This window comes from Neofelis nebulosa, chromosome 1 (genome assembly GCF_028018385.1).
Source record: "Neofelis nebulosa isolate mNeoNeb1 chromosome 1, mNeoNeb1.pri, whole genome shotgun sequence".
In the NCBI taxonomy this organism is placed as follows: Eukaryota; Metazoa; Chordata; class Mammalia; order Carnivora; family Felidae; genus Neofelis; species Neofelis nebulosa.
This window is the reverse complement of record NC_080782.1, coordinates 125504139-125607680: the sequence shown is the minus strand read 5'-3', so window position 1 is coordinate 125607680 and position 103542 is coordinate 125504139. Positions and strand designations below refer to the sequence as shown.

Sequence of the window (103542 nt, the reverse complement as noted above, 5' to 3'; positions counted from 1 at the left end):
AGGACAGGATTGGCTTGATAACCTGGAGCAGGAACCTTTGAGGGGATGAAAATACACTCCATAAATAGTGAGGGTTGTCACCTGCCCCAGAAACCAAGAAGAGGCTTTGAGGAGGGTGGGGCTTTGGCATGTGGTTAAAGAAGTCTCAGTATTATAAGTTTTTTCCTTACTTAACACTGCTGCTGTTTCATTTCACCTACCGTTTGAGCAAGGGTCAAGTTTGAGCATCTCAAATGACTTTTTTTTCTTTCCTGTTCATTTGTTGTTGTTGTTGTTGTTAGATTTTTCTACTGTTTATTTTCTGTGAAGCGAAGTGTGATTTCATTTTCTTTTCCTGAAGTCCTATTAGTGTAAGGAAGAACTCCATGAGAACACAAGGGTTCTGTTCAGTGTTGTGTCCCCCGCATGTTGAAAAGTTAATAGCACATGAAAAGTGCCTACTATGTTTGTTGAATGAATTTCTCATCTTTGCCTTCCCATCCCTGAGCTTAGGCATATTTCTGTCTCCGGTGCTGTGAGAATCCAGCTTTAGACACTGGGGCTGTAATTAGAGCTCCTTATGGGAGAAAGTCTCAACAGTGAATTTTGGTAGGAATCCTACAAAGCAGGTAGATCTTAGGGATTCACCCTGGTTCTATTACCAACTACAATTTGTGGGCCATGTGCTTTAAGAGGTGTCTTTTGGCCCAGGAAAGCATTCTGATTCAGGACTCAGGTTGGCTTATGGGAGGTGGAGGTTCTAAGGAATAGGAAGAGAAAAAGTCCAAGGAAATGTTTCCTTGGCATTCCACAAGGTTAGTTCTAGAATGACTTCCTCTAGTGGTTTTGTACTTTTAGAAAAGTCAGTAGTTGCTCCCCGATCCCCAGTGCAGACCCCAACCTTTGCAAGGAAAGTATGTCTAGGGTAAAGAAAAGATATAGTCAGGAGATAACTGGGTAAGCACTTAAGTCTTGGAGAAAGAACCAGCTACCGCTCTTTCTGTCTGTAGAGCAGATCATTGAAAGAAATGGCCACTTTGAGGGTAACAATCCATGATTTCTGGTTTGTATCTACTTCCATATGTACTCAGTCTGCATCTATAAAGCTATAGAACCTGTGCTAGTCTCTGATATTACCAATGTAAATTGATTTTTTTAATGTTTATTTTTGAGTGTGTGTATTTGAGAGTGTGTGCAAGCGGGGGAGGGGCAGAGAAAGAGAGGAAGACACAGAATCCGAAGCAGGCTCCAGGCTTCAAGCTGTCAGTCAGAGCCTGACACAGGGCTCAAACTCACCAGCCGTGAGATCATGACCTGAGCCAAAGTCGAATGCTTAACAGGCTGAGCCACCCAGGTACCCCACCAATGTTAATGTTTTAATGATTGAGGTTTCCCAGTGCCTGGTGTGAATGACAATCTAGGCAAAAAATTCGGTATCCCTTTCTCTACAATCCCTTTTCTAACAGGAACTATCAACCTCCCACACCTGTATTAAATGAATTGAGATAGGAGTGGTTGGGGTTTTTTTTTTTGTTTTTTTGTTTTTTGGCCCCCAACGCCACTACTTCCATGGTAAGATGAGGTGCTGTTGAGCCAAAGAGAATCTCTTTATTGCTGATCTCTTTCCAATTCCCCTAAAAGTTGAATTGAGAAACACCTGTACTGAATAACATTGGCAGACTTGGAAAGGGAAGAAGTTCCATTGGTTGAAGTAAAAATACCAAGATGTTGGAAACACATTGGCCTTCACCCAGTGGAAAGAGTGGTAGTACAACATCCAGTGGATGTAGCACATTGGTCAATGGAAAGGAACCTATGAAGTACTAGTAGTATAGAATAGGATGGTACCATGTTATGGGCCAGTGAGAAGACAATGTGTCCCAGGGACCAGTGGGGAGAGTTTTCTAAAAGATAATGACAGGACTGATAGGGCATATTTTCAGGATAGGAAATGAATAGTTATTGCGGTGCTAACTGCTGAGCTCAAAACGCTACGTCTAGGTACCTTGCCCCTCAAGCCCCCTACCCCAGTAAAAGTCTTGGGTGTCCGAGGCGGGTAAGCTACAGCCTTCTCACATATGGGACCCCCCAGAAGGAAGGTTGGGACCAGGATGGTACGAAGGAAGACTGAAGGGCCCGCCCACTTCCCTACCCCCGCCTAAACTGCAATTCCCCTCCCTGCCGCAGGGGGCACTGCAGGCCCGGGGGAGGTTGGGGCGGAGCGCTGCGAGGGGCCCGGAGCTGCCGTCCCGCTCCAGAGCGCGGGGGGCGCTGTGCGGGGCCCGGGCTGCGGCTCCGCTCCCGGCCACGGGGGGCGCTGCGCGGCGCCGGTGGTTGGTGGTGGCTGTTGGGGGGGGGGGTGGGGGGAGCCGCGGCCGCGGGTGGTGCGGAGGGAGGCCTTGCGGGCGGATCGGGCGCTCAGCGGCAGAGGTGGTGGGAGGCGGCGGGTGGGAGCGCGGGTCTGGCCGGCCCTGGCGATGGCGGACGCGGCGGCCTCCCCGGTGGGCAAGCGGCTGCTGCTTCTGTTCGCGGATACCGCGGTCTCGTCCTCGGCCTCGGTCCCCGCGGCGGCGGCGGCGGCGGGTGGAGATCCGGGGCCTGCGCTGCGCACTCGGGCCTGGCGGGCCGGCACAGTGCGGGCTATGAGCGGGGCGGTGCCCCAGGACCTAGCGGTGAGTGGCGGCCGAGGCAGGCACTTGAGGCCGGGGCTGCGGGGCCTGCGGGCGGCCTCCCCGGGGGCCTTTGTGAGGGGGCGGTGGGGTGGGGGTGACCCAGTTCCTCGCCCCCAGATCTCCTCAGCGCCCCCCACCGGCTCCTCGGCACCCCGAGCTCTGGCCGGCATGGCTTCCGCGTCGGGGTGCGCGCCCCGGTTTCCCCCGGGGGGCAGCCAGGGCGCCAAGAGCTGCTGCCTCCACCCGACAGGCCCCGCCTCCTCAGCGACCCCTTTCTCAGCGTCCCCCCCACACCCCCAAAACACGCCTTGCGAGCAGGCTCCCGAACCCTGGGCTCCTGGGCCCCTCAGAGTTCGGCTGGTGCTGTCGCTGCTCCCTGAAAGACGCGGACCTGTAGTTCGCAGCCTCCCTGGAAATCTGCACCCTGTTCCCTTCCTCCCGGGAGCCCCGAGTGGGGCGGGAATGTGGGCAATTGTGGGAGGCACAGAGGCTGCAGTTGGAGCTGCTCGGGGCTTTTTTATCAGGCAGTTACTTCCTCCTTGTCTGAGCCGGGCTTGGCCTGGCGGTCTCCAGAAAGGCCAGCTCTCAGGACTCTTCAGGCTCCCTTTCTCTTTGAGCTTCTGGGTGACAGGAGCTGCGGTTGTGGCTGTTTTTGATAAGTTTGAGATCTGTCTTAGGAGCGGAATGGGGCTGCTAGGTGGTGCTTTTTTGCTCCCAGCTCGGCTACTCCCTCAACCCTGGGAGAGGTTTTGTTTTGAAACTTTGTGTTGGAGCTTGGGCGTTTTTGAATACTTGGCCTTGGTGTATTTCGTGATTGAAGTTATTCAGTAAAATAGAACTTAACTAGCATTTGGGACCTTGTGTTATTTTTGTTAATGTGGCGGCACAATATTGTCTTTGAGCTTTGGCAAGCCTCTTTAGTTCCTCATTCTGATAGCAGCCCTAGCTTCTCTGTTAAGACTGTGAAAATAGGGAGATTCTTTTGGAATGTAATAGACAGAAGGTAAATTTTCGTGATGAACTTGCTTCTGCAGATATTTTATTTGCTGTAAGTGGGAATGATTTCCTGAGATTTGATGTTAATATTGTAGGCTTCTGATACTCATTTTTCTACCTATTGATTAGTAGTGTTAGGCTTTTTTTTTTTTCTTTTTCTTTTTCTTTTCCTCTGATATGCAGGCTTTATGGGTTGTTTAGCTTGCGGCTGGCTTAGCCTTTCCTTCTGCTACTTGAGTTCACATTCTTTGATCTTTCTCCATGCTAAATAAGAAAAGGCTGTTTGGGCATTTATGTGGCTTCAGTGGGGCGAATTTATAAAAAGCTACCAGGAATATAAAGGGATGAGGGTGATGCTTAAGGAGGGGATTTGGTTGTAAAATACTCTGTGCTTTCTTTAAAAGATTGCTTTCTAGGTTGGGATGGGGGAGAGGTGTCTATCTCAGATCCAAAAATTTACTCCCATAAATGAAAAACATAATTAGGATCCACTATTATATGCATACTTCGACCTAAGGCCTAGTCTGCCCTAGCTTTTCAGTTAGAATTTTATATTCTAGTTGTTTCCTCCATCAGATGAATTGCTAATGAGCTCTGCACCTGAAATGGCTACCCATTCACTTTGTTGTTTGCTGAGCTCCCTAAGGACAGAGGTTTTTGAAGCTCACTGAAATGCTGGACACCTACTAAGCTAAATACTGAATAATTTTACCACTGGGCTCATGAAGTGGTTTCCCAAACCAAGTAAAAAGTTGCAGTGATTCTTGGAAATTAAAGTTAAGGGTACATTAGAAGTGTGTTAGGGTCTCATGGAGCTGTGTACATACAGAAGCAAAGGCAGATTTAGTTTTGAGAATAAACTTAAGCTTGTATGTATATTAAGGGACATAGGTGAGAAAACTACCACAACAAAACTCACAGCCTTTAGAATTTTTCACCAGTTTGCGAAATTGCTCAAGAATTACAGTAGCTATGTTGAGGTTCTATTAATGACAATGACTAGCCTAGGATGAGAACTGGACATTTGTTTTTCTTTTTCATTAAAGAGATTTCCTTTGGACCCTAGACATGTGGGCCTTTCCAATTTGCACCACACACCGTAGTAAACACAACCGTCTTCCAATCAAAAGTGTTCTTCCTGTACTCACGGGTGGAGTTTTCAAGCAGCTGGCCTGTGATTGGGCAGATTTTCATTCAGTTAGTTTAAGATGTTTTCAGGCATGCTTGGTTTTGAGCATTGCATAGCAGGGCGCCCCCTGTTAAGGATGAGTAATTGAGGGTTGGATGAATGAGTTTTTGAAGTGATTGAAAACACTTTTAAGTTTTAGGCTCCATTAATGGTCTCTTTCTAAATATTATTTGATCCTGAAATCTTTAAAAATGTAGTCCTGCCCCTTTTAATGAACCCTTTTCTGGAAAACAATACCAAAGCCATGTACTTCCTTAAGATGAAATATGAAAATAGAAAAGTCAGGATCCTGTTGATTGGGAGTTTGGTTGGTAAAGGTTTGCTAGAGGGCATTTTCATCTTCAAAGCTATGCTGACAAATAACTACTGAGAATTTTAGATGTAATAGGACAACAGCTTTTTACCACTACCCCCCCCCCCCATGGAGTAGTAGCTTTATTTGTATTTCAAAATAGGCCTGTCCTGTTATGTTGAAAAAAAAAAATGTGTTGCTGCAAGATTAGTTTAATGGGTTTCTATGCATTTATTTCTGATTCTTCTAACTGTCCTCTTTGTGTTCCCAATCATTACTGGTCCGGATAAGTTGCAGAGACCTTGGGACCTTCATATATGTAGGTGTGGTAGTTAAACACACAGACCAAAAAAAAAACAAAAACAAAAACAAACATGGGTTTTCCTTTTTTTATTAAAAGGCAAAACTTCTATTTTGCGAAATGTCTAATAACCAAAAGAATACACAGGAAAAGCCAACAGTATCTTTCACAGGCTTCCACTTTGCAAAAAAAAGGCTTTGCTTGTCTTTTTTAATTTTTTTAAGTAAAAAAGCCCAGCGTGGGGCTTGAATTCACAACCCTGAGACCAAGCAAGGGTCACATGCTCTGTTGACTGAGCCAGCCAGGCATCCCATTATCTTTCTTAATACTGGTACAAAAAATATAAAAACATTCATCTGTATACAAAAGGTTGCTTTTATTAGTGAATAGTATCATACTGCAGCCTTCCCCTCCCCCCCCTTTTTTGTAAGGACTTTTTTTTTTTTTTTTTTTAAGATTTTGTTTTTAAGTCTTTCTTTACCCAGTATGGGGCTCAAACTTAGAACCCCAGGATCAAGAGTTGCATGCTCTATGGACTGAGCCAGCCAGGCACCCCTCCCCTTTTTTCCATTTACCATTATACCATGGACATCAATACCTATAAATCTTACTCATCCTTTTAGATAACTACATGATATTTCATAGAACGGATGTACCATCATTTGTTTAATCATTCCTCCTTATCCTGGATGTTCAAGTTAGTTATATTTTTGGCACTACAAATAATGCTGTGCTTAATAAACTTGTACACATATCTTGTGTAATCATGGTTTTGTTTCTTTAGTTTAGACACCTAGGAGTGGGTTAGGAATTCTAGGAAGTACATGAATCTTCGGTTGTATTAGATAATACCAGGTAGTTTTCCAGTAAGATGATAGCATTTCTCATGCCCACCAGCAGTGCATACATGCAATGCTGGTTTCCACCTTTTCCATCACTCGTGTCATCAGTCTGTTTTTTTTGGCAATCTGATGGGTGAAAAATAATACCTAGCAGTTTCATGACTACTGGTCTTTTTCTATCTTTATTGGCCTTTTATATTTTTAATGAGTTATATACCTATCTTTTGTCCATTTAAAAAAAAATAGGAGTCTTTTCACTCTGTACAAGTTCTGTGCATTTTAAGGATATTAACCCCTTTATCCCTCAGGTGTGTTAAAATTATTTTCTCTCGTTTGTCTTTGAACTTTATGAGTTGTTTTACCATACAGAAAAACAAGATGTTTACATCATTAAGTTTCTTACACTTTTCTTAATGGTTTCTTTACTTGCTTGGGGATAGCTCCTTGCCCTTGAATCTATGTAAATGTTATTTGATGTTTCTGTATTTTTACCTTTAGATCTTTGGTCTGCCTGGAATATTTTTCTAAGTGGCATGTGCGGTGGGGGATCTAACTTGCTTCCTACTGAGTAATCAGTTGTGGTAGCACCAGTTTTATTAAATAAACTATCCTTTTCTTGCTGTTTGTTAGAATTAAATGATTCTTTTAGTAGCCAATGATTTGTTTTGAATGTGTATCTTAGCTATCGCAGCTATCCAGAATTTGCAAGAGGAGTAGAAGCATATCTGCTTTATTGTTTTTATCCCTTAATCTTTCATCTTTATCTGGCAGAAAGGTGGACTCTAAAGTACTCCTTTCTTTTGATTCCAGATAATGTAATAATTGTAGCAGTGTCCAGGCTAGTACCATGTTTCTTCTATCTGGGAGTCTTCCAAGAGGAATGAAAACTTATCTGTATCTGCCTTATTTTTTTACGTCCTCCAACCTTTCTTCCTTGTCTCAGGTTAGGTGGACTTTAAAATACCTCTCTACTTTGTTCCTAGATAATGATTATAATCAGGTCTAGGACAGTACTCTGTTTCCAGGGCACAATCTCCACCTATGTTCACACAAACGTAGAACTCAGCCCTAATTGAAATGGGAGTTAATGATTATCCTTAAGTGTCCTTTACTTATAATTCCAGGAGTTTAATAAAAATCTGCCTGGTACATGATACACTGTTTATTAAAATAAATAGAATATGTTTTGTGGATCAGTGTACTGTTTACAGAACTGTAAATAAAAGTGGGATTATACAAAAGAATATGTAGTGTTTAAGTGTGAGGCCCTCTAATGTTTTTCATCTTAATTCTCTTAGAGCAGGAGGTCTATTTTTGAACATTAAGCCATCCTTGAGTTTTTCAGGCACTCAAGTGCTTCATATAATTCATTTAAAAAAAAAAAGTTTGTTTTATTGTGTGTGTATAATTGTTAGTAGTTCTATCTTAATTTGCATTCTGTTGAGTTTAGAGCTGTGCAGTATGTCCACCAGTGATCACATACTCTGGCCATTTTGTCCATCCAGCATCCTCTCCCTTTAGTGCACAAATATTTCCTCTTAATTACCATTTATTTCTAAGAGTTGCTTCACTAATTCCCCACCTGCCAGGGGCTCAGTCCCTCCTTTAGTACTCGCTTGCCTACTTTTTATCTCCGACTTGTTATGGTTGATTCACTTGACCCACTTCCCTTCTTGTAAATGGTGGGTGAATAACTGTAAATGGTGGGTAAGTTACGTGGCCTTTTCTGTTGTTAGTGATATTCTCAACAGCTGGAGTTGATTCCTGTAGGGTTTGCTTCCACAAGGCCTGCAGGACTGACACCTGTTGCTGCTTCTCAGTTTTTCCACTGCCTTTGACAGGTTGGTGGGTTTTAAGCCCTCCCGACCCCACTATCCCAACTGCCAGAGTGTCTTTTACCCTTGTTCTGTAGGTGGATAAAACCTACCTGATGTTCAAGTAGTGACTCATATATATGACCTCTCTCAGTTTTGCAAGGGTAAAAACTCCACTTTTGTGTGTGTGTATGTGTGTGTGTGTTTAGGGGTAATCAGGCTCTGGGGAACTGATTCTCACTAACCACACTCTCTGGAGACTGATTTGTAAATTCGCATATAAGGTTATTAATTTACAGTAGGAGATACACCTATCCAGAGATCTGCACAGAGCCTCTTCCTGGTCTACTCATGAGACCAAATTATAGATACGAAGGACCCTTGGTGTGCATAGAATCCTATGAGGGAAATTGGGTGTTGACAAAAGGATGTTTATAGCAAGCAGCCCTGATTCAGTGATCCTCCACTTTCTTAGTACTTTTTGGCTTTTATTGCTTTGGTTCCCCTTTCCTCTTTGCTTTTAATATTAACCATCAAAATCCTATAAAGAGAAAGTTTGTCCATTCCAGGTTCTACCACCTCTATAAAGCCTTTCTGAATCCCCAACATGTTATTTTTTTTCTTTGCTGTTGTAGCACTTTGTGATATACCTCTTTTGGAATATTAATCACATTTTTCTTCTTATAGATATATAACAAGATATATAGCTTACTTCCTCTACTAAATGTAAGTTCCATCAAGAACAGAATGTGAATTTTTCTGTTAGTATTTTTAAGAGGCCTTTTCTGACTATCATATCTTAAAAAGTAGACTAGGGGCACCTGGGTGGCACAGTCGGTTAAGCATCCGACTCTTGATGTTGGCTTAGGTCATGATCTCATGAATCATGGGTTTGCCCCGTATCAGGCTCTGCACTGATGTTGCACAGCCTGCTTGGGATTCTGTCTACTTCTCTCTGACCCTCCCCTGCTTGTGCTCTCTCTCTCTCTCAAAATAAACTTAATTTTTTTTTTTTTTTAAGTAGACTATGTAGAAGCCAGTATTAGATTGTTAACTTTCATTTCTGATTTCTTACGGAATTTCTGCTCTGTGGCCTCCTGTTTTAAGGTGTTTATAATTGATCTTTAACTTTTTCCTGTTTATATATGTATATTTTTTATTTTTTTTTAACGTTTATTTATTATTGAGAGACAGAGACAGAGCATGAGCATGGGAGGGGCAGAGAGAGGAGGAGCATAGAATCCGAAGCAGGCTCCAGTCTCTGAGCTATCCTCACAGAACCCGACGCAGGGCTTGAATTCACAAATCTCGAGATTATGACCTGAGCCGAAGTTGGACACTTAACCTACTGAGCCACCCAAGCGTCCCTGTTTATATATTTTTATGGATATGGACTCACTACTAATTTTTTTGTCTTGAGATTATTGGAATCTTATTGGAGACCCCAATCCAAGGCCCATTGTCCACCTGACTTGTCACATTAGAAGCTTTAGATGTTTTATTTTTGTGGTTTTGTGGTAATGCATGCCTGTAATACAAAATGAAATTAATTTGATAATAATTTTAAGTCATCCCTGTATGTCACAACCAATTAGAAACAGCTGTTCATATTTTGATATATATTTTGATACATATTCATCTAATCTCTTTTTAGAATTGTCAGAAGTTGAATTCGTACTGTATTTTCAGTTTTGTGTTTTGCTATTTTACTTAATGTAGCACTTTTCCTGTATTACTGAAAACTTTTGTATATGGGTAATTTTAATTTTCTTGGGGCTTTATTTTCCACAGGTAACATGTATTGCTCTCGTAAGTGAAAGGAAAACAATAAAAGCTCTTTAAGAAAAATTTTATAATTTTTATTCTGGATAAATTATTTAACTGTTCCTCTTTCATTGAATATTGAAATTGTTTAAGATTTTAGACTTTATCAGTAATGCTGTGTGAGCATTTTTGTGAATAAAGCCTTCCCTCTGTTTAAGGTTATTTCCTAGAATTATTGCTAGGAGTGGTTATTATGAAGACCCAGAGTATGCACATATTTAAGATTCTTGATAATATGTTTTCTTGTTTTTAAATCATACCAATTTATAATCTGACCAGTAGTGTGAGTTTCTTAAGGAGTGCATGTTTTTCAGGAGCCCCAAATCTGCTAGACATTTTATGCTTTCATTTCATTTAATCCTTAGACAATCCTTTGAGGTACTTACTGTCCCTATTTATAGGCAAAGGAAATGAGGCTCAAAGAGGCTAAAGTGTCTTGCCCTGGGCTACACAGCTAAGAAATAAGGAAGTTGAGATGCAAATTCAGTTCTTTATGATGCTAGAGCCCCTAAAAACACTATATATTTGTATGCTTGAGGGTTTTTTTAGGCTATCCTTATGATACTCAAGTACTTAACATTTCATATATTGCAGATGTTAGAAATTGGGGTGGGGGTTGATGAGGTTAATTGTTAGAAAGCTATCTCTTGAGAAAAAAAAGAAAGCTATCTCTTGATCAGATGAACCATATAGAAAAAAATTGTTTTATATTTGAAAACAGCCATCTTCTAGACGTGCATCATTCCCCATCTTGGCTGTCAAGATATCCCACAGTTTTGTAAAATAATTTCTTTAAAATTTTTTTTTCAACGTTTTTTATTTATTTTTGGGACAGAGAGAGACAGAGCATGAACGGGGGAGGGGCAGAGAGAGAGGGAGACACAGAATCGGAAACAGGCTCCAGGCTCCGAGCCATCAGCCCAGAGCCTGACGCGGGGCTCGAACTCACTGACCGCGAGATCGTGACCTGGCGGAAGTCGGACGCTTAACCGACTGCGCCACCCAGGCGCCCCTAAAATAATTTCTTCAAAAAAAATTTTTTTAAGTTTATTTTTCACAGAGAGAGAAAGAGACAGAGCATGGGTGGGGGAGGGGCAGAGAGAGGGAGACACAGAATCCGAAGCAGGCTCCACGCTCTGTCTGAGCTGTCAGCACAGAGCCTGATGGGGGCTCAAACTCATGGACCGTGAGATCATGCCCTGAGGTTGGACGCTCAACCTACTGAGCCACTCAGGCACACCTGTAAAATCATTTTTAGTAGACTTTACATTTTGTTTAGAATCATTTAAAAAATAAAATTCAGCTGGTAAATTTTACAGATCTTCTTGGCTTTATTCAACAATGCCTGAATCAACAGCATCCCTTCGAGCTGATAGAAAGGAGCTCCAGAGAGCTGTGCAAAATGAAAGACTTTAATAGGCAGAAGGAGGTGGCACAAGGTGGTTATTCTAGCAAAGAGCTGATTGTTTCAGACAAGGTTACCGTCCTTTGGGGGAGAGCAGGGGTCCATCAGGCAGATTACCTCTCTAGTGCTGACCAGGTAATTCCAGATTTACTGGTTTAAGATTCCCTTCCTAGGAGAAGTTAAGTTGTGGTTTGATGACTTGCGCTTAGCACAAGTGACTCCATTTTGGGCTTGTGCCTTTTTTAATGGTATGTATGTAGGTAGTAAAATTGGAAAACTTAGGGACTTCGGGAGTTGAGTTAATCTTCCATTTCTCTTACTCTCAGCCATCATCATCTGTTATTTTTATCTCTGTAGTTTCTCAAATACACTTTGTTTTCCATTCATATCTTTTTGGATTAAGCCTTTTTCATCTTTTTACTGGATTATCATGACTTTGTAATTGGTCCCCCTGCCTCCAGTTTCTTCTCTGTAATTAATCTTCCACCCTGCTCCCAAAGTTAATTCTTTCCTTTTTAAAAAGTGTTAATTTAAGCATTATATGAATATAGATTTTGTTTTGTTTTTAAAAAAGCATTTACTGGGGCGCCTGGGTGGCGCAGTCGGTTGAGCGTCCGACTTCAGCCAGGTCACGATCTCCAGGTCCGTGAGTTCAAGCCCCGCGTCAGGCTCTGGGCTGATGGCTCGGAGCCTGGAGCCTGTTTCCAATTCTGTGTCTCCCTCTCTCTCTGCCCCTCCCCCGTTCATGCTCTGTCTCTCTCTGTCCCAAAAATAAATAAAAAAACGTTGAAAAAAAAAAAATTTAAAAAAATAAATAAATAAATAAAAAAGCATTTACTGATTAAGGCAAAAATGCTATTATTCCCTCTGTCCCAATCCTCCTATTCTCTCACATACACACCCTAAAATCTGCAACCAGCTTCTTTTGCATACAACACATCTTGGAGATCTTTCCATGGTAGTCTTCTAGATGTATCTCATTTTTTAAAACTTCTCGATATTTTTCCATAGTATGAATAAAGTGTTTTGCCATTCATCTAATTATAAAATACTTTGTAGTTTCTATTTTGATTTTCTATTTAAATTGAGCATTGAGAAGTTTTCCCCCAGATGATATTATCTTTATAAAACATTGTACCATGTCTTCCCCCTCCCCATTTAAAACTATCAGTGGCTCCCTCAAGGCCTATATCAGGGAACATAAACCCACTTGTGTCCAAGGTACCAGGTGTATGAAAACAGCTAGATGACAGACTAGAGAATATAGTGGGTTGGCAACTGGAGAGTGCAGATACTGCCTACAGATGTTCAATGCACATTAAAAACAAATCAACAAAAAAACCACTCTGCTGGCCAAATATGATACCTTTGCCACCAGGTTTCAGTGCATCATGCATTAACATGCCAATCAGAGCCCTTACTGCTTACTTACTAACAGCTGCCACTGCTGCCTGGAACACTCAATCAGCTTTTATGTTTCTCTTCCTTTGCACCTGCCAGAAAGTCTTTCTCTGCCAGAAGGCAACTTGTCCTTTTAGACCCAGCTTGTATACTACTATCCCTTCTGTGAAACCGTTCTAGTTTCTCAAGGCAGATAGGTTTTCTAGCCTAACATAGCATGTTTGTTATTGCCCTTATTACACAGCTCTGTAATCATTTTTATACCTCTGTGTTGACTCTTTTGGGGTGTGAGTCCCTCCTGCCAATTGCTACCGTTATTCACCTTGATATTCTTGGTCAGTAAATGCTCTATATATACATAAGAGATGTTCTATTTTTGGTGAGCATGACTGAATGAATAACTTTATTAATTATAGTAAGAGTAGCCTTAGGCAGAACCAGAACTCAAGCTGATATTAACACAATAAACATGAAAGCTTATATTACTCAGGTTACTAGTTAGTATCTGATGTTATCAAACTTAGGAGAACTTAATTGATTTTATTAAAGAATTTCTTTGGTTTTAATGTCACTAAAATAAATGTAAGTCACATATATACCATAAAAGGAATTTTGAAATGAAAGCAAGAGTTTTACTACTATCTCTCCTTAACTCATGAAATATTTTACATCTACTGCTTGGATTCTAGCTATAGCATGTGTGGTTCTATTTGCTATTTTTATTCTAATAGTAGAAATTTTTAAAAGACTTTTTAAATAATCAACTCAAACTGTTTTAGTCTTGTTCTATTCAGATTATCAGCCTGTCTTGGTCATCTGTGACTCAGTTCAACCACAGCCATTGATTTTTTGTTAGTTTATATACCTTCCTCCTCTTCTCTGGTCTTGCCACTACCATTTTAAGAGTTCATGTTGTAGGTACTTTGATCTGAAATTATTGTTTACCTTATATGTTCTCCTTTGTTCCATTACCTAAGCTAGGAAGTAAAGCACAGTGCTAGGGCCAGAAATAAGCCTTAGTGTTCAGAGAACGTGCTTACATATATCCACATTCCATATTGCTCTTAAAACAGATTCATATTGGAGCTCCTGGGTCGCTCAACCAATTCAGTATCTGACTCTTAGTTTTGGCTCAGGTCTTGATCTTGCAGTTTGTGAATTCAAGCCCCTCATCCAGCTCCATGCTGACAGTGCAGAGTCTGCTTGGGATTCTCTCTCTCTCTCTCCCTCTCTCTGTCTGCTCCACCCCTGCTCGTGCTCTCTCTCTCAAAGTAAAGAAATAAACTTAAAAATAAAAATAGCAAACATTCATACTGTTAGCCTTGAACTGTAGCTTGATCCCAGAATGTGTAGCACTGTTGTTGTTGTCAAAGTAAACACTTCATTCCATATATGTCCTTTGCTGGGTGGGTTGAAAGTTTATTTCCTTTAAGTTGGGTGAAATCTGGTTTTTCAGTAATTGAACTTTTCCCTGATGTTTTCAGGTAAGTGATGATAGGATTCCTGAATATTAACTTTTTGAGTGTTGAAGTTCTTTTGTAAAAGCAATAAAAATTGTTATAGCTATAGTACAATGACTTCTTTTGGTATTGTATTTGTGTATTGCTATAACTTAGAATTTTGTGACTCGCCTTTGATTTTTAAAGTGGTTTCAGCATGGCACCTTGCCATCAGTCACCATGGAGCCTCAGCCTCTGGTTTTCTGAGTGATGCCTGGTAGCGTACTCAGGGTCAGACTCAGCCAGGGCATTTAATACTCCATGCTACTTTTCATGCTGTGCAAGGTCTTGTCTGTCCTCCAGCCATCTCCTCCTCTTGATATCAGTTATGTAATGGTATCACTCTGGTTCAAAATCCAAGTCATTTTTAAATTTTCCTTTATCCTTTTATCCAGCCATTCATCAAGCTTGATGATTCTTAACAACCACAAGTCACTTTTCTTCCTAGTCTCACTGCTCTCACTCTAGGTCATGTAAGAATACTCCCTATAACCTTCCCCCAACTCCAGTCTGTCTGTATCCACTGGTTAGTAGCTGAATTTCCTTAAAACCAACTACTCTGTTCATATCTTGACCTCACTTAGAAACCCTTTAATAACACTTGTGTGCATGCACACGTATACACACCCCTCCCATTGGCAGCTAGATGAAGCCTCAATTTTTTTATCCCAGTATTCAAGGTTTGCCACGTTGACTTTGTTTTTTTTTAAGCCTCATCTCTCACTCCTTCCCCCACAGTCTGCTTATATAGCTCCTGGCCATCCTAGAACTTAAGTGGACTTTTTGCGGGGGGGGGGGGGGGTAGGGGGCTCTGCCCATATCAGTCCCCTCTGCACCCTTAAAGTGATCTCTCCTGCCTCTGAACATGCCCCGTACTTGATTTTTTTACTTTATTTCTCCTTATTTTATGGCATATTATGCTTTTGAATCCATTACTTTATTTGAACTTCACAACCAATCTTTGAGATAAGCAAGACAAGTGTGTCTTATCACAGGGGAGAAAACCAAAACTTGAGGAGGGAAGAGTGACTTGTCCAAGTTTTGGGGTTAATAGAGTAGACCTCAGGGTGCCTGGGTGGTTCAGTCGGTTGAGCGTCCAACTTCAGCTCAGGTCATGATCTCGCGGTTGGTGGGTTCGAGCCCTGTGTTGGGCTCTGTGCTGACAGCTCAGAGCCTGGAGCCTACTTCAACTGGTGTGTCTCCCTCTCTCTCTGCCCCTCCCCTGCTCGCTCTCTCTCTCTCTCTCTCTCTCTCAAAAATAAATAAACATTGGGGCGCCTGGGTGGCGCAGTCGGTTAAGCGTCTGACTTCAGCCAGGTCACGATCTCGCGGTCTGTGAGTTCGAGCCCCGCGTCAGGCTCTGGGCTGATGGCTTGGAGCCTGGAGCCTGTTTCCAATTCTGTGTCTCCCTCTCTCTCTGCCCCTCCCCCGTTCATGCTCTGTCTCTCTCTGTCCCAAAAATAAATTAAAAAACGTTGAAAAAAAAATTAAAAAATAAATACATAAATAAACATTAAAAAAATTTTTTTTAAATTTTTTTTAAAACATGTATTTATTTTTGAGACAGAGAGACAGAGCATGAATGGGGGAGGGTCAGAGACAGAGGGAGACACAGAATCTGAAACAGGCTCCAGGCTCTGAGCCGTCAGCACAGAGTCCGACGTGGGGCTCGAACTCACAGACCGCAAGATCATGACCTGAGCGAAGTCGGCCGCTTAACCGACTGAGCCACCCAGGTGCCCCATCATTAAAAAAAAATTTTTTTTAATAGTGTGGAGCTGGTACTCAAATTCAAGTCTCCTGGAACATAAGCCCCAACCTGTGTTTATTATGCTGCTACTACCTTTCTTGGTGCCTGAGTCTGCACATAAGTATAAGTTTGATTATCTCTTTCCAATGGTCTGCAAGTTATTTGAAGTTGTGTCTTATTCCCTTGGAACATTTATGTATATATGAGTGAGCCCATTCATGTATTAAATATATTGCAATTCATTGTTCTCCTCTTTCTCAGTAAAAATGGTGCTTCTCGTTTCTGAACCTTGTTTCCCCACTGTGTGTGTGTGGGTGGATATATATATGTGTGTTTAATCAGAAGTGAAGCTTGGTATATTACAATAATAAAACTGGAGCTTTATATAGTGTATTTGATTTCTGGGATAACTTTTCAGCAACGCACTCCACATTCACAAGTATGCATTGACTGTGAAGAGATTAAGCCTAACACTAGGCTACTGCACAGTGCTTTCACACTTTGTGAATATAAGTATCCTAGATTTTCATTTAATTTTACCTTTAATTTTTATGTTGAATAGATGAGAACATGTATACCATGAAAGGCTGATATGAACTCAGTAACAATTTTAATGGATTTGAATTTTATTCATTGTATCATCTACACATATTTTAAAAATAACAGTACATACATGTACTGGAAGCTTCGTGTGAGAAATTTCTTATTGTGCCAAGAGGTTGGAAAAGCGTTGCTTCCCTGAGTAATTACTTTGTTTCCTTTTAGACCGTGGGAGGAGCTCCTGGCTCCTCCAGTTGGTAGAGCATGTAAGTTCAAGCCCCATGTTGGGTGTAGAGTTTAATTAAAAAACAACAACAAAAAACCAGGCACCTGGGTGGTTCAGTCTGTTCAGCATCCAACTTTGGCTCAGGTTATGACCTCGCAGTTCATGAGTTCAGATCCGGGGTCAGGCTCTGTGCTGACAGCTGAGTTTGGAGCCTGCTTGGGATTCTGTGTCTCCCCCTCTCTCTCTGCCCCTCCCCCGCTTACACTCTATCTTCTTCTCTCTCGATTTTAAATAAATAAACATTACCAAAAAATTTTAAAAAAAAAGATGCTGACAGTGGAAACTATGCAACTAACCTCATTTTCAAATTGGCCTTTAGGAAGCTCAGAGGCACATGTATCACTCAGTCATACAGCTGTATAGATCCTCGTGGCCAGCTTAAGTTTTCCCTTTTACACTTTCATAGTAACTTCTTGTTGTAGTTTGCTTGGCCTTGATTTTTTTTTTTTTCATTTGTATTTTGTCATTTTATTGCATGTGTTTCTCAAAAACCAACTAAAATTCTATGAAAATGAAGGGGCTATGAATAAAATAGTCTTTCTATCACCAGCTATAATTTAAGTCCTGGGTGTTTCTATGCTAACTATTGATACCTGTATGCATATGTCTTGCTCTTTATGCTGCATGTGAAACATACTCAGAAGTCAGAATTTATACAGAAAAGCCAAACCTAAGCATACTAGTTACTAGAAAAATGTAGTTTTGGAGTACCTGGGTGGCTCAGTCGGTTAAGTGGCTGTCTTCGGCTCAGTTCATGACCTCACAGTTCAGGAGTTCAAGCCCTAAACTGGGCTCTCTGCTGTTAGCATGAAGCCCACTTCGGATCCTCTGTGTGTCACTCTTTCTGCCTCTTCCCTCCTCCTGCGGGTGTACTTTCTCTCTCTGTCTCTTTCAAAAATAAATATTTTTTAAAAAGTAAAATTAAAAAAAAAAAAGAAAAATGTGGTTTAGGGGTGCCTGGGTGGCTCAGTAGGTTGAGTGTCCGACTCTTGATTTTGGCTCAGGTCATGATTCCTGGGATGTGGTATCAAGCCCTGCGTCAGGCTCCACACTCAGTGTGGAGCTCTCTCCCTCTGCCCCTCTCCCCCTCTCCCCCTCTCGCACTGTCTCTCTCTCTCTAAAGTAAAATAAAATGAAATAAAAGAAAAATGAAGTTTTGTTTAATCTGAATCACTTTTTAAAACTTTCTGCACTGTCTATGTAACTATATCTCAAAAAGTAGAGTATCTCTGCTGGGAGGAAGCGAAGTATTGTTGATGTTGACAGCATGCCTCTTCTAACAGGTATGAGATCACTCCTGGCAGGAGCAGTTAAAAAATCCACATGCAGAACTGGGAAGGAACCTTTTTTTTTTGGTGTTCATCCTTTGAATTTTATATCATGTTGATATATCACCTATTCAAAAAAATTCCTCAAAGAAGTTCACTCGGGTGCCTGGGTGGCTCAGTTGAGAATCCGACTTCTGTTCAGGTCATGATTTCAAGGTTTGCAAGTTCAAGCCTTGCATCAAGGTCACTGCTGTCAGTACAGAGCCTGCTTTGGACCTCTGTCCCCCTCTTTCTACCCCTCCCCTGCTTGCACGCTCTCAAAAAAAAATAAACATTTAAAAAAAATTTCTGTCATATTCAGTACAAGTGTAAAGAATTTCTCTCTAACCTGTTAGACTATGAGCTCCTTAAGACCAGGAAATGTGTGGGGCGCCTGGGTGGCTTGGTCGGTTAAGTGTCCGACTTCAGCTCAGGTCATGATCTCACGGTCCGTGAGTTCAAGCCCCGTGTTGGGCTCTGTGCTGACAGCTCAGAGCCTGGAGCCTGTTTCAGATTCTGTGTCTCCCTCTCTCTCTGCCCCTCCCCTGTTCATGCTCTGTCTCTCTCTGTCTCAAAAATAAATAAACGTTAAAAAAAAATTTTTTTTTAATAAATAAATTTAAAAAAAGACCAGGAAATGTGCTAGATTTCTTTATTTCTGAACCTAGCATGGTGTCTCATACATAGTAGGCCCCTAGCTGGTGTGCATAGATGTAAATTGGAAACCAAGAGTTACAAATTTCAATAGGATAACAGCTAAAAATTGCTAACTGTGGATGTGCCCCCTTAACTCTGCTACCCTTTTCAGAGTGAAGCTGAGATCAGCTTCCTTGCTCTGAAATAAGATGGATTTTTATTGAAATTCATCAAAAGGACTTAAAAACAAATTAGAATTTTTCCTAGTCACAGTTTATGTCTGTTTATATATTATAATGTGGGATTTTTCCAAATGTGACCTCCAAACTCCTTTTTATCTCTTTTTGCAGATCTTTGTAGAATTTGATGGCTGTAACTGGAAGCAGCACTCCTGGGTTAAAGTTCATGCTGAAGAAGTTATTGTGCTTCTGCTGGAAGGGTCTCTGGTGTGGGCACCCCGGAAGGACCCAGTCCTTGTCCAGGGTACTCGAGTCTCAATTGCACAGTGGCCAGCCCTGGTGAGTGACTTACTGCCTACGAACATATTTGAGCTTTACTCCTGTACTATAACTGTAACTATGGTATTTATCCAATAGCTGAACTCCTGGGGTGCCTGGGTGGCTACTCAGTTAGGTGTCTGACTTCATCTCAGGTCACGATTTCACGGTCTGTGGGTTCAAGCCCCACGTCGGGCTCTGTGCTGACAGGTCAGATTGGCCTGGAGCCTGCTTCAGATTCTCTGTCTCCCTCTCTCTCTGCCCCTCCCCTGCTCGTGCTCTGTAGATCTCTCAAGAATAATAAATATTTTTTAAAAAATAGCTGAACTCTTTAGAGTTCCCAAAGCATGTATATTCCTAGCATACTTTTATTCTGATGCTACTGAAGCAGAAAGTGGGAGATCTTTTCAACTGTGTTTTCTGAACTTGTTTTGTGTTTTTGAAATATAATTAACATACAGTGTTTATATTAGTTTTAGGTGTACAGTATAATGATTCAACAATTCTATTCATTAGTCAGTGCTCGTAGTGATAAATATTTCTGAAGTTTGACAAAATAATGCCATAAATTTAATCCTCTTTATTTCACTCATGGCCCCACCCATCTCCCCTCTGGCAACCACCAGTTCTCTGTATTAAAGAGTGTGGGGTTTTTGTCTCTTTCTTTGTTCATTTATTTTGTTTCTTACATTCCACAAATGTGGAGTGCCTGAGTAGCTCAATCGATTTAAGCATCCAGCTCTTGATTTCAGCTCAGGTCATGATCTCACTGGTCAGGAGATCAAGCCCTGTGCTGGACTCTGCCCTGATAGTGTGGAGCCTGCTTGGGATCCTCTCTCTCCCTTTCTCCCTGCCCCTACCCATCTTGGCACGCTCGCATGTGTGCTCTCTCTCTCACTCTTTTCCAAATAAATTAACAGTTAAAAAAAAAAATCCACATATATGTGAAATCATATGGCATTTGTTTTTCTGTGACTTATTTCACTTAGCATTATACCCTCTGAGTCCATTCATGCTGTTGCATATGGCAAGATCTCATTCTTTTTTTTTAATGAATGAATAATATTTCTGTGTGTGTGTGTGTGTGTGTGTGTGTGTGTTCTTTATTCAGTTATGGATAGACCTTTGAATTGCTTCCATGTCTTGCCTGTTGTAAATAATGCTGCAGGAAACATAGGGGTGCATGTATCTTTTTAAATTTGTGTTTTTGTTTTCTTTGGGTAAACACCTAGTTGTGGAATTCTTGGATCATATGGTAATTCTACTTTTAATTTTTTGAAGACCTTCCATACTATTTGCCATTAGTGTAAATGGTTACACTAATTTACCTTCCCACCAACAGTGCAGGAGAGTTTTTGTTCTCCACCTCCAACCCAACACTTTTTGATACTCTCCATTCAGATAGATGTGAGGTGGTATCTTGTGGTTTTGATGTACATTCACCTGATGATTTGTGGTGTTGAGCATCTTTTTATGCACCTGTTGGCTATTTACATGTCTTCTCTGGAAAAGTGTCTGTTCAGGTCCTCTGCCCATTTTTAACTGGATTATTTGGACAGTTGTTGGTGTTACATATATTAACCCCTTATCAAGTATATCATTCTCTATGTATCTTCTCCCATACAGTAGGTTGCCATGTCATTTTTTGGGTGGTTTACTTTGCTGTGCAAAAGCTTTTTATTTTGATGTAATCCCAATAGTTTATTTTTGCTTTTGTTTCCCTTGCTGAGATGTATTGAGAAAAATGTTTGTATGACCAATGTCTACAAAATACTGCCTTGTTTTTCTTTTAGGAGTTTTATGGTTCCAGGTCTTACCTTTAGATGTTTATTTTTGTATATGTTGTAAGAGAGGGGTCCAGTTTCATTCTTTTGCATGTAGCTGTCCAGTTTTCCCGGCACCATTTGTTGAAGAGACTGTCTTTTTGTCATTGTATAGTCTTGTGTCCTGTCTCAGAGATTAATTGATCATATAAGCTATAAGCATGGGTTTGTTTCTGGGCTGTTTATTCTGTTCTGTTGATCTCTATGTCTTTTTTTGTGCCAGTACTGTATTCGATAATATTTGATACTTTTATTTTAAAAAAATTTTTTTTTTTTAACGTTTATTTATTTTTGAGACAGAGAGAGACAGAGCATGAACGGGGAGGGTCAGAGAGAGAGGGAGACACAGAATCCGAAACAGGCTCCAGGCTCTTAGCGGGTCAGCACAGAGCCCGACGCGGGGCTCGAACTCACGGACCGCGAGATCATGACCTGACCCGAAGTCGGCCGCCCAACCGACTGAGCCACCCAGGCGCCCCTGATACTTTTATTTCTAAAGAATTTTTTCACCTTAGTGTTTTCTCATGTAAGGTTGTGAAACAATGTTTGTAATCCTTAAAGCCTTTTCTTTCCATAAGAACTCTTATTTTTTTCCCCAGCCTTACTGAGGTAAAATTGACATATAACATTGTGCAAGTTTGTAACAATATAATAATTTGATATATATTGTGAAATGATTACCACAATAAAGTTAGTTAACACATCCACTGTTCACAGAGTTAACATTTTGTGTGTATGTGGTAAGAACTTTTAAGATTTAGTTTCTGGGGTGCCTGGGTGGCTCAGTCAGTTGAGCATCTGACTCTTGTTTTCGGCTCAGGTCCTGTTCTCATAGTTTGTGAGTTCGAGCCCTGCAATGGACTCTGTGCTGACATCATGGAGCCTGCTTGGGATTCTCCCTCTCTCTCTGACCACCCCCCCCCCCATTTGCATTCTCTGTCTCTCTCAAAATAAACTTAAAAAAAAAAGAAAGAAAAGATTTACTTTCTTAGCAACTTTTAAGTATATGTTATTGTTTTTTTAATGTTTAATTATGTTTAATTAATAACATTTAATTATTTCTTTTTGAGAGGGGGAGGACCTAGCCAACCTAGCTGCTCAGGCGCCCCACATCATTGTTAACTATAGTCACCATGCTGTATGTTAGAACCCCAGAACTTATAACTGAAGTTTGTACCTTTTGACCACATTCACCACATTTCACATTCCCCACTGCCCACACGCATAGGAACTGTAGATCTACTCTAGGTGTTCTTTTTTTTTTTTCACACGTAAGTGAAATCATATAGTATTTCATTTGCATATGTGACTTACTTCACTTAGTTTAATGCCCTCAGGTTTTATCCATGTTGTAAATGGCAGGATTTCCTCCTCTTTTTTTTTTTAATTTTTTTTTTTTTTAATGTTTATTTATCTTTGAGAGAGAGAGAAAGACAGAGAGCATGTGGGGGAGGGACAAAGAGAGTGGGAGACACAGAATCTGAAGCAGGCTCCAGGCTCTGAGCTGTCAGCACAGATCCCTACATGGGGCTCTAACTCACAAACCATGAGATCATGACCCAAGCCGAAGTCAGACATCCAACCAATTGAGCCACCCAGGCACCCCGGATTTCCTCCTTTTTTATGACTGAATAATATTTCTCTGTGTGTGTGTGTGTGTGTGTGTGTATGTGCGCGCGCGCGTGCACGTGCATGCACATACACCTCACATCATTCCCCGTATCCGTCCATCACTGGAGGCTTAGGTTGTTTCCATATCTTAGCTGTTGTGAATAACACTGCAGTGAATGTGGGTGTGCAGATAATCCTTTGAAATGGTGATTTCATTTTCTTCAGATACATACTCAGAAGTGGGATTGCTGCATCATATGGTAGTTCTGCTCTTAATTTTTTGAGGAGCCTCCACACTGTTTTCTATGGTGGCTGCACCAATTTATAGTCCCACCAACTGCACAAGGGTTTGCTTTTCTCTGCATCCTTGCCAGCCCTTATTTTATTGTCTTTGATGATATGTCTTCTAACAGGTGTGAAGTGATGGCTTCTTGTGGTATTGATTTGCATTTCCCTAATAATTAGTGTTGTTCACCCGTTTTTATATACCTATTGGCCATTTGTATATTTTCTTAGGAAAAATGTCTATTTAGGGTGATTTGCCCATTTTTAAAGTCAGATTATTTGGTCTTTTGCTTTTGAGTTGTATGAGTTTCTTATATATGTATTTGGATATTAACCTCTTGTGTGATACATGATTTGCAAATATTTTCTCTCATTCCTTACGTTGCCTTTTCATTTTGCTGATCATTTTTTTGCTATGCATAAACTTTTTAGTTTGTTATAGCCCCACTTATTTATTTTTGCTTTTGTTGTTTGTGCTTTATTATTATTATTATTAAGTTTTGTTTTCTGAAGTTTGACAAAATAATGCCATAAATTTAATTCTGAGAGTATCCTTTTGTTTCTATCCTTTTAGCAAAGTAAAGGCATAAATGGCTACATTTAAAAAAAAACCTACTTCTATGGCTAACCAGATCAAATAAATAATATTCAAAGCAAATTTTCTACTTAATTGATTATATGTAACATCATTTACTATACTCTCCTTTTTCATTTTTTTTTTTTCCAGTTTATTCATTTTTGAAAGAGAGAGTATGAGTTGGGGAGGGACAGAGAGAGGGAGACACAGAATCTGAAGCAGGCTCTAGGCTCTGAGCTGTCAGCACAGAGCCCGACTCAGGGCACGAACCATGAGATCATGACCTGAGCCGAAGTTGGATACTTAACCGATGTAGCCACCCAGGCACCCCCTTTTTTGTTTGTTTTTAAGTCCATTTCCAATTGAACTTTTGGAAGAAGCTCAAATGGACATGGGCCCCGGGTGACTTTTATAGGCTATTCATTTATGAGACAGCAATATGAATTCACCCATGAGCATTTATACCAGTGATTATTTTACATATCTTCCAAAGATTTTAGGAGTTCTGGAGACGATAATGTTGTAAGTCTTTATTTTGGGAATTTACTGTAATTTAGCCCTCTTGAAGCCTGGCAAGATTACTTAGATCCCTAGAGGGAATTGGGAATTTCTTATTCTTTGTGTCCTTTTCAGCTGTAAATAGGAGTATTGGGCTGAGTTTCTGCTCTAGTTGCTTCCTATGATTATTTGTGGGGTAGATGATGAGTTGGGAATGTTTTATGCTTTAGTTTATCTGTATTTACTGGGGTGAAAGGTATATTAATGATGGATACTGTCTCTGAAGTTAGAGATGTGGATGAATTGTTACCTATTTTCTTTTCCAAGTTCTAATCAATTTCTTGTCATTTCTGTTTCACAGACTTTCACTCCCCTAGTAGATAAACTTGGTTTGGGTTCTGTGGTTCCAGTTGAATACCTTTTGGATCGAGAGCTTCGTTTCCTGTCAGATGCTAATGGATTGCATCTATTTCAGGTACTTAGTACTTCCTCTAGTCCTAAACTTATTTCCCTCCTTGCTAATTTGTTTGTTGATTATAAATATGTTTCCCCTTTTCTTTTAGTATTGAAACAAGTGCTTCCATTAATTCCCTGTGCATTTTAAAGCTTTTCTGCTACCTTGAAAGTCCATTCAGTGGCTGAGACTTGTTTCCTCTTCAGCACACCCCACCCTACCTTGAAACCACTTATGACTTAAGACCACAATTCTTTTTATTATTATTATTATTTTTTTTAATGTTTTCATTTTATTTCTTAGAGAGAGAGAGAGAGAGTGCATGCGAGCAAGCAGGGGAGGGGCAGAGAGGGATAGATACAGAATCTGAAGCAGGCTCTAGGCTCTGAGCTGTCAACATAGAGCCTGACATGGGGCTCAAACTCATGAACTGTGAGATCATGACCTGAGCCAAAGTTGGATGCTTAACTGATTGAGCCACCCAGGTGCCCCAAAGACCACAATTCTAAGGGTCTCCTCAGAAGGTGGTTTCACAGAGGTGGCTGCTTGTATAACTTGAGGGGGCCTATACTTAGGTCAGTGGCAGAGAGGCTGGGAGTTTGGGCTTATTCCAAGCAGCATTAAATATTAAAGAGCTTAGGCGTATCTCTACTTAGAAAGAAAAGGGGTAAAATTAGTAGTTTAAACAAACTAGCATCTGAGTTAGAGTTTGAAAATTTTGGGATGGTAATATTTATTTCTCACTTGTAAGATTTATTGTCTGAAGGCTAAAAATTAGGAAACTTCTAAGTTTTGCTGTCTTATTGAGGCAGCCAAGAACAGTATTTCCTTAACTGTGTTGTGTGAAATATTAGTGATGATTTCTTTGTTGATATGTCTTCCTTTCTCTTTCGGCCTCACTCCCTCTCACCACCCTTACTTTATTCATCTTTGCAATCTTAGTGTTTATATGAGTAGGCACTCAGTAAGTGTTGAATAAGTATCAACATATACCAAAAGATTTACATGGAATAAAATATTTTGTGGTCATATATGTATGAGAAACCTAAACAAATTTTTTTTTACATGTCTTGTCAGAGCCTTTCATCTGCTACAACATATAGAAAGATAGGGTATATAGTATTTCCTATAATTAAATGATCCGAGCATCATTTTTTGCAGAACATCTCATGAGACTAGGGTTCTACAGAACATTCTTTGGTGGGGCGCCTGGGTGGCTCACTTGGCTGAGCATCTGACTCTTGATTTTGGCTCAGATCATGATCTCACAGTTTTGTGAGTTTGAGCCGCATCTGGCTCTGTGCTAGCAGCGCGGGGCCTGCGTGGGATTCTCTTTCTCCCTCTACCCCTGCTCACGCTCTCTTTCTTTCTTTCCCTCAAAATAAATTTAAAAAAACAAGCAAAAACAAAACAAAACAAAAAAAAACATTCTTTGGCACTGTCAGTATAGAGCTCCTCAAGGGTATGATTTTCTCACCTGGTTAGATATTGCTATTTATTTTAATATTCGGTTGTTTTCTTTGTTTGTCTTTACCAGATGGGAACAGATAGCCAAAACCAGATTCTTTTGGAACATGCTGCACTGAGAGAAACAGTTAATGCTTTGATCAGTGACCAGAAGCTACAAGAGATATTCAGTCGAGGTAAGAACAAGCAGTCTTCTGTCCTTGAATCCTGAATCAGGTATGTGGTCAGTGTTGAAGTGATAGTATGGGAAAGACACCATGCAACTCTAAACATTTGTGTTTCTTCCTGTGGGTAGAGTCCAGAGTATTTCCAGTTAGCAAGATCTCTAGAATAGATGGGAAAAATAGAATCTCACTCAGACCCCAGTTACCTCTTTAAATTACATTTCATAATATCCAGTTTTGTTGTGAGTTTTGTTTTGTTTTGTTTTCCATTTCCTAAATAGTTACCAAGGACAAATCTTGTACTAAACACAATGTTAAGGAACTAGAGCTAGAAAACCTCAGCCCTTATTGAGCTCAGTGTCTGTGAGATTCCTAATGACTAAAAAGACCAGTAACATAAATAACAACCTAGAGTGCAAGGTACATGTTTATAAAAGAAGGTATCCACAGACTCATTCACATTAACAACATGTTATTTTTTTTAAGAATTAAAACAAAAGAATCCTTAGCTGTTTCCAGTTCAGATACAGATTTTGCCCAAAAGTCTACATAAAGAATATTTATCCTTCCCTTCGTGTTGTGCATCTACTCCTCTTTTTTTCTGAGCCTCTTGAAAATAATGATTTTCAGTGAAACAGGGTCCTTGGTTCTCTTTGTCAAACTGAATCTGAATGGGTAAAAGTAGGAAAACTGGCTTATTTGGAGAAGGAGAGTATCAGCATAAAGTGATGTTTAATGGTCAAGGAAAGATATGAAGGAGGAAAGAATGTGAGAAAAACTTGATAGAAGAAAACTGGACAGAATGAGAAGTGAATATGTATGTGGATACATAGAGAAACATTGAGGAAGCTTCATTATAGTTGTGAGAGATAATAATAATTTAAAATAAGTGATGACTTAACTATATAGTCTCAAATGTATGAGATAATGCAGAGGAGAGAAACTGTCCTTCTTGGAGGGCAAATGAAATTGCAGGTTAACATTACCTGCTGATAAAGTAATATCTTTAGAACTTTGTTTTCCTAGGAAGGCAGGTGCTATGTTTGTTCAGACTATTACTAGTGCAGAGGCTGGAGACTTCATAAATGGAACTCTCCACCTATTGCTATTGAAAGTCAGCAGAGTACAGATGGTTATCTAACATTCCTATGGTCACATGACAAAATAGTATGTTCAACTTACTGACCTCCCTTTTTTGTTGTTTTTAATTTTTTATTTATTTTGACAGCAAGAAAGAGCGCGCCAGCCAAGGAGGGGCAGAGTGGGAGAGGGAGAGAGGGAGAGAGGGAGAAGGGAGGGAGGGAGGGAGGGAGGGAGGGAGGGAGAGAGAGAGAGAGAGAGAGAGAGAGAGAGAGAGAGAGAGAGAGAGAGAGAGAGAATGAGAATCCCAAGCAGGCTCTGCACTGTTAGGGCAGAGCTGGACTTAGGGCTCGATCCCACGAACTGTGAGATCATGACCTGAACTGAAATGAAAAGTTGGACACTCAACCAACTGGGCCACGCAGGCGCCCCACTGACCTCCCATTTTTTTAATATGTGTATATCAGATGAGATATGTCTGATAAATTTTCTTACTACCTGTAGTTTTTGTTTGTAAGTTTTGTCTTCCTTCTATTCCTTCTAGAATTGGAAGTTTCAGATAGGGTGAAATCAGATTTGGAATGCTACAGAATCTCCACATAGAATTTACAAAGATCATGAGGAAAAATTATTTTGTTTTTAAGTGGCTTAATAACCATTTTATTCAGCTCTATACAAGAGAACTGAAAGTGCTAAATATTTACACCAAAGTTTTCTTTCTGCTTTTAGAAAGAACCATGAATTATAACTTTGCCAAACATTTTCAGTACTGACTGATCTCTCCTGTAGGTCCCTACAGTGTTCAAGGTCACAGGGTCAAAGTATACCAGCCAGAGGGGGAAGAAAGTTGGCTCTGTGGTGTTGTAAGCCATCAAGACTCCATCACCCGTCTTATGGAAGTGTCTGTAACTGAGGTGAGGTTTGGGGTTATTTCCTTTACGATTCATCCATCCTCTTACAGAGGGTGGTGTAGAGAAAGGGAGCATTTAGCTATATGTAAGAAGACTTAGGTTCTGTCTCCAGCTCTTTCACTTAATGACTGTATGATCTTGAGAAAGGCTATTCAACTTTCTTAACCTCTTTGCTGTCATTTGTAAATTAAGAGATAATTAGGTAATCCCCCAGCCCCACCTCAGCACTGTTTTGGGAACTGGGATAGTAGATCTGAAAGTGCTTTGCACTCTGTAAAACAGTGTAAAAATGTGAAGTAGAATTATCATTATTTTATCATATCCATAAAGGTTAGTAGTTTAAAATCTAGTCAGTTAACATTTGCTTCTGTAATGTTTATGCCACTCCCCTTTGGACGGTGAACAGTATCTAGAGCGACCTGGAGAATTGTCTCAGAAAAACAATAGATGAATGGGTTTTTTTTAACTTATTTTTGAGAGAGAGAGAAAGAGAGCGTGAGGGAGGGGCAGAGAGCGAGAGGGAGACATAGAATCTGAAGCAGGTTCTAGGCTCTGAGCTGTCAGCACAGCCCAACGTGGGGCTTGAACTCTTGAACTGCAAGATCATGACCTGAGCTGAAGTTGGATAGGCTTGACTGACTGAGCCACCCAGGCGCCCCTAGATGAGTGTTTTGAGGCAAACATAAATGTATTTATCTTTGAATTGGTTTCAGAGTTGTTCTTAACCACATATAATGTAAGCATAAATGATTTTACTTAATTTTTTACTGAGTTTTCAAAAAAATTACTAATCTTCATTTTAAAATTTCAAAAATACACATATATAAAGTATATATTGGAAGCCACCCCTTCCCTTAGGCAAATATCACTCCCCTCAGTGGTAACCACCATTAACAGTTTGGTATGTATTTTTTATATTCTTCCAAATGTCTTCTGTGTGTACGTGTAATATTTGTATGTTATCTATTTATGTGATATATATATGAACTATACTTTATTAACAAATGGAATTATACCATACATATAGTTCTTTACCTTTTTTACATAACTGTAAATTATCAATATCTTTCTTGTAACTATACATAGAAATTTGCCTTATCTACTGAATGGGTATGTCATAACTAATTTAATCTAAAATTGGTGGACATTTACATAATTGCCATTATTTTCAGTAATACAAATAATGCTGCAGTGAATATCCTTAAATAGGTATCATTGTGTACTGCCACACATTGTTTATTGGAATAAGTTTTTACATATATAATTTCTAGATCATAGGATATGCACATTAAATCTGACAATGTCTGTCAAATTGGCTGCTCCCTAATGCTTTTATTCTTTATTAGTAGAGTGATTCCTTTAATGACTTGATTCTGTAGGTTTTTACTTTCTGATATGTACAGAATAGGAAGATTTTAGAGATGTAGAATTTGAAATTAACGTCTCTAAAAGAGACACTTGGTCATTGAATTCAATTCTTTCATTCATGTAACAAATATTTGAGTGCTTACTGTATTCTAGACCTTGTTTTGGATGTTGTTATTCTGGCAGTGAATGAGATTGCGGGGATTCCTGGTTTCATGGAGCTTTCATTCTATTGGGGGAGTAGAAATAGATAATTACATGGATTAAAAAAATACATAATTATATCTTTGGACAGGGCTTAAATCTTTTTCCTCCCCTTTTTCATATTTTCTGCTATCCTTCTCCTACTCTAGAGTGGTGAGATCAAGTCCGTAGATCCCAGACTGATCCATGTGATGCTGATGGATAATTCAACTACTCAGAGCGAGGTACAGTAATCAACTGAGTCTCTGAGACTCATGAGCTTTCTTTATCTTATTATGCAGATTCCTCATGTGTGTGTTATCCATAGATGCCCTTTGGGTCTCCATTCTGGCCACTGTACATTTCTTGCTCTCACCACAGTCTTATCTACTTAAGGGAAATACCGTCTCAAGCAGGAGTTGTAGTCTAAGAAAACCCTTTTAATCATGACTGTATTGCCTAGCCTTTTTAAAATCCATGGCCTAACAATTTCTTTTTACAGTCATTCAGGACAGATATATTTGAAAGATACACTAGACAGTTAAAGCTGTAATAAGCAGTAGTAATATTTATAACCCATCGAGTAATAAGAAATGGAGAAGATGCATCCTCTTTTTCTTTTCATTAGGTGGTAGTGAGCTCCAAGAAGTCTGAAATTTTGTACTCCAAGAAAACTCAAATCAAACAGGTGCCTAGTTCAGTGCTCAGCACACAGTGGATTACTCCATAATTACTGTGAACCAGGCCAACTCTTGGTTCATTCAGAATTATCATAACCCAAATAAAGATACATAATAAATCAGTACCTAAATCAATCAGGAATCCTGTTTGAATTTCCTTCAGTAAGACATTGAGTATGACAGCCATCTATCCACATATTCCTGACAGTCTCTTAGCATCTCTGTAATATTGCTGTCTTGGCCACTCCTCTGCTAAGTAAGTATACATTTCTTCACATTTATCCAGTCATTCTTGACTTGATATAACAAGATCAAATTAGGAAAAGAAGAATCAGGGTTGAATTCAATAGCTTTTCACTACATGTTATATTGCCACAAGTAGGATATGCCTTTTGACTATAAACATGACTGAAAACACTTTTTACTTTGAGGGTGTGTTGGGCCCCTTTCTCATTCCCTTCCTTATTTCATTCATTCATTAACTACTACTTACATGCCAGCCACTATTCAGCTGGTCACATATAGCTGGAGAGTACTAGTCTCAGTGTCTTATGCCATCTACTCACATGTGAGGAGCTCACTGTAAGTAGGACATACATATAATTTCAGGGAAGTTGCTGTGAGCCAAGATCAGCAACTTGGCCGGATGTGTTGGATAGAAGATCTGTGGTTTCCACAGCAGACTACCAACAGTATGGGAGGAACAGGAGTAAATCTTGGGTTTGGTTAAGAGCAGTAGAAGGAAATTAAGGAGAAAAGATGCAAATGAAGGCAGCAAAAAAGAGAGAGAATACAAAAGCTAGAACTGGCAAGATGAAATATAAAATTTGAAAAAGTTACAGTTATAACTATAGTAATGGTTACAATAAAAATATAGATCTGCTCAAAGATTCTATAAATATTCAAGAGCATTAAGAGTAGTTTAATGAAGTTGGTAAATATTAATGGCTAAATAACTACATATCACTAGCTTATTACCAGCCCAACACATGTTATTTGAGTAAAACTATCTGAAAGTTAACTGAATAAAGCTAAAAAAAAAAAAAAATTGCTTCATGGTGGGATACCAATCTAAGAATGTTCTAGACATAAGTTCTTGCTGCACAAAGATTGTTTGAGAGAATGGTACTGTGTTCCTAGCCCCTTTCCCCATGCTTTTGTCGGGAGAGGAGTTTATTCAGAGATAGGAATCATGTCTCCTAATCTACCTTTTAAGGTTGTTAGGCCTCTCAAATAAGACATAAGTAAGACTTCATAAAATGGGCTGAAATTATTGGGAAAGCTGCGGGATTTGGCTGTATGGTCTGTGGTAGCCTCCCTTTTTTGCTTTCCTGTGTCTAATACTTTGAAATAAGTTCTGGAAATTGTTTGAGTATTTATAGTGTCCACAAGAGCAATCCACACTTGTCTTTGTTGGGCTCACTTTTCCTTTGGTCACAGACTCACCACTGTTAGTCGTCTTATTGCTAAGTTGTCCCCAGTTTTTTAGTGACTTCTGGATAGAGGAGATTTTTATATTTCAATACTTGAAATGCGATTGTCAGGCAAACAAGGAGAAAAATATGAAAGAAAGCAGATTTTTTTTTTCATCAAGGGGCAATTGAGCTCCCAGCCTAGCAATAGCAGTCTTGTTTTATAAAAGAAATTCCACAAATTTTTAAAGCCCTCAAAAAAGTCCATTTGAGGAAGCATTTTATTTAAGGGGAGGGTTTGCCAAGTGAGTGAACTTGTAGTAACTCTTATCTTGAATATGTGTGTAAAATGAGTCACAGGAAGATTGGAGCTTTCTGACTAAGGGGATGTCTTAGAGCTGGCATTGGAATGTAGCAATCTGCCTGCTTTCATTGTCTGCTTCTAGAGATGGGAAAGAGCTAATGGTTTATGGTTTTCACAGGATGGAAGGTTCCTTGTAATAAATCTTTTTTGAATTTTGTTTTGTAGGGGGGTACGTTAAAAGCAGTAAAATCTTCCAAAGGAAAGAAGAAGAGAGAGAGCATAGAGGGGAAAGATGGCCGGAGGAGGAAAAGTGCTTCGGACTCTGGGTGTGACCCTGCATCAAAGAAATTAAAAGGAGACAGGGGTGAAGTAGACAGTAATGGGAGCGATGGAGGTGAGGCGAGCCGAGGGCCCTGGAAAGGAGGGAATGCCAGTGGAGAGCCAGGGCTGGATCAGAGAGCCAAGCAGCCACCGACTACATTTGTCCCCCAGATTAACCGCAACATTCGCTTTGCCACTTACACCAAAGAAAACGGCAGGACTCTGGTGGTACAGGATGAGCCTGTAGGTGGGGACACACCTGTACCTTTCACTCCATATTCTACAGCCACAGGTCAGACACCTTTGGCCCCAGAGGTGGGTGGAGCCGAAAACAAAGAGGCAGGAAAAACACTGGAACAAGTTGGCCAGGGCATGGTGGCTTCAGCAGCTGTGGTCACTACCGCCAGCTCCACCCCAACCACGGTGAGGATCTCAGACACTGGCCTTGCAGCAGGGACTGGGCCGGAAAAACAGAAAGGCAGCCGGTTACAGGCCCCAGGAGAGGTGAGTTGTTTCAGGGGCAGATGTGCAAGATTTGGGTTCATTCTTTTACCCTACTTTATTGTTAACACATTAAGAAGCATCTAAAATGCCACAGGAAAGGAAGTATTTCTGACATGTGCTTAAATTGTGCTCTGAACAGTCCTTTACTGCTCATTGGGCAAATGTGTATATTTTCATAACTTTATCAGCTATTAAAAGTCACCCGAACAATTGCACTAATCAAAAACTGATGATAAAACCCAATTTAATGAGATATTAAAGTAGATCTGATGGGGAATCTTTTTAATTCAATTATCTATTTAGTTCACACAGTGGTTGAGCCTCTACCAGGCCTATGAGAGACAAGGTTAATGAATTACAGTGTTGGTAACAGTGAACACTATAATTAAGGCTATGTGAGAGCGACTATTACCATCCCCTGTTTTTAGTTCATCATTTTCTATGATATTTTCCTTTGAGGCTGGGCTTCTTTCCATGGTTTGATATAGCTATAAAAGCGTTTTGGTTTTTTTTCTTTTCTTTTCTGACTTAATCTTTTTAAGCCTTACTGGAAAATTTGATGGAATTAATCACAGTAGTATCCAACTTCCTATGTTTTTTATCTGATTTGCATGTATTGTTGCTGAAATGGAACTTCTGTTAAATAAAAGTTAACATTGGGGCACCTGGGTAGCTCATTCGGTTAAACGTCCCACTATTAATCTCAGCTCAGGTCTTGATCTCAGGGTTGTGAGTTCAGGCCCCACATTGGGCTCCACACTGGGCATGAAACCTACTTAAAAACAGATAGATGGATGGATAGATAGATAGATAGATAAACTTCTAAAAAAATACAAGTTAAATTTGAAACAATATCAAAATCATTTCTCACAGTCTTGACTCTTGTACACCACAGAATGATTTATGATGCTAGTCATTTTCTTTCAAACTGGCTGTTTCTTCAAGCTGGAATATGAAATACAAAAAGTACCTAATGATTTAATTATGTATAAGAAACTACTGTGTGCTAAGTACTGTATATTATAGACAAGGAATTGAAATCCCTCTTTGAAGGAGCTCACATCTTAAGATGGAATCATTATAGGCATAACAATGCCAGATAAAACATGGCATATACATTTCATCTGAGTTCGTCCCCTCCTAGCAAATGTGATTTGTGAATCCCTAGTGTGCAAAGATGGGCAGGGAGGTGAAATGTCCAGGCAGAAGAGAAGGTTTGTAAATGCAGATTTCATACTGATAAATGGTTTGTCCTTTATTAGTTGACCAGCATTCCCAAGAGAAGTAGGTGAGGATCTTAAGTGAATTTCCACCGTGTATAAGTCATTATATTGCTCAAACTAATTAAAATCCACTCCATGCCGAAGGCTGTGTAGATGTAAAGGGGGTTACAAAGTAGACCAAATTTTATATGCTGGGAAATCCACTGAATGCTATTATTCTTGGGGTAGCAAAGCTGATTAGAAGAAATGTGGATTCAAAGGGCATTTCTTTTCCAAATAGATTGGAGAAGTTTCTGTGACTGTATCAGTGATTTTGGTAATGTGTCAGCCTAGGTATTCTGCTGGGATATGATTTAGAAGTACAGAAAAGGATGTTTCATTATGGTATCACATCTAAATTAGGGACATAGCCCCCAGGAAATTTCTTGCCCTAAAAATTAAGTTGAAATCAATTTGTCATCACTTTCTTATAAGAAGAGGATTTAGAATTTAATCGTGAAGAAAAATGAAAGACCATCCAAATTATTTTGCATTCATGTGTATATTTATTTTCAAAGGGTAACTTTAGTAGTGAAACCTAAGCTACCCATGCTGGATCCTTGGAGTCATGCAGGTGTCAAGGCTTCTGGCCAAATTCTGCTTAATGAAACAACAGACAGTTCTTAGGGCTGTGTCTTTCTTGTCTCTTCTTTTTAGTAGTTGATTAGTGGGAAGGAAAAGAAAAAGTATAATGGGGTTACTGGCTGGCTGAGTTGGTAGTAGAACATGTGACTCTTGATCTCCGGTTCGTGAGTTTGACTAAGTAGAGTTTACCTTAAAGAAAATAAATAAATAAATAAATAAATAAATAAATAAATAAATAAATAAATAAAAAAACAACTTTAAGTTTTTAACTCTAAAATGCCCTGAAGCAGCCTCTGTAGCAAATGTCAACTGGAGGCAAGCCATAGGTGGCATGCCTGGTTCTCATGCCTCTGTGCCATCCTCAAGGAAAGTCCTAATGTAGGCTCTTCTTGCATATTTAATGAGTACCTTAAGTAAATTAACACCTGTTTTTGAACAATAGACCTTTCATTTATCTGGGATAATTTTTTTTTAATGTGGAAAAGTAATAACCATTAGATTTACCATTTTAACCAGTTAAAGTGTTCCAATACTGTAGTATTTAGTACATCCACAATGTTACACAAGAATCACCACTTTCTAGTGGTGATTTTCATCACCCCAGAAGGAAACCCCATATCCATTAAGCACTCCTAGAATAATTTTTATTTGCCATGTTTTAAAATGAATGTTTAATGGTATCCTACTACTACTACCTGAAGGTTGATTTTAAATGTTCAAACCCACCTGTGGATGAATGTTTCCCTCTTTGCATAATATGTATGAAAGTGATCCTCCCCTTCTTTATGCACACACCTTTTATTTACATGCAGAAGTTAACATTAACAAGGTGAAAAAAAGGAAAATTTTTTTTCATTCTCCAATTTGTTAGGCTGAATGCTTTTGTTTGGTGGGTGTATCAGTATCTACACTTTTCTTGTTTGGAGGCTTGTTAGATCCTAATGATAACACAAGGGTTCAGTAATGAGTGCTTTGTAATTCAACATCTTTTTTTTTTAACATCTTTTATTTTGAGAGAGAGTGAGTGAGCACGAATGAGGAAGGGGCAGAGAGAGAAGGAGACACAGAATCTGAAGCAGACTCCAGACTCCCGACTCCCAAGCTGTCAGCACAGTCTAACGTGGGGCTTGAACCCACGGACCGTGAGATCCTGACCTGAGCTGAAGTCGGGCACTTAACCGACTGAGTCACCCAGATGCCCTGATAATTTAACACCTTTAGGTCTAACTTTAATTGAAGTAGATACTCAACTTTTAGATTGATTTGGACGCATACATAAATGGCCAAATTCTAAAAGGGTCCATCTTGGGGAGTTTCAGACTAAGAAAGAGAATATTTTTCCTTGTTATGGGGCAGAAGTCACTTTTGTAAAATGGGCAGTTAGTTTAAATAAATCGAAACTTTGACAGTAGCTAAGATCATTGAGGGAGATTAATATAACAGGTCACTAGGTACATTTCAGAGTAAAAGCTAGTATCTGTCTGTTCAGGAATCCTTTTCTCCAATTCCTGGTAGAATCTTCATTTCCAAGTAGAAACTGAGAATCCTACACAGCCTCCTAGTACTGTGACAGCCAGTTGGCTAACAGTCAAGGGAGTGGCAGGGTGAGTGACATCCTGCTGTCTCTAGCTCACCTTGTTAAAGATGCCCTCTGTGTGGTCTGTGGCAGGTGTCATCTCTAACACTGGTAAAATCTAGTTATAAGAGCAGTTTTCATGGAATTGTAGGGGAGAAAAGTTGATTTGACCCACAAGAAATGTTGGCCTAGGCCCAGGAAAGAGGTGGTAAGGTTGTCAAGAGAAACTAGAATTACTAATTCAGGCTATCTTCTTTTCAGAATTCAAGAAGTACTGTTCTGGCCTCTTCTGGATTTGGAGCATCTCTCCCAAGTTCATCACAACCTTTGACTTTTGGAAGTGGAAGGAGCCAGTCCAATGGGGTTCTAGCCACAGAGAATAAACCTTTGGGTTTCTCTTTTGGCTGTAGCTCTGCACCAGAGTCTCAGAAAGACTCTGATCTCTCCAAAAACTTGTTTTTTCAATGCATGTCCCAAACTTTACCCACCAGTAACTACTTCACTACCGTTTCAGAGAGTTTGGCTGATGATTCCTCCAGTCGAGACTCATTCAAACAAAGCCTTGAGAGCCTGTGTAAAGGCAGATCGGCTCTTGGAGCAGACACTAAATCAGGCTCTAAAGCTGGCAGCTCTGTGGACCGGAAGGTGCCTGCAGAGTCCATGCCCACCCTCACGCCGGCCTTCCCACGGAGCCTCCTAAACACCCGCACCCCAGAGAGTCATGAAAATCTATTTTTACAACCCCCTAAACTATCCCGAGAAGAGCCCTCTAACCCTTTCCTAGCATTTGTGGAGAAAGTTGAACATAGCCCTTTCAGCAGCTTTGCATCTCAGGCGTCAGGTAGCTCTTCCTCTGCTACCACTGTCACCTCTAAGGCAGCGCCCAGCTGGCCCGAGGCTCACTCTTCTACAGATTCGGCATCTTTAGCAAAGAAGAAAACCCTCTTCATCACAACTGACTCCTCCAAACTGGTGTCTGGTGTTCTGGGCTCAACTCTTACCACCGGGGGCCCGAGTCTCTCTGCCATGGGGAATGGCCGCTCCAGTTCACCCACCAGCAGCCTCACCCAACCCATTGAGATGCCTACTCTCTCCTCCAGCCCCACAGAGGAGAGGCCAACTGTGGGGCCTGGGCAACAGGACAATCCCCTCCTCAAAACCTTTAGTAACGTCTTTGGCAGGCACTCAGGCAGCTTTCTGTCCTCCCCAGCAGATTTTTCACAGGAGAACAAAGCTCCTTTTGAAGCTGTGAAAAGGTTCTCACTGGATGAGCGAAGCTTGGCTTGCAGACAGGACTCAGACTCCAGTACCAACAGTGACCTATCAGATTTGAGCGACTCTGAGGAGCAGCTGCAGGCCAAGACTGGCCTGAAGGGGATTCCAGAGCACCTGATGGGGAAGCTGGGCCCCAATGGGGAGCGCAGTGCTGAGCTATTACTGGGCAAAGGCAAAGGGAAGCAGGCCCCAAAGGGCCGGCCACGGACCGCCCCCCTGAAAGGTGATCTTGCTGGGCTTATTCATGGGCTTGGCTCTGGCACTGGCTTCGAATGCCTATTGTGGTCTTGGGCAGCAGAAGCCCTTTCTTTGATGGAAAGTTCTGTAATCACATAGAATAACATGGCCAAAAGGGCCTATTAGAGGCCCCTCATCAGACCTGTTGGTTCAGGGCAGGATTGCATCTAAACCCCAACACTGTAAGAGGGATATCTACCTGTATAATGAGGACAGAGAAAGGGAAGACCCCTGATACTCCTTTCAGTCAAGAGTTCTTTCCCGGTGTTTTTCTCATCCCTTTCTACTTCTCTTTGGCCCATCCTCTTTAATTTACTTTAGAGGAATTACTGAGTACTGGACTCTGTTCTCACATAGCAGCCTTTCATAGACTTAATTAGGCAAAAAGAATCACCCCTCAAATTTACTTCTCTCTGTTACATATATCAGGTTTTAACACCTCTTCCAAAAGCCGTTAACTCCTATGCTGTGAGCTTCTAGCCCAGGAATGTGTAAGGGCAAGCATCCATTACTATTGTCATTAGGAATTGGTACCATGGGGGCCCAACAGTCTGTGATTAATAGAATAGTCGTATCCTGAAAGTCTAGAGGCAAGTGGCTACCTTCTGCCTTCTTGGGTTTTCCTCACCCATACCAGAGTTGTTTCCTTATAATGGGGCAATGCCCACAAATTCTCCATGGTCCTTAGCTTCCTTTTGAAGCCTCTTGGCTCCCTCCCTTTCTGTCACGGCTGGACATGATGCACACAAGCCCAGCCATGGCAAGGAGCAATGACCCAGGCCAGGACAAGAATTCATCCCCAAGAGGATTATGTTATTGGGTCTCATTAATACCAATCATGACCAACCGTTTCTCCTTCCCTTGCCACAGTTGGCCAATCAGTGCTAAAAGATGTGAGCAAGGTGAAGAAGCTGAAGCAGTCTGGAGAGCCCTTCCTGCAGGATGGGTCATGCATCAATGTAGCTCCTCACCTGCACAAGTGTCGGGAATGCCGCCTGGAGCGGTATCGGAAGTTTAAAGAACAGGAGCAAGATGATTCCACTGTGGCCTGCCGCTTCTTTCACTTCCGGAGGTACCCAAACCTGCCTGTCTCCTTCCCACTTTCCATTAGTGATATACAACTCCCACTCTCTGAATCTGTAAGCATATGTCCAGTCTATTCCTTGTTTTCCTTAACCTGTTTGCTCTTGAGTCTTTGCTGAGGCTCTATCCATAGTAGCCATTCGGTTTGGATTGTGAAGTGACTTGTGGCTTTGTCCTTAGGGAACTGAATAGCTCAGCCACTGGCCCCTGAACTACGTTGAGTCATTCCTAATTTGGACTCCATTTGAAACCAGTGGTAGAAGCAGAGGATGCTATTTTGTATTATGGATGTGTCTGACCCTTTATTCCTCTACAGTGCTAGAGTAACTTGAGTCTCAGGGAGAAAGGCAAGTAAGATGAGGAGATATGTGAAGTGTCTTTGAAATAGATATAACTGATGAAAATCCTGGGAGTATCCCTGCTTTTACCAAACAGCAGATAGTCACTTTTTTCTGCTTGATAAACTTAGAAAAAGAATTTCTTCTAAACAATCTTCCAAGAATTCTTAATTTTTAAGATACAGAAATCCAAATGATTTATCCACATAGTGTAGCTTCACTTATTCTGCAAATGTTTACTGAACACATACTCTGTGCCAGCCATCGTTGTAGGCATTGACGATTAAACACTGTATAAAACCATAAAAATCTAGCCCTTAAGAGGTTTGCTGAAGAGGCAGACAATAAATAAGGAAAAGAGATTAAATGTATGGCATGTTAGCTGTTAATAACTGAGAAAAATAAGGACAGGAAAGAGGATTGAACTGTGGGGAGGTTAGAAAGCCTACAGTTTAGTGGGGGGTTTTTGTTTTTGTTTTTTTGAGAGAGAGCATGTGCATGTGAGTGAGGGAGAGGCAGAGGGAGTGGGGCACAGAGGATCCAAAGCAGGCCATGTGCTGATAGCAGTGAGCCCAACGCGGGGCTCGAACTCACGAACCACAAGATCCCGACCTGAGCCAAAGTCAGACACTGCACTCACCGAACCACCCAGGCGCCCCTAGAGAGGCTATAGTTTAAATAGGATGACTTGAGAAGATAAGTAAGACTTGAGTAAAGACATGAAGGAGGTGAGGGAGTGGACCACACATGTCTCTGAGAGACAAGTTTTCCGGGTAGAGGGCACAAGGGCAACTGTCCTGAGGTTGGAATATTCCTGGTGTGTTTGTGGACCTAGGGTGGCTAAAATACAGAATGGAGGCAGGGGAATTGAGGTCACAAAATTAATGATGAGTCCATATTTTATTTTTTATTTTTTTTTTTTTATTTTAAAAAAAAATTTTTTTTTCAACATTTTTTATTTATTTTTGGGACAGAGAGAGACAGAGCATGAACGGGGGAGGGGCAGAGAGAGAGGGAGACACAGAATCGGAAACAGGCTCCAGGCTCCGAGCCATCAGCCCAGAGCCTGACGCGGGGCTCGAACTCACGGACCGCGAGATCGTGACCTGGCTGAAGTCGGATGCTTAACCGACTGCGCCACCCAGGCGCCCCTGATGAGTCCATATTTTAAAGGACTAATCTAAGGGCCTTGGCTTTTGTGCTGAATAAGAAGTCATTGGAGGTTTTGAGTTGATGAGTGACGCTGAGGAATGTTTTAAAGGATCACTGTGACTACCTTACTGAGGATAGATTATATTGAGGCAAAGGCAGGAGCACAGAGAAATTAAGAGGCTGTTGGAATTATCCAGGTGAGAATGACAGTAGCTTAGTGATGGAAGTGATGAGTCCAGTTGGATTAAGGATATATTTTGAAGGTAGAACTCACAGGATTTTCTGATTGATCAGATGTAGAGCATGAAAGAAGAAATGGATTCTACAGCTTTTGACCTGAAAACTGGAAAAATGGGACTGCAATCTACTGATAAGGAGATTCCTTAGGGAAAAGCGGGTTTGGGGAAGAAAATGGGAACTTTTAATTTGGGCATGTAAAATTTGAGATGCCTATTAGATTTCTAGATTGAGGGGCACCTGGGTGGCTCTGTCGGTTGAATGTCCAACTTTTGATTTTGGCTCAGGTCATGAAATCAGGGTTTGTGGGTTAGGGCCCCACATTAGGCTCCATGCTGACAGGGCAGAGCCTGCTTGGGATTCTCTCTCTCTCCCTCTCTCTCTGCCCCTCCTCTGAATTAACTAACACACTCTCTCTCTCTCTCTCTCAAAAATAAATGAATAAACTTAAAAAAAAAAAAAGATTTCTAGATGGAGATGTTGAAAGGGCAGCTGGAAACTCAACTCTAGAGTTGAGGGGAGAAGTCCAGGCAGATAAAAATTTCAATGTCATCAGGTATTTAAGCCTAATTGAGATCACTGAAGGAGTCCAAATGTAGACAAGAGAAGCATTCCTAGGACCGAGTCCTGGAGTTCTCCCACATTGACAGATGGGAAAGATGAGGAGGAGCTAGTAAAGGCAGCTAAGAAAGAACAGCCAGTAAGGTATCCTGGAAGGCAAGTGAAGAAAGTATTTCCAGGAAGGAATAATGAACTCTGTCAAATACTGGGGATTGGGTCAAGTCAGATGAGAACGGAAAGTGACCGTTAGATTTAATGAGGGGTAATGACCTTATCAAAAAACAGTTTTGGTATGTTGGTGAGGGAAAGCCTGATTGGAGTGGAGTAAGAAAATGAAAGGGAAGAGGAGCTGGTAACAATCAGTATAGACAACTCGGTCAAGAAACATTGCTCTTACAAGCAGATAAATGGAGGGGGGTGTGGGATCGAGAGGATTTTTGAGATAGAAAATTCTTAGAGAATTTTTGAGATAGTTCAAATACAAGAATGATTCAGTAGAGAGAAAGATAGATGATGTAGAAGAAAGAATATGTGGAGGGCTGCCTACGTGAGAGGATGTAGAGCATAGGTGGAGAGATTGGTCTTCGCTGGGATCCTAGTTCATTCCTAGCAGCAGCACGTCAGATGGAACATGGGCCCAGTTGCAGGAAGGCATGGTAGTATGGTGTTGGGAACTTGGGGGACATCTCTTCTGACTTCTTGTATTTTCTCCATGGAATACATAACAAGGTCCTCATGAGAGAATTATATTGGAGGTTAGAAAAGAAAAGAGAAGCTACGAAACAGGCATCTAGGAGAGGGCATGCACCAGGAAACTGTTGTAACTGGAAGGCAACATGAAGGGCTCAGCTGACATAGTTAGACGTGAATTTCAAATGTGACAATGAGCATGGCTATTTTCCTCTGGTCACGTTCAGTGGTGTGGGTGCACACCACTCAGGTGGATAGAGAAACTGAAAGATGTTTCTTGACACAGCTTTTTAAAGACCCAGACATATTAAGTGTTAATAATAAACCTTTCTACTATTGCAGAGAATGTATACTGTGTTGGTCAAATAGGGTGAAAATTCGTTTTTATTTTTATTTTTTTGTTTTGTTTTTATTTTTTGAAAATTAGTTTTTAAACAAAATTTGGGGGCACCTGGCTGGCTCAGTTGGATAAGCGTCTGACTCTGGCTCAGGTCATGATCTCATGGTTGGTGAGTTCAAGCCCCACATCGGGCTCTGTGCTGACAGCTCGGAGCCTGGAACCTGCTTCAGATTCTGTGTCTCCCTCCGTCTCTGCTCCTCCCCCGCTACACTCTGACTCTCTCTCTGTCTCAAAAATAAATAAACATTAAAAAAAATAGATAAATAAAATTTGGAGGGGTGCCTGTGTGGCTCAGCCAGTTAAGCATCTGACTCTTGATGTTGGCTCAGGTCATGATCTCACAGCTCATGAGATCAAGCCTCACGTCAGCCTCTGTGCTCACGGCGTGGAGCCTCCTTGGGATTCTTTTTTCTCCTTATCTCTGCCCGTATCTATCCCTCTAACATTCTTTCTTTCTCAGAATAAATGAATAAACTTAAAAAAATTTTTTTTTTCCTTTTTTTTTTTTTAATTTTTTTTTTTTTTTTTACGTTTATTTATTTTTGAGACAGAGAGAGACAGGGCATGAATGGGGGAGGGTCAGAGAGAGAGAAGGAGACACAGAATCTGAAACAGGCTCCAGGCTCTGAGCGGTCAACACAGAGCCCAACGCGGGGCTTGAACTCACGAACCGCAAGATCATGACCTGAGCCGATGTCGGACGCTTAACCGACTGAGCCACCCAGGTGCCCCTTTTTTTTTCCTTTTTAAATATGTCTACACCCAATGTGGGGATGGAACTCATAAACCCAAGATCAAGAGTCACATGCTTTTCTCACTGAGCTAGCCAGGTGCCCCACTAGGGTGAAAATTCTTAATGCACTCTAATGCCTTTTAAGGCTCATTTAATTTTTGTAGATCCCAGGCTTTTAGGTGTGTTTTAGTTTGCATGGCTGCTGTTTACCATGTATTTGATTATCTGCCTTCCTATCTCAGGTTGATCTTCACTCGAAAGGGAGTACTCCGTGTGGAGGGGTTTCTGAGTCCCCAGCAGAGTGACCCTGATGCCATGAACCTGTGGATTCCCTCTTCCTCCCTTGCAGAAGGAATAGACCTAGAAACCTCAAAATACATCCTGGCCAATGTTGGGGACCAGTTCTGCCAGCTCGTGATGTCAGAGAAAGAGGCCATGATGATGGTGGAGCCACATCGTAAGACACCCACTTCCTTGTCTTCCAGGCACTTCTATTTGGGAACTTGTATTTTCTGTTATGTCACAGGAGTAGAAAGAGTGACAAATGGCATTCTCTGTGGACAAATTAAGACTGATAAGACTTCTCTTTGTAGCAAACTAAGGAGCTGAGGCTCTAACTATATCCAGCAGACATTATTCCTTCCTTGATCCCTGTCTGGGTTTGGGTCACTCTAAATACTTTGAGTTTGCTTTGAACCTATTTGTATTAGTAAGTGATATTATATGGTTTGTGAGTAGATGAAGTGCTAGCGGGTACGATGTTTCATACCTAGAACCCGCTGTTATTCAGACACTGATGATGTTTCCATATCTGTGAGATACTGTACCCTATTTCTACACCAAGGAAAATTCTCCCAAGACATTATACCCTACATTTCTAGTGAAGAATCCTCTTATTTCAGACTCCCCCACATTGACATTTTTACAGTATCTTTAAATAACAACACGTGGCATTTATATCGTTGACACTTGTTTAGAAATATTAACAATTCCATCTATTTTGTTTCTCTTACATTTATAGAAACACCAACTTGCATCTTTGAGTTTGATTGCTGGACAAAACAGTTTGAGGAGCAGTCAGTGGATCTGTAGTCTTTTACTGTTATTCAGGATGATCAATGCCAACAATATCCCTCTTCCTCTTTCCACCAGAGAAAGTGGCATGGAAGCGAGCAGTGCGTGGTGTGCGGGAGATGTGTGATGTATGTGAAACAACTCTCTTCAACATCCACTGGGTTTGTCGCAAATGTGGATTTGGGGTCTGCCTTGACTGTTACAGGCTCAGAAAAAGCCGTCCGCGCAGTGGTGAGCAAATATTGTCCTGTTCAATTCTAAAGGTAACCTGTCATTGGAGGTATGGGACTTGAAGCAAGAATGGGTTTGTGCCCCCATTTTAGCTGCTTAGCTTCACTCATTTTTGTTGCATTATGAGGCGTTATGGTTGCCAATATTCCAGCCTAACTGGGAAGGCTAAAACAATCCAAGGAAAGTTATTCTTCATCTTCCCTTGTGTGTTTTTTTTTTAACAGCATCTTTATTGAGATATAATTCACATGCCATAAAATTCACCCTTTGAAAGTGTACAATTCAAAAGTTTCTAGTATATTCTCAAGGTTGTGCAACCATTTCCACTATCAAATTTCACTTTTGTCTTTCCAAAAAAAAATGTAACCCGTAGCACTAACTCCCTATTTTTCTCCCTCTCCTCAACCCTTGGTAACCATTAATCTTCTTACTGTCTCATCTCTCCCTGTTCTGTACATGTCATATAAATGGAATCATACGATATTTGGCCTCCTGTGACTTGACTTCTTTCACTTTAGCATACTGTTTTAAAGCTTCATCCATGTGTTAGCACGTATCATTAACTCATTCTTTTGTGTTGCCAAATAATATTCCATTGTATGGGTGTATTATATTTTGTCTATCCATTCATTAGTCAGTGGACATGTAGGTTGTGTCTGTTTTGAGCTATTATGAAAAGTACCACTATGAACATTTGTGTACAGGTTTTTGTGTGAACATAGGTTTTCATTTCTTTTGAGTATATACTTAATGGATTTTATGTGTTATATGGCAGTCCTATGTTTTTAATTCTTTCAGAAACTGCCAAGTTGTATTCCATAGTAGCTACATCATTTTATAATCCCACTAGCAATGCACAAGGCTTCCAGTTTTTCCACGTCTTTGCCAATGCTTATTATTGTCTGCCTTTTAGGTTATAGCCATCACAGTGGCTGTGAAGTAGTCCCTGTTTCATTGTGTGATTCTGATTTGCATTTCCCTGATGACTAATGGTGTTGACCATCTTTTCATGTGCTTGTTGGCTGTATTCATCTTTGGAAAAAGGCTATTCAAATCTTGTGCTTCCTTTTTTCCTTGCTTTATCTTACTACTTGCCCCTTAACCTCATCCTTCCCTCTTCAGAGATATTGTGCAACCATTGGAACATGGTGGTTTAGAGGTATGCAACTGGGATTTGAATCCTACTTCCACATCTTTTACACCACCTGTGGTATCTTGGGCTATTTTCTTAATCCCTCAGAGCTTCAGTTTCCTTATCTATAAAACAAAGATAATATGAGTATTTCTCTCACAGCATTGTTGTGAGGATTAAATGAGATCATGTACTTGAAATGGTTAGCACAGGGCCTGACATCCACTAGGTACTATGTGTTATGTAGCTGTTAGATCTTCCACTTCTGCCCACGAAAGATTAACTTCTACAGGAATTGCCCTCCTGCCATAAACAATAAGAAAACCAGACTAAATATATGAAATCATGGATTTAGACATTGGACAGCAGGCAGCATGAGTCTGTCTCTTAAGAGAAGGGAAGAAACAAGGCACATCCTACAATTGCTCCCGTTTACTGCCCGCAGGCAGTTTCCAGGCTGTAGTAGAGGGAAAAGCAACTACACCAGTTTGACAGTCTCACTGAGCTGAAACAGAGATAAGAGTCTGAGAAGAGTGAGGCAGAGTGCTGAAGATGTTAGAGCTGCAGAGAGATCACCTCAGTTTTTGGCTCTGTAGTGATCTGCACACACATGAGGTGAAACTCCTTAAGGCCCAAAAAGGAACTTTCAGAAAGCAATTGACTGAATAATTTCCAGAACTTACCATTTGTATCGCCACAAGCCAGACTGGAAAGACTCTGGATAAGAGTGCACAAGGGTCACGTTTTAGCAGTGGGACTAATGTAGTCCCAGAATAATGGCTGCTGTGAGATGCCATAACAAAGTGTAAAGCAAGCCTTGGAGGGATCAAACTGATCTGCAGGTTACTTAACTATGCACCATACTAAAATCAAACATTCTTTAAAGGATTACAACAAAATCCAGTACTCTGAAACATTAAAGTCACAAAGCTCTGCATTCTATCAGGAAAAATCAGGGTATGAGTAATAATCAGCTAAATGGCTGGCTCATTCGGTAGAGCCAAGGTCTTGAGTTTGAGCCCCCCAATGAGGATAGAGTTTACTTAAAAAAAAAAAAAAAAGCATAATCAGGTGTGAGTCTCTTAAGTAAATGGTGCTGAGAAAACTAGACAGCTACATGCAAAGGAATGAAACTGGACTACCCTCTTACCCCATACACAAAAATAAACTCAAAATGGATTAAAGAATTAAATGTGAGACCCAAAACCATAAAACACCTGTAAGAAAACACAGGCAGTAATCTCTTGGGCACTGGCCATAGCAACATTTTTCTGGATATGTCTCCTCAGGCAAGGAAAACAAAAGAAAAATAAATGAAAGCTTTTGCACAGCGAAGGAAACCACCAACAAAACAAAAAGGCAACCTTCTGAATGGGAAAAGATATTTGATATTTGCAAATGATATATCCAATAAAGAGTTAATATCCAAACTAGAATACTTACACAACTCAACACCAAAAAAAAAAAAAAAAAAACCTAAAACTGCCCAATTAAAAAGTGGGCAGAGGACCTGCATAGACATTTTTTCAAAGAAGACCTACAGATGGCCAAAAGATACATGAAGACACGCTGAACATCACTCTCATCAGGTAAATGCACACAAAAACTACAATGAGATACCACCTCACACCTGTCAGAATGACTAGTATCAAAAAGACAAGAAATGACAAGTGTTGGGGAGGGTGTGGAAATAAAAGGAACGGTTGTGCATTGTTGGTGGCAATGTAAATCTGTGTAGCCACTGTGGAAACAGTGTGGAAGTCTCTCAAAAAATAAAATACAGAAATGCAATCCAGTAATTCCACTACTGGGTAATTACCCGAAGAATATGGAAACACTAATTCAAAAAGATATATGCACCCCTATGTTTACTGCACTGTTATTTACAACAGGCAAGATATAGAAGTAGCCTAAGTGTGTATATACATATATACACCTACATATACATTATGGAATATTACTTGGCCATAAAAAACTATGACATCTTGCCGCTTGCAGCAACAGAGATGGACATACAGGGTATTACACTAAGTGAAATAAAGATACCATATTTTTCACTTACATGTGGAATCTAAAAAACAAAACAGGGGTGCCTCTCTGGCTCAGTCACTAGAGCATGCATGTCTTGATCCTGGGAACATGAGTTCATGCTCCACGTTGGGCATAGAAACCACTTTAAAAAAATAGGGGTGCCTGGGTGGCTCAGTCGGTTAAGCATCCAGCTTTTGCTCAGGTCATGATCTCATGGTTTGTGAGTTCAAGCCCCACATTGGGCTCTCTGCTGTCAGTGCAGAGCCCGCTTCACTTCCTCTCTCTCCCTCTCTCTCTGCTCCTCCCCTACTCTTGCTTTCTCTCTCAAAAATGAAACTTTAAAACAAAATAAAAAACAAGACAAACTCATAAATGCAGAGAACAAACTAGTGATTGCCAGAAGGGAGGCAATGGGGGTGGGGCGAGTGAAATACGTATCAGGGATTAAGCAGTACAAACTTCCAATGATAAATAAGTCAAAAGGATGGAAAGTATGGCACAGAGAATATAGTCAATAATATTGTAATGACATTGTATGGTGACATATGGCAACTACATTTATTATAGTGAGCATTGCATAATGTATAGAATTGTCAAATCACTGTGTTGTACACCAGAACTACTTTAGTATGTTAACTGTACATGTCAACTATACTTTAGTGATAAAGTTTTGTTAAATAAAAGAATAATCAAGTATGCAAAAAAGAATGTGACCAATAATCTGGGGGAAAGAAACATTCAATAGAAACACATCCAGAAATGACAGTGATGATAGAATTCCTGTAAAAAGGCCTTAAAGCAGCTATTATAAATCATATGAATATATTTAAAGACATAAAGGGAAGAGCACCTGGGTAGCTCAGTCATTGAGCATCCGACTCTTGATTTCAGCTGGTTGAACATCCGACTCGATTTCGGCTCAATTCATCATCTCACTGTAGTGAGATCAAACCCCATGTTGGGCTCCACACTGGGCATGGATTTTCCTCCTCCCTCTGCCCCTTCCTCACTCAAGCACATGCTCACTCGCTCTCCCTCTCCCTCCCTGTCTCTCTCTCTCTCTCAAAAAATAAAAATAAATACATAAAGGGAAATATGAGAGAAATAGAAAATACATAAAAGACCCAAATAAATGGTCTAGAGATTAAAAAATCCCCCCAAAATTATACTAGGTGGGATTAATGGCAAATTAGATACTGCACAAGAAGCTGAATTTAAAGATGTAACAATAGAAACTATCCAAAACTAAGCACAAAGAGAAGAAAGACTTAAATTTATAAGTTAAAGAGTGCCTTGTTTATGTATAGGAAATATCAGGCAGAAATGGTCAGAGAGCAGATACAAAAAATACCTGAAAAATTCCAAAAATTTTCCAAATTTGATGAAAAGCTATAAAACCACAAATCAGCAATAAATCTCAAATAGAAGAAGCATGGGCACATGGGTGGCTCAGTTGGTTAAACATCCAACTTTGGCCCAGGTCATGATCTCATAGTTTGTGTGTTTGAGCCTCTTGTCGGGCTCTGCTGACAGCTCAGAGCCTGGAGCCTGCTTCCGATTCTGTGTCTCCCTCTTTCTGTGTCCCTCCCCTGCTTGCACTCTGTCTCTCTTTCTCAAAAATAAACATTTTTTTAAATTAAAAGAAAACCACACCAAAGTACATCATTACCCACCTTACTGAAAAGCAATAAGGAGAAAATCTGAAAATCACAAGAGGGAAAAAAAGTACTTTATATATACAAACTAACAAAGATAAGAATGACAGCCAAGTTGTCAGAAACACTCTTCCACTGAAGACAACGGAACAGCATCTTAAAGTGCTGAAAACCAATTATTAACCTAAAATTCATACCTAGTGAGAATATCTTCAAAAACGAGAGTGAAATAGTCTTTCAGACAAAGAAAAGCTGGTAGAATTCATCACCAGCAGATTCACAGTGCAAAAGCAGGGGAAAAAAAGATACAGTAAGGGAATTTGGATTTACACAAAGGAATGAAGAACATCTGTGGGTAAATATGTGAGTACATATAAAAGACTTTTTCTTATTTTTAAACTTTTTAAAAGATAATTGTTTAAAGCAAAAGTAACAAAGTAATTTGGGGCTTATAATGTGTAAAATTAGGGGTGCCTGGGTGGCTCAGTTGGTTAAACGTCCAACTTCGGCTCAGGTCATGATCTCATGATTTGTGGGTTCAAGCCCCGCATTGGGCTCTTTGCTGATAGCTCAGAGCCTGGAGCCTGCTTTGGATTCTGTCTGTCTGTCTTTCTGTCTGTCTGTCTTGTCTGTCTCTCTCTCTCTGCCCCTCCCCTGCTTGCACTCTGTCTCCCTCAAAAATAAACATTAAAATTTTTTTTTAAATGTGTGAAATTAAAATATGTAATAGCACAAAGGAAAGGAAGGGGAAATGGAAGAATATAAGAATCTTACACAGTGTGTGAAGAGTGGTATACTATTTGAAGACAGACTGTGGTAAGCTAGAGATACTACAAACCCAAGAACAAACAGTAGCAAATAAAGAGGTGTATGTAGCCAGTCAGCCAAAAGTGGAGACAAAGGCAAATCATACAAAAGCAGTTAATTCAAAAGAAGAAGGAAAATGAAACAGTATATACAATACAGATCTGTAGTATATCTTGCATTCAGTTTTCTTGGGGTGGGTAGTATAATTACCAAAAAAAAAAAAAAAAATGTCTATAAAGGTCTTGGGAGGGAAGTGAGAAAGAAATAAGGGTCGAAAAACACTGAACCTAGGTATAGATAGGAACATCTTACATAATGCAAAAGACTGAATATTTCTCCTTAAGATCAGGAGCAAACAAAAATACCTGTTTTCACAGCTTCTATTCAGCACTGAGCCAGAGTTACTAGTCAGCATGAGAAATAAAAGACAAAGAAAAGCATAATGCCATCCCTCCCGCAAAAAGCATATACTGGAATGAAGTAAAAAAAAATTTTTAAGATTTATTTATTTTTGAGAGAGAGACAGCAAGTGAGGGAGAGAAGGATGGGACAGAAGATTCGAAGCAGGCTCTACACTGACAGGAGCAAGCCTGATGCAGGGCTCGAACTCATGAGCCGTGAGATCATGACCTGAGCCAAAGTCAGCCATTTAACCAACTGAGCCACCCAGGTGCCCCAAGTAAAATGTGTTTTATTCTCAGGTGACATGATCATCTATATAGAAAACCCCAAGGAGGGCTCCTGCCTGGCTTGGTCGGAAAAGCATATGGCTCTTGATCTGGGGCCATGGGTTTGTGCCCCACATTGGGTGGGGCACCTGGGTGGCTCAGTCAGTTAACTCTCTGAATCTTGCTTTCAGCTCGGTTCATGGAATTGAGCTTAAAGAGCTGCGCTGAGCTCTTTGCTGAGAGCATGGAGCCTGCTTGGGATTCTCTCTGCCTCTCCCCTGCTTGCACTCCCTCCCTCTCTCTCTCTCAAATAAACTTAAAAAAAAACTTAAAAAAAGAAAATCCCAAGTAATCTACAAAAAAAGCTACAAGAACTAATAAGTGAGTTTAAGCAAGATTACTGGACAAACTGAACAAAAATTAATTATATTTCTATATGCTGTCAATGAGCAACTAGAAATTGAATTTTTAAATTAATATCATTTATAGTAACATCAAAAAACCATGAAGTGCTTAAGGATAAATTCAATTAATAGGTAAGAAACACATGGGGTGCCTTGGTGGCTCAGTTGATTGAGCATCCGTCTCTTGATTTCGGCTCAGGTCATGATCCCAGGGTTGTGGGATGGAGCCCAATGTTAGGCTCCGTGTTCAGCATGGGGCCTGCCTAAAATTCTCTTTCTGGGGGCGCCTGGGTGGCGCAGTCGGTTAAGCGTCCGACTTCAGCCAGGTCACGATCTCGCGGTCCGTGAGTTCGAGCCCCGCGTCGGGCTCTGGGCTGATGGCTCAGAGCCTGGAGCCTGTTTCCGATTCTGTGTCTCCCTCTCTCTCTGCCCCTCCCCCGTTCATGCTCTGTCTCTCTCTGTCCCAAAAATAAATAAAAAACGTTGAAAAAAAAAATAAAAAAAAAAATAAAATTCTCTTTCTGTCCCCCACTCACACTGTCTCTCTCAAAAAATAAATTTAAGGGTGCCTAGGTGGCTCAGTTGGTTGAGGGTCTGACTTCAGTTTGGGTCATGATCTCATGGTTCATGAGTTCAAGCACCACGTTGGGCTCTCTGCTGTCAGCACAGAACCTGTTTTGGATCTTCTGTCCCTCTTTCTCTCTCTCTCTCTCTCTGTCTCTCTCTCTGCCCCTCCTCTGCTTGCATGTTCTCTCTCAAAAATAAACTTAAAAAAAAAAAGACTAGAATAACGAAAACAATTTTGAAAAAGAAGGCATTTGGAGGATTTATACTATTTCATTTTAAGACTATACAGCTACAGGAATTTAAGGCACTGTGGTAATACAACAGCAGAGATGTACACACGTATATAGTCGGCTGATTAGGTAATGAAGGTGCCAAGATAATTCAGTTGGGAAGAGATAGTTCAACAAATGGTACTGGGATAATTGTGTATCTGTACTAAATAAAGTGAGCTTTATTTGTTTATTTTTTAGTGTTTATTTTTGAGACAGATAATGAGTGGGGGAGGGGCACAGAGAGAGGGAGATGCAGAATCTGAAGCAGGCTCCAGGATCTGAGCTGTCAGCACAGAGCCTGACGTGGGGCTCAAACTCATGAACCGTGAGATCATGACCTGAGCCGAAGTCGGATGGACACATAACTGACTGAGCCACCCAGGCGCCCCAAATGAGCTTTATTTTTACCCACACGATATATCAAAAGTAAATTGTAGGCCTAACCATAAAAAGCTATAACTACAAAATTTCTAGAAAAAAAATAGAAAATCTTTGTGTCCTTGAGTTGGATAACTACTTGTATGGACACAAAAAACAAAAGAAAAATTGTTATCAAATTTGAAATATTTTGCTCCTCAAACAACACTTTGAGTAAATGAAAAGACAAGCCACAGATTGGGAGAAAAGATTTGCTGATTCCCTATTTGTTAAAGGACTTGAATCCACCATAAAGAGCTCTCACAACTCAGTAAGAAGACAACAACCTGATTTTTAAGTGAGCAAAAGATTTGAACAGATACTTTATCAAAGAAGATAGATCAATGGAAAATAAATGCATTAAAAAAATTACCACTACTCATTTGGAAAAGGAAAAAATAAAACCGTAACGAGAAACCCCTCTACCCACTTAGAAGACTAGAATTTTAGAAACTGACAGTACCTGGTGTTTCCAAGAATGTGGAGGAACTAGAACCCTTAACAGTTGCTGGTAGGAATGGAAATTGGTACCATCCTTTTGGAAAACAGTATGACCATGTCTTATAAGTTTAAACATAAGTTTTCCATATGACCCAGCATCCTACTTCTACATGTTTATGAGAGAAATGAAAATGTGTCCACACATGGGGCACCTGGGTGGCTCAGTTAGTTGAGCGTCCGACTGTAGCTCAGGTCATGATCTCACAGCTTGTGAGTTTGAGCCCAGAGTTGGGCTCTGTTGCTGACAGCCCCGAGCCTGGAACCTGCTTCGGATTCTGTGTCTCCCTCCGTGTCTCTCTCTCTGTCTCTCTGTCTCTCTCTCTCTCTCTCTCTCTCCCCCATGCTCATGCTTTCTCTCTGTCTGTCCATCTCTTAAGTAAACATCAGGGGCACCTGGGTGGCTCTCTTGGTTAGGCGTCTGACTTCGGCTCAGGTCACAGTTTCACGGTTCATGGGTTTGAGCCCTGCGTCAGGCTCTTTGCTGATGGCTCTGAGCCTGGAGCCTTCTTTGGATTCTGTGTGCCCATCTCTCTCTGCCCCTCCCCACTTGTGCTCTGTGTCTCTCTCAAAAATAAACAAACACATAAAATAAACAGTTTAAAAAATGAGAAAAGAAAATATGTCCACACAAAAGATTGTACTTGGATGTTAATAGTAGTTTTATTCATAATAGCCCCAAATTGGAAATAATCCAACTGTTCACCAGCTGGTAAATGGGTAATAAAAATGTATATCCATACCACAGTATAGTATTCAGCCATGAAAGGAAATGAATTGCCAATACATGAACAATATGGATGAATCTCCAATCATGCTAAATGAAATAAATCCAACACAAATGACTATATACTGTATGCTTCCAGTTATATGAAATTCTAGAAAAAGCAAAAATGTTAGTATTAGGAAGTTGACCACTGGTGACCAGGGGTTAAGAAAAGGCTACTGACTTTAAGCAAAGGGCTCGAAGGAACTTTAGGAAGGAAGATAGAAATATTCTATGTTATGATTGTGGTAGTGCTTATGCAGCTGTATACATTCATGAAAATTCATGGGAGTGCACACTAAATTGTTGGATTTTTTGTATGTAGATACAATAAATAACAGTAAATCAGTGAAGTCGATTTTTTTAAGTTAGATACTATCTTCTTTGGCTGAAGAAAAAAATGGCCTTTAGGATCTGAAACTCTGACTCACTAAGAGGGATACATCTTATGACCCTAGTAATATAAATAAAGTCGTTTCATTTCTGTTTCAGAGACGGAGGAGATGGGTGATGAAGAAGTTTTCTCCTGGTTGAAGTGTGCAAAGGGGCAGTCCCATGAACCAGAGAATCTCATGCCTACACAGATTATCCCTGGCACAGGTAAGGGAGTTCTTTTTTTTTTTTAAGTTTATTTCTTTTGAGAGAGAGAAAGAGTATGCAAGCAGGAGAGGGGCAGAGAGAGAGAATCCCAAGCAGGCTCTGCACTGCCAGTGCAGAGCCCAACTTGGGGCTTGATCCTATGAACTGTGAGATCCTGACCTGGTGGAAATCAAGAGTTAGATGCTTAGGGGCGCCTGGGTGGCGCAGTCGGTTAAGTGTCCGACTTCAGCCAGGTCACGATCTCGCACTCCGTGAGGTCGAGCCCCGCGTCAGGCTCTGGGCTGATGGCTCGGAGCCTGGAGCCTGTTTCCGATTCTGTGTCTCCCTCTCTCTCTGCCCCTCCCCCGTTCATGCTCTGTCTCTCTCTGTCCCAAAAATAAATTAAAAAAAAAAAAAGTTGGAAAAAAGAAAAAAAAAAAAGAGTTAGATGCTTAAATGACTGAGCTGCCCAGGCACCCAAAGGAGTTCTTTTTTAAATTTGATGAAAGAGTGGCTCCTGGCTGACTCAGTCAGAGGAGCATGTGGCTGTCGATCTTGGGGTCATGAGTTCGAGCCTCACATTGGGTATTGAGATTACTTGAATAAAAAAACTTAAAAAATAAATAAGTAAATAAATAGGGGCACCTGGTTGGCTCACTCAGTTAAGTGTCTCACTCTTGGTTTAAGCTCAGGTCCTGATTTCTGGGGTTCGTGGGATCAAGCTGCGCATCCGGCTTTGCTCTGACAGCAGGAAGCTTACTTGAGATTTTCTCTCTCCTTCTCTCTCTGTTCCTCTCCCACTTGCACACTCTATCTCAGAATAAATAAACCTTAAAAAATATTTTTAAGCAAAGAAAAATAAAAATACGTAAATTTGGTGGAAAAAAAGTTTTTTATTTAGTTGAGGTTTAATTCATACATCATAAGATCTGGTAAAATGGTTTTATCTCAGCCTGATTTTTGTTAAGCTTCCCCAGATTTTTCTGAGTATTTGAATCTTCAGATATGTGTTAGATTCTATGCAGCCATTGCACACACTATGCCTCACCTTTCAGGTTAGAGAAGTTGGTTACTTTTCTACATAACATTTTACATTCCTGTGGTTGGCAGGACCAGAATAGAAAAAAGTCCCACATGCTTCCAGAAAGACCTTTGCTTTTAGGCTTGTAAAAATCCAGCTGAGGGTAAGCAAACCTTTTGAATCCATGAAGGCAGCCTATGAATGGTCATGTTTATGTCACTATTGAAATCATTATTTCAATGATTCCTCCAAAAAGTGTGTTTTCACCTTCCATACTTACAATAACACACATTGAAGATGGTCAATCTACTGCCTATATTCTCCTCCAGTGTGGCAGAGGGCACTCGTTGGATCCTTTATACCCCAGCGCTTCCAAGCAGAGGGGCTCCCTCAGGGCACTGGTAGGATGCTTGCTCCCTACTGATCTAAGCATTGGTTAAATGTTCACGTTAAGTTTACATTGGTCTGCTTTTTCCCCACTTTTCCTTTTTTTTTTTTTTTTTTTTAGATATAAGTTAAAGTATATAAATCTCACGTGTACAATTTAAAATGTTTACATGGTCGAGAAGCCTGGGTGGCTCAGTGGGTTGAGCGTCTGACTTCAGCTCAGGTCATGATCTCATGGTTCATGAGTTCGGGCCCTGCATCGGGCTCTGTGCTGACAGCTCAGAGCCTAGAGCTTGCTTTGGATTCTGTGTTTCCCTCTCTCTCTGCCCCTCCCCCACTCACTCTCTGTCTCTTTCTGTCAAAAATAAAGAAAACTAATAAAAAAAAAATTAAAATGTTTTACATGCTCTTGAACAGAAGGGAATCTACCCCCTAGAGTTTCTCCTGCAAGACACCTTAATATTTACTGTAACAGGGAGAGAGTGTAACTTGTTAAGAGTACACAGAACTTTAGGCTAGTTATACTTGGGTTAAAGTATTAGTACTTCCATTTACCAACTATATGTATTTGAGAAATGATGTTCTCTGAGTATCAGTTTCATCATCAAAAATTGAGAGTATGGGGTGCTTGGCTGGTTCATTTGGTGGAGTATGAGACTCTTGATTTTGGGGTTGCGCGTTCAAGTCCCACATTGGGTGTAGAAATTATTTAAAAACTAAAATCCTTAGGGGCACATGTCTAGCTCAGTTGGTAGCATATGGCACTCCTTATTTTTATTTTTTTAATGTTTATTTATTTTTGAGAGATGGAGACAGAGCATGAGCAGGGAAGGGACAGAGAGAGAGGGAGACATAGAATCTAAAGCAGGCTCCAGGCTCTGAGCTGTCAGCACAGAGCCCAACGCAGGCTCGAACTCACAAATGGTGAGATCATGACCTGAAGTCTGACGCTGAATTGACAGAGCCACCCTGGTGCCCCGCACATGGACCTCTTAATCTCAGGTTTGTGAGTTCAAGCCCCATGTTGGGTGTGGAGCCTGTTTAAAAAATGAACTTAAAAAAATAGTCCTTTTTTTTTTTTTTTTTTAAGTTTGTTTATTTCGAGAGAAAATGGGAGGGGCAGAGAGAGAGAGAGAGAGAGAGAGAGAGAAAGAATCCCAAGCAGGCTCCACAGTCAGCACCAGAGCCAGACTCGGGGCTCCATCCAATAAACTGTGAGATTACAACCTGAGCCAAAATCAAGAGTCAGACGCTTAACCGACTGAGTCACATAGGTGCCCTAATAAATAATAGCTTTAAAAAAATGTTGAGGGTAATAGCTGCCACCTCATTGAAATGTGGGTAAGGATTGAGGAAGATAATGTAAATGAGATCGCTAGCACAATATCTGGCACATAAAACATTCTGAGGCTTCTGTTGCTCTCTTTCTCCCAGCTCTTTACAATATTGGAGACATGGTACATGCTGCCCGGGGCAAGTGGGGAATAAAAGCAAACTGCCCTTGTATTAGTCGGCAAAACAAATCTGTGTTGAGACCTGCTGTCACCAATGGGATGTCACAGGTAAAGTGGTATGTGTGGGTATGAATGAGAGAAACTTCTCTTCTTAGTACCAGGAAATGCCCCATTTTCACCTGTGTTGTCCTAGGCTACTGTAGGATTCCTGAGGAATTAGGGGATGGAGAAGCCTATCTAGAGAGAACCCCCAAAAAGTTACTCAAGGGATTTTAATTCCCTCCAGCTGGTATGAGTTTCTCTTTATTTGTCTTTAAAACCAATTCAGGCTGGTTTGATAAGTAGCACAATGAGATTCTTTTCATCTTGTCAAGATTTATACCTCAGGGTCCTTGTATAGGTGAAGAGTATAGAAAAGGTTAACAGGAAGGCAGTCCAATATGTGTGCATGGTCCCTGTCCTTGTCATGTTAGGTACTGAGGACAGAAATATGAAGATTGGCCTGCTGAGCTGGGATCATTCTACTCTGAAAACAATCCCAAGCCTCCAGAGAGGCAGTGGTTTGCTCATTGCTCTATCAGAGGTGGAGGTCATTCCGGTTTGATGGTAACTGTTTTGAACAAGAGGCCGTTTTAAACACGCACGCGCACGCGCGCGCGCACACACACACACACACAGCTAACTTGCTTATATTTGGAGTGCTTTCCAGGAACACTACTAATTCATGGTCTGTAGGAGGTACAGGAATTAAGGCTGAGGGATCTCAAGATATATTTTCAATAGAGTTGACATATTAGAGCAAATCATGTGGAAAATTCAGTAATAGAATAGTAAACATTTATGGAACATTTATGTATGCCAAACACTCTACTAAGCTCTTTGCATATACTATCTCATTTAATCCTCAGAACAGCTTTATGAGGTCACATTTTAATCATCGGTTTACCATTGCAGAAACTGAGCCTCAGGCATGCTAAATAAATATATTTTAATATTTTAAAATAAATTGTATTATTTATTTTTATGTTCACTGATCTTTTCACAGAACCAAGCATAGTTTCTGTCATGTTGTAGGACTCCTTAAATATGTGTTAAATTAATCAATGAATGAAATAGTTTATGAGACAGTTTCAGGTTGTTTTCCCAGACTTTTTTAGTGTCAGTAGCCCTTGCTATGTGTTTGTTTGTTTTTTTTCCTACACAAGAACAGCACTCTAACCATGTTGGCCTTCTGTGCTTTAGCTCCCTAGCATAAACCCTAGTGCCTCTTCTGGAAATGAAACCACTTTCTCAGGCGGAGGAGGAACTGCAGCAGTAACAACATCAGAGACTGACCATGTTCCCAAAGCTGACAGCACTGACATCAGATCTGATGAGTCTCTGAAAGCAGATAGTTCGACTTCAAATAGCAATAGTGAGCTAAAAACCATCAGGCCCCCTTGCCCTGACACAGCCCCCCCCTCATCTGCCCTGCACTGGTTGGCGGATTTAGCAACTCAGAAGGCTAAAGAAGAAACAAAAGGTAAGATTCTCGAACGCAAGCCTCTGCCCTGCCTTTGGGTGGAACCTGGACTTATTCCCGAATTCTTCAAACTCACACATGACCATCCACATTTATGAAACATGATGCTTGCTTTTTCTGGGTAATCACATAAAATGAGGGAATTGCTTTCAATATTTTTGCAGAAGTGGAGCTTTTTTAAAAAAGACATATGCCTGGGTACCTGAGTGGCTCAGTTGGTAGAGCATCCGATTCTTGATCTCAGGGTGATGAGTTCAAGCCCCACATTGGGCGTGGAGTCTACTTTTAAGAAATAAAACATAAAACTTCAAAAGAAAAGGCACATGCCTGGGCTGTACCCCAGACCTCTTTAGTCAGAATTGATAGGAGATTTTTATTAACCTTCCAGTTGGTTCTGTTATGCAGCCAGGGTTGATTTTCCATGGGCCCAAGAGTTGCCTGGGGAATTATTATAAATAGAGATTCCTGGGCCCCACCAGAACTATTAAATGACATTCTCTTAGAGTACAAACAGGAATCTCCATTTTTAGTAAACACTCCAGGTGATTCCAGTACAAGTATTCTGAAGACCCCCTTGTAGAAACACTATGTTAGAAAGTGAGGGAGATGAAAGATGGATTGGAACAAAAGGAAATTTGAAATCCAGATCTGGTAAAGGAAGGAAGAAGTAGGAGAGCTTCTCCTTGGCCGTGATCCTGCTATAGTCATAACCTTGTCAAGGTTGGCCTGGACAAACTGTGTGTAGTTTGTGGACCAGGGCAGGGGAAAGTCCTCCTCCCCTCTTGGCTCATTTTTAGGAGTCATTTGCTTGCTGGGTATTACTTGTCATGCCTAATGCTATTCCTGGTTATGTCCTTACAGAAGCAGGGTCCCTGAGGTCGGTGCTCAGTAAAGAGTCTCATTCACCCTTTGGGCTGGACTCGTTCAACTCCACTGCAAAGGTCTCTCCATTGACTCCAAAGCTTTTTAACAGTCTGTTACTGGGTCCCACTGCCTCCAACAACAAAACCGAAGGCTCTAGCCTTCGAGACCTCCTTCACTCCGGACCCGGAAAGCTTCCTCAAGCCCCCTTGGACACAGGCATACCCTTCCCCCCGGTCTTCTCTACATCCTCAGCAGTAAGTGTCCTTTCTACAACTCTAGCCTTTGCTGCTTTTCCAAGGAAGAGCCATCAGAGATCTGATAACTGGATTAGAGTATATATGGGTAACTTGTGTTATCTGTGTTGTCTGTCCAACTGACAAGTTACTTACATCGCGTTTGGGAAATGTTTGAGATCCATTTAAATAGTGAACCTTGGGGCACCTGGGTGGCTCAGTCGGTTAAGCGTCCGACTTCAGCTCAGGTCATGATCTCACGGTCCGTGAGTTCGAGCCCCGCGTCGGGCTCTGGGCTGGTGGCTCAGAGCCTGGAGCCTGCTTCTGATTCTGTGTCCCCCTCTCTCTGCCCCTCCCCCGTTCATGCTGTGTCTCTCTCTGTCTCAAAAATAAATAAACGTTAAAAAAATTGTTTAATAAATAAATAGTGAACCTTTTGTGCCATGTTAAGAAGTCAATAGGGGCACCTGGGTGGCTTGGTCGGTTAAGCGTCCGACTTCAGCTCAGGTCATGATCTCACGGTCTGTGAGTTCGAGCCCCACATCGGGCTCTGCTGACAGCTCAGAGCCTGGAGCCTGTTTCAGATTCTGTGTCTCCCTCTCTCTCTGCCCCTCCCCTGTTCATGCTCTGTCTCTCTCTGTCTCAAAAATAAATAAACATTAAAAAAAAATTTTTTTTTTAAAAGAAGTCAATAGAAATTGAGACATTGAAATTTTCAGTCAGCAGGAATCACTATTTTCTTGACAATAACAGGCATTATTATTTTTTTTTAACGTAGACAGTACATTCATACTGCCTTTTCTTGGGTATCTGTAATAGACACCTAAACCTAACACATCTAAGACCACATGCCTGATCTTCTGCGTATAAGCCTCCTTCTCCTGTAGTTTCCTCTCTTGGTCATGAGCATCTGCATTCTTCCAGTTGCTTGGCCAAAAATCTTGGAGTCATTTGGGACTCCCCTCTCTCACATTTCCTATCTAATCTGCCAGCACATCCTTTTAGTCTGATCTTTAAAATGTATGCAGGGGCACCTCAGTGGCTCAGCCATTTGAGTGTCCAGCTCTCAATATCAGCTCAGGTCGTGATCCCAGGGTCATGGAATCGAGCCCTGCATCAGGCTCTGTGCTGAGCATGGAACCTGCTTAAGATTTTCTCTCTTTCCTTTTGCCCCTCTCGCTCTCTCTCTCTGTCTCTCTCAAATAAAAAATAATATGTATTCAGAGTCCACCCATTTAGCTCCACCACTTCCTCTCTGGTCTGAGCCAACATCCTCTCTTGCCTGCATGTTTGCAGTAAACTTCTTACAGGTCTCCTTTATTTCTTCCCTTTTCCACTCTATAGTCTATTGTCAACACAGCAGCTTGAGTGGTTCTTTTTAAATATGAGTGGTTTCATTGACATGATTTTTGTTAGCTCTGCTGAAAATCCTTCAAGGGCTTCCTATTTCTCTGATAATATAAACAGAATCCTTTCAGTGGACAATAATGCTCTAGCTTTATCTGTGCAAGACTTCTTCCTTGCACTTCTCTGACTTCATCCACCACTTTCCTTGTTCACTCTGCTGTGACCACACCCACCTTCTTACTGACCGTGACCAGGCAAGAATCCCTCTTCAGAGCCTTTGCACTTACCCTTTTCTTCCACTTGGAACTCTCTTTGCCATGTAACCACCATATGCTTGCTTCATCATTAATTTCATCTCCTCCCTTCTGAAATGTCACGTCCTGTAAGCCTTCTTAAACCACCCTTTGTAAAATCCATCACAGCTCCATCCTCCATATCTGTTTTCTCTGCACTTACTATTTTTTCCATAGCATTCATTACCATGACTGATTTGTTGTCTGTCTTCCCTTTCCTTAAAAGATTTTTGACTGTTTTATTCACTGCTGTATCACTAGTGCCACAGTGTTTGATACATAGTAAGTATTCGGTAAGCATTTACTGAATGAATGAATTCACAAGATAAAAATTTAAATGATGTAGTGAAAAGTCTCCTTCCCATCATCATCTCCCAGCCACCTGTTTTCTTTTCTGCAGGTCAGTCATTGTATGGTTTTTTTCCTCCTTTTTTTACTCAGATGCTCTACACCTTGCTTTTCTGTTTTCACTGTGTAATGTCTTAGAGATCATTTCAAGCAAGTACATAAATATATTTCTCATTCTATTTTATAATTAGTGGCTAAAATTCAGTGAGCTGTGGATGGTTGAGCCATGTACGATGTGGGTTATTTGTTTCTTTTGCATTAGTGACTTGAAAAAATTACTTTTGGCTCTCTTTTATATGTACTTGCTCTGACCTTCAGTTCTCCTTTTTCTTTTTTGATTTTCCCAGGAAGTTCTATGATTACATGTACTTTGTAGAGATAATAATTAGTGATACTTCAGACTTAGGAATACTTCAGGCTTTTTATAAAAGCCCTCTCAGTTCTGTGACATTAGGTATGTCACTTTGATTTTTGAGCCTGGTGATTTCATCACCTGGAACATGTGAGAGATTCTCAGTGGGGTGATAAGCAAGGGAAGAATTGAACATTAGGAGACAACTTTCAGAATATTTAGTTCCTTTTGAATACTTTCATTTACCACTTTTTTGGGGTATACTCCCTGGTTAAAAAACAAACAAACAAACAAACAAAAAACCACTGCCTTGGCACCTGGGTGGCTCTGTTGTTAAGTGTCCAACTTTGACCCAGGTCATGATCTCACAATTCGTGAGTTCAAGCCCCACGTCGGGCTCTGTGCTGACAGCTCAGAGCCTGGAGCCTGCTTTGGATTCTGTGTCTCCGTCTCTGTCTACCCCTGCCCCGCATGCACTCTGACCCCCTCTCTCTCTCAAAAATAAAAATAAACATTAAAAGAAATAAAAAACACTGCCTTGGGGCGCCTGGGTGGCTCAGTCGGTTAAGCGTCCGACTTCAGCTCAGGTCACGATCTCGCGGTCTGCGAGTTCGAGCCCCGCGTCGGGCTCTGGGCTGATGGCTCAGAGCCTGGAGCCTGCTTCCGATTCTGTGTCACCCTCTCTCTGCCCCTCCCCCATTCGTGCTGTGTCTCTCTCTGTCTCAAAAATAAATAAACGTTAAAAAAAAATTTTTTTTAATTAAAATAAAAAACACTGCCTTGATAAGTCACTTTATTACTTAGTTGAAGTATCCTTGGGCATGCTAGCCAGAAAAAAATTTATAAGCCTCAAAGTAAATAATCTTTTTCACTCAGTTAAAGCATTTTGTGATCCTTGTGGTCCACATGCAAATCCTTAATACAAGGCTGGATGGTAAAGACATTTCTTAGGTCTCTAGGCTCTTGAGGCAGATGGGATCTTTGCATACTTTTCTTGCATAAATGTAAAGCACAGTATAAAAGATGGAAATTTAAGATACTGACTTCATAAACCCCCATTCAATTACAAAAAGTATCTCAGAAAAAAAAAAAAAAGTATCTCAGAAACGTTTGTGAAACTTAATCAGGTAAGTCAGAACTTCTTGTGAGTACAGTTGTGAGACAGTTTTTTGAATGCTCTTCTCATGGTGCCTCATTCATACTTACCTGATAGAATTGTATCTGGCAGGGAGTGAAGAACAAGGCCAGCCTACCCAACTTCCTTGACCACATCATTGCCTCAGTGGTAGAAAATAAGAAAACCTCAGATGCTGCAAAGCGGGCCTGTAACTTGACTGATACCCAAAAGGAAGTGAAGGAGATGGTGATGGGGTTGAATGTGCTGGACCCCCATACATCTCACTCCTGGCTCTGTGATGGCCGACTTCTGTGTCTTCATGACCCCAGCAACAAAAACAATTGGAAGATCTTCCGGGAATGTTGGAAGCAAGGCCAGGTAAGTAAGGATAAGTAGCTACCAGGACCAGCTGGCTGCTTGCCCACCACAACTACAACAATAGTTGCAATTCTGTCTGGGAGATTTTTTGACAGGGAGATTGAGACATAGTAAGTTCACCAAAAACTTCCTTGCTACTTCGATTTTACTTGGATTTTAAAAAATCAGAAGATTCCTAAAAATATATTGTGGTTCCTTCTATTTCTAAGCTTTATAGGTCTGTGGTCTGAAAAGAGTAGTTGAAATTTCTGGGAAGTGGTGATCTGGCATTAATGACACTTTTAGAGGAAAATCCTTAAGTGTGATAGGGGTAAGGTGAAGGTGGGTAGAAATGGGTAGTACTTTTCTAGGTAAATGTTCCAAGGCTGCACAAATTTGGATGATAGTGTGATAACACTTCCTAATTTTTATACTTTAGCAGGTGCTTGAAAAACGGGGAGGTTATGGAATTGTCTGGATAGTTCTTCATTCTCACTGTGAGGAAGTATTCTCAAAGTTGCATTAGTCAGCTTTTTGTCCTCTCACCTCAAAATTGTGGTAGATACCAGAGCAACAGAAGTAATTTCTGTAGCATGCCTCCCAGCATGAAACTCAAAAATTATAATGGAGAAGTGGTTTCCATTTCCTGCACCTGACATGTTGAAACCTATAGATTCTGAAGCTGGGACAGAACAGTAAATCATCATGAAGAAGAGGTTGTCCTCAGGAAACCTATCCTGTCCTTGAGCTCTGAGCTAAAAAGTATTTCCTAAATCGTTCTGATTGGCATATTTTGTTTCCGCAGCCAGTGTTGGTTTCAGGGGTACATAAAAAGCTCAAGTCTGAACTCTGGAAGCCAGAAGCCTTTAGCCAGGAATTTGGAGACCAAGATGTGGACTTAGTGAACTGCAGGAACTGTGCTATAATTTCCGATGTGAAAGTTCGGGATTTCTGGGATGGCTTTGAGATCATATGCAGTAAGTAGTTTTGATGAAGGCAGACTGGAAAGGAAGTCCAGCTCTGCCCTTGGACACAAATCATACCCCCTTGGCGGGGGGACAGTCTGTCTTGGTGCCAACCAAGCTAGCTCTCCTGGCAATCATTGGCTCCCAGAGCACACCTGGGCTTAAGCACCTTCTCCCATGGGTTGTGTGGAGTACTTTCACTCTTGAGGGTGGAATTCTTGTGAGATGGAAAAATATAGCATGTGTTAAATAAAGCAGTGGGCGAGGAAAACAAAGCTCACCTAGTCCATTAGGACAGGTTACAAGTGTGAAAATAAGTTAGTCTCCTAAAACTTGCAGTCTTTGGAAAACCAGGCAGCAGCCAAGCAAGCAGATTGTGGGAGTGCTGTCTGTCTTTCAGAGCGATTAAGATCAGAAGATGGGCAGCCTATGGTGCTTAAACTCAAGGACTGGCCTCCTGGGGAAGATTTTCGAGACATGATGCCCACAAGGTTAGTGAACTACAGTAGGTCATCTTGAGACCCTGTGCCTTGCTGAAGCATCACAAAGTAATGATAGAAAAGTGGACTTTGCCTCTTTGCTTTTTTCCCTCTTAACAAGCTAAGTCATCTTTCCTGATCTTCTGTAGGTTTGAAGATCTGATGGAGAATCTTCCTCTGCCAGAGTACACCAAACGAGATGGCAGGCTCAATCTGGCTTCTAGGCTACCCAGCTACTTTGTAAGACCCGATCTGGGCCCCAAGATGTACAATGCCTACGGTATGAAGAAGCCAAAGCCGTAATTGCCCTTTTGGGATACTACTGTTCCCCATTTCACCTATAGAGGGAGATATTTAGTCAGGGTCCTGTGTAGAGCTAATAGAGCACAAAGTGACAGGTGCTAAAGAATTTAACAGTAGCCATAATGGTTTGAGGTTTGTTTGTTTGTTAAGATTTTTTTTATTTTTAAGTAATCTTTATACCCATTATGGGGCTTGAACTTACAACCCTGAGATCAAGAGTCACATGCTCTACCAACTGAGCCAGGCACAGGCCCCAGGGTGGATTTAAATGCGATGGCTTTTGTCATACTGATTTGTATCACATCTATACTTTGTATATCTACAATAATTAGAAAGTTTCCTCTCAAACATTCTGTGCAAGAAGACATGATTCTTAGTTTTTAAGAGCCTTGATAAAATAACAGTGAAGAAGACAGAGTTCCATACCACCCAGCAAGCTCTTTGTGAAGTCACAATAAGGCCGTAAATCACTGTGAAAGCCAATTCTCATTTGTATGTCAGTAATGCACATATCTGTTTTTCTTTTAAAGGAAAGATTGTTGGGGTGCCTGGGTGACTCAGTTTAGCATCCAGCTTCAGCTCACATCATGATCTCACAGTTCATGAGTTCAAGCCCTGCATTAGGCTCGCTGCTTTCACTGCAGAGCCTGCTTCAAATCCTCTGTTCTGCCCCTCTCCTGCTCATTCTATCTCAGAAAGAAACATTAAAAAAAAAAAAAAAAAAAAAAGAGTGTTGTAGGGAGTGGAATTGGTTCAGTGAATGGCCAAAACTATAGTGTCAACCGAACTAGAAATCAATCTTAAAACACTAGAAAAGAGATGAGAGTGATTTTTTTTAATAAACAGATATACTTCACTCTCCCTGTTACCCATTTAAGAACATCTTAGAGTATGTTCTCAGTTGTAGAGTAGGTATGGATTTTTCACAATATTGCCCTTTCACCCTGCATATCCTCCTTTTCCCTCAGGCTTAATAACCGCAGAAGATAGAAGAGTTGGCACAACAAACCTTCATTTAGATGTATCTGATGCAGTCAATGTGATGGTGTATGTTGGGATCCCCATCGGGGAGGGTGCTCATGATGAAGGTACTATTTCTATATACCCACTACTTCAGGATGGTGAGGCTCAACGTCAGGAGTAGAATCGGGTGTCTTTCTCCTCAGGGCCTATGCATAGTAGGTGCCCAGTAGATGTTGCTAAGTGAAAGGAGGTTTTAGGAAAGAAGAGTGGTACTTGTGTATCTCTGACCACAGTCATTCTCTTTCTGGGAATGCTCCCTTTTCCACTGAGTATAGAGCATCAGAAATAGGAGCAAAGAAGGAAGGGTAGTCTGGCTCACTTGCCATCAGCCAGATCAGTTTATCAGATGATAAAGCCAGCTTATTTGCGCAGAACGAAAGCATCAAAGTGATATTTTGCTGCATTTTTACTCCCTGCCATCTCAGTATAAAATTAATATGTGTTGGGGCGCCTGGGTGGCGCAGTCGGTTAAGTGTCCGACTTCAGCCAGGTCACGATCTCGCGGTCCATGAGTTCGAGCCCCGCGTCAGGCTCTGGGCTGATGGCTCGGAGCCTGGAGCCTGTTTCCGATTCTGTGTCTCCCTCTCTCTCTGCCCCTCCCCCGTTCATGCTCTGTCTCTCTCTGTCCCAAAAATAAATAAAAAAGCGTTGAAAAAAAAAATTAATATGTGTTAATTATGGACATTTTAGAAAATGTACAAAATGTTAAAGAAATACGTAATTCAAAATCTCACAGTTCAGGGATTATTGGTGTCATTATTTTGGATATTTGCTGCCACACATTTGCTTTTAATGCGATACACCTGCACATCCTTCCGTTAGTTGTCCTTTAGAGGATCATAATAGACAAGCATTAGAAGTCTACCCCCTTAACTTGCCAGAGAAGCTTTATGTTTCATGGCCTTATATCCATAGAACCCTAGAGTTTATAAAGAGGTCTTGAAAAAGTACATGGAGTCTGTCTACTTAGCAGGAAATAACCTGCATTTTGTTGTGTTTTTTTTTGTGTTTTTTTTTTTAATTTTTTTTTCAACGTTTTTTATTTATTTTTGGGACAGAGAGAGACAGAGCATGAACGGGGGAGGGGCAGAGACAGAGGGAGACACAGAATCGGAAACAGGCTCCAGGCTCCGAGCCATCAGCCCAGAGCCTGACGCGGGGCTCGAACTCACGGACCGCGAGATCGTGACCTGGCTGAAGTCGGACGCTTAACCGACTGCGCCACCCAGGCGCCCCATAACCTGCATTTTGAACATAAGATGTGGCTAAACAGTTTGAGCAAGAAATATGTTTTAAAAGACTACTCTCCCTCCAAAAAAATGCAGAGTCTCTATTAAGGAAGATTTAGGGTTGCTCTTACTGTGTGTAGAAAGCTTAGGCGAATATGAATTTTGATTCTTTGATTCTACCTTACATTGCTTCAGAGAGATGGAGAATAGTAGAGACTAAGCTTGTTTGAATTGAACATTTTGCTTTACTCAGAGGAAGTGAAATGACTGGAAAAGTAATTTTGCTCTTTTCAGAGGTACTCAAGACAATTGATGAGGGAGATGCTGATGAGGTGACAAAGCAGAGGATTCATGATGGAAAGGAGAAGCCTGGTGCTTTGTGGCACATCTATGCAGCCAAGGATGCAGAAAAGATCCGGGAATTGCTACGAAAGGTATGCCCCCAAGTAGGCTATCCACTCACGGATGAAGGGTCTGGGGGTGATGAGACCACCTGTTTAGGTTTCTCATGTGGGGTTTCTTGGCTTTTAAGACCTGTACTTTTGGGACGGCTGGGAGGCTCAGTTAAGTGTCTGACTTTGGCTCACGGTTTGTGAGTTCGAGTCCCGTGTCTGGCTCTGTGCTGACAGCTTGGAGCCAGGAGCCTGCTTCGGATTCTGTGTCTCCCTCTCTGTCTGCCTCCCCTGCTCATTCTCTGTCTCTCTCTGTCTCTCAAAAATAAATAAATGTTAAAAAAAAAAAAAAATTAAAGACAGGTACTTTTTGTCCAAATGCCCTGAAGGCCTGAATCCACACCTGGAGGGTGTTGAATAGAATAAAGCAGAAGACTTTGGCCCCACTAGGGACATTGCTGCAGGAAGTTGGGTTTATGCTATAATTTTTACTCATTGATTTTTCCATCTTTGGGTTTGGTTATGGCTTCAGGTTGGAGAAGAGCAAGGCCAAGAGAATCCCCCTGATCATGACCCAATCCATGACCAAAGTTGGTACCTGGACCAGACCCTCCGTAAGCGACTCTATGAGGAGTATGGTGTGCAAGGCTGGGCCATCGTTCAGTTCCTGGGAGATGCTGTCTTCATACCTGCTGGAGCCCCACACCAGGTGGGTTCCACTGGATTCCATAGGCTTCCTTATTTCTGGGTTTCCTACTAATCTGGCAATAGATACATATAAATGGCTGCATTAGGCTGACTGTTCTTAAACTGCAACTTCTTTTTTGCTCTTTAAGTTTCTTCAGTGTAATTCTCAATGCACGTTTGAAAATTTTTAAATAAGGGAGAAAGTGAAAGTCCCAACTCGGCTACCTGTGCCATGCCCCTTTTCCATCCCCTCACCCGGCTTTCTCCAGAAGTAGTTTGTGGTTAAGTTTGGTGTATATTTTTCCAGATCCTCTTCTGTGAGAATACTAACATTTTCATTTATAAATATATACTTGGAATTTTTCTGCTTTTGTTTTTATGACAATGGAATATCATAAGCATTTCTCAAGTTTGGGGGGTTTTGTCTTCTTTTTAAAACTATATCATGGATATTTTCCATATATTGCTGAACATCTCAGGGCTCTTTTCCCTCTGAACTTTTCCTCTCCCAGGTGCACAATCTATACAGTTGCATAAAAGTAGCAGAAGACTTTGTATCTCCAGAACATGTAAAGCACTGTTTCCGCCTGACGCAGGAATTCAGGCATCTCTCTAACACTCATACAAACCATGAGGATAAACTGCAGGTAAATAACTCCTCCTTCACCCCCACTCTCTCTCCTTATCTCCTGCTTGCCTACATACATAGGATGAGCATTCTGCTTTCTGAGGGTATTCTATGGGAGGTATTACTGGAGAGATGATCCTCTTCCACATAGTATTTAATGAGTCCTCTTCTGATTTGCTTTTAGAGGATACACATCTATTAACCTAGTCATTTCTGCTATCATCTTCTATTTCTCTGCCCCTGGGAGATAAAGTATTTCAGTGTTAATAACTGACTAGACTGACTTTTCCCAGTTAGATGGCGAAAGCACTGTGGCAGAGTGTTCCAAGCATGTTTCCAAGAAGGGCATTTCCCCAGAGCTGCTTCTCACAGCATGTTTCTGTGCAGGCTCCATTCCTTAATGCCCTGCTAGGTACTGCAATCCATATCCCTAAGAATTGTTGGGTGCTTTAGTAGCATTAAAAAAAAGAAGAAGAAGGAAGCAAGATTTCCCAGGCAGGACTTCAGCAATCTGAATATAGTCTCCCAGCCTCCCGCAGGTAGATTCAGACATCTTCAACCCTGAGTCTCCTCATTTTTGCTGTTCCTTTTTAAAAATTAAGAACATTTCAGGCTGCCTGGGTGGCTCAGTCAGTTAAGCATCTAACTCTTGATTTTGACTCAGGTCTTGATCTCTGGGTTTGTGTTCCGAGCCCTGCCTCCAGCTCTATGCTGACAGCGCAGAGCCTACTTTGGATTCGGTCTCCCTCTCTCTCTGCCCCTCCTGCTTACACTCTCTCTCTCTCTCTCAAAAATAAACTTAAAAATTTTTTTTGAACGTTTCAACCTTAAAGTTCTTATTACAAAGTACAATCACATTGATAGATAACATTGATATTATAGATATAATGCAAATATGCAGACATATATATTTTCAGATCTCAGCTCCATTAGGTCTCTACTTATAATGTGTCACCTCCAACACTCCCAATCCTCTGTCACTGCTCTATTTTTGTCTGTAGTATTTTTTATTGTCTAACATATTATGTATTTTTTCTGTTTGTTTGTATCCCTACTAGAATATAAGCTATTTAAGCTCCATGAAGGCAGGAATTTTACTCCTTTATTCACTGCTTTTCCCTAGCATGACATCTGATACATACTAGGTACTCAGTAAATATTTGTTGAATTAGGGGCGCCTGGGTGGCTCAGTCGGTTAGGCATCCGACTTGGGCTCAGGCCACATTCTCACGGTTTGTGAGTTTGAGCCCCATGTCGGGCTCTGTGCTGACAGCTCGGAGCCTGGAGCCTGCTTCAGATTCTGTGTCTCCCTCTCTCTCCCTGTCCCTCCCCTGCTCACGCTCTGTCTCTCAATAATAAATAAACATTTAAAAAATTAAATAAAAAAAATATTTGTTTAATTAATACAAAAATTATTTTTTTTTAATGTTTATTCATTTTTTGAGAGTCAGAGAGAGAGGTTAACACAGAATGTTAAAGCAGGCTCCAGCCTCTGAGCTGTCAGCACAGACCCCGAGGCAGGGCCTGAACCCACAAACCGTGAGATCATGACCTGAGCCGAAGTCGGAGGCCTAACTGATTGAACCACCTAGGCGCCCCTATACAAAAGTTTTTAAATAAAAAATAGCAAAAGGGAGCTTATGTGCCCATCCTTCACCTTAAGAAATAAAGCATCCTATCCATACTTATTATACAACATACACATATAGAACAACTACATTATTGAAGCTTCCATATACCCTTTCCCATTCTGTCTCTTTATTTCCCTCCCCAGAAATAATCACTATCTTGGTTTAAAACTGTCTTTTGCCTGTTCACTTAATTTTAGTAACTCTAACTATTCCTTCCTGCTTCACGTGTAATATGTGTTCTTCTTAGACAAAATAGAAAATACATACAAGCACAAAGGGAGAAAATATCCAATAATCCTACCCACCCACTGTTGTTTTAGTGCATTCCTATTAGCTGTAGGACCTTGGGCAAGATTCTTAACCAAAGAACCTTGGTTTCCTCAGTTTCTCATCTGTAAAAATGGGGATGATAATAACAGAACAGACCTCAGGGGCACCTGGGTGGCTCAGTTGGTTGAGCGTCCGACTTTGGCTCGGGTCATGATCTCATGGTTCATGAGCTCGAGCCCTACATCGGGCTCTGTGCTGACAGCTCGGAGCCTGGAGCCTGCTTCACATTCTATGTCTCCCTCTCTCTCTGCCCCATCCCCACTCATGCTCTGCCTCTCTCTGTCTTAAAAATAAATAAAACATTAAAAAAAAATTTTTTTTTAAAGAATAGACTTAATAAGACTGTGGTAAGGATTAAGTGAAAGTCCACATAAAAAGCTTAGCAATAGGGCACCTGGGTGACTCAGTCAGTTAAGCGTCGGACTTCAGCTCAGGTCATGATCATGTGGTCCATGAGTTCAAGCCCCACGTCAGGCTCTGTGCTGACAACTCAGAGCCTGGAGCCTGCTTCGGATTCTGTGTGTCCCTCTCTCTGCTCCTCTCCCGCTCACACTCTGTCTCTCTCTGAAAAATAAACAAACATTTAAAAAAATTAAGCAACAAAAACAAAAAACTTAGCAATAGTGTGCCCAGCATGTACTAAGTACATAGATGATGGTGATTATATAGCCTTTCAAATGATTTCGTCATTCTTTTTTGAATATAGACCTTCTATCCTCTGTGATTTGTAAATCATCTATGGGATTGATTTGGGAAGTATGCAGTCCTCATTGAAGGATTTCCTCACTCACTAGTAGGCTTTATAGGTTGTTTAAAATATATATCTTCATTTGAGAATATAATATGAGGCCACCATGAACTGACTGTGCCGATTGCTCTCTCCAGGTGAAGAACATCATTTATCACGCAGTGAAAGATGCTGTCGGCACCCTCAAGGCTCATGAATCCAAACTGGCAAGATCTTAGGCATGGAGAAATTGCTAACTCCCCTGTGAAGCAGGTCTTTCACTCACAACACATACAGGGAACGGCAGGGTTCTCTGCTGGAGCAGAGGCCCTTCACTGGGAGCCTGTGTGGTCAGTATTACAAACTCTCCAGCCACTCTTTTCTACGCTGCCTCAACACTGAAGGTTGACCCAGGAAAGTCACACTGTTCACACACACAGTTTCAGACTCCAAGCCAAGGGTGCCACATACCCATCCTGTGGTCTTTGGGACTCTGAATTGCCTGAACATTGCTGGGCTTTCCTGCACATTCTCGTGACTTGAGATTCATGGAAACCGGGAATGTGGGCACACCTTTCTTTTCTTTGTTCTCTCGTGCCTAGTTAAGTGGGAATGTGTTTGGAGGTAGGGGGAATCACATAACTGGTACAAGTAGGGGCTAATTGCTTAAACACACCTGGTGGAAGCCTGACAGTGTCTCTGCACATGACCTCTGACACAGACCATCCCAGGAGACGGGGTGAAGCCATTCCCCACAATCTCTCTCGTGAACACTGGAGTCTTGCAGGACCCAGGGAGAACCCACTGCTTTTCCCAGGAGGCTCCAGGATTAGGAAACGTGTGTATTTAGTGAAAAATAGGTTTGTAGTGAAATAGTTACTATTTCATGAAAGTAGATATTTTTAGAATTTTTGAAATACCACAGTTGTTTTCCTGGATTATGAGGAAAGGCACATTACATTTAGTCTTCCTTTCAATAAAAATCTTTGAAGAATTATGATTTTTAGAAATCACCTGCCCATTATAGCACAAAATCAGCCAAAGCAGAATTGAAAAGAATTGGCTTTTTAGGATTCTTTTAGTTTCTTCCCTTCCCATCTCAGTCCTATCTTGAGGGAACAGCCATCTGAGAAAGAACTTTGTCATGTCTGAGCTGTGGTGTGTTTTACCGATACACACACTGGTGTCGCAGGAACCATTTTCACATATTACCAGCGTTCCCTTGGGACTCCTCTTACATTTCCGAATGCAAAGGAAAGTTTGATTTCCTACATGAGTCTGTTTGGTTTTTTGGGTTTTTTGTCCAAAAATGTTTTCAGCAAAACTTTCCAACTCTGTGGAGTTTTATTAAGAATTTATTTGAAAACAATGGAATTCATTAGCCCATAGATACATTGGAAAATGTATCTATCTTCTTTCCAGCTGTACTGTAGTGCCCTGCAGGCTTGTTTATATGTTCACAATTACCTTTTTTTTTTTTAATAAAAGTCATTTACTGTAGAATACTTTTAATTTCACTTTCTGTATTTTAATTTTGTTGAAGGGCTGATTGGGATTTCCATGTTCTTATTAAAAATCTAACAAATCTGTTTGGAGTGGACTAAATTCTTCTGTGCCGGCCATTCTAAAAAGCAAAGGCAGGTTGAGGGCGGGGTTGGAGGTGGCGAATGGTTCATTTTCTGACCTTCATTACATTGCTGCATCCGATTACCCTTTACTTCCTGAATTTGTGCCCATTTGAGAGAGGAAAGTGCCAGGTCATTGTGGTTTGTGGGTTTGGGGGGTGAAGGGAAAAGAGTGGCAGAAAAGATGGGTTTTCCATTGTTGATGCTATGTGAATGGAGTGGAAAAGATGAGGTCTTTAACCTTCCTAGAGCAGCTGGGGGTAAGCGCAGTGGGGGACAGCCTGAGCAAGGTTTTGGGTGATCAGTGATGAGGTTCCTCAAAGCAGGAGGCCCAGCTGCCCACATATGAAACATGTGGCCCTAGGTCCATCTCAGTTGGTGGGAAAAGACCCAAATGGATTTTTTGTTTATAAATCAGCAATTAAAGTAGCTTGAGGAGTAAGGACAGACTACATTCCAATTAGAAAAGGCCTTTTGAAGAGGAAGTTGTAAAGAATAGCAAGAGGGGTCATTGGAGGCTGCTTCTCCAGACTCTGTTGGAAAACATCTTCCAAAGTGTTTGAGCCTGGAAATACAATTATCAGGGTGGAAATAGACCATTGTGTGGTTCAAGGATACTGAGTTTGAATAGGACCATAACTGAAATACAGAGCTCTGAACGTGTCCTTTCAGGCTGGATGGGCACGGGTCGAGGCTGTGGTCACCAGAAGACTCACACCTCCACTTAAAGAATGCAGAAGCTTTGAAATGGGACAGGAAAGGAAAGCAATGGGGAGAAAGGGGGTTGCAGAGGTTGGAGCTTTGTTGCTTTGGTGAAAATCAGGAGGCGGGCTAGCCTACATTCTGGATATAAATGTCTTCAGAATTAGGGCATACACTGCTGCCAGCATTTGCTGATGGGGGTGGAACTGGAGGCCCTAGATCCATCTCCAACCCAGACGCCATGCCTCCCTACCCCTTTGTTTAAAGAGCGTCTACCCTGGGTATTCACCTTGAGAGCCTGGGCTCTGTCCCTGCAAAGCTTAGCAAGCGACAACATAAAAAAGCACATCAGAGGGGCGCCTGGGTGGCGCAGTCGGTTGGGCGTCCGACTTCAGCCGGGTCACGATCTCGCGGTCCGTGAGTTCGAGCCCCGCGTCAGGCTCTGGGCTGATGGCTCAGAGCCTGGAGCCTGTTTCTGATTCTGTGTCTCCCTCTCTCTCTGCCCCTCCCCCGTTCATGCTCTGTCTCTCTCTGTCCCAAAAATAAATGTTGAAAAAAAAAAAAAAACACATCAGAGTGGGGGACGGGTCCTCCAACAGGATTGATTGGTAGTGGCCAAGAAGGGGTGAGGTGGACAGGTGTAGCTATAGCTATACCTTTAACTTGAGAAGTTCTTGGGTGGGTGTCTACAGGGCCTGTAATGGAGGAAGACAGTTTGCTAGTCAGCAGTTAGGAGAAGTGGCCTGATTAAAATAGACTTCATGGGTTCATACCTTAGCATGACTTAGTGGTTTTGTGACCTTGGCAAATTATTGAACTTCCCTAAGCTTCCCATTCCCTTATCTTCAAAATGAGGATAATTATAACCTCTGCCTTATGAAATGAGGATTCAGTGAAATAATGCATGTGAAGCTCTTAGCTCAGAGGCTGGCACAGTAAGCACTCAATAAGTCCTAGCTAGTATTCCTGGGGGAATGTTTAAACCTTTCAGCCTGATGTGGGCAGGGCAGGAGGAGGGCTAGGACGTCAGGATGGAACCTGAAGGCCTGTAAGGACCTCAAGCCACGGCTTGGAATCCAAGGAAGACGAACAAGCGATTAGACGAAGGCAGGGCGGTGAGGGTCAAAGGCGCATGCCCGGTGATAGCAGGTGCAGGGGGGCGCGCCGCCGCCGCCGCCGCCGCCGCCGCCGGCGGGCCTCCCCTTTAAGAGCCGCCGCCGCCCACGGCCCGCCGCTGCGGCAGGGACCTCCCCTTTAACCGCGGCTGCTCGGCACTTCGCGGCCCCCGCGGCGGCTGCTGCTGCGGCTGCTGCTGCTATTGCGGCTCCTGCTGCCGCAGCCGCTCGACCTCCGGCACCTGCATCCTCCGCTCGGGCCGGGTCCCCGCCTCGCGCCCCGCCCGGCCCCGCCATGGTGTCCTGGATCATCTCTCGCCTGGTGGTGTGAGTGCGGCGGTGGCGGGGCGCGGCCGGCAGGGAGGGGGATGGGGAATGGGAATTGGGGGCTGAGGGGTGTTGAAGCCCAGCCTGGACCGTTCCGTGGCTTCATACAACAGAGTCCCCTAAAGGCACATCGTTCCTATTTGGGGTTCCCAGAGACAAGACATGGAAGAGTAGGACCCAGGACTGGAGGGGGGAACATTAGAGGAGCATAGTAAGCCTGGCTTCCCACCCCTTTTATTTTCAATTTTCGGTGTTCCTTCATCCTAGGGCTGGGCAGCATGGCTTGATTTATGAAGGGGAGGCAGCATGTCCCCTCCCCCACCTAGCAGATCTGGGCTGAAGGAGCAACTCAGACCTGGGCCGTCATCTTCATGCGGGGAGAGGGCTAATGGAAGAGCGGGGAGCCAGACAGGGCCTCATCATTCCATTGCTTAGGGCCGTAGTTAGCAGCCTTGGCCTCCTCTCTCTTCCACTATCAGGACTCTAGAGATGAGGGCATAAGCTCTGAAAGCCCCCCAGGGAGGACATCTGGGTGTTGGGAAGCAGAGATGCTTGGAGGACAAAGTGTGGGAGGTAACCGGGAGGGGATATGTGTGCTCAGCCTGGATTTGTGAAAGCCACAGAGGGGAGGGCCTTAGGTGGCCTTCATTCCAGGCTGCCAGCTACATTGTGGAGCTCTGTCCCTGCTCCTCCCCCAGGCCCCAGGAGGGAAGCCTGCTCCCACACCCCACACTTTGTCCTTGAGGACTCCACCCCCGACCACTTCTCCACAGGTCGGTTTGAAAGTATGTTGCCTGTAAAAGGCAGGTCACTGGGAGAACAGGCAATACCCACACATGGTCAGGGGGCTGGGCCCAGCAGGGGCTTTGCTTGGGCCTCAGCCAACCCCTACCCTGGCTCAGGACCCTGCCCCAGGACCCTGCCCCTCAGCCTCTACCGTGGGGGACTGACACCCCAGAATTCCCTCCCCCTGCCTTCTTCCCATTCAGTGCTGTTATGTGGTTGTATTCTGGCTCCCTGTCACTGGAGTCTCCCTCCTTCCTCTCCCCCATCCCACCCCAGAGGTTATCCACAGGCGTCATACCTCCCTGTGCCCTTCAGAGTGGCTGCTTCTCTCTTGCCTGGATGAGCTCCCTGGGGAGCATCAGTCTTCTCCTTCCCTCACCTGTGTCCTATATATGGTCTCTCTAATGGGATCACTACCAGGTTGTACTCCAGCTAGGGCCTCGAGCCCAGGACCCTCCCCCGAGCTTGGTCCAAGCGTACTTATGGGGGAATAAACCTTTTGCCCCTCTTAGGGCCTCCTGCCCCTGTGCCCTCTATGCCCCAGGTCCCCAGAGCCACAGAGGTGCCTCTGATTGCCACATAGAGTGCCCTGTTACGTGGTGTCTGGTTCCCCTACAGACCTGGCCCTAAGCAGCCTGGCTCAGAACTAGAGGTAGAAGGTAAAGGCAGACAGGTATGAATGAGCACAGTATCTGGAGAAGGGAGACACCCTGTTGCAGTGACCAGACCCCCACTCCCCACAATACGGATAACCAGTGATCATGGGTGAAGATACCACATTGGACACTCTGGCCTCTGGGTCTTTCTTTACCTAAGGGGCTGGAGAAAAACTGAAAAACAGAGAGGCGAGAGACATCACCTTCACTGGCTGGGGACCTCCAAGCTTGTCACCTGAGGCTTAATGGCTTTGACTGTAACCACTGGCCTGAGTTCATCAGTCCAGTTGATGTGGCACTCTGGAGTTCTGTCCTTCTCCCCTTACCTACCCAGGGACTGACTGATGCAGAGCTGGGAGGGAGAGGCCACTGCTCTTGGCCGAGGGGACCAGTAACCATGCCTGCCTCCCTAGGCTCATCTTTGGCACCTTGTACCCAGCCTATTCTTCCTACAAGGCCGTGAAGACAAAAAACGTGAAGGAATATGTGAGTTTATGACCCTTTAATCTCCTATCCACCCCATGTGGCAAAGATAGGCCAGTGGATCACAATACAGACAGTAGTGACTTTGTGCCAGTGCTTCAGCACTAATGAGACCTTACTTCAAGGAAGTTCCTTTGTGTTCCCTTTCCCCTGTGGTGTGATCCACAGGCAAAGTTGAGGTCCCGAGTGTCCCTTCCCCACAACACCTCCAGCATAGTTGGCAAGAGAGATGGGGTCCTGGGTGTTCCCTCAAGGCCCCAGCTAATACCGCTCTCTGTACCTTCAGGTGAAATGGATGATGTACTGGATCGTCTTTGCCTTCTTCACCACGGCTGAGACACTCACGGATATTGTGCTTTCCTGGTGAGGTCCAGCATCCCCAACCTGCATCTCAGGGTCCAGAGTTTAGACTCTCTACCCCCACCAGCCCAACAGAAGATTGAGACCCAGGGTAGAGTCCTCCCACAGTTCCATGGGGTCCTGGATGTCCACTCTCCCCCTGTGCAGGCCTGGCTTAATCAGTAGAATAAGAGACCCAACCCCCACATTTCTACCTGATGATAGCCAAAGCACCATAATAGAATTCAGGAAACCTGCTTCTGCCAGACGTCCTGTATGACTTTGGGCAGGTTACAGCTTCCTAGGTCTCAGTTTCCTTATTTGTAAACTAGGCATATGATTCAATCTTATAGACATTCAGTGCTAGTATTTCAAAGCACTACTAGACTATGTTGTGAACCCTTGAAGGACAGAGAATGTCTTAATCACCTATATGTATGTTCACAGCAGGAGCTCAAAAAATGTGTACTGAGTGAGCAGATGCCTCTTGGAAGAGAGTACTAACAAAGCACAGAACACTAAATCAAGAGAGAAGAGAGTTTTATGGAGAGGTAGAGAACAAAAGATGATTGCATTGGCTTGCAAGGGCCAATGACCTTTGAGAAAAATAGTTTTAGCAGAAGTTGAGTAGGGTTAGATTAGGAAAGAATAGTGGGTTAAAAATTGTGAGGACAGTGAGCATAGATGCTTCTTTTTTTTTTTAAGTTTATTTATATTTATTTTTGAGAGAGAGAGAACCAGCAGGGGAGGGGGAGAGAGAGAGGGGTCAGAGGATCTGAAGCAGGTGCTGTAGTGAGAACAGAGAGCCCGATGTGGGGCTCAAACTCACAAACTGCAAGGTCATGACCTGAACCAAAGTCAGACACTTAACTGACTGAGCCACCCAGGAGCCCCTAGCATAGATGCTTCTTGCCACAAACAAAGGAAAGTGCTTTGTGAGGATGTCGGAAACATGAAGGAGTCTGGCCTGAGGAGAAGGAGCCAGGGAATGGACACCAATCCTTAAAAGTAAGAGGCAGCAAAGAATGGGATCCAGAGCACAGCTGGAAAAGCTTCCGTCTTCCTTGTGGGAGGAAGGGCAGGAAGAGAAGGGGGTGAGGACCCAGGAGTGGACCTGGGAGGTTAGGAAGCTCACCTTTGTGTTGGTCCTGGGATAGACAAGCAGGAGTGTTCTATCAGAGTGAGAGGCCTGGGACTCCCAAGAGAAAAATGTGCAGAGAGCCACCGCAAGGGGAATTCTGCTGGAGGCACTTACCATCCCCCTTGGAATCTCAGCTATGCCTCCCATTTTCCTTGAGATTAGAAATGCCAAGGGGCACCTGGGTGGCTCAGTCAGTTAAGCATCTGACTCTTGATTTGGGCTCAGGTCATGATCTTGTGGTTCTTAAGTTCTAGCCTCTCATCAGACTCTGTACTGACAGCCTGGAGCCTGCTTGGGATTCTCTCTCTCTCTCTCTCTCTCTCTCTCTCTCCCTCTCTCTCTCTCTCCCTCTATCTCTGCCCCTCCCCTGCTCACACTCTCTCTCTCGGTTTCTCTCAAAATAAATAAATAAACTTAAACAATTAAAAAAAAGAAGGAAAGAAAGAAGGAAATGCCCAGTCTCCTGAGCCACGTGGGAACCCCAGTGCACTAAGGGGTGGGGAACCAGGCAAGGTCTTGCAGGGGATCAGCTCACCTCCTGACTCCCTATCCCAGGCTCTGCCACTTGCCTCTGTCCCACCCACAGGTTCCCCTTCTACTTTGAGCTCAAGATCGCCTTTGTGATATGGCTGCTGTCCCCTTATACCAAGGGCTCCAGCGTGCTCTACCGCAAGTTCGTGCACCCGACACTGTCCAACAAGGAGAAGGTTTGCCTCCACTCTCAGCTGACTTCCTAGCCTGCCCCAGGCCATGGCAGCCCAGTGTCTGCAGCCACGTCCATTCCTGGCTCTCCTTGTGGGCACCCAGAACCTGAAGTGATCTGGCAGGGCCCTGGCCTCCTGGAGCAGGCAGTGCCTTTGTCTGGGTGTGAACAGGGGCAGGGAATGGCCTAGCCAGCAGGGACCACCCCTCACCTCCTACTCCTTCCCCTCCCATCTCTCAGGAAATCGACGAGTACATCACACAGGCCCGAGACAAGAGCTATGAGACCATGATGAGAGTGGGCAAGAGAGGCCTGAACCTGGCTGCCAATGCTGCAGTCACCGCTGCTGCCAAGGTGAGATGGGGGCAGACCAGGCTCCCAGGGCCCCACCTTGCTCATTTCATCCCCCTGGCCAAGCCTCTTTGCATCTAACCTGTCCTTGGTGCTGTGATGGTTTGGGGCTTGTGCAACTCAGGGTTGTAGGCCTGGTTCTAACACCTTCCAGCCAAGTGACTTCAACTCTTTGAGCCAGTTTCCTCAACTGTCCAAAGGGAAATTATGGGCCTTTCAGTGCTGCCAAAGGACTGGGTGAGGACAGTGTGAGGAAAGCACTGAGCTCAGTGGCTGCCCGTGCTCTATAGTGACCTCTATCTCCACCCCGCCCCTTCCTCCGGTTCTCCCGGTGCGTGGTGGTGACCCTAGGGCCAGGGGGTGCTATCAGAGAAGCTCCGAAGCTTCAGCATGCAGGACCTGACCCTGATCCGGGACGAGGATGCACTGCCCCTGCAGGGGCCTGACAGCCGTCTCCGACCCAATCCTGGCAGCCTCCTGGATACCATTGAGGACTTAGGTACAGGCAGGGCCCAGGACTGGGCAGAGGGAGGGGGGACCTCAAGGGCATGGAGGCCAGGTAGGAGAGCCACCAGACCTCTGTTCTCCTTTCTTCCCCCAAACCAGGAGATGACCCTGCCCTGAATTTAAGATCTAGCACAAACCAGGCAGATCCCCGGACAGAGACCTCTGAAGATGATATGGGAGACAAGGCCCCTAAGAGGGTCAAACCTGTCAAAAAAGTGCCCAAAGCTGAGGTGAGAGCCCAGGCCAGAGCAGGGGGAAATGGGGAGGGGGTGTGACCCCAGGCTGAACCTCTAACTTCTTCTCTCCTTCCCGCAGCCACTGGCTTCCAAGACACTGAAGACCCGGCCCAAGAAGAAGACCTCTGGTGGGGGTGACTTGGCTTGAGGTTCTGACCCCCCGGAGGCTGCACACTGTGCCAGTAACCCACACGCCTCCAGCCCCAGGGCCCCTCAGATGGCTGTTTCTGGTGCCTGCCCAGTGACCACTCCTCTGGAAGGGCTTGGAAAAGAGGAGGGAGGCCCTGCTATGGGGGTGGAGGGTAGAGGCTGGAGGAGTTACTGAAGACTGAGCCCCCCAAGGAGGCGGGGGCTCCTTAGAGCCCAAACTGCTATTCTCCCTGCTCCAGTCCTGCTCCCACCCACCCAGTGCCTTGCTGAAGACCATGGCCATCCCCTTTTCTGAGGTCCTAATATGCCCACACTGCTCTCTCTGGGCTGGGGGAGCAGTCACAGCCCAGACTGACCAGAGATGGGCCTGAAGGCACCTGGGAGACAGGGAGGGAGAGAGGAAGGCTTCAGAGAACTTGTGGCACAGGCCACAGATGTGAATGGAGGACAGGGGCTTAGCATGTACTTAAATGACCAGGATGATGAGGCCAGAGCTGCAGCTGGGGGCATTGGATAGGGCTGTGTGCTACATGTCCCCACTAAAAAGAAGTGGGGTCCTAGGGGTGTGAGTGTATGTGTGTGTGTGTGTGTGTGTGTGTGTGTGTATCTTTCTAGGTCTAGGGCTGGGGAGATTTTGAGTAAAGGACTTTCCTGCCAGCAGTGACCATCCCCCACCCTAAGCCCCACAGCTAGCTGGCCCTTCCCTGCTTTCAGCCCTCCCTCCTACTCTCAGAGCCTCAGAGGAGCTCAGCCCAAGAGAGGATGAGGCTCTGAAGGCCTCTTATCTCCTCCTCTGCCCTTGATACCCTTTTGCTTCCTCCCATTCCTGCCCTGCCCCTGGGCTGGGCTCCTCTACCCCTCAGGGCCCATTGTAGAGGGCCCTGCTGAGCCAGCTCCTTTCCTCCTCACCTGGGGGCCCATCTTCCTTTTCTCCAGACTCCTTTTCCTGTGCCAAGCAAACTGAGCCCATGTAAGCAGGCAGACCCTTATTAGCCCAGCCTTTGCCCCACACTCTACCCCAGCTTCTGCCGTGGCTTCAGGAGGAATGTGTGAAGAAGAAAAGAAATATTGGAGCCAAAGTGCTTCCAATTCTATGAAAAGAGGGTGCCCATTGGACCTTTGGCACTGGATGAGCCAATAAACCAAATTCTGGCACCTCATGTATTTCGGCCTCTGTACTTTGTTCTTGCTCCTCCAGTCCCCAGGTGGGAAGGACCTCAAGTAAAAAGCAGGGCTCAGCTATAGGAGGAAGGGGGGACGAGGTCAGAATGTGAGACCCAAGAACTGTGATCTCCAAGATAAGAGATAGGTTTGAGCAGGTCCATCTGGGAAAATGGTTTGGAGGTTCAAGATACAGCCAGAGGAGTAGGAGGGATCATGACTTATGAAGGCCTAGGGGTCTCCAACTGTCAAGGTTGTCTTGTCCTTTGGAATTCTGCCCAGAGACCTCCATCCCCAGTGGACCTCCTGGTACCTTATGGAAAGTGTCTCAGTATAAGCTCTGAGGATAAAGACCCCCATGAGTGTCCCAGGGAAGAGGGAATAGGATTTTGGGGTTGCTGGGCAAGGAACTGGTTGGCCATGCTGCTTAGAAAGGCTTAAGAATGTTGGAGGAGGGCTGAGAGGGAGAGACTCTGAAAGGAGGAGACAGGCTGAGGGAAGAGGTAGAGATGGGGAACCAGCCTCACAGTGCATGTCTGAGCCTGGGGACAGAGAAGGATGACAGGACACCAAGGACTGGAGACAAAGAGATAGTCCCTGTGGTCCCAGGAGGAAAGGCTTGAGCCCTGGGCTGCTTGGCTAGGTTGGAGGAGACAAGGAAGGAGGCTGCAGGGCATGGGGTCTGAGTCCTTGGGAGGTAGAAGACCACCGGGGGCCAAGGGGAACAACTGGCTGGGGATAAGCCCTGCAAGGTGGTGTCCAAGAGAATGGAAAGGATGGCAGAGGAGCAGAGGCAGCATGGGAAGAGAAAAACAAAGGGAAAGAGTGGAGAGGGAGGGGGGAGAGAGCAAGGCAGGGAGGAGGAAGGGAGAAGGAAGGGGAGAAACAGTAGTGCAGCTTTGTAGAAGGAAAATGAAGGAAGCAGAGCATGGGGTGTGGCATAGGGTGTGTGGGGACCTAGCCCCAGGCTCTGGACCCCACAGTTGGCAAAATGCCCCTACAGCAGACTTCCCTCTCCCTTCCCTGGCATCACAGAGGTATGTCCTCTCCAGCCTCACACTCAGGCCAAAGTGGCCAAGAACTTCCTGAACTGAGGTCATGGTGGAGGTGGAATGTGAAATGCCCTTTTCATCTTCTCTGGAATCCTCCAGTCAACAGCCCTCTGAAGGTCATTCTTTTCACCACTGGCCTCTGAGCAAATTGGTCCCTTCCTCTAGAAAGGAGAGGATGCGTCAGGATAGGATTCAGGGAGAGACTCCTTTGTTCTAGAAAGATCTCGAGAGAGTAAGATGCTACAGTCTCATGCTAGCAGCTACCATATGGCCAGAAAACCAGGTTAGGCCCTCCCTAACCTAAATCCCATTTGCTGCATAACACACAAATATGAACGCGTGTGCATGGATGCACACAGATACATGCTTGCACCCACAGTGACCACTTGCTAAGAAGGTCACTGACAGATTCCCCACTGCCAGGCTCTCCATGCACATCTGGGTTTCTCTGTGTCAACAGGAACATGCTCAGATTTCCAAGCTCCTTGGTCCGTTGCCATGGAAACAGTCTCCTAGAACTCGGCACAGGGCCTGGCCCCTGTGGTGCAGGGGAGGAGAGGAAAGATGGAGGGTGACAAGAAGATGGAGGGATCAGCTTCTTGGAGGGGCAGGCAGGACACATTTGGGTCTAGGTGACATCTTGCCATCTCATTCCTTAGGACCACCCTCTCTCTCCCCTCCTCCTCAGTAGACCTCTAGGCCAGGGGAGCGGGGAAGAGATGTCACAAGACAGGTGTATGGTTAAAACTATGTGGAGAATTCTTGTTCACTCCCTGGGTCCCCAGTGAGCATTGAGACATATTAGCTTTTGAGTGGGAGCTAAGGTCTAGCCCTCTGTCCCACCGTGCTGGGGGACACTGGACAGCCCTCCAGGCCTGAGGTCCCTGGATAGAATGTCCTCATGGCTGGAGCTGCTTCAGCTGGCTCCCCCTCTCTTTCTTGTGTGTGTCCCACACCCAAAGAACCTGCTTAAAATGGGATTTCCAGGCTGTGACGTCAGAGGAAAGCCAGCAGCTCCAGCCTGTGCCAGTTCTTCCTTGATCAACAGAGCTGAGCCCAGTCTTGCTCAGCCTGGAGGAAAGGGGGTTGGCAGAGGAGGGAGTGGATCCAAGGGCTCTAGGCCATGGACACCATATCAGTGGCATCCATGATAATAGGGAGAGACTGTAATAGGAAGAGGCAGGCTGAAGCCACTGCTGGCTTCCCCACTGCCTTAAATTTCAGCCATTTCGTGATCATTTCCCTCCCAAATTCCTCTAGTTTTTCCCTCTCTGAGCTGAGATAGGCCTGTCTGGTGGAGGAGGGCACTTTAGTATTAGAGCCATTTGGGTTCTGCCTGACAACTTGTCCCATATCTGGGCTGGAGGCAGGGATGGGTAGGAGGGATACCAGCAAGGAGGGGGGAAAAAGCCCACTAGGTGGCGCAGCTCACTCCCAGTGTGGGATTCCCAGCCCCTGAAGGGGAGAATCTTTTCCTGCTGTCAGTCAGCCTTATGGTCTGGTGAGCAGGGTGTCTCATGCCCCACTCGCTGGAGTTGTAGGTTCATGAAGAAAACATTCTTGCAGGTGCATGGAACAACTATGGATTTTCAAGCAATTACTTCCTAAACCCAGATTGTGTACCACCCCCTGCACACTCCCCAGGAGAACGTCAGGCCCAAAGGGCAGGTACTCCCTTTTGGTGAGAATCAGGCACTGTCCTAGAAGCAAGGAAGGTGCCAAGCTGACTCCGGGAGGGTCCTGCAGCCCAAGGGACCCAACATGAGTTTCTGAAATGACATCAACAAGGCCACTGGAGCTAATTTCAAGGTCAGGTGAGGAGAGGAACCCAACAGGTGGCAAGGGGTGGGGAATTTGGGAGAGGCAGGCTAGGCCCAGAGGGATGGCAGCTTGCCTGGCTGCAGGACTCTTCTGGATATTATTTCCCTGATGGTCATAGTGACAGTCCCAGGCCACGCCCAAGTGTTTGTGTTTCCTGTCCCTTCCCTTATTTTATCTGATCCACTATGAGATTTAAAAAGGAGAAAAAGGGGCGCCTGGGTGGCGCAGTCGGTTAAGCGTCCGACTTCAGCCAGGTCACGATCTCGCGGTCCGTGAGTTCGAGCCCCGCGTCAGGCTCTGGGCTGATGGCTCAGAGCCTGGAGCCTGTTTCCGATTCTGTGTCTCCCTCTCTCTCTGCCCCTCCCCCGTTCATGCTCTGTCTCTCTCTGTCCCAAAAAATAAAAAAAAATTAAAAAAATTAAAAATAAAAAATAAAAAATAAAAAGGAGAAAAAAAGACCCTAATTTCCAAATTCTGGAATCCCAGGGTACTTCTACAAGAGCCAAGGTTGGGCCTCCTTAGTAACCTACCTTTCCCTGACCTCCTTCCCAAACTGACCGCACCAGCCCTGCATCCCTAATGAATTACCCTCTCCTTTTGTCCCAGCCAGATGAGTGATCAATAAATAATGCTGCCTGAAATATTGATGGTGAGTTTTACACTAGCATCCCTTAGCTGTGCCTGTCATTGGGGAATTTGAGAGCTGACAGAGAAATGCATGGCCACCAGAGAGCTCTTTTCTATCTCTGCCAAGAGAGGGTCTTTCTTTGCCAAGATTTCAACCTGTTCCCATCTCAGCCAGAATCATGACTCATTCCCATCAAGTAAGATGAGGACTCAGCCAGCAACCTCCAACCTGGGAAGAGTCAGGTAAGCTAAACAAAGCAGAGACCCTTCCTGATACTTTTGTCTCAAGACAAAGAGATCCCATTTCCTCTGTTCCATGTCCATCTTGGACCTTCCAGGTCCAGCTCTCTGAGCAGGATCTCAGAAGGAGAACTGCAGGTTCCCTGTCCCCCAGGTTGACTGTTTAAAGCATGAACAGAAGGACTCACATGCTCCCAGACTTCTCTGGTCCAAGTCACTGTCATCTAGTTTTGTTCTCCCTGGAAGAAGGGTAGGGGAGAGGAGGAGCAGGTAGAAACTCTTGAGCCCTGTTGAGCCTGACTCACCCAATGCCAGGGCCCTCCTTGGCAGAAGCTAGGCACACTCAGATCTTTGCATGCACAATGCCCTCGGCCTAGGCACTCTAGTTCTGCTCCACTTGGTCAGCTCCTGCATACACTTCAAGTCTCAGTTTAGAAGTGACGTCCCTGCCCCATCCCATCCCGGTCCCTGTGGCATTCTGCTCTTCCTCCCCAACACCTCCCCCTGTTTGGTCATTGCCTGTTTCCCCACCAGACTGAAAGCCAGGGCATAGGCAGTGAGTGGGTCTACCTGGTGCACCACGGTTTCCCCAGCATCTAGCAGGGGTCCGGGCACACAACAAGCACTCGGCACATTTTTGCAGAATGTTCTAATGATGTCCTGTAGTGCTTTTCCACTCCTGAAAAAAACATCAACCTTCAAACTTCACCGTCTCTCTTGACTGAGCTGTTTGCCTGCACCGGAGGATGGGTGTCTGCACTAAACAGCAGCAGCCCAGATCAGCCTCCCTTGCTCTCACTTCTCCTGCATGTGTTCATGCTCATTTGCTCTCCTTTCTCTCTCACACACACAGATGGGAGTCAGCTTTCCAGCCACATTCAGTTCTCACTTTAATTCAAAAGCTAAATTGGGAAGAAGAGCAGCTTCACACTCCTAATTTAGCCTGGGAGAGAAAAAGGGAGACAGCCTGGATTTGCCAGGGAAAGGAGAAAGTTGGGTGTGGGGTGGGGAATGGTGGCAAACATACCCATAGCCTAAGGGAAGACAATGAAACTCTTACCACCCAGCTCCTAAAAATAAACCATCTACAGCTATGACCCCAGAGTGACCCTTATTAAGCCTCTTTCCCATACAAGTGCAGCCATTCCGGGCATTCCCCCAGTCTAGGGGTAGGATTAAGGGAGGCAGAGATTGTGGTTATTAAAACTATGAAAAGAGGGAGATGCTGCTGCTTTGGTCCCTGGTAGTACAAAATCAGGAAGTCCTTCTTAAATCTAACTTTAATCCCTCTTTTGATAGCTGAAGTGGATGATGAATAAAAACAGTCTGCAGGTACTTGCCCACTAATATTCATAGCAGTGTTATTCATGAGAGTGAAAAGGTGGGAACAGTGGCGCCTGGCTGTCTCAGGCGGTTAAGCATCCAGCTCTTCATTTCAGCTCAGGTCATGATCTCATGGGTCATGAGTTTGAGCCCCACGTTGGGCTCCATGCTGGCAGTTTGGAGCCTGTTTGGTATTCTTTCTCTCTCTCCTTCTCTCTCTGCCCCTCCTGTGCTCATGAAAAACAAATAAATAAACTTAAAACAAAACAAAACAAAAGGTGGAAATGGTCTAAATGTCCATCAACAGATGAAGGATTAAACAGAATGTGGTATATACATACAATGGAATATTATTCAGCCTTAGGAAGGAATGAAGTTATGACACATGCTGCAACATGGACAAAGCTCAAAAACATTATGCAAAGTGAGATAAGGCAGTCAAAAAAGGGCAAATATTATGATTCCACTTACATGGAGTACCTAGAATAGACAAATTCATCAAGACAGAAACTATAATAGAGGTTACTAGGCAGTGGTGTGAGGGAGCAGGATGGGTACAGAGTTTCTCTTCAGAAAGATGAAAAAGTTCTGGAGATGGATGAAAGTGATGGTTGCACAACATTGTGAGTGTACTTAATGTCAGTGAATTGTACACTTAAAAAAAATGGTTAAACTGGTGGGATGCCTAGCCAGCTTGGTTGGCCGAGCCTGCGCCTCTTTATCTCCGAGTCCTGAGTTCAAGCCCCATGTTGGGCATAGAGTTTAGGTTTCAAAAAAATGATTAAAATGGTAAATATTATGGTATGTATATTTTATAAATGTCTTTTATTTTATTTTATTTTATTTTATTTTATTTTATTTTGAGAGAGAGAGAGCACAAGCAGGGGAGGGGCAGAGAGAGAGGGAGAAAGAGAATCCCAAGCAGGCTCTGAGCTGTCAGCATAAAGCCTGATGACACAGGGCTTGATCCCACGAACCATGAGATCATGACCTGAGCTGAAAACTCAGGTAAACTTAAGAGTCGGACACTTAACCGACTGAGCCACTCAAGTACCCCTATGGCGTATATATCTTACTGCAATACATTTTTTAAGAAGGCACTGAGTCCAATGTTGGCTTGAAGACTGTCACCCTGCCATGATGACTCTCTCTGAGGCATGACCAGAGGGAAACTGAGTCCTAGAAGTTCAAAAGACCCCTCCCCTTACTCACAGGGACAGAAATGCTGCTTCTGCCTGGAGTACAGAGAAGAACCCTCTGGGGCATTCCTAAGGATAGGAGCTAACTCTGCCTACCTCTTATCTCTTCTTATCAGTATGATAATCTGGAGGGAAGTTCTTCTTCCTGGCTCTGGATTCCAGCATCCTCTTCAGTCACTTCTTTTGACTTTGCCCTAAACAGGGTTCTTATATGGGTGTAGTAGATAAGGGGATGGTTAGAGAAGGGAAAAAGAGAAGACCCTTCCATCCAGCCTCTCCCACTTCCCTGTGGCCACTGTACCAAGGAAAAGGGATGCATGCACCTTTGGGCTGAGCTGCCTGTCAGTAAATTTGGGTGTCAAATTTTCTTGCTCTCTGCGTCTGACTGGGTGGCACCTGAAGGGAGTGTGTGATAACTGGTACTGATGCATCCAGACCTCACCCTCTCTCCTAGATGACTACATGATTTCCTGCCTGGTCTCCCCACCAGCACTCCCCACCCAGCCTCCTGCAAAATGGCCAGTTGGCTCCCCAACTGCCTGGGAAGCACTTCGGTGGGTAGGAGATGATTAGGGGTTCCACAGTCACTAAGCTTCCCCTATGATAGCACATTTCACACTGTTGTGATTGCCTGTTTATCTGTCTGTCTCCCACACCCAGACTACAAACTGCAAAAGAGGAGTCACCTTTTTACTTCTTTTTGTATCTTTAATACCTAGAGGAGCAGATGTTTGATAAGTAACTGTTGAAATGGTCTGTTCACATGTCTGTCTGCCCTACTCGACTTGACTCAAGAATCCCTGGAGCGTGGGGGTGCCTGGGTGGCTCAGTTAGTTAAGCATCCAACTTTGATTCAGGTCGTGATCTCAAGGTCTGAGTTCAAGCCCCATGTCATGCTCTGCGCCGACAGCTCAGAGGCTGGAGCCTGCTTCAGATTCTGTGTCTCCTTCTCTCTCTCTGCCCCTCCCCTGCTCATTCTCTCTCTCTCTCTCTCAAAAATAATAAATAAACGTTAAAGTGTTTAAAATAAATAAATAAATAAATAAATAAATAAATAAATACAAATAAAGAATCCCTAGGGGTGAAAGCTTTGTCCAGTTCATTCTGGAACCCCAGAGAACATGTTGTTCTTGGTATGACTTTGGTTTCAGCCAGAGGTTCTGAAGCCAGACTATCTGGACTGGAATCCTGGCTCCCCCATTGCTCAGCTTTCTGACCTTAATCAAGTCACCTGCCCTCTCTGAGCCCCCTTCCTCATCAATGACATGGGGGTGAGAATAATACCTACTTCATGAGGTATTGTGAATACAAATGTCTCTCAAATGTTTAGCACAGAGCCTGTCACATTGTAAATGTGTCTTATGGGTGAGGTGGGGGTAGAGAATGCAGCTAGATGTTAAGAAGAATCAAAAAAAACAAGCACCCACAGCTCATGGCTGCATCCTGGTATTTTGGGGTAGGGGGTGAGGCCAGTGCCACAGTGACACAACCCCAGGGGCTGCCTGTCCCCTACTTCCCTCCCCCTCCCACCAGGTCTACAGAGTCCAAGCTCACCCACCATGAAGCTGAGCACCCCCCGGCGCTGGGCTGGGCGGCGGTGAGGGGCCAGAAATAACCGCCGTTGCTATTCCTGCTTTTCTAGGCTGGATGGGAACGCTGCCTCTCTCATCTAAAGGCTGCTCCAGACTTCCTGCACATCAGTGGGCTCTTATGTAACGCTCCCCTCCCTCTGCCTGCCCAACACGCTTCCAGAGATTTCTGCAGCCAGCTTTGCTGCACACTCAGCTGAGGGGTGGGGAGAGCAAAGAATCCACCACCGGCCAAATTGTCCTGTAAGTCCAGGGTCTTGACAGCCCCAGGCCTGGGAGAGGATCCACACAGCACAGGGCAGAGAGACTGATGTCCAAGGACAGCGGCCTCTTTCTGCATCTGCAGGTTACTCTGAGGCAGAAAGGACCAGGAGAGCCCTATCTGAGTGTTCACCCTCTCCCTCTGCCCAAAACAGATGCTCTGTGCCAAATTATTATGCTTTAGTGTCTCCACTTTAGACCTAACCTGTGTCTGGCACACAACCCATCAGCCAGACTCTGAGAATGGCAACACAGACCCCAACTCTCTCAGGCAGATCCCCTAATCTTGGCCAAATCCTCCATGTCCCTTTCCTGAAGCTCCTAGAACCCACCCCGAGCATGCCAGGTACCCTCTTCAGAGCCAGGGGCCCCTGTGCCTCAGGCCTCAGCATCACTCTCCATGAGCCCTTCTTAGAACTTGCCCCTCTCTGGGCACCTGTCAGTTAAACATCTGGCCCTTGGTTTTAGCTCAGGTCGTGATCGCAACATTCTCGGGATTGAGCCCTGACAGCCTGGAGTCTGCTTGGGATCTCTCTCCCCATCTCTTTCTGCCCCTCCTACGCTCTCTCTTAAAATAAATAAACATTTAAAAAAACATTAAAAAAAAAAAAAGAACATGCCCTTCTCCACCTGGCTTAGGAGTCAGGGTTTTCCTCTGGCACCCGGTTTCCCCACCTGTAACTGGAGCAAAATACAATGGCTTCACACTCCAACACCTCAAGGGGATTTTCTCTTTCATCTCCCCTGGTCATTCTTCATGTCTCCATTTCTCCTCTTCTGTCAGTGCACTTTCTGTCCCCTCATTCGACCCCCCACCAGATCTGGCCTCTCCAGAGGTTTCTCCTCACCTCTCACAACCCTTCCTTCACAGGGTGGGAGTAGAGCTGTACCCAGACCTATTGAAGGCCAGGCCCTCCATATTTCCGGCAGAACCCATCAGCCATCGGAAAGTGTGACAGGCACCCCAGACGGAACTGAAGGGAGAGTCACTTCCTGAGCCCCAGGCTAGCCACAGCAGTGGCAAACCACGATCTGAGCAGCACATGTGGGTGCTGACGTAGTCGGGGTTGAGGAGGAGGAAGTGGCAGTGGAAAATGGGGCTTGTTTTCCTCTGACAGATGCTGGGTGCTCAGCAATGGGTCAAGTTTCTGAGACATAATGATTCCCACTGGCTTTTGCTTGGAGCCCCAGATGCCCTGGGCAAGCTCAGTTCTGCTCTCACCTCTGTTCCCTACTCCTCTCCTGCTTGCAAGGAAAGTCGGAGTGTAGACGGCAGCCCAGACCTGCACCCCTTCCAAGAGCTTCTCACCTTTTCCAGGGCTTCTGGCACCAGTCACCCAGGATGCAAGGTGTGAGAGTCCCACACTCATCCCTAATGCTCCTGGAAACCCTGTAGATCCCAGGTCAGGGTGCAGGAGTGACTCTGAGTCTTGTTTACCCCAGTTTCATTTCCATTAGAACCCAGGCTGGTTGTCAGGTTTGTTGGTCACAAGTTAGGTAGGTGCTCAAAAGCCCACCTGAGATTTGGCTCCTTGGGAGGGGTCAGTTCTTTTCACTCTGTCTCCTCCTCGCCTTCCAGTCCTCCCCCAGCCCCCACCCATGAGAGCAACCAGGGGTGTGCCATTGCCCAGAAGACAGAGGAGAATGGGGATAACCTAGATGCTTCCAGCTGTATTGCTGCGAAGGCAGGCCCAGAGCATAACTCTATCCAGGGAGAAGACTCTCAGACCCTCCTTCTCACTGGTTTCCCAGTCAGAGAGAGGGCTAAGGTCTGTGCAGTGTGTAGGGGCTTTGAGCCCGCTCCTCTCAGTGCTCTTCAGGGGCGTATACCATGAAGGCAGAGCAGGGTGGAAAATGATACCTCCTCCTCTGTATGAGCTATAGAGGGCAGAATAAGGGAGAAGAGGGTGGAGGGGTACAGTTGAACCCTAAACATTCTCACTGCCCATACCTTAGCTTGAGGCCCTAGACTGATTGCAGCCTTTCCCTCATGAGGCCTTTGCACAGCTGTCCCCTTTGCCTGGAATGCCCTCCCCACCACACTCCTCTATGCACAGTTGGTTTCCTCTCATCTTTTATGTCTCTGCATAAATGTCACCTCCTCTGAGATGCTTCCCTCACCTCTCTAGTATGTTTTACTTACCATAATCTGAAATCATCCTTTTTATTTACATAGTTGTTTACTTGTGTCACTGAATAGCAGTTTCCAAGAGGGCATAACTCCATCTGCTTTCTTCATTGCAGAATCCCCAAGACTTAGAATTGTTTCTGATACAAGCAAGGGCCAATAAACCTTTTAAAAAATAAATCAATGTGTTTTTTTGTAAATGAATGTTTTACTCAGCCTTACCTCCTGCTATCTCCCAATCGAAACCCTCTCTACTCTAGCGCTTTAAAAAAATATATTTATTTATTAATTAAAGTTTATTTATTTATTTTTAGAGAGACAGAGACAGGGTGAGTGGGGGAGGGGCCGAGAGAGAGGGAGAGAGAGAATCCCAAGCAGGCTCCATGCTACCAGCACAGAGCCCAACGTGGGGCTCAAACTCATGAAACTGTGAGATCATGACCTGAGCCAAAACCAAGAGTCAGATGCTTTACCAATTGAGCCACCCAGGTGCCCCTGAATGTTTATTTGTGTGTGTGTGTGTGTGTGTGTGTGTGTGTGAGAGAGAGAGAGAGAGAGAGAGAGAGAGAGGGAGAGGGGAAAAAAAGCGAGCCAGAGAGGGTCAGAGAGAGAGGGAAACAGAGGATCTGAAGCTGACAGCAGAGAGCACAATACAGGGCTCAAACTCACCAACCATGTGATCGTGACCTGAGCCAAAGTCAGACACTTAACCAACTGAACCACCCAGGTGCCCCTTAGCTCATTTTTTCCAGGCAGATCACACAAGGACTGTTCTGGCCAACATCCCCCCAACCCTGGTCTGAAAGTGCTTCACTTCCTCACCACAACGTTTGGTTCTTCTCATGTTCGCTCTCCTCTAAAATCTTTTTATCATCTTTGTCCCCTTCCCTGGAATCTCTCCCTCCTCTTATCTTCTGTGTTCTTCAGCACAACTGACATTTGGAGGCTAACAGGGCTGCTTCCTATTCTTAATTCTCTTGCAACATGGAATCCAGTCTTCTTTTACCTAACTGTAAGCTTCTTAGAGGCCGGGGTGTATGCCATAGGCCTTCCCAATCCTTGCCCACAGAAAGTCCTCAGAAAAGTTCTTTGTTGTTGTGGAAAATGGGTGTATTAATCAGAAAATGCTGGATTGTGAGTAACAGAAACTGAAAGGAGCCTGTTTTATTAAATCAAAAAGAAATGCATTGGCCTGCATAACTAAAAACCTCAGGCTGTATCCAAAGACTTACTCTCTGTATGTAGAAGCCTTCTATGTTTTCCTCTGCATTGGCTTCATTTTCAGGTAGGCTTTCCAGTCCTCATGGCAAGATGGCCTCCAGGCTTACATTCCATTGGCTTAGTACCATCAGAGAGAGAATTGTCCTTTTTCAAGAGTTCCAGAAAAAATCCCAGAAGTGCTTTTCATTAGCCTTGTTTGGGTCATGTGCCCATCCTAACTCAGTTGCTCTGGCTAGGGACATGGAATGGTCTTAGGATGGAGCATTCTAGATGGATGGCCAGGTGTGGGTGACATACCCACTCCTAGGTCTAGAACAGGGTTGTCTTCCTCCAACCACATGGACTGGAGTGGTTCCCCAAAAGAAACCGTTGTCTGGGGAGCAATTATGAAAAGAGAGGGGAATTGATGTTACATATGCAAAACAAAAGATATAGACTATAAGGATTTCCATTGCCCAGCTTCAGTGAGGATCTGAAGATAACTTAGGTCAACTTCCACATGCAAATCATAGGGGAATTGGTTTGTTATGGCTGTGCTCTTGGGATCTGGGCAGCTCCCCAGGGACAGAAGGAGGATCCTAACTAAGATGAGGAATCCACTCAGTTCAGTTCTGGCACTCACAAGGTCAGAAAAATTGTGACTCAGTAGGTCTAAGGTAAAACTTCTTCTTCTTCTTTTTTTTCCAGAGCTCCAGAAGTGATTCTGTCACACACACAAGGTTGTAAAATTCTGTTCTAGGAAGTGATATTTTACTTCAGCAAGAAAGATTCAGATTAGCTCTTCAGGACAATGTCCCCTGTGTTAGAATTGGAATGTTTCGCCCTTTCTGCACAGTTTTTCAGAAAAGGATCACTGGAGTTTGCTTGGAGGCTGAAGACGGGTGGGTGAATTGTGGGTGACCCTGTGGGTCAAAAGCCCCTGAAAATAACAATAGTCACTGTTTATTGAATGGTAATTCCAAGGCAGGAACTGTGCTTTGGGACTTCAGTGATGTCAGTCCATGTAAGCTTCAATTTTTCACAACAATTCTTCCATGTGGGTATCATTAACATTAGCTCTATTTTACAGTTGAAGAAAGTGAGATACAAAAAGCCTGGCCAAGATACCCAACCTGGGAATGGCATTCAGACACAAGGCCATCTGACCCTGACTGGCAGGAGGCCTCAGAGAAGGTACATCACTCATGGCCCTAATGGACAACACGGTTAGGCATTAGGAGTGGGCCTCTCACCACGCCCTAGCCATTTGGGTTGGGGAGCTCAGACTTAGAGCACACAGGTTCATTGCTAGATTCCTTAAATAGATTTTTATAAGAAAATGTGTGTGTGTGTGCCTGTGTGTGTGTTGGCATGCGTGTGTGCGTGTGTAGAGGATAGAGAAGGATGAAGCCCAAAAGTTATTGCCCCTCCCATTTAAACCCCAGGACTCTGACCTGTTTGGGTTCACAAGGACCCCAGTCCTACCCCCGTCCGTCCCTGTGTCCTCAGCACCCTCCTTCCACACAAATTTTGTGCTTTCTTTTTAAATTCAGAAAAACAGCACCTCCCTGGATTGAGAGCTAGAGCAGGAGCCTTCCCCTCTCGGAATCCCTGTTTTCTTGGGGTGCGCATTTAAATGCGGGGGTAGGGATGGGACCGAAAGGGCTTCCCCATTCGCGTCCTGCTCCTGGAAGACCTGCGGGAATCGTTCCCGCCTACCCACCCCCGCCCTCCCGCCCTTAGGCTGGCTCCGGGAGGGAAGTGTTATCCCGCCTGGAGTCTGGGCGCCTCGGCGGTGGCGGCTCCCCAGGGACTGCAGGGAGAACCCAGGCTGCGGCGCCTGCTCAGTTCGCGCTCACTGCGTCTAAGGCTCCCCCGGCCTGGCTACGCGCCCAGCACAGGAGCAGGGAGGGGGAACCCGAAGCCGGCGGAAGAGCCCACTCGGCCCGGGGCCCGGGGAACTGAGCTGGAGAGGGGACCTCCAGGGGGCAGCACCAGGCCGCTAAGCAGGTCCTCTCGGTGCCAGCCTAGGGGTCCCCAGACAGCCCATAGGGAAGCCCCCTTTTCAGATTGCCGCACTGCCCGCCCATCTCCATTTGTTCTGGATAAAGGTGGGAAAGTCTCCCACCACCACAAGGACCACCAGCTCCTGGTTGAGAAGCAGGTGGCCCACCGCAACCCAAAGAGACCTAGGGAACCACCTAGCGAGTATTTCCTAGCCTCAGTTTCCCCCATGACATCTGGAATGGCTTCGTGCCATTGGTCAAGGCCGGGGGGTCAATGCCCCGCCTCTCCTGGGCGGCCTCTGCCCCGGCCAGCCCAGCCGCTCCTCCCCTTAGCTCCCGCCCCGCTCCCACGGTCCCAGAGGTGGGCGGGAGGGCCCTGGATGACGGTGGCAGAACCCCGAGCCGACTCGCCCTCGCCCCCGCCCCGGGCCCGGGCTTCCCCAGCCCAGTCCCCGCTGGGGAGTCGCCTGAGCCGCGATGCGCCAAGCGCTACGCGCCCGGAGACCTCCACCAGGGCGTCCCTAGCTCTTGCGCTCATTCCGGCTCCCGGGGAGGGGGAGGGGGGGCAACCAGGGAGCAGCGAGCAACGACCCGGAAACGCCATATAAGGAGCAGGAAGGATCCCCCGCCGGAACAACCCTTATTTGGGCAGCGCCTTATTTGGAACGGCCAGATATGGCCCGACCGCTTCCGGCTCCGGGAGGAGGGAAAAAGGCGGAGGGAAGAGGCGGGGGCAAGGCTGGGAACTCCGAGGCAGCCTGAGTCCGGGAGTCCCCAGCTGAGGCTTGAGTCCTAAGCTTTCTCGAAGCCTAGACGCCCAGGGTCCAGGAGTCCGCGCAGGGGCCGGGGTGAGGGATGGCGGTGCCCACAGCTCTAGGATAGGGGGCTTCACGTCACTCTGGGTCCTCCCGGCCGGTCTTGCCATATTAGGGCTTCCTGCTTCCCTTATATGGCCATGTACGTCACGACGGAGGCGGGCCCGTGGCGTTCCAGACCCTTCAAATAGAAGCGGATCTGGGGAGTCGCGAGAGATCCCAGCGCGCAGAACTTGGGGAGCCGCCGCCGCCGCCTGCTGCCATCGCCGCCAGCTTCCGCCGCCGCAGGACCGGCCCCTGCCCCAGCCTCGGTAGCAGCGCCGCGTCCACACCCGTTGGCTGCGAGGGCGAGCCTAGAGGCCCCACCTGCTCCCGCCACATTGTGCCCTGCGTCCCGCATGTGACCCGGCCAGGCCCCCGAGAGTGTGTCCCCCGCAGCCACGGCTCCGGGCTGCGCCCACCCGCCCCAACACCAGCTCTCCAGCCTGCCCGTCCGGGATGGCCGCAGCCAAGGCCGAGATGCAGCTGATGTCTCCGCTGCAGATCTCCGACCCGTTCGGCTCCTTTCCTCACTCGCCCACCATGGACAACTACCCTAAGCTGGAGGAGATGATGCTGCTGAGCAACGGGGCTCCCCAGTTTCTCGGTACTGCCGGCGCCTCAGAGGGCAGCGGCGGTAACAGCAGTAGCAGCAGCGGGGGCGGTGGAGGTGGAGGGGGCGGCAGCAGCGCCAGCAGCAACAGCGCCTTCAACCCTCAGGGGGAGGCAGGCGAGCAGCCCTACGAGCACCTGACCGCAGGTAAGCGGTGGCCGACGCCGAGGATTAGCCCCTTCGCCACCATCCTGGCATCCAATCCTTCCCCACAGCCTTGCAGCGCCCCCTTCACCGCAGCAGTGCTCCTGGACCTCAGGGATGCAAGTGGGGTTTCCCTTCCCTTCCTCGCATCCTTAGGGTCATGTGCTAGAGGGATACCTGGGGACACCCACCTCACCCTCACCCTCCTTGTCCCTAGCTGTGCGCAGAGGAGCGAGCTTCTGTTTTGGATGGAGAGCTCGGGCTGCGTGGGTGGGTGGAGGGGGGAGGGCTTGTTTTGAAGAGCAGGGCTGCGCCCCCCTTTCTCCAGACATCCTTGCGTTGCTTGCCGCCTGTGCCCAAGGAAGGGCCGTGATCCGTGCCCAGGGATGTCCTGGCAGCCCGGGGTAGGGGGCGCGCACTAGCCGCGGTGGAGGGGTTGCTGGCGGGAATCCCTCCGTGGCGCAGCCGCGGCTGCGGAGCGCGGTGAGCTGCAGTGGAGGGGGATTCTCCGTATTTGCGTCAGCTGTTGTTGAAATGGGCTCTGCCGCTGGAGCGGGTCCAGGAACATTGCAATCTGCTGCTATCAATTATTAACCAGCTCAGGAGTCAATGGTAGCCAGCCCGACCTCTTGCCTGGCAGCTCGGGTCCTCGTCCTCCAGTGATTGCTCTCCAGTAACCGGGCCTCCTCCCTCTCTCTCTCCTGCCAGAGTCTTTTCCTGATATCTCTCTGAATAACGAGAAGGTTCTGGTGGAGACAAGTTACCCCAGCCAAACCACCCGGCTGCCCCCCATCACCTACACTGGCCGCTTCTCTCTGGAGCCTGCACCCAACAGTGGCAACACCTTGTGGCCTGAGCCCCTCTTCAGCCTGGTCAGCGGCCTCGTGAGCATGACCAACCCACCGGCCACCTCATCTTCAGCACCATCTCCAGCAGCCTCCTCCTCCTCCTCTGCCTCTCAGAGCCCACCCCTGAGCTGTGCAGTACAGTCCAATGACAGCAGCCCCATTTACTCAGCAGCACCCACGTTCCCCACACCTAACACTGACATCTTCCCTGAGCCACAAAGCCAGGCCTTTCCAGGCTCGGCAGGCACCGCGCTCCAGTACCCGCCTCCTGCCTACCCTGCTGCCAAGGGTAGCTTCCAGGTCCCCATGATCCCTGACTATTTGTTTCCACAACAGCAGGGGGACCTGGGCCTGGGCACCCCAGACCAGAAGCCTTTCCAAGGCCTGGAAAGCCGTACCCAGCAGCCTTCACTCACTCCACTGTCTACCATCAAGGCCTTTGCCACACAGTCGGGCTCCCAGGACTTGAAGGCCCTCAATACCACCTACCAGTCCCAGCTCATCAAACCCAGCCGCATGCGCAAGTACCCCAACCGGCCCAGCAAGACGCCCCCCCACGAACGCCCCTATGCCTGCCCCGTGGAGTCCTGTGACCGCCGCTTCTCCCGCTCAGATGAGCTCACCCGCCACATTCGCATCCATACTGGCCAGAAGCCCTTCCAGTGTCGCATCTGCATGCGCAACTTCAGCCGCAGTGACCATCTCACCACCCACATCCGCACACACACAGGCGAGAAGCCCTTCGCCTGCGACATCTGTGGGAGAAAATTTGCCAGGAGTGATGAACGCAAGAGGCATACCAAGATCCACTTGCGGCAGAAGGACAAAAAGGCAGACAAAGGTGTTGTGGCTTCTTCTGCCACCACCTCCCTCTCTTCCTACCCGTCCCAGGTGGCTACCTCCTACACATCCCCAGTTACTACCTCTTATCCGTCCCCAGCCACCACCTCATATCCATCACCTGTGCCCACCTCCTACTCCTCTCCTGGTTCCTCAACCTACCCATCCCCTGTGCACAGTGGCTTCCCCTCACCCTCAGTGGCTACCACATACTCCTCTGTTCCCCCTGCTTTCCCAGCCCAAGTCAGCAGCTTCCCTTCCTCGGCTGTCACCAACTCCTTCAGCGCCTCAACAGGGCTTTCGGACATGACAACAACCTTTTCTCCCAGGACAATTGAAATTTGCTAAAGGGAAAGGGGGAAAAAAGGAAAAGGGAGAAAAAGAAACACAAGAGACTTAGGACAGCAGGAGGAGATGGCCACAGGAGGGGGTTCCTCTTAGGTGAGGTGGAGGTTCTCAGAGCCAAACCCTCCCCCTCTACTCTACCCCAGAGTCGGCGTGGAAGGTCTATTGGCCTGCAATCCTCTCTGCCCACTTGCCCTTCCTCCCCCGTCCCTACTCCCTTTGACTTCAGCTGCCTGAAACAGCCATGTCCAAGTTCTTCACCTCTTTCCAAAGAACTTGATTTGCATGGATTTTGAATATATCATTTCAGTATCATCTCCATCGTATGCTTGACCCCCTGGTCCCTTCAATGCTAGAAAATCAAGTTGGCAAAATGCGGTTTGGGCCGTAAGAGCCCAGCCCTGCACCCTTGTACAGTGTCTGTGCCATGGATTTTGTTTTTCTTGGGGTACTCTTGATGTGAAGATAATTTGCATATTCTATTGTATTATTTGGAGTTAGGGCCTCACTTTGGAAAAAAAAAAAAAAAGAAAAGCCAAGCAAACCAACGGTGATCCTTTATTTTGTGATGATGCTGTGACGATTAAGTTTGAAGCTTTTTTTTGAAACAGCAGTCCTTGATATTAATCAGAGCATGTGTCAGAGTGATGTTCCGTTAACCTTTTTGTAAATATTGCCCGACTGTACTCTCACATGTGACAAAATACGGTTTGGTTTTTCTTCTTTTTTTGGAAAGTTTTTTTTTTTTCGTCCTTTTGGTTTAAGGAGTTTCACGTCTTGGTGCCTTTTGTGTGCTGCGCCTTGCTGACAGCTTGACTCATGCCGTAGTGAGGGACGTGCTCACCTCTAGCCTTAAGGGGGGCAGGGAGTGATGATTCGGGGGAGGCTTTGGGAGCAAAATAAGGAAGGGGCTGAGCTGAGCCTCAGTTCTCCAGAATGTAAGAAAACAAAATCTAAAACAAAATCTGAACTCTCAAAAGTCTATTTTTTTAACTGAAAATGTAAATTTATAAATATATTCAGGAGTTGGAATGTTGTAGTTACCTACTGAGTAGGCGGCGATTTTTGTATGTTATGAACATGCAGTTCATTATTTTGTGGTTTTATTTTACTTTGTACTTGTGTTTGCTTAAACAAAGTGACTGTTTGGCTTATAAACACATTGAATGCGCTTTATTGCCCATGGGATATGTGGTGTATATCCTTCAGAAAAATTAAAAGGAAAATAAAATAGTTGTGGTTGGGTGCGTGTTTCCTGGGGTGGGAGAGGGGGCGGCCCTTTTGTAGCCATCTTTATCGAGGGCTTTGAAGGGCTTTTACAGAGACAGGGAGATTCCTTTCTTGTTTTTTAAGATTTTATTTTTAAGTAATCTCTACAGCCAACATGGGGCTTGAACTCACAACACTGAGATCAAGAGTCACATGCTCTGCAGACTGAGCCAGCCAGGCTCCCTGGAGACAGGGAAATTCCAGTCAAAGTCGTGCCCGCTGTGTGTCACTGGAGTGAATTCTTTGAGAACTGTGTGTGGGTCTCTTGATACTGGGCCTTTTCCTTAGTCTAGCAGACTGGAACCTTAACTTGGTTAATTAAAGCTGAAGAAGGCTACAGGTAGAAATGGAACATGAAGGGCACCTGGGTGGCTCATTCGGTTGAGTGTCCGACCAGACTTCGGCTCAGGTCATGATCTATTGGTTCTTGAGTTCAAGCCCTGCGTCGGGCTCTGTGCTGACAGCTCAGAGCCTGCAGCCTGGCAGATTCTGTGTCTCCCTCTCTCTCTGCCCATCCACTGCTTATGCTTTGTCTTTCTCTGTCTCTCTCTCTCTCTCTCTTAAAAATAAACATTAAAGAAAAAACAAAAAACAAAAAAATAAAAAGTGGAACGTGAGTGCCCAGAAGCAGTGCTATTCTCCTGGCCTCAAATGTTTGGCCGACCCTGCCCCCTATCTCTACCCAGGGTTGGGGAAAGCTATGTTCTTGGGAGTTCCTGCCATATATACTTGGGGGAGATAAAGGGTGGGCCTGAGGGCTTTGGGAAGTAGTAACAAGGCTGGAGCTGACTCAGCCTCTCTTTCCCATTCTCCACGTCCCCAGAAACCTGAGGGTATCGAAGAAGCCTAGAAGAGGCGAGGGCCAGTTCTCAAGCCAAGAATCCTTCCAGGAAGAAATCTAACTACTTGCCAGCTGGAGCTGCGATCCTTGGCAGCTTCTGGGGAACACAAGGCAGAGTGGGCAGGAGGCTGGCCTGGTATTTAAGGTTCCCATCCAGACCAAGTCTGTTCCCATTGTGTAGGAGGCCTGAGGTTCTAGGTTCCCTAGCCCCAGCTCCCTGATGGTGCACACTCATGGCTGGAGCAATTCTTATGGGTTTATTAGCATCTTCTGCTCTGTGAGAGGCGTTGAGCTGGTCACAACAATGTAGACTGTTGAGGACACGGATATGTAGGCCAAAAATTATAACATGGTGTTATATAATATGGACAAGCATGGTGCTCTCTGAGAGCAAGGAGAAGGACACCCAACCCCCACAGGAGCTTAGGAAAGGTAGAAAAATTGAGTTGGGAAGGCTAAGTAAGAGTCAACTCAATTGACTTACTTTTTAATGTGTGAGCTAGGGAGGGTGTTGGTGAGTTTTTACCTGGGAGAATGAATGAATGGGTAGATTACTGAATGCAAGCACTACCTCCAGCCCTGATTTGAGTCTTCTGTAAATGGGTCAGACACTACCAACCATTGGTCATTTGGGTACAATAGATTTGATGTCCTGGAATTCCCAAGCCTTGGATCCTGTCAACTTCTGATCCTCCCAGTCAGGAACAATGAAGTATATTCTATACCCAGTGTGGTTATCAGCCTTTGAGTGAGGGTGAGGTCTAACCTGCGTCCTCCATTCCTTCTCCCTCTGAGGGTCTCCCACACTACTTCTGAAGCCAGGGAAATTCCAGAAGTCTCCTGGCATTAGTCCAATTCTTTCTCTTCTATTCTAGCCCTCAGCCATGAACACTGTTGATCTCTGCCCTTTCCCATGATACCACACTGCTCAGTCTAGAGCAGGAGCAACCAAGCCACCTTCTCCAGCTAAGGTCACATCCCCATGAGCATTCTGGCAAAGTTGCCACGTCCTGATGGGACAGTATTTGCATTGACACACCTTTTCCCAGCCCCACCTACCCTTCCCCATCTCACTCTGGCCCCAGAAACACAAGTCTATGCCTGTAACACAGTCTTAATAATTTCTCACCACAGACTACCAAGGCAAGGGTGGGCACGGGAGGACATGGCAAGAATAAAATATGTAAGAAGGAGCAAAGAAACTCTATTCCTTTAAAGCAGAAAATCTCCTATGTTATTACAATGCATTAGAATCATATTCCCAAGCCCCATTCCCAGAGCATCTGATTCTTGAGGTCAGGGTGGGGGCCTGGACCTGGTCTTGACAACAAGCATGCCAGGCAACTCTGATGTAGAGGGTTTGTAGAGAAATTCTGCCAGTATTGCCAGCTAATTTTTATTAGTCCTGTTACCAGGGTTCCTTTGGATTCTGTCACTTGAAACTCAAGTTTCTCTGCATAGCTGAAATAGGGCAAGACTAAAAAATTGCCCCATTTTATAGTCCTATAGTATTAAAAAAAAAAAAAAAAAAGGAAAGTATTTTAACTCCTGCTTCTGTGAGGGAAATCTGAAACCAAGGGCACAGGGTGGTGCTGATAAAAGCTCTATCATCATAAAGGCTGAGGTTTAGGAAGGGACCCAGATAGTGTTGAACAATTGATTGCTACCTGGGGACATTGTCTAGGGCTTCAAGGATGTTGAGGACAGAGGAGTGGGGTGGAAGAAGAGAAAGGGCAGGGCAAACTTGGCCAGCGAAGGATAGGTTTAGATTCTGAATTTTAAAAAGAACCTGGTTTTAAGGACCCTTGACCCTTCTTTCTAGTACCTGAGAGGTACTCTTTTCTCTTGAATTTCAGGAATGTTGAGTCTATGAGGCTTTCCATTTGGAAAGATTCTAAGCACTCAGGCAGAGTTTAGCCTGGTTGTCAGGCTGAGTTGGAGGTGTGCTTCCTTCCTTCTACCTACCCCCTCTTGGAACCTCCAACTCTAGGAAGCAGGAATGGGTACTAGAGGGTTAGAGGTAGTTCCTGCAATGTCCCTCTCACTCCCTATCCCTGCTGTTTTCCCTGGTTCAGCCACACTTAGTGTAGTTTGAAAGGCAAGGAGTAAGCAGAGCAAGATCTCAGTGGTCCTAAAGGACCAATGAGGCCGAGTCTAAAAGAATCAGGCACTGAACAAACAAGGTTTCAACATTTTATCTGTTAGCGTCCAGGTGCTATTAAGATTTTTGCCTCCAAATATTAAATCTAGCCCTTCACTGCAGTGAGTTTTC

At 44.1% G+C, this 103542-nt stretch overlaps 3 protein-coding genes and 1 long non-coding RNA gene across 7 annotated transcripts; 3 read left to right on the top strand and 1 right to left on the bottom strand.

Annotated features, from left to right (window-relative positions):
- Window positions 1-2407: 2407 nt before the first annotated feature.
- Window positions 2408-73377, top strand: KDM3B (lysine demethylase 3B). Of its 2 annotated transcripts, XM_058735353.1 has the most exons (24): window positions 2408-2651; window positions 19084-19251; window positions 24386-24499; window positions 26016-26121; window positions 27979-28103; window positions 29819-29893; window positions 32270-32869; window positions 36554-37790; window positions 38675-38876; window positions 43241-43455; window positions 44151-44303; window positions 54013-54120; window positions 56942-57069; window positions 58204-58483; window positions 59345-59601; window positions 63149-63415; window positions 64200-64371; window positions 64760-64850; window positions 64988-65118; window positions 66110-66229; window positions 67688-67827; window positions 68318-68494; window positions 68985-69119; window positions 71947-73377. In XM_058735353.1, the coding sequence occupies exons 1-24, from the start codon at window positions 2457-2459 to the stop codon at window positions 72025-72027; spliced, it is 5277 nt and encodes a 1758-aa protein (XP_058591336.1). In that variant the 5' UTR covers window positions 2408-2456; the 3' UTR covers window positions 72028-73377. The 2 variants fall into 2 exon arrangements, with proteins under 2 accessions (XP_058591336.1, XP_058591342.1); XM_058735359.1 differs by lacking the exon at window positions 32270-32869.
- Window positions 73378-75058: 1681 nt separating this feature from the next.
- On the top strand, window positions 75059-82073 carry REEP2 (receptor accessory protein 2). 3 transcript variants are annotated; one of them, XM_058735450.1, is made up of 8 exons: window positions 75059-75557; window positions 77413-77485; window positions 77769-77845; window positions 79549-79669; window positions 79906-80019; window positions 80374-80515; window positions 80623-80753; window positions 80839-82073. In XM_058735450.1, exons 1-8 carry the CDS (start codon window positions 75526-75528, stop codon window positions 80905-80907), a joined length of 759 nt encoding a protein of 252 aa, XP_058591433.1. In that variant the 5' UTR covers window positions 75059-75525; the 3' UTR covers window positions 80908-82073. The 3 variants fall into 3 exon arrangements, with proteins under 3 accessions (XP_058591433.1, XP_058591423.1, XP_058591441.1); XM_058735440.1 differs by having other exon boundaries at window positions 75067-75557; window positions 80368-80515; XM_058735458.1 differs by having other exon boundaries at window positions 75075-75557; window positions 77334-77485; window positions 80368-80515.
- Window positions 82074-87143: 5070 nt separating this feature from the next.
- Window positions 87144-91133, bottom strand: LOC131514881 (uncharacterized). The gene is made up of 2 exons (XR_009263312.1): window positions 89891-91133; window positions 87144-87360 (listed from the first exon to the last, which is right to left on the bottom strand). It is a non-coding gene; the product is annotated as an uncharacterized LOC131514881 (long non-coding RNA).
- A 5400-nt stretch (window positions 91134-96533) lies between these two features.
- Window positions 96534-100393, top strand: EGR1 (early growth response 1). The gene is made up of 2 exons (XM_058735342.1): window positions 96534-97130; window positions 97836-100393. Exons 1-2 carry the CDS (start codon window positions 96830-96832, stop codon window positions 99161-99163), a joined length of 1629 nt encoding a protein of 542 aa, XP_058591325.1. The 5' UTR covers window positions 96534-96829; the 3' UTR covers window positions 99164-100393.
- The last annotated feature ends 3149 nt before the right edge of the window (window positions 100394-103542 follow it).

Excerpts from the sequence above, each read along its gene's own strand:
- EGR1 (XM_058735342.1), top strand. The coding sequence starts at position 96,830 with ATGGCCGCAGCCAAGGCCGAGATGCAGCTGATGTCTCCGCTGCAGATC. Across the intron at positions 97,131-97,835 it reads CTACGAGCACCTGACCGCAG|AGTCTTTTCCTGATATCTCT; the intron begins GTAAGCGGTGGC and ends CTCTCCTGCCAG.
- REEP2 (XM_058735440.1), top strand. The coding sequence starts at position 75,526 with ATGGTGTCCTGGATCATCTCTCGCCTGGTGGT. Across the intron at positions 77,846-79,548 it reads ACGGATATTGTGCTTTCCTG|GTTCCCCTTCTACTTTGAGC; the intron begins GTGAGGTCCAGC and ends TCCCACCCACAG. Across the intron at positions 80,754-80,838 it reads AAAAAGTGCCCAAAGCTGAG|CCACTGGCTTCCAAGACACT; the intron begins GTGAGAGCCCAG and ends TCCTTCCCGCAG.
- KDM3B (XM_058735353.1), top strand. The coding sequence starts at position 2,457 with ATGGCGGACGCGGCGGCCTCCCCGGTGGGCAAGCGGCTGCTGCTTCTG. Across the intron at positions 37,791-38,674 it reads ACGGACCGCCCCCCTGAAAG|TTGGCCAATCAGTGCTAAAA; the intron begins GTGATCTTGCTG and ends CCCTTGCCACAG. Across the intron at positions 38,877-43,240 it reads CGCTTCTTTCACTTCCGGAG|GTTGATCTTCACTCGAAAGG; the intron begins GTACCCAAACCT and ends TTCCTATCTCAG.